Source organism: Myxocyprinus asiaticus, chromosome 23 (assembly GCF_019703515.2).
Source record: "Myxocyprinus asiaticus isolate MX2 ecotype Aquarium Trade chromosome 23, UBuf_Myxa_2, whole genome shotgun sequence".
Lineage (NCBI taxonomy): Eukaryota > Metazoa > Chordata > Actinopteri > Cypriniformes > Catostomidae > Myxocyprinus > Myxocyprinus asiaticus.
The window spans coordinates 29,900,510-30,044,688 of record NC_059366.1 but is presented as its reverse complement, the minus strand read 5'-3'; the positions used below and the strand labels follow the sequence as shown (position 1 = coordinate 30,044,688).

Sequence of the window (144,179 nt, the reverse complement as noted above, 5' to 3'; positions counted from 1 at the left end):
AGTCATACACATCTGGGATGGCATCAGGGTAAGTGAATAATTAGAGAATTTTCCTTTTTGGGTGAACTATTCCTTTAACTCCTAATATAACCCCTTGTCAAAGTGTGTCAAAGTCAAAGTGTACCTCAAACTCTCCCTTGGTGTACTTGGCATCTGGAACACTTACAATCTCCTCCTCTCCACACTCAGGAAAGCCCTGCAGATATCAGGGTCAGGACATAATTTATTAAACCAATATGAGTTTAGTTTAGATACTGTATTTTCCTCCAGCTATCAATGCCATGAGGGCAAATTCTTTAAATCTTGCTTCCTCCTTCCATAAGCAGCCAACAACTAAAAGTGACCTACATTAATGTGCCACAGGGTGAGAGTGGCAATGACCATGGCTACAGTAGTTCGGTCTTTCCCATCAAGGCAGTTGAAGACGAAAGCACAGCTGGGGTCTTTAGCCAGACTGCTCTTCATGGCTTCCAACAACTGGTCAAAAACCTAAGCAACAACATTTCCATTGACATTAATTATGACCCTGTTACAGCTGGTATTAAGATGCGTTTTGGTGATCTGATCACATGTGGTCAGTGTTAAATGCAGGTCTAAATGGGGTCTAAAACGTTTTATGATCGGATCACAAAACCCACAAACGAATGTGGTCAAAAACACATATGACCACATCACATTTGAAGTGTAAGCAGTAATCCGTCCTGCATGCATCCCGGCAGCAGTGAAGCACCTCCCCTCCGCTTTCAATCAACTGCTGTGCTTAAACAAGAGTTTAAACTTTGACGGTTACAAGTGGCTTTAAAAGAAAATAACAGTCTGATCAGAAATTTCTAAAAAAGCGGATATATACACGTGAGAACTTCACAGATCTTTTTCAGTATGTCTGATATCAACATGCAGGGACACTTATGAGAAGCACGAATATCTGCAGCTCAGGTTAATACAGGTAATTCACTAAAATAACAGACAATTCTGCTCAAAATTTTGCTTTTGTGCTTAGATTAAATTTCAGCTACATCTGGGAGAAATAGCATGCCATTTTTTGCGCTTTCTTTGTCTTTTCTGACTTTGTTGTGCTTTAATGTCATGCATTAAGATGCTGACATAGTGATTGATGAAATTCGTCATGAAACAGAGTCCCTCCCCTCCAAATCTGATCACAAGTGGTGACAGGAGATGCATTTAAGTAACCAGGTGTAAAAAGTGATGTGTCTCATCTGACCACGTGTGATTGGATCACCCGAGACGCATATTAATACCAGGTGTAAACAGGGTCTAAAGCTTATAGGGTTGCTTGATATCTGGCCCATGATGATATACACTAGAGTCCTGACTTGCCTCTTCTTTAGGTGCAAAACAGTCAGACAGAGGAATCCGTTGGTAGGTGAGACCTGGATGAATGCTCTTCTGATGGACAAAGAGCTCCTCTATGGTGTGACAATTCCTCAACATCCTCATTTGTTTTTCCTGCTCTGTAATCACCTCCAGCCACTTTTCACACCTCAGAATGTTCTCCTTCAGTGCCAGCTCAAGTTCCTGTGGGGACAGCCATTTATCAATGCTAAAGCTTCTGGTTCAGGTGCTTAGATCATGGCAACAATTCTCCAGGGTGAAACACTTGTTCTTAAATGGTGATTCTCTGCATAAGCAGAGAGTGCGGGTGCTAGATTGACCTGCCTGCAGTCCAGACCTGTCTCCATTTGAGAATATGTGGTGCATTATGAAGTGCAAAACATGATAATAAAGCCCCGGAGGAGGTCCAGGGCCAGGTTTGGAAAACACTGAGGTAATAAAATGGACTAAGACATGTATTTTATGATTAAAAATAGATGCAACCAGTCACATGACGCCATGCGAGGTTCGGACGTGTGAACGGCGAGCTCTGTGCACTTTGCTAGTTTTAATACTTTTTATGCCATAAACCAGTAAGATTCGATACACCCTGTTCCATAACTGTTCTAGGAAGACAATATGTCAAAGAATTCAAAATCATTGGGCACTGGAGACATTAAAAGACACTTACATGCTCAAGCTGAAGCCCCTGAGCAGCAGGCTGAAGGCCTGGGAGTCGATCTGGCCGGAGAAGTGAGGGAAATTCGGCGAGAATTGTTGAACATGTCGGCACTGCTGATGAAGGTCGTTGCTGACTTGGAGGATCTTGCTGAAAAACGTCGATCGATCACTACCATGGAGACGAAATTCAGTGAGGTGGTCACAAGAGTGGGGGATGTCGAGAAACAGATCGATTATCTGGAGTCATCGGAGAGGGAACTAATCCACTAGTGACCAAGGTGGATTTTGAACGCGTCTGGGAGAAATTGGAGGACTTGGAGAACAGCAACCGGCGGAATAACATCCAAAGTGAGCGAGCTCACAGGGTTCCGACTCAGTGATCTGCTGTGGGAGACAGGCCCCAATCGATTCTGGCCAAATTTCTGAGATCATCCGATAAAGATCTCGTGTTACGCGAGGCGAGGTGAATCGGAAGGCTTTTTTGGAAGAACCACAGCATTTTCTTTTTCCCAGACTTTGTGAATTCAACAAGAGAGAAATGTGATCGATTCAAGGAATGCAAGAAATTTATCAATGGAAGGTTGCTTTTGCACTGATGTTCCAAGCCAAATTGAGAATAGATGCTAAGGATGGCCGCAAAACATTTACATGTCCCCAGCAAGCGATGTCCTTCATAAAGTCAATGGACTGAGTAAGTTATTTTGTGGTACTCACGTTGTAGCCGAATGGACTGACTCACTGAACATTCACTTGACTGTTTGAGGAACTGAGCACCTTTTTTGTTTCTTTTTGTGCTGGATCCGCCTAGTGGCTGGAGTTTGTTTTGTGGAGTAACACTCCTTCGGGACAGTCTTGTGGAGGAATCTGCACGATCTTTGTGCTTATGCCTCCCGTTTGTTTTGTGGAGTATTTCTTCCAAGACATTGGAGTGATTAGGTCATTTGTTGCACTCATGTAGCAGCCGAATGGACCGGCTCACTGAACATTCGTTTGACTGTCCGAGGAAACTGAGCACTCCTTTTGTTTTTTTGTTTTTTTTTTAATTTTGTTTTGTTTTTTGTGCTGGTTCCACCTATCGGCTGGAGTTTGTTTTGTGGAATAACACACCTTGCTAGCTTGAGCAATCTGATGGCAAAGTTGTCGTGGGGGCTCTCGTAGGCATACATGGACTGTTTGAGTTTAGAAGGATGGACACCAGTTGGCGCTGTCGTGCGCAGGGTTTGTTTGGTTCTGGGGGAAGTTCAGGGTTTGATTGTTGCACTAATTTTGGAATGTGGTCTTTATAATTTTGTTTTTGACACACAATCTATTTTTTCTCATATGTCAAAATGTCAGATGTTAATATGAGCGTATTGTCTCTCTCCACGTGGAATGTGAATGGGTTGGGGCACCCCATAAAAAGAAGGAAGGTTATTTCTCTTCTTAAGTGTAAGAAATATGATATAGTGTTTCTTCAAGAAATGCACCTTTCTCTACAGGAAGCTGAAATTTTTGGGAAGATATGGGGTGGACATGTTTTCTTTAGCGCTGGATCAAGTAAGAGCAGGGAAGTCATTACACTGATAAGTAAGCATCTACAATTCAAATGTCTCAAAGTGATTAAAGATAAATTAGGAAGAGTTATTATTGTTTTAGCAGAAATTCAGGGGCAAAGTCTTATTATGGCTAATATTTATGCACCTAACATTGATGATCAGGGCTTTTTTATAGATCTGGTAAGGATGTTGCAAGCCGCTGGCAACCCTCATGATATAATATTGGGAGGAGACTTTAATCTTTTGATGGACTCAGTCCTTGATCATAATGAAGCAAAAGTGTGCAAGCCCACTAGAGCCACATTGACGCTTCACAGGATGTGTAAAAATCTTGGTCTTACAGATATTTGGAGACTTTTGAACCCATCTGGTAGGGACTCTAATTTTTTTTCATCAGTCCATAAGATTTATTCTAGAATAGATTTTTTTTATATATATCTAAGTCCCTCATATCATCTGTTATTGATTGCTCAATTGGAAACATTTTAGTCTCAGATCACACCCTGGTGAGTTTAGAGGTGCTGCCACATATGGAGAAAAGGAAATCATATAGTTGCCGCTTTAATGTATCCCTTTTACAAAATCCTGAATTCCAACAAATGTTAAAGGCTGAAATTAATGTTTATATGGAGACCAACTGGTCCTCAGTATCTTCTGTGGGTGTGGCTTTGGAGGCACTTAATGCGGTTCTTAGTGGCCGGACCATACATTATGCCTCATTCACAAAAAAATCCAAAGCACGAAAACTCGTGGAGTTGGAAGGGAATATTAAAGATGCAGAGACAGAGCTGAAGCGCAGAATGTCATCTGATGGCCTCAGAGAATTGACCCGATTAAAATACAGATATAACACTATTTCCCCATGTGTCACTCACTCGACGTTGTGTTGATGTAGTGACACTAGGGGTCACTCTTGGGAGCCCGAGACACCTCTGGTCATTGATAAAAGGCCAATGAAAATTGGTGAGTGGTATTTGCATGCCACTCCCCCGGACATACGGGTATAAAAGGAGCTGGTATGCAACCACTCATTCAGATTTTCTCTTCGGAGCCGAATGGTCATGCTCACTGAGCTGAATTCCCACGACTGTTCATTCACCTCTGCTGAATCTGACGGCGCATTTCAGCGGCTTCTCCCTCCTCTGCACTGGTGCACTGCAGAGAATGCCCCTGGGCGCTTCAGCAGAAATAAAAGAGTATATTTCTCTAAAAGAGCGGCACACACGGAACGTCTTTTTAAAGACGCGTCTTTCTAAAGATGCTTTTCCGATTGTGTGTTATTCCTGGTTACGCTTGTTATCTCTCGCCTTCTGAAGGTCACAATCACTGTCTTTCGTGTCTGGGCATTGCTCACGTGGAGACAGCGTTCGTGGATGGTCATGTTCTCATTGCGAGGACATGTCCATGGCAAAGTTGCAGTCGCGGCTCGCCTTCGTAAGAAAGCAAGCCACCCCATAGGCTCCCCGCTTCGGTCCTTTTACCCACAGGTATGAGGCCAGCGCGGCTAGCACTGGGGGCGATTTGGGGACCCCAATGGGACCGCCTCCGCCGGGTATCCCCCCGCGGACCTCCCATTCCCCAGCACGCTCGTCTGTCCCTATCGGGCTTCCGGATGAGTCCGCTGGCTCGTCTCACGGCGAGTTCGACCTCTTATTCGGAGCCAGCGAAAGTGATGAGCTCTCAAGCGCAGCATCGGAGAGCGGGCTCGTCCAGTCGGAAGCCTCAGCTGGGCTCCTCCCTTCAGGGATGATTGCCCAGTCACAGGCTGACACGGAGATGATGACATGCTTTCCCGGGCAGCTGCGAGCGTTGGCTAGAGTGGAACCCTCTGCTCTTCCCTGAACCCTCGCGGCTCGGTGATTGGTTCCTGGGCTCGCGGCGCCGTTCAAAGCCACGCCCCGCCCCTGTTCCTTTCTTCCCGGAAGTGCATGAAGAGCTGACAAGGTTGCGGGAAGCACTTTTTTCTGCCCGGTCCCGATCTTTTCAGCTTCCCCGCCCTCACTACCCTCAATGGTGGGGCGGCCAAGGGCTATTCGGCAATCCCCCGGTGGATAAAGGCGCTCGTGGGGCACCTATGCCCGCAGAGCGCTGCCACCTGGTGCGGGTGCCCAAAGCCCCCATCCAAGGCCTGTAGGTTTACGTCGTCTCTGGTGACCAAGGCCTACGGTGCCGCTGGACAAGCTGCCTCCGCCCTGCACGCCATGGCTCTCCTGCAAGTCCGCCAATACGCTAAAGGAACTGCACGAGGGTAGTTCTGCCCCGGGATTGATGCAGGAACTGCGCTCGGCGACCGACCTCGCTCTCCGAGCGACGGAGGTCACGGCGTGGTCTCTCGGGCGGACGATGGCCACACTAGTGGGCCAGGAGCGCCACCTTTGGCTCAACCTGGTCGAGATGGGCGAGGCCGACAAGACATGGTTCCTTGCTGCCCCCATTTCCCAGGCGGGCCTATTCGGCGACACCATCGAGGACTTTGCCCAGCAGTTCTCGATGGTGGAGCATTAGACAGATGCTAGCCGGCATATCCTGCCCGGGCACGGCTCAAGATCCCACACCCCGTCTACTCATCGCCAAAGGCATCCCCCTGTGGTGATTGCACCGTCTCCGCCGCAGCCCGCCCCTTCGGCCTGGCCCCGGCGTGGAGCCCACCGCAGGAAGCAAATGCCACTCGTCTCGCGGCCGCCCAGAACCCGTGAAAGGCTTCAAAGCGCCCTTGAGACGGGCGACCCAGGGACAACGAAACCCGCTGCTCTGGAGCTGGTAAGCAGATCTCTCCATCTTTTTGTTACTTTTTGCATTAAATTGCACTGCATGCCCAAGTGGCTGCAGTACTCAAGAGCTCAGCAAGAGCAGTTTCCTTGTTTCCTGGGTCACGTATCCGGTGTGCACGGCCGTCATCACGACCACCGTCCACCACTCTATTTGGCAGGTTTGGTGCTCCAGCGGTGGTCTCCCACCCCTGAGCGCCCAGCTGTGGCACAAATCCGCCCCAATGTGACAGTCTCCATGGGTCACGAGGAGAGTCCTCTTCCTCCCCCGTCCCAGGCTGTTCCGGGGGTGGTCACAAGAAGCCAGGTAAGTGCTTCGATGTCCTTAGACTCAGCACAGCCACAACGTGGTGTGGCACCTCAAGCTCCACCCTGCCGCGAGGCCCCACCTACCGGTACGTCTGATGACGTTGTCCCTTTGGTCCCCCTTGCGCGGAACTTGGACGCATGGCTTGCGCTTTCCAATCCGTCGTGAGGGCTGGTCCGGACCATCTGACTCGGCTATGCTATTCACTTCGCCGGGCATCCACCCAGGTTCAGCGGTGTCCACTTCACCTTGGTGAAGGGCGAAAATGCTGCTACTTTGCGCGGAGATCGCTACCCTCCTACGGAAGGGTGCGATAGAACCTGTCCCTCCAGCCGAGATGAAGAAGGGTTTTTTCAGCCCCTAATTCATCGTACCGAAAAAAGGCGGTGGGTTGCGGCCAATCTTGGACCTGTGAGTACTGAACTAGGCTTTACACAGACTCCCATTCAAGATGCTGACGCAAAAATGCATTCTGGCGAGCGTCTGGCATCAAGACTGGTTCGCGGCAGTAGACCTGAGGGAGTGTGGAGTTATCTGGTGTGGAGTTAATCACACGGCAGCGTTGCCCAACAACACTCATTGTCAGCCGCTGCTTGATTAGCTTGGCACCTGCACACTATCTTCCCTTATAAGCATCACTTTTGTGTGAGTTCAGTATCGGATCATTCTCTTGTTGTGTGCTTTGTTACTCATGTTCTCACGCTGTTCTCTGTATTTTTTTTAGTCTAGATATTTTTGCCTATTTTCCTGTGCTCCAGCCATTACTATCAGCTCCATTCACCAGGATTTCTCACCTCTGTTTCTCTCTGCTCCAGTCGTCACCATCTCACACACTGGAATATACATTACCTCTACTCTCTCCCCGCTGCAGCTGCCACCGTCAGAGTCCTCCACCTTCATCTTCTTCCACCTCATCTCTGGACTGTTCCGTTGTTTGTGCTACTTCATATTTTTTCACCTGAACTCTTCACTCATTAATATTGTTATATTTTTACTCCTGCGTCTGGGTCCTATTTACATCACGACACAACCATGACGCAAGCCCGGATCAGTCTGATTCTTAAAAAGGACAAAGATCCAAGTGAGTGTAAGAGTTACCGTCCAATTTCCCTGATCCAGCTAGACGTTAAAATATTGTCAAACATTTTGGCTAACCGATTAAGTAAGGTTATGACATCTCTTATACATACAGTGCATCCGGTAAGTATTCAAACTTTTTCCACATTTTGTTATGTTACAGCCTTATTCCAAAATGGATTAAATTAATTATTTTCCTCAAAATTCGACAAACAATACCCCACAATGACAATGTGAAAGAAGTTTGTTTGAAATCTTTGCAAATTTATTAAAAATAAAAAACGAAAAAAATCACATGTTCATAAGTATTCACAGCCTTTGCCATGACACTCAAAATTGAGCTCAGGTGCATCCTGTTTCCACTGATCATCCTTGAGATGTTTCTACAACTTGATTGGAGTCCACCTGTGGTCAATTCAGATGATTGGACATAATTTGGAAAGGCACACACCTGTCTATATAAGGTCCCACAGTTAACAGTGCATGTCAGAGCACAAACCAAGCCATGAAGTCCAAGGAATTGTCTGTAGACCTCTGAGACAGGATTGTATCGAGGCACAGATCTGGGGAAGGGTACAGAAAAATTTCTGCAGCATTGAAGGTCCCAATGAGCACATTGGCCTCCATCTTCCGTAAATGGAAGAAGTTTGGAACCACCAGGACTCTTCCTAGAGCTGGCCGCCCGGCCAAACTGAGTGATCGGGGGAGAAGGGCCTTAGTCAGGGAGGTGACCAAGAACTCAATGGTCACTCTGACAGAGCTCCAGCGTTTCTCTGTGGAAAGAGGAGTAACTTCCAGAAGAACAACCATCTCTGCAGCACTCCACCAATCAGGCCTGTATGGTAGAGTGGCCAGACAGTAGCCACTCCTCAGTAAAAGGCACATGACAGCCCTCCTGGAGTTTGCCAAAAGGCACCTGAAGGACTCTCAGACCATGAGAAACAAAGATTGAACTCTTTGGCCTGAATGGCAAGCGTCATGTCTGGAGGAAACCAGGCACCGCTCATCACCTGGCCAATACCATCCCTACAGTGAAGCATGGTGGTGGCAGCATCATGCTGTGGGGATATTTTTCAGTGGCAGGAACTGGGAGACTAGTCAGGATCGAGGGAAAGATGAATGCAGAAATGTACAGAGACATCCTTGATGAAAACCTGCTCCAGAGCGCTCTGGACCTCAGACTGGGGCAAAGGTTCATCTTCCAACAGGACAACAACCCTAAGCACACAGCCAAGATAACAAAGGAGTGGCTACAGGACAACTCTGTGAATGTCCTTGAGTGGCCCAGCCAGAGCCCAGACTTGAACCAGATTGAACATCTCTGGAGAGATCTGAAAATGGCTGTGCACCGACGTTCCCCATCCAACCTGATGGAGCTTGAGAGGTCCTGCAAAGAAGAATGGGAGAAACTGCCCTAAAACTAGATGTGCCAAGCTTGTAGCATCATACTCAAAAAGACTTGAGGCTGTAATTGGTGACAAAGGTGCTTCAACAAAGTATTGAGCAAAGGCTGTGAATACTTATGTACATGTGATTTGTTTCGTTTTTTATTTTTAATAAATTTGCAAAGATTTCAAAACAAACTACTTTCACGTTGTCATTATGGGGTATTGTTTGTAGAATTTTGAGGAAAATAATGAATTTAATCCATTTTGGAATAAGGCTGTAACATAACAAAATGTGGAAAAAGTGAAGCGCTGTGAATACTTTCCGGATGCACTGTATAGATCAGGTGGGGTTTATTTGAGGCCGAAGCTCTTTTGATAACGTTAAGCGTTTCAGCAATATCATGTAGTCAGTGGTAAATGATCAGACTCCGGTCGCTGCCATCTCACTTGACCTCGAAAAGGCATTTGACATGGTAGAATGGGATTATCTTTTTATGATTTTGGAAATGTACAGGTTTGGGAATACTTTTATTGGTCGGATTAAGTTACTTTATAGACACCCGGTAGTGGCGGTACAAATGAGTGGTTTTATTTCAGATTATTTTACTCTGGATAGAGGCACCCGACAGGGTTGTGCTCTTTCTCCATTATTGTTTTGTCTTGCCCTGGAGCCAATAGCAGCTGCGATAAGAAAGGAGGTTGATTTTCAAGGGGTGGTGGCAGGAGGTGTGGCGCATGAGCTTTTGCTTTATGCAGATATCTTATTATTCATCTCCAACCCCACTAGATCTATGACTTGCCTCCACAGAATTATTAATTCCTTTTCTAAGTTCTCAGGATACAGAGTTAATTGGTCTAAATCCGAAGTTTTGGCTCTAACGGTGTACTGCCCGGTAACGGCTTTTCAGCCGGGCGCCTTCCAGTGGCTCAAACAGGGCATTAAATATTTGGGTATTTTATTCCCAGCAAATTTGTGTGATTTAAAGTAGATTTTAACCCTTTAATAAAAAGATTTTAGAGTGATGTGGGCAGGTGGGCTTCATTACATTTATCCATGATTGAGAAAGTTAATGTTATTAAAATGAATTGTATTCCAAAATTCATCTACCTGCTACAGTCTCTCCCTATAGATGTCCCCTTTTCTTATTTCAAGCAATTTGAAGCATAGCGAAGTCCTTCATTTGGAATGGTAAATGTCCCAGATTATATTTCAGTAAATTGCACAGGCCAATTGACAAAGGTGGGTTAGGCCTACCCAAGATTTTGTTTTATTATTATGCGTTTGGCATTTGGCTCATTGGTCACTTCCACCTGAGAGAGACCCTCCCTGGTTTTGTATTGAACAGGAAGTTCTTGCCCCTATTTCACCATTGCAAATCCTTTCTATTAAACTAACCGGAGAAGTTAAGTTACACTTACAAAAGTGTCCAGAGTGTTTAATTCTTACATTTATTTAAATGTTGCCTCGAGCATATGGCTGAACCCAAAATTATGAATTAATAAGTCCCCTTTCTGCTGGTCAGTGTGGATTGTAAGGGAGGTTAATACACTCCGTGACCTATATGAGAGTGGAGTGTTGAGATCTTTTGAAAATTTGTTTCAACATTTTGGGATTCCCAGATCTCAGTTTTTTAGGTATTTACAGTTGTGCCACCTGCTCTGTACTATTTTTGGGAGTAGCATACACCCCCCTAAAATGGCAGATACTCTGGGAATGGTGATTACTGCTTATGGAAAAGGTCACGAGGCATCAGTGTATTACTCCCTGCTAATTCAGAGTCTGGGGGATGGAACTTTAACTTCTATCAAGAGATTATGGGAGAAAGATTTAAACTTGGTATTGGAGGAGGGAGTGTAGACTAGGATTCTAAAAAACATCAAGTCTGCATCTAGAGATGCAAGGGTGCACCTTATGCAATTCAAGATTTTACATCGATTCTTCTGGACCCCCTGCTGGCGATGCAAATCAGAAGATGGAGACACAACCCATGTTTTTTGGTGGTGTGTTAAGATACAAGAATTTTGAAGGTTCCAAGTTTTATGTGAGGCTCGTTATGTATTGGGCACTCGGATTCCGTTTTGCCCCAGACTCTGTGTTTTGGGCGATGGGGCGGTTATCAATGTGGGGAATAAACACATAAAAAATTGGGTTCTGACCAGTGTAATGATCGCCAGACAAATTATTTTAAGGGGATGGAGGTTGGCTGATCAAAAGATTTTTAAGATCATGAGAAACATTTCAGTCAAGTGTTTCAAAACTTTTGACCGGTAGTGTGTGTGTATATATATATATATATATATATATATATATTTTTTTTATTATTATTATTATTATTATTTATTTATTTATTTATTTTTTGCCTGTATATACTCATGTGTGACCACAGGAATGTTTGTTGAGGGTCAGGGCAGGGTTGGGGATTGAGAGGGGGAGGGGTAATAGTGGGGGTTAAATGTTGATTCTATGTATATATGTTCTGCTTTTCTTTATTTAATGTATGAATCAATAAAAACTGTTAATTACAAAAACAAAAACAAAAATAGATGCAACCAGTGTTGTGTAGTAATGGACTATTAAAATCTGGATTACGTAATAAGATTACAAAATCAAGTACTTGTTATTAGATTACATTTTTAATGAAATTACAGTTCATTATTATGAATTACATGATTGCATATGGATTATTTTATCTATAAATCATAAGGAAGTTCCCAGGGGCTCAGGGACTGACAAATAGCAATTGCTGTTTCATTTCATGTTTACTAATGTTAAAAGAAAGAGTGCAAATTGGTAGCTACTACAGATAAAATTTGATTTTGATCAAATTCCAACAAGTATTCCAAAAGAAATCAGGCTAAAAAGTATAATCTAAAAGATTACGTTACTGATTGCAATTTTAGTTGCATAATTTGTTAATCAGTACTTTATACTGAATTCTACATATGTAATACAGATGCTACAGATTATAATAATAAATGACACAGATTGAATCTGGAGTCAATATAAATGGATACTAACTGAGAATAATTTTGTCCTAATATGAAAAATGAAACAGTCAAGATACAAAAAATAATAATTCAACACACCTGGAGATTCTGTGGGTGTTGAACACACACTGGAATGGGCTGTTCCAGGCAGCCTGGTTCTCGTGGGGTGAAGATTTGTCCATTTCCCTCCAACACAAGCTCCTCTTGCAGATTTAGCCAGAGAATTCTGGAGTGCCTTCGCCTCTGGTCTGTCAGGTAGGACAGCACAACAGACAGGGCCTGAAATGGACACCATCAAGCTTTTACAAATTATTATTAGACTGTGCAGACAGCCACAATTTCCGAAAAATTAATTCAATCCGGACAGTATGGAAAATGCTAATAAAACAAAAATGAGTGATTTGTTAATTCTATTCACCCTTTGCTATATTGAAAGCACTACAACAACATATTAAATTATGTTTTACTTTGTGAATTTAATTATTATAATTTTTTTTAAATATACACTCTTTTCAAATCAGATAATTTGCTAATTATCTATCCAAACAAGTTGGGATCAAGTGTTTACCACTTTATAACATCACCACTTCTTCTAATAACACTTATTAAGCATTTGTGCACTGAAGACACAAGTTTGTTAAGCAACTGGAATTTTCCCCCATTCATCCATATTGCAGATCTTGAGCTGCACAATTGTACGGGTCCTTCGTTGTCGTATTTTGTGCTTCATAGTGCACCACACGTTCTCAGTTGGAGAAAGGTCAGGACTGCAGGCAGGCCAGTTTAGCACTCGCAAGCTCTGCTTACGTAGCCATGCTACGTATGTGGTTTGCCGTTGTCCTGCTGGACAGTGCTGGGACATCCCTGGAAAAGACAACATCTAAATGTCAGCATACAGTATGTTGCTCCAAATTTGTACCTATCTTTCTGCATTAATGATGCAAGTTACCCATGCCATGGGCACTGACACAACCCCATCCCATGACAGACACTGGCTTTTGGACCTGATGCTGATAACAGTTTGGATGGTCCTTTTCCTCTTTGGCCTAGAGAACACGACGGCTGTTTTTTCCAAAGACTATTTGAAGTGTGAATTTGTCGGACCACAAAACACGATTCCACTGTTCTATTTTCCATCTAAGATGAGACTGAGTCCAGAGAAGTCGACGGTGCTTCTGGGCAGTGTTGATGTATGGCTTCTGCTTTGCATAGTAAAGCCATAACTTGCATCTGGGGATGCAGCAGCAAATGGTGCTGACTGACAAAGGTTTGCAGAAGTATTCCCGAGCCCATGTCATGATAGCCATTAAAAACGGATGACATTTAAAAAATAAAATTCCGCTTGCTAAACTTAACAAACTTGTGTCTTCAGTACCCAAATGGGATAGTTCACCCAAAAATGAAAATTCTCTCATTATTTACTCTCCCTCATGATATCCCAGGTGTGTTTGACTTTCTTTCTTCACAGAACACATTTGAATTAAAATAGAAAAATATCTTAGCTCAGTAGGTCCTTAAAATGCAAGTGGATGGGGATTTCTCTTTTGAAGCTCAAAAAATCACAGACAGTCAGCATAAACGTCATTGATACAACTCCACCGGTTAAATTATTGTCTTCTAAAGGGATACACTCTCTTTTGGTGTGAAAAAAGATCAATATAATATAAACATCAAATAATATGTTGGTGTAGTGCTTTCAATATAGCACAGGGTGAATAGAATTTACAAATCACTCCTTTTTGTTTTTATTAGCATTTTCCATACTATCCCAACTTTTTCGAAATTGGGGTTGTACAACAGAATGTATTTACCTCAGAGCTTGGCTGGGCCATTCCATAGAGGGCCATTTTGGAAACACGTCTGAAATTGGCAACTTTCATCTCCTTGGCTGTACTGAGCAGGTCTATTACTAAAACCTCGCTGGACACCTTGCAAAAAAAATTACGCAATTATGTGGGTAACGCTTCACAGTAAGGTTCTATTTGTTAACTTTAGTTCATACATTAGTCATGAACTAATAACGATTGATTATTTTTACAGCCTTTATTAATATTGGTGGTTTAATTTATCAAAATACTATTGTTCATTATTGGTTCATGTTAGATAACATTGCATTAACTAATACTTTTAATGTAACAAAAAGGATTAGTATATGTAGAAATTAACACTACCCAACATTAGTAAATGCTGTAAAAGTATTTTTATTGTTAGCTCATGTTAACTATTGTGTTAAGTCATTTTAATAAATACAGCCTTATTGTAAAGTGTTACCATTATGTGCATACCTACCAGTGTCAGAAATTACTTTTTTTTTTTTTTACTAAGGGGCAATATTAATGGGCCTCTTTCATTTTTTACTTTTATGGCAGCATATTGTTTTCTAACCAACCACAAAATAAATTCTCAATCTAAACAATTATGGCTGTAACCTATAAAATCAAATCAACATCAAATAAAAAAGTAGCTGTAAATATTACACAAAGAAAAACACAATAAACGCTCTGCATTATTATTTTAAATAATCATCTGGTCCCTATTTTAGATCAAAAGCTCTCTACTGTCTACTTTCACAGTAGATTTTTAATTCACAGTTATTTTATATAAGCTCCACATTCAATAATACTGATCTTGGACAGCTATAGGTCTCCACAGTGTATATTGAGGTACTAAACCTATACTAAACCCATACCCCATAAGAAAATCTCAGGTTAATGAAAATTCAACCTGTTTTTATTTAAAGCAATAAGCACTGGCATATAGATCCGCTTAAACGTGACAAGGAACATTTATTTGAAACTAAGGAAAAAAGCAATAGTTATGTCAAGTCTCTTACACTTTCCACAATGTAATATAACTTTGTGAATTTATTGTCTGTCTTAATATTTAACCTCTGTGTCTTTGCACTTGAGCCCTCACCAGAACTCTAATCCCATCAGTTATAAGGCTGGTTGGTGCTGAGATTTCAGAGCAATTCATGCTGGCCAGCAGTCTGTAGATCCAAGCATTCATACACAACCACTGACTGAAGCTCTGGGGAAATGCCAATGGATACTAAACATAAAGAGATGGAGAGAGACAGCAGACAATGGTGGCATACACTGGCTGGCACAACACTGCTGTACATGCTAATTTATATGGTAGAATGTAGTAAGTAATACCTGATCGTGAAGATATGCATTGAATACTAATAGGTATAGATAGCGCTCAAGACTCTGCAATGTTCTTTGCAGGAAATAGCATTTTGTGCTGCTTCCCTACAAACAAAAATTTATGAATGACATATTGCTTATCTATGAACTTCATTTAAAAAAGTACTGATGCTTAAAAAATGTCATGGCAATAGTTAAATCATCAACTTTGAGACTCACTTGAATCTTGTAATCTTCACCAATGCCTTCCAACTTAAGTTTGTTTTCATACACGGCATCTTTTATATTATGCATCTCTGAACACATGGCAATAGCGTCATCAACCTAAAGTATGGTGAAAGAATTATTCATTCACTCTGTTTAAGAGGGTAAATCCTAATATGCTATACATCTAAGAGGTCCCTGTTAAAAACAAAAAAACAAAAACAACTTAAACCAGCCCAAGCTGGTTTTCTGGTCTTACTTGGTTTAAGAAGAATTTTGGGCACCAACTGGTCAGGCTTGGAGACCAGCTAGTCGACCAACAACCAGCTAATCACAGCTTGGTCTGACTGGGAGACCAGCTAAACTGACTGAAGACCAGCTAGGCCAAGCTGTGAGACCAACTAGACCATCTTTTTTTTTTCTTCTCCCCTTTTCTCCCCAATTTGGAATGCCCAGTTCCCAGTGTGCTCTAAGACATCATGGTGGCGTAGTGACTCGCCTCAATCCAAGTGGTAGAGGACGAATCTCAGCTGCCTCCGCGTCTGAGGCCGTCAATCCGCGCATCTTATCACGTGGCTTGTTAAGCGTTACCGCGGTGACGTAGCGAGAACCAAGAGCGAGAACCACAAATTATAGCGACCACGAGGAGGTTACCCCATGTGACTCTACCCTCCCTAGCAACTGGGCCAATTTGGTTGTTTAGGAGACCTGGCTGGAGTCACTTAGCACATCCTGGATTCGAGCTCACAACTCCAGGGTTGGAAGTCAGTGTCAATACTCACTGAGCTACCCAGGCCCCCTCCAACTAGACCATCTTAAACCAGCTAAGACCAGCAAGATGTTGTTGTTGTTGTTGTTTTCAGCAGGAGTAATCATGCTATTTTGTGTTGCCTTCATTTGAATAACGAGTTGTGCACTGTTTACAAACACCACTAACACCTCCTAACCTCATTAAGGACTTGTTGACCTTTAGGTAGGCGACTAATTAGCAAGTGAATCACTTGGAAATCCAATTTGTGTTCCCTCCTCTGTGTTTCCTCTTGGCTGTGAAAGATAGAGAGTACTTCAGCTTTAAGTGCAAGTAAAACAGAGAAATTAACACAATAAAGTATATTGTTATGTAGCAGACTGTTTTTAATTAATTTGTAGTGCTCTTATTTCAGAGAGTGAATAGTAATTTAAATTAAACCAACAGTGGAACGTAGGTACCTGGGGCTCTTTGAGGCCCCCTGCAGGTGATGTAAGACCAATGCACCCAGGATCAAGCCAAGATTGGTGCGGCCCACTCCCACCTGGCAGCTGAAGAGCAGTGCAGGCACAGGTCTGGAGCTATCCCGCAGCACTGAGAGGTTTGGAGTCTCCTGTGTAGAGCAGAGAGTTGGGTGAATTCGTCCCGATAAAGATAGTAACCTTAAAAAACCTACATTTGGGTGAGCAGTCAATGGTTTCAACAAGAAAACAGCTTAATAAACATACTAATTAATGTTTTAATACCTAACTAAAAATGTAATAATTTTTCTGTGATGTTTAGGCGTCGGCATAGAAAATATCATTAGCGCTGTATAAAAACAATAGAAGTCAAAGGAAAGTCCCCACTATAATAAAAAACTAAAAAAAAAAAAACTTGTTTTTGTGTGTAATAGCTGAGAGAGAAATTTAAACACACAGCTGATAAATGAGATGTGACTGATCAAGCTGATCTGGAAAGCACACTGTGCAAAGTGCAGGCCAAGTGTATCCTAAACAATAAGAAAAGACATAATCAGTTCCACAAATAATGTGAACATGAGGGGAGTCTTGTTTATTTGTATTTATTTGCTGCATTGTTTGACCTGGCCTACACACTTACAGTTGTGCTCAAAAATTTGCATACCCTGGCAGAAATTATGAAATTTTGGCATTGATTTTGAAAATATGACTGATCATGCAAAGAAACTATCTTTTATTTAAGGATAATTATCATATGAAGCCATTTATTATCACATAGTTGTTTGGCTCCTTTTTAAATCATAATGATAACAGAAATCACCCAAATGGCCCTGATCAAAAGTTTACATACCCTTGAATGTTTGGCCTTGTCACAGACACAAAAGGTGACACACACAGGTTCAAATGGCAATTAAAGGTTAATTTTCCACACTTGTGGCTTTTTAAATTGCAATTAGTGTCTGTGTATAAATAGTCAATGAGTTTGTTAGCTCTCACGTGGATGCACTGAGCAGGCTAGATACTGAGTCATGAGGAGCAGAAAAGAACTGTCAAAAGACCTGCGTAACAAGGTAATGGAACTTTATAAAGATGGAAAAGGATATAAAAAGATATCCAAAGCCTTGAAAATGCCAGTCAGTACTGTTCAATCACTTATTAAGAAGTGGAAAATTCGGGGATCTCTTGATACCAAGCCACAGTCAGGTAGACCAAGAAAGATTTCAGCCACAACTGCCAGAAGAATTGTTCGGGATACAAAGAAAAACCCACAGGTAACCGCAGGAGAAAAACAGGCTGCTCTGGAAAAAGACTGTGTGGTTGTCTCAAGGAGCACAATATGACGAAACTTGAACAAAAATGAGCTGCATGGTCGAGTTGCCAGAAAGAAGCCTTTACTGTGCCAATGCCACAAAAAAGCCTGGTTACAATATGCTGACAACACCTTGACACGCCTCACAGCTTCTGGCACATTGTAATTTGGAGTGACGAGAACAAAATAGAGCTTTATGGTCTCAACCATAAGCGCTATGTTTGGAGAGGGCTCAACAAGGCCTATAGTGAAAAGAATACCATCCCCACTGTGAAGCATGGTGGTGGCTCACTGATGTTTTGGGGGTGTGTGAGCTCTAAAGGCACAGGAAATCTTGTGAAAATTGATGGCAAGATGATTGAAGCATGTTATCAGAAAATACTGGTAGACAATTTGCATTCTTCTGCACGAAAGCTGCGCATGGGACGCTCTTGGACTTTCCAGCACGACAATGACCCTAAGCACAAGGACAAGTTTACCCTCCAGTGGTTACAGCAGAAAAAGGTGAAGGTTCTGGAGTGGCCATCACAGTCTCCTGACCTTAATATCATCGAGACACTCTGGGGAGATCTCAAACGTGCGGTTCATGCAAGACGACCAAAGACTTTGCATGACCTGGAGGCATTTTGCCAAGACGAATGGGCAGCTATACCACCTGCAAGAATTTGGGGCCTCATAGACAACTACTACAAAAGACTGCACACTGTCATTGATGCTAAAGGGGGCAATAAACAGTATTAAGAACTAAGGGTATGCAGACTTTTGAACAGGGGTCATTTCATTTTTTTCTTTGTTGCCATGTTTTGTTTTATGATTGTGCCATTCTGTTATAACCTACAGTTGAATATGAATCCCATAAGAAATAAAAGAAATATGTTTTGCCTGCTCACTCCTGTTTTCTTTCAAAATGGTAAATATTACCAATTCTCCAAGGGTATGCAAACGTTTGAGCATAACTGTATAAGGCCACTCTTAATAGAAAAATAGTGCTGGAAAATTTTAAATCCAATTCAGAATGATCTGTCCATAGCCAGCATTCTCTCACAGAATCCAGGACATTGTGCATCAATCACACCAAAGAAAGAGTGTTTTGTTAAAATGGAAATAAAACCAAGAGGGAGGACGAGATAAAATCAAGATGGAACAGATGAAGAAATAACTTTAAATATGTCCAAAAATATCTTGCCATTTCCTGATCACGACCAGATACCTGAAGACATTTTTCATGGTCTTAAGTAAACATTTATAAATTGTGTCTGTGTTAATAGGGTGTTTTAAGATTGATGTTACTGATGACAATGTAATATAAATACGTTTCAGTGGTGAGCTTTCAGCTGGCAGTTCTTAGAATTAGTTAATCACTGAAAAAAAAGAAAAAAGAAAATAATTCTTACTTGTTGACATACACTAATTTTAAGATTTACGCATTTCAACTGCATAACAAAATTCCATCAAATTGAATTGAGCACTCTTTAATGAAACAAAATATTTTAAGTTTTATTCATTTAATTTTGTTTAGCATTACACAACTCAATTTGATGAAATTTTCTTATGAAATTAAAATGCGTACATTTTACAAATAGTCTAAAATATATATATATATATATATATATATATATTTTTTTTTGAGTGTAAGATATGACATAAGATATCAAGTCTTTAGTTTTCAGAGAAATCAAACAAAATTTAGTAAAGGTTTATGCCTAAAACAAGAAAAACTATTCATCAGTTGGATAAAAAAAATATAATTTTTTTTTTTAATTTATCACACATTATACATTTGCACATATACAGTGAAAAGGGAAAGCAAGTTTATTTTTCTTAGTCTATTGGCAAATAGTTTTTTCTTGTTTCATGCAAGCTTTACAAAATTTTGATTGATTTCTCTGTTAACAACCTAATATATTATATCATTCTGCTTGTCAAGTAAATGTATCTTGTTTCAAGGATGTAAAGATTTTTTTATTGAAAAACAATTCAAAATTAATGAGTAAGAAAAAAATTTTTTGCAAATGTGTTGGTGTTTTAGGGGAAGGAAATTAAATTTTGTGGTCTTATGGCTCAACACAAAGTGCATGTGTCCCTTTAGAACAGTGCCAATGTTAGCAATAAACATATGTAAAATGACTAACACGTTTGCCAGTTTACTCTATGGAGTTAGAAGAAAGGGAGAAAAAAATTGAGATTTTACCCTAAGTATTTTAACAAGGGCATCAAATGTCTCCTCCACTGGTGCCCCTTCCATAGGGAGCGGTAGTCTGTAATATCTATAATCCATCAGAATTCATGATTAAACCATAATCAGTATTAACTTAAACAGAACTAAATGAATCTAGCATAATAAAGTAGCAACAGAATAAATGGTAATGGTAGGAATTTATTTCATTCATATACATCAAAATATGTCAGTAACAGGGTTCATGCAGGTCAACTGGTTGAGATTGGACCTGGCAATACCAAGATCATGGATTCAATTCTGAGAACACATATACTGATAAAACAAATACCTTGAATATGGATAAAAGCATTTGCCAAATGCATCAAAGTAAAATATTAGCAATTACCTGTGCAATGGCTGAGTGAAAAGTGGTCTTTTGTAGACCTCCTCAGTGACATGAATATCCTCTTCTGACAGTATCTGGACACGCTGAGGTTCATCTTTAAAGTGCTCAATGTCATTATAGACATAGAACATATTTTGATTCAGTTTGGCAAAGTCACACAACTGGAGAAAAGAAGTTAAACATAGCAGAGAATTAAAAACTGACATGGAACAGATGCTATGACCTCTGGCTACACTTGGCCTTAAAAAGATGGCAAGCGATCCCCCTGATAAAACTCTAGCCAGGCTAGTTCTGCTAGCATGCAAGAAAGCACAGCGCTCAACCACTGACCTCCTTCCGGATGGAGAGCTCCATTTGCTCTCCACTGTGCCCTTTGTCCAGGACATGCAGGTTCTCATGAAGGTTCTCTCTTCTTCTGGGAGTGTATGGAATGAAGTCTTCATCTGAACGGAAGAAGACCACTGGCTCCTCTCTCACACAGAAGAAAATCACCTCCTGTTCACACATTTTATGGGATAAAAAGCTATCTGTAATCAGTAATGGAAGGCCGATCAGCAGAACACATGGCACTGTCATTGTGGAATGTTCTTGCAATGTGCCTTTACTGCATTTCAGAGGTGCCTTTGAAATAATGGTGATTTACAACTGAATAGCATTCATATTTGACAACAAAAGCACACAATCTTATGTTTTCTGTTTAAACCATAAACCTTGCTAAATTTTGTTAGCTGTACGCTTAAAACAAGAATAAACTATTTGCCAAATGGACATGAAAAATAAATGAATTCAAGATATAAGCTATTCTCTGAAAACAAGGCTTATTATTTAACAGAATTATATTTTTTTGTAAATTTAGCTTGTTCTAAGAATGTTCAGATATTTTAACCGGAAAACAAGACAAAAATACTGAATTCTTTTTATCTATTTTTTCTGAAAACTTCGGATTTTTTTTCTCATGTGGGTCATGCATTCCAACAACAAGCAGCAGGAATCTAATTTATTTTAATCATACTCAAAGGACCAGAAGCCATAACTGACCTCATAGCCTTCAATCTGCAATCTCTGGAGGACCTGTTTGAAACCGCTCAGGCTGGGTTGGCCCATTCCAAAAAGTGGGTAGTTTCCCTTAACTTTGCGGAAGTTGGGGGCCCCGTAGCTTTCTGTAGTATTCAGGACATCAGCTCTATTGTTTACATCCTGTGCCATAAAATACTCCCCCTGGGCAATAAAAAGGCAAGTCATAAAACAAATATCAAATATTTTAATTTCACTGAGAATGACAACAAATTTCCATGCATTGATCTACATTTCCAGTAATACCTGCTTATTAATACATATTTTTTTAATACCTTGAGGCCTTTTAGGCAATAAGTACAAAATGTTTCGTATAAGACAAACATACCAGCACTAAGTAGTGCTCAGGCAACATATCAGATATCCTTCCCAGTGAGTAGTTGGCAGATTGGACCTTGTCGTGAATCTGAAACTCTTCCCTGCAGTTTTTTCTGTATAGAGATGAAACCCATTATGTCTACTGAAATGGCATTTATTGAAAACCCACAACTGATAATACATGTTGGTCTCATTAAGAGGCACTCTTGAAGTCAAGGTAAATTTGTTGATGAAATTTGTTTCTGGGACAAAAAGGCACATGAACACGTTTTTGCTCAGTACATTGCAGTAACGAGTAACACAGAGGCGTGACATTTTGCGCATGCAAGGGCCCTTATGGCCAATTTTAAAAAGCATCAGGTTGCACTTTGTCACTTACGTGATGACAACAGGGGCCACCTTGTTTGTGATGATGGACTTAGCCTTGCTGTTGTGAATGTTCACCGCCTGTAGTGAGCGCCTGTCCTCAGCCATGCTGTTTCTATGGTGATCAGCCTGGTGTGTTGGTGCAAACTGAGCAGACTGGGACGTTGCACTGGCACTTGTACCCATAATCTGCACAGAGCTGAAATCAGACAGCACACTACAGGATTTATACTGTATATACTGTACTAATATAAAGTAAATTGGCAAATTTTACATATGTTTATTGCTAACATTGGCACTGTTCTATAGGGACACATGCACTTTGTGTTGAGCCATGAGACCACAAAGATTTAATTTCCATCCCCAACACATGTAACACCACAAAATCTGATATAAACACAACAATAAACTACGGAAGCTTTCAGAGTGGTAAGTTGAATGCATGTTCCACACACCATTTTCATTTTCTGAGTGAACTATCCCTGTAAAATCAGACAATCAAATTCATATTTAAATTACAAATCGCATAGCATCTCTGTCATTCCATGTTGTTTGATTGTTAAATGAATGGCTTACGGTCTCACAGCTGTGCCTCGTGTGTTCACATCCTTTGGTTTTTGCATCTTAATTTCAGCAAGGGTTCAGGTCTCTCTTTGTGTTAATCCTGTCAAAATAAACTGGTTTCCTGTTGATCGTAGAATCTTTTAAACAGAAAAAGCACTTCGCTTCAGATACTGTGCCACCAAAGTTTAGCTTTTGTCCAATTCTCTTTCTTGCTCAGTCCCACTCTGGCTCTCTTCTCACAGTGACAGGATAGCAGTTCCAACCCTTGAGGGGGCCAAGGAGAAATACAGTACATCTGGCAGCCAGACGGCAGTGTGGGCGGCTCCAGACATTCACAGGGACAGCCCATGCAAAGGTCTCCCAGGCCATGACAGACACGTTACTTAGGGCCAAAAGTGAGAGGAAAGAGACTACAAGATCAAATATTTCTAAAGCCTTTGTAGCTGAAATCCATCTCAAGTGTTTAATGTCACAATCGCAAAGCAAAAACAAATCCAGGATTCCAAAGATAACGCAGTTAAAGAAACAAATCCTGTTTTTTCCTTCTTCATAAGATAACATTTGTGCCAGAGAGATATCACTTGAAATTTATGTGATAGTTCTGTGAATGTCATTAAGACATTCTTGTCTCATGTTTGTGTAACTGGCTGGTCTATTGAAAGTTTGGGATACTGAGTCCCTGGCAGAAAGAGAAATGCTTCCCTTTTCAGGGGCCTTGATTTAAATTCCAGTTGTGTCCAAGCATCACAGTCACAGAGCTAAAAACAACAACAAAAATCTCTAAATATGGATGGGAAAGGCCCTGGGATGCATTTCTACAAAGCTGCACAGATCAGTACACAGATACCAAGCTGCAGTAGTTTTGGATTTAGTGGGTGTGACCAGTGATTGGCATATTCTCATTCATGCTGAGTTTGAAATGACCCCAGTGTTTTGTTCCTGCCTGAAACTTGCAATCAACAGCACATTCGGCATGTTACTCTTTATGGAAAGAATTGAAAGTTAATAATTAAAATCACCATAACACAAACTAACTTTGACATACACTAACTGTTTTTATAATGTTTGAAGGTGACAAACACATAAATGTTTGTCTTTTCATGATACAGCCAAAAGAAAGGCCTCCTGCTATGCAACTCATCCTCCACATATTTGAATGACACATCACAAAGTGAGCTAATGTATAGAGTAGGGATTAAACTTTTGTAACCAAAGGACCCCATCCAGACCCCTAACATAAAAAGCTATATACATTAACATTATATATAGCATATACATTGTATGTTTTTCTTATATATATATATACACACACAGTGCATCTGGAAAGTATTCACAGCGCTCCACTTTTTCCACATTTTGTTATGTTACAGCCTTATTCCAATATGGATTAAATTCATTATTTTCCTCAAAATTCTACAAACAATACCCCATAATGACAACGTGAAAGAAGTTTGTTTGAAATCTTTGCAAATGTATTAAAAATAAAAAAACGAATAAAATCACATATACATAAGTATTCTTTCATGCACTGTATATATACAGTTGTGCTCAAAAGTTTGCATACCCTTGGAGAATTGGTTATGTACCATTTTTAAAGAAAACATGAGTGAGCAGGCAAAACATATCTTTTATTTCTTATGGAATTCATATTCAACTGTAGGTTATAACAGAATGGCACAATCATAAAAAAAAATTAAAAAAAATTAATGACCCCTGTTCACCACTGGAGGGTCAACTTGGCCTTGTGCTTAGGGTCATTGTCGTGCTGGAAAGTCCAAGAGTGTCCCATGCGCAGCTTTCATGCAGAAGAATGCAAATTGTCTGCCAGTATTTTCTGATAACATGCTGTATTCATCTTGCCATCAATTTTCACAAGATTCCCCGTGCCTTTAGAGCTCACACACCTCCAAAACATCAGTGAGCCACCACCATGCTTCACAGTGGGGATGGTATTCTTTTCACTATAGGCCTTGTTGAGCTCTCTCCAAACATAGCACTTATGGTTGTGACTATAAAGCTCTATTTTGGTCTCGTCACTCCAAATTACAGTGTGCCAAAATGTGAGGCATGTCAAGGTGTTGTCGGGCATATTGTAACCAGGCTTTTTTGTGGCATTGGCACAGTAAAGGCTTCTTTCTGGCAACTCGACCATGCAGCTCATTTTTGTTCAAGTATCGTCGTATTGTGCTCCTTGAAACAACCACACCGTCTTTTTCCAGAGCAGCCTGTATTTCTCCTGAGGTTACCTGTGGGTTTTTCTTTGTATCCTGAACAATTCTTCTAGCAGTTGTGGCTGAAATCTTTCTTGGTCTACCTGACCTTGGCTTGGTATCAAGGGATCCCCAAATTTTCCACTTTTTAATAAGTGATTGAACAGTACTGACTGGCATTTTCAAGACTTTGGATATCTTTTTATCACCTTTTCCATCTTTATAAAGTTCCATTACCTTGTTACGCAGGTCTTTTGACAGTTCTTTTCTGCTCCCCATGGCTCAGTATCTAGCCTGCACAGTGCATCCAGGTGAGAGCTAACAAACTCATTGACTATTTATACACAGACACTAATTGCAATTTAAAAAGTCACAGGTGTGGGAAATTAACCTTTAATTGCCATTTAAACCTGTTTGTGTCACCTTGTGTGTCTGTAACAAGGCCAAACATTCAAGGGTATGTAAACGTTTGATCAGGGCCATTTGGGTGAGTTCTGTTATCATTATGATTTAAAAAGGAGCCAAACAGCTATGTGATAATAAATGGCTTCATATGATCACTATCCTAAAATAAAAGACAGTTTATATATATATATATATATTTAAATTTACTTTACTTACTTAGCTGCTTATGTTTAAAACAAATGTTCTGCCACAGGTAAATCAATTATCATGTAGTAAAAATGAGTAGCCTGTATTCGTCCCCCAACATTTTACAGTACGTCAACTGATACAGACATCTGGGAGAAACAAACTTAGCTGTGCCAACCAATGGGCTACAGTTGAAGAAAAAAAATATATAATATTATTTGCTTAGCAGAGCAAATATTTCTAGCCTGAAGTCAAGGCAATATGATAGGGAAAGTAAATATTATTCATCAGATTTCTCACCTGGCTACCTGGCTCTCTCAGACACCTCTCAGGACTTTAATTAAATGTGGAGGCAGACCGAGTCCATGACTCGAAGTCAAACTCATCCTAAATCCTATCAATTAATGACCCTGTTCTCCAAAGACTGTCAAGTGTGAATCCATCTGAGCAAACTGACTAAACGAGCATCTTACAGCAGTTCAAGCAAGGATGGGTTGCACAGAGAGGAGGAGAAAATGTACAGTCACATCCCTCAGCTGCCTCTTTAACAGGCGATAAATGTTGCTATATGTCGGGGGTGGACTCTTGTTAACCTCTGAAATCTTCTCACCAGACGGCTGCTCCATCTCCCAGCAACAGATCACCTACCCAAGAACGCACATTCACATTTGTGAGAATATGGCAAGCCGATTTAGTTTTAATGCTCCCAGCATTACGTTGCATTTGTACTGGTAATATTTTAATTAGATAGCTCTACAATATATTTTCTACTAGTAAGAGCTCTATAATTGTTTTTGTTTTGTTTTTTACTAGTAAGAATTCCAAAAACAGAGCTCTCTATTTGCATTTTTACTAGTAAGAATGCAATTGCAGAGCTCTGCAGTTGCATTTTTACCAATAAAACTCCAATTAAACAGATCTACAACTGATTTTTTTACTACTAAGAATTATAATTACAGAGCTCTTTAATTACATTTTTACTAGCAAGAATGCAATTTTTACTAGTAAGAATTCAATTGTAGAGCTCTCTAATTTAAATTCTTACTAGTAAAAATTCAAATGTTGAGCTCTGTAATTAAAAATGAATGGGAGTCAATAGAAACATATGACAAGTAAATATTCATTTGTAGAGCTCTGTAATTGGAATTCTTACTAGTAAAAATGCAGTTGTAGAGCTCTGTAATTTGAATTCTAACTAGTAAAAATTCAATTATAGTGAGTAGCACTGGGAATATTAAAAGATAATTTGGCCTTCCATAGTGAGCATAGAACAGAGCTCAGAGCTCTAGTCTAGTGGGTGCATAGAAGTGAGGATACATCAAAGCCTTCCTTTAAGAGGGTACAATAGCATCAATAATTATGTTAAGTGCCTTCTAATGATAAAACGCAGTATTCTCAGATAGGATTGTCACATTCAAAGCCATGCTATGTTAATATATTCTTTTTGTGGTTTTGAATGATAATATACAGTATATTTAAAAATACTTAGTCACTTATCAATCCATTTAAAGGTGCTATATGAGCGTTGTCTGCTCCGCCCCAGACTCGAAGCTCATGAGGGTTGCTAGAACCCGAGTCTGGGGCGGGGCTGACAACTCTCCAATATTTTGAATTTGGACTGCAGTATCCATTTCAAACTCTTGTTGTCAATCTTACAAATAGCACCTTTAAGGTACACTGTGTTTTTTGTTGTTGTTTGTTTGTTTGTTTGTTTTTTGCTGATTGTTAATCTTTTAAACAGAAAGAATAGTGAGACTACTACCACTACAGTTACAATTACAATTTTTGGTAATTAGAATACAGTTACATTCAAAAAGTATTTTGATTACTTAAGAGATTACTTTGTATTTTATTGTTATTTGTTTAATTTAATATTTAGTCCTTTCAGATGGAAAACATTTATACATATAAATGATGCGATCCAAAGTGCATTTGAACAGCGGTGAAACACTTTCTTATGATGTGCTACATTCATACGAGCAGACAGAGAAGTACGTTTGAAGTAAGTTTGGATCAGAAGAAATAGAAATAAACCTTGTGTAAATTGTCATCTTTACGCTAAGCTAAAATGCTATTTCTAGTCATTTTACATGCACATGTTACCAGGCACGATCATATTTTTTTATCAAGAAAATTCACATAGGATCATAATTTATTTTTTTCTAGTAAGACCTTTGATATTAGGGCAAAAATCGTATTCTTGATAATAATTTTTGTATTTTCTTGTAAAAATATCTAAAAATCCTTAAAACAAGATCAATTTGATTAATCTTTTTTAGAAACGACACTGCATAAGATATTTAGGTTTTTCAGAGAATGTATTTTTAACGTGTATTTTGTCTTACTGTACTGGCAGAGTTTTTATAGTCAAAACAAGTGAAAAAATCTACCAGTGCTGAAGAAGTAATCCAAAGTATTTAGAATTCGTTACTGACCTTGAGTAATCTAATGAAATACGTTACAAATTACATTTTACAGCATGTATTCTGTTTCATTTCAAAAGTAACCCTCCAAACCCTGAATGTATCTATGTGTTAATGCAATACTTTGGTTGTAATCATACAAAAGATTCCAGACTTAGCTGTCTGTGGGTTTAAAGGAATTAATGAAACTTTCGTTTTTACAGATTGGGCAATGTTTGAAATCACAGAGGATGATTTTTTTTTATCATTGCATTTTTGTCAATTAACATTTAGAATTGGATAAAATGTAAAGCTTTGATGTGCTTGATAAGTATGATTATGGTAACTTAAGAATTTTACTCTTAAAAAGCCATACTAAACTTGTGTATATTGTAGCACAAATAACAGTATCTAGCTGTTAATTTCAACAACAGTTACTAGTATGTTATTTAACAGCAATAAGCTGCTAAATTACAGCTGTGTACTGTAACTGTAAAAACAGTATCTAGCTGTTATTTTCAAAAACAGTAGCATACTGTAATTGTACAGTATGATGCTGGCAACCACAGCTGCCAGTAGTTTACAGTTTTTTTTTGTTTTTGTTTTTTTTTTTTACAGTATGTGTGTGTGTATATATATACACTACCGGTCAAACGTTTTGTAAAACTTACTCATTCTTTATTACAGTTTTTTTTTTTTTTTTTTTTTTTTCACATTTTAGAATAATAGTAAAGTCATCAAAACTATGGAATAACATAAATGGAACTATGGGAATTATGTTGTGATAATGGACAAAATCCAAAATAAATCAAAACTGTGTTATATTTTAGCATCTTCAAAGTAGTCACTCTTTGCCTAGAATTTGCAGACATGTACTCTTGACATTTTCTCAACTTCTTGAGATATCACCCTGGGATGATTTTTAAACAGTACTGAAGGAGTTCCCATCTATGTTGGGCACTTATTGGCTGCTTTTCTTTATTATTTGGTCCAAGTCATCAATTTCAAAAACTTATTTTTATTTTTATTACATTTTAGTTTTATAATGAAATAAATTAATATGGTGGCACAATTATACTTTTGTCTACAAAACTAATTTCAAACATTTAAGCATATGCCTTCAGATCAAAAGATTTTTAAGATCATGAGAAACATTTCAGTCAAGTGTTTCAAAAGTTTTGACCGGTAGTGTGTGTGTTTGTGTGTGTGTGTGTGTGTGTATATATATATATATATATATATATATATATATATATATATATATATATATATATATATATATATTATTATTATTTATTTTTTTTAAAGTAAGATTAGCTTTGCCTGTTCAAATATAAAATGCATTGGGAAAAGTTTTCAAGATTTTATCTTTATTTTGATTATGTTCTTTCATGTCACTCCAACTGTGTTGAATGTCTTGGCACTGAAAACAACAGCCTCTGCTTGAACTGCTGTAGAGTGGACACATTGTGTTGCCACGAGTTTCCAAGCAACCAAGCTCTCCTCCATTCAAATACTGTAGTTTTATCTATAAGGGCTAAGGGCCTCTAGCAAGTTCTTTTCAAAAAGAAACGGTGGGAACTCTCCTATGTTACTAAAAGTTCTGAATGAACAAATGTATAATTTTTATAAACTTGATAATTGTGATAGTCAATCATTGTGATTTTTACCCATAAAACATTGACTTTGCTTGACTCAAATTGATGTATAATGAGGATCAGAGTTTTTTTATATATATTTTTTTATATATAGTTCCAGAATTGACTATTTTGCTAAAATAATTTAGGAAATTTGATGCATTGCACTTTTACAGTACCCCATTAAGTGGCAATATCTAGAATTTTAAATCCAATAGAGTATACAATACATAATATTTACTGTTAGCATATTAAAATGCATACGCATTTGGCAAAGATGATAAACAGCAAGAGAGAGCTGATAAAGTAACTTTTATTGATCTTGCTGTAACAGTGTCCACTGGCATTGGGATTTCATTGAAATTAAACTCAACAGGGTTTAAAGAAAGAAAATACAGTTTCAAATTTCTGCCACATTAGATAAAATATTTCCATCCAAAATCCCCTCTAAAAGAGCAAAATTTATTTCTGACACTTTCTGAAAAAAATAAAGAAATAATCAAAAGCAGCAGCGTTCATTTAAAAAAATCTAAATCATATTTCAGAGTTGAAACAAGTTGGGATTTGACAACTCAAAATATATTATAGAAGGACAGTATCAGAAGTTCCCTTTACTTTGTCATTATTAATTAAATGTGACTTTTAAATAAGTCTGAAAATGCTTTAAACCAGACATGACAATGTGTATCATGTTCTTAAGGATTCAATTTCAATTCATGACCAGTATTGAATGTTTGATAGAAAGTTTAACCTTAGCCAAATCTAAACCACATTTTTATTCTTTTTTTTTTTTTTTGTCAACCCACCCATTATTTGTATTACAAACATTACACTGCCGTATGCCCAAAATCTTTCCATCTCTGTAAGAAAGTAAATTATAATAAACGTGTTTTCAAAAATATAAATGCTTTTTAGTAAAACATAGCAATATCTTGATCTTATCCTCAAATTAAACAGGAAGAAAAATTAAACTGAAATGAAATAATCCTGTTTAAATATATGAAAGGGAACTGTATTTGACAGCTGCTCAGCTTAGTAAAGTAAGGCATGGATATGGAGACTAAGCACACGAGATCACCAAGAGAGAAAAAGAAGAAAAAAAAAAATCTTTCTGTGCTTAAAAGAATATCTGAGGCACAAAAAGTGACAAAGTCATGAGAATAAGTTTTCTCCTCTTTTAAGTCACTTTGTTTGGATAATCTCTTTGCTTAATTTTCATTGAATATTAATGAAACCGTCTCACCCTTCACGAGATTTGGCATCCCAAAAAATAAGATAATGACTCTGACATGTGAACTAAAGATTTAGAAGCAGATCAAAACAATATGCATAGAAAAGCATTGGAAAGATTCATTTCAAGTTTTCAAGACATTTGATCAGAATTAAAATATGAATGTGTGGTCACTACAAAACTATCCATATTTGAAAAGGATCTTTAAACTTTCACATTATGTGGCTGTGAGATAGACAATGGTAAAATGACCAAACTACACTTCAGTGCTTTCCTACCTTTGATTTGATTATCAAGGTTTGCAAGAATTGTAGTAACTGCAAAGTGACTGTAGATGTCACAGCTGATTTAAATGTTAAATATTATCCATGCTACTTCTCCGCTGAAGGGAGCAAGTGCTTCCTGAGACCAGCTCTCTTTGTCATCATGTTTCATAAGGTATATTAAACCCTTTATTTAGTCTAACAGCACTAGGTACTGTCTACTTTTGACCAGAGGATGTGTTTAACAGTGACTACAGAGCTGATGTTGATGCTTCAAGTATCACAAGAACTAACTTACAATGCAAAGGTGGGAAAAAACCATTCTGTTAGTAGGATGGATCTGGAATTTTAAAACATTCTCTCTGACCTAAAGTAACAGTCTGGTCATTCAAAATTCAGATTAGATGTTATTAGTTAACTTAAAATTAGCCATTACATTTTCAGGTGAAAGGAAATTAGAAGAACATGGACTTAAATGCTAATTTCGTGGTAGTTCAAAATAAACTTGACAATCGGAGTACATTTGTTTGGCATCGTAATTCAGTATAAATTCAAATGTTTGATTAAGGTCTGTGAATTTTCAAAAAATGTTCACAATTCTATAAAACTATTCTTCTGAGCTGAACAAATACCTGAAAATCTTGAAACCTTAAATGTAAAAAATATACAGCTGTTTAACGGATACAAATGGAATGGAATTCTCTTCATCTTTGAACCAAAATTATAATAGTCCTGTCCCTTATTAGCAAGAAATTGGGGGAAAACAATCCAGTATTTCAGTTTTTGGATGGGAACAGACAAATATTACATTTGGGAGGATGTGTACAAACAATAACTGGATTTCCTCATGAACAAAATAGACTGCATTAAAGGCCTTTCAAAGGAATAAACTGGAACAGTGTACTCTGAAATCAAATCTGAACTACCAGAAGTGAATCTCTTATGGCTGATCTGTTAATGAAGTCGATTACTTTGAACTGGTAATATCTGGGCACTTACAATACATCATTTTTCCCTTGCTCTGTGACTGAAGCAAGTATAGCTGATGGTAGTCCTGAAAACTAAAATAGAGCAGACTCAAAAGTTAGCTTTCAGGGCACCAGCAGTCCCACTGGGCAAACTTTACTCATTCATCCCCATGATTATGCAGCACCCAGCAGCTAGAGAGAGCTAAAGGAGAGGGCTCACAACATTGGTTTCTACAAGCCAAGCCACTGGCACACAGGTACCAGGTAATTAATCGTTCTTCACACTGGTTCCTCTTCTTTAGATGTCCATCTCGAACTGAGCATCTTCACCTGTGACATAAAAGTCTCTAGTGAGGGGAAAAAATATTTCATATGCAACATTCATGACCACTAGGGCTGCAGCTAACGATTATTTTGATAATCGATTAATCTAACGATTATTGGAACGATTATTCGACTATTCGGGCGATTATTGCAACAATTAATCATTAGCTTTTAACTGATTATTCAGCTTGTGCCCCGACTTAAAAGGTTGTATTAAATGTGCTTATTAACAATAAAGAGGACAAATTCACTGCAAAAAATCCTATTGTTATCAAGTGTTTTTGTCTTGTTTTCCATTTAATATTGTCTAAAAATCCTTAAAACAAGATACATTTACTTGAGAAGCAACATATAAGATATTTAGACTTGCTTTAAGAGAATGTATCTTAAATATAAGTGTATTTTTTCACTTGGTTGTACTTCTGCGAGTGCATTAAAGACAAAATATACTTAAAGATCTATTCTGTAAAAGCAAGTATAAATATCTTATATGCTGCCTCTCAGGAGAATGCATCTTTTTTAAAGGATTTTTAGATATTTTAAAATATTTGTATTTTTAATATTATATTCAACATTCTCAGATAATTTTTTCTTCTGAAGAATAGCTGCTAAAGAAAATGTACATTGTTTTAAAGGAGTTTTAGATATTTATATTGGAAAACAAGCCAAAATAAAATCAAAAACGTATTTTGTTGTAGTGTATAATGGGGCGAAGACTACCCTCTCTCACCTTTCTGTTCACTTCAATCCATCTTTAACTCACAAAAAACAAACTCTCTCTTATTAATAAAGCTGCGTATTGCCAATTTTCTTCATGATAAGAAATGCACAGTGACATTTATTATGATTCAACAAGTTGTGAGCCATCACTTTAAAGTGCAAGTGCGCGCTCGAGGGACGAGCATCCCTGCGACAGGGTGTGCCTCAGCCGGGTGCAGTTTCAATCTCTCCCCCTTAGATCAGGACATTCACGAAACTCATAGAAGAGGCGCTGACTGCACAGAGAAATGCCCGATTCGGAGTTTGTAGTTATTTACATGACCTGCTTCCATATTATCTGAACTTTATTAAAGCTATAACACATTAAATATAACTGCATTAATGATGTAACGCCGGGGTGTTTCCTTTAAATACGCTCGACATGCAAGTTTTGCTTCGGTGGAGCAGCAGCTCCGGCTACACTTATTCCATAACGTGATTGCTTCTGTATTTACTTATTTGTATTTTTGCATTATAATTTCCTCATACTTTATGATCTACATCACCTGAAGTTGTTAAAGTTTAGAGTGCATATGGACTGTGAGCTGTTTTCTTCCTCTCCTCATTCAGGCGTGAACTGCAGTGCTGTTCTCACGTGTCATCTTAGAGTTTAATGTAATCTCAGGTTACGTTAAATGAGATCAAACGACTATTCAACAATGAACATTTTTGTCAAAAATTTTTTATTGTCGCATTGTAGATAACGTCGTCTAATCGTTTCAGCCCTAATGACCACTACGAAACTAAGAGAGGAAGGGCTCCATTTTCGTGACCGCACTAGGTGCAGCACAACGTGCAATGACCATGCGCTACGTCTTATCCAATTTTCGTAAGAGCGCTAATTCCAAGGTCATTGCGCAAGGTCAAGAGTCAAGACGTTTCAGACCCACGTTTGCTTTCAGCGCAAAGTCTAAATTCAGTTCCTGCATTTGCAGTTTGGAGATTCCACCAGCAGGTGGTAATAAAGTTCATGTCCAAACTCTGAAAATATATTGGAACATGAAATTATTTCACTGGCAATCACAGTTGTAGCCATTTTATGATACAACATTTTATGAGATTTGTGTTCAACTATCTATAGGTCATGCTTTATTTTTCCAATTATTATTATTATTATTATTATTATTATTATTATGTTTATATTTACAATTGTATTTATGATCTAATTTCTATTAATATTTATTTTTACCTGTTGTCTTAAGAGTGATTTTTAAGTCACTGCAAAAGAGGCCGGTGAATGCTGTTGGAGAGTGTAAAATGTAAAAAATAGATTTTACAGGAGGTGGTTATATAGAATTTGTTTTACCACTTCATTATTTTTATAATATTTTCGTTTCATTTTATGTGTAATTTGAATTTGGAAATATATATATATACACTACCGGTCAAAAGTTTTGAAACACTTACTCATTCTTTATTATAATTTTTACATTTTAGAATAATAGTAAAGTCATCAAAACTACGGAATAGCATAAATGGAACTATGGGAATTATGTTGTGACTAAACAAAATCCAAAATAAATCAAAACTGTGTTATATTTTAGCATCTTCAAAGTAATCACCCTTTGCCTAGAATTTGCAGACAAGTACTCTTGACATTTTCTCAACCAACTTCTTGAGATATCACCCTGGGATGCTTTTTAAACAGTATTGAAGGAGTTCCCGTCTATGTTGGGCACTTATTGGCTGCTTTTCTTTATTATTTGGTCCAAGTCATCAATTTCAAAAACTTATTTTTATTTTTATTAAATTTTAGTTTTATAATGAAATAAATTAATATGGTGGCACAATTATATTTTTGTCTACAAAACTAATTTCAAACATTTAAACATACGCATTCAGATCAAAATATTTTTAAGATCATGTGAAACATTTCAGTCGTGTTTCAAAACTATTGACCGGTAGTGTATATGTGTGTATATATATATTATATATATATACACTGTACATATATTTATGTGTGTGTTTCAATAAATTAAATTCATTTTTAAAGCAAAACTGAATGCTACACGTCTGTGCAAAAATCCATAGCCTAACCTGAAAGGCCGATACAATCACTGTTAATACTAGTCATGATTCTGTGTCACTTGATCACTTTATTGGATTAATAATATTTACATTCTCTATAATTTAACAGAGCCTATATCCAAATCCTGACAAGAACCACATTTTCCATGTGTATAAATGTACAAAGGAGAGTTAATGCACAAAAGTAGTCCATATTCTATTCTTCTAATTCATTGCATATGGTCCATTTACACTAACAAATTCTTATGAATGTGCTGTCATTATATCACAGCACATTTTATTTATATGGTGCTTGACAGGGAATTGACTATATAATAGGACGCAGACAGTGCAATAACCAGAGAAGAACCTCAGAATTAAATTGCACTTGACCCAGCCCATTAGTGCTTTGCGCACGCAATTTCACCAAACCCACTTGCACCTAGACTTAGCACATGCTTACACAAAAAAAATATTTTTTTTTTAAATTCATGGCCATGCCCATTGACTTTGCACGTATAAATTATTGCATAAAATAAAAAAGGGCCAAAAGTCATAATGCTAACTGTATAATTCTAGTAATTACTAGTCTAAACCTCCAATCAGACCTATTAGTTTTAAACCTCCATTCAGACCTATTAGTTTTAATCTTTGTGTACAAAAGATGACAGATCGCAAAGCAGGGAGGTTCCAGTGGAAACAGTTCCAGTTAGGTCAGTTTTAAAGACTAACCTTGCCCTGGCTTGGCATCACGGTTTTTGATGTTGTTAGCTTCATTCCTCTTGTTTTCATTCAGGATGTTTCTGCTTGTCACTCCTGGGATAACCGGCAGGTGCGCTGGAGGAGTCTGGGCAATGGGCGAGTTACGCCGGTCTAACAGAAACTTGCGATCATAGATTATTCGGGTACCTGCATTGTCACAACAAACAATAAACTAGTCAGTCTGCCAGCCAGGTCTGCTTATTGTTACAATACAGTTTATTACATGATTATGCATATGGCATAAACAGTATTATAGACATTCCTAATGCAATTCAAAAGCAATCTGGCTCTTACATATGATCATTCCTTCAACATCCAATAAACTACTGCTTTCAGCAGTACAAACATTAGTTCTTTTGATCCAGTGTAAACAAAAAGCATAACCATGGCAAAGAAGATTTTTTTTTTTCCACCTAGCAATTGAATTCACACTTGGTGGGGGTGTATACAGCTACAGCTCTGGAAAAAATTAAGAGACCACTGCAAGATTATCAGTTTTTCTGGATTTACTATTTATAGGTATGTGTCTGAGTAAAAAGAAGAAGATGGATGGCCACAAGCCATCAAACAAAGCCGAGCTTCTTGAATTTGTGCCATAAGTGGCATAAAGTCACTCAACAGCAATGTGAATGACTGGTAGAGAGCATGCCAAGATGCATGAAAGCTGTGATTGAAAATCTGAGTTATTCCACCAAATAATGATTTCTGAACTCTTCCTAAGTTAAAACATTAGTATTGTGTTGTTTAAAAATGAATATGAACTTGTTCTCTTTGCATTATTTGAGGTCTGAAAACACTGCATGTTTTTTTGTTATTTTGACCAGTTGTCATTTTCTGCAAATAAATGCTCTAAATGACAATATTTTTATTTGGAATTTGGGATAAATGGTTATAGAATAAAACAAAAATGCTCATTTTACTCAAACACATACCTATAAATGGTAAATCCAGAGAAACTGATCATTTTGCAGTGGTGTCTTAATTTTTTCGAGAGCTGTATGTGCTTGCGTCTGTATGCGTTTAATGTAATGCATTCCTTTGTTCTGTCCTATTCTGTCCATCAGTCAGAGTGGACCAATCATGTTGACGCACAGGCGGCGCACATCCTCCCTGTTGTTGTTGTTGTTATGAACTCTATGGCTGTGTCTCAAAGCCAAGTGAGCTGCCTTCCTAGGCAACATTTTATGGGCATCATCGATTTAAACGTTCCAACTTTATTGAGCATCATTAGAATAAATTAAACGAAACGTTCAAATGAGCCTAAGGCACTTAAAATACTGTCTAGGTAGGCAGCACAGTAGGTTTTTTGAGACTCAGCCTATGTCGTTAGGGCTTCCAGCCCACAACAGGCCACCCTCTACCATTAGACTGTCTCCATGAAAACTACAAGCCGAAATCAGCTGGGACATGGAGCACAGGTCTCAGGCGTGAATTACCTCCCGGGGTGGTGGAGAATAAAGTGCCTCCAGGAGTGGTGCAGTAGTCGTGAGGTAGCTGCGTTGAGTCGTTGATCAGCACCGTCCTGGTCGGGATGGCCCTGCTCTCACTAAGCTGACGACTGGACGACATTGCACTTGCTTCGGGGGTGCTAACCAGAGACGAGCGATGGAAGGTAAAACCTCGGGCCCTTTTCCCCTCGTTTCTTATCGCTTTCTTTAGGCTTTCTTGGCGTTCTGCTCGTCCTCCCAACCGACAGCACCAACCCCTCCCTCCGCCAGGCACAGGAAGCGAAGAGCGCTGCGAGGATATGACATCAATTGGAGAATGACGTGAAACACACGCCCACCCTTGCGTCATAGTTTGGGATGTTTTCGATGAAAGAAATGTACACGAAATTAAGCAGTATTTTGAATTAAATCAAGAAAGCGTGGAAAACACTTGTTTTGCGCTTAAAGGTTTTTAGTTGACACTTTTTTCATTTATTACTTGCATATTTGTTATTGTTTCTAATTTATTATTATTATTTTTTTTTACCTCCATGCCTTATATTTGAACTGTTAATTGTTATGTTGTTCTACCTAACTTTAATTTAATTTGTTCAATGCTGAATTAAAAAAGTATGTTATCTTAAATGTTATCTTTAGTATTATTTAACTCTTTAAAGTGTATAATTATCAACTATGTATATAATTTTCTTTTTTTCCCCTATAGATTTTTTATTGTTTTGTACCTCAGTTCGTTTCAGATCTACATCCTGTAATTTTATTTAATTATGAACCATGTGGATATGGTTATTGTTACTGTTTGAATTGTTCCTTTATCAGTACTTTAATAAAGGTGTGAAAAACAGAGAAAGAAATGTGTCACTTTCGGCACACAGTTGTTTTTTTTTTTTTTTTTTTTTTTTTTTTAAATGTGACCTAAGAAGACTGCACAAATTGAAAGCATACAAATAGAGTAACCTAAAATTCTGAAATGATCTTTGGTTCTTTGATGAAAATATTTTTAATGATACATTCTTATAGTTATTATTCTTATGTGATATGCCAATATGCAATAACTGTTTTATTACAGTGTTTTTTGAATACAGCTTCCGCACTGAAGTACGATATTAAAAGATTATCTTTATAGTCCATTCACTTAAAATCTCTCGTCTATGCGCATGCGTGATCTCCACCATCACGTCGCTGCTGAACTTTTACACAGCCTACCGGGAATCAGTACACAGTAGAGAGCACAACATGAGTTTTACCGTTGAAGAAAGAGGAAACCCTAACACCTTGAGCTACAGGGTGTTTTTCAGTAAGTATAAATTCTAATCTTAATGGTTTGTCGAAGAGTAGTTTGTACGGCCAGGGCTGTTCATTGATTTGAGATGCAAGGGGTTGGGCCGCAAGTCCCACGTGTCGCTTTTCTTCTCGTCATTATTACATTAGCTAAAGCTTTACCAAAGCCAAATAATTCGTAAATTCGAAATATTTAGTGATTAAGTGAATTTGATAATTCGGCCCAAAATCTTCAGATATATGGCTATTAATCGTTGACTTTTATTTAATTCTGTTCTAGCTTAAAAGGAAATAAACCTGTCATGCCGGGGACGTTGCAATCTGAAGGTGGCAAGTTAGCTACACAGAGAGCTTTACTATTTATTACTATTAGCCTACCAGTGCAACATCTGTCAAACGATATTATTTTGTATTGATGGTATTACCCAAAGCCCAATTAAATATATGTGTAAATGAAGGAGGGGTTAATTCAAACAGCATTGACGGGGTCACTCGTGGCATCATTCAATACGGATAGCGTTACTTTCACAATATCATTTTCTGGTCTTACTATATTTCTTATGTTGTTATTGAGTCTCATTATCTAAAATAACCTCTTTTCAGGTACATGGAATGTACATTTTAAAATATTTTTCCTCTAAATTGGGCGTGTTTCTTTTTTTTTTTTTGCCACCTGAAAATAGACATTTAAGTTTAGTACTAGCATGACGTAACCTGTTCCCTTCTGATAAATAACATGATTGTCAAAATGTGCACATTGAAGAAATTAGAGGGAGATCCCTAACATCTTTTTCTCATTGATAAATGGGACTCCAAAGACAGGTGCACAACTTTGTAGGTGTTCAGTTGTACCACTTTGAAACACACGGCTGTACATTATTTATTTGGCTGAGAAATGTTGATTTTTTTTATTTTTTTATTTTTTTTTGTTTTTTTTATAGAGAATTCAGATGGAAAGTACATTTCACCCTTCCATGACATACCTATGTGTGCAGATGAAGCTCAGGTACAGTATCTCGATTCACAATATTTGTATTTCCATTATTAAGATCATCATGCATGATATGCCATGACAGTGTAGATATTACCTCCCTTGTGGGACCCCTTTGGCAGTAAATGTCATTTCACAATTCGGCACAGTGTCTATCAGTTCTTTATTGGGTTTACTTAATGGGTGAAGGGACTTCTGAGAGTGGAATGATCTTTACCCTTTCAACATAGTGTCATCTGAAATCATTTAATACTTTGAACTGCTCTGCTATGATACCTGTGTATAACGTTCACAAAAATGAATCTTTTTAGTGAAGCAACACATTTTGCTTTTTTTGCTTTTTTTGCTCTGCAGAACATTTTCCACATGGTTGTTGAGGTACCAAGATGGACAAATGCAAAAATGGAGGTATGTGCAATCAGGATTCAACAGATTGCATGAAATCTCATTTGTTCTGTAGTGTTATTGAGACATACTGTACACTACTTGCAGTGTAATAGAATAGAATGGAGGACTACTATGTAAACCTACTACATAAATACAAGACCTTTAACCTACATTTAAGGTGGACTGTTTATTGACATTCATGTAAAAATGACTAATCAGACAGTTGGTGTCTGCAGGAATATTATGTATATAATATACTGTATATAATTTATTTTATAACATTGGATGTGTATAATGTAATTAAGTATGGTTTACTTTTCAGATTGCTACAAAAGACCCTCTGAACCCAATTAAGCAAGATGTAAAGAAGGGAAATTTGCGCTATGTGGCTAATGTTTTCCCACACAAAGGCTACATTTGGAATTATGGGGCAATTCCTCAAGTAAGCTAAATAAATCAGCATGTTTAACACACATACACGCAGATCTCCAAATGTATTTGAATTTATATTTGTACAGTGAACGTAAGATCTAAAACAGACTGAGGATTTTAGTACAGACTGACAGCTTCAGTCTCTGGAAGCAGAGCTATAAGTGTATTGTAGTGGTTGGCTGATATATATTGCTGAGGCGATAAATTGGCTGATTGGTATTTTCAAATTATTGACATCGGCCGATAAATTTCCCTTTTTGGTCGATTAGTTTTGCTCATGCGTTTCATTCTCCCTATCTCTCCTCAACACTTCCCTGTAACTTTTAACTACAGTGCTGTGAAAAAGTATCTGATTTCTTCTATTTTTGTGTATTTTTCATACTAAATTGTTTCAAAAATTCAAACAAAATCTAACATAAAGGCAATCTGCGTAAACACAAAATACAGTTTTTAAATGATAATGTTATTTATTGAAGCAAAAAAGTTATCCAATACCAAATGGGCCTGTGTGAAAAAGTATTTGCCTTTAGTTACTAAATCCCCAAATCTATGAAACTGCATTCATAATTCATTATGCCACGGTTGAAAGAAATTCCAGAAATGATGAGGAAAAAGGTGATTGATTTACATCAGTCTGGGAAGGCTATTTCAAAGACTCTGGGACTCCAAAGAACCACAGTGAGCCATTATCTCTGGAGAAGATAATGGAGAAAACTTGGCACAGTAGTGAACCTTTTCAGAAGTGGCCAACCTTCCAAAATTCCTCCAAGAGCACAGCAACAACTCATCCAGGAAGTCACAAAAAAGCCAAGGACAACATCCAAGGAACTGCAGGCCTCTCTCGCATCAATAAAGGTCACTGTTCGTGACTCCACTATCAGAAAGACACTGGCCAAAAATGCCACCCATGGAAGAGTGGTGAGGTGAAAACCGCTGCTAACCCAGAAGAACATTAAGGCTCGCCTGAATTTTTCCAAAACACACCTTGAGGATCCTCAAACCTTTTGGGAGAATGTTCTGTGGACTGATGAGTCGAAAGTGGAACTGTTTGGAAGACAGGTACCCGTTTCATCCGGCATAAACCAAACACAGAATTCCACAAAAAGAACATCATACCTACGGTCAAGCATGATCCTAACAATTTAGACCTAAAACAATTTAGAATGAAAAATACACAAAATAGAAGAAATCAGGAATTTTCTTTTTTTAAATGAAAAATAAATTTGATACATTTCAATCGGGGTTTAGAGCACAACACAGCACAGAGTCTGCACTCTTAAAAGTATTTAATGACCTGCTGCTGACTGTTGATTCAGGTAGTCATGCAGTTTTAGTTCTCCTTGACCTCAGTGCTGCATTTGACACTATAGATCACGACAACCTTCTGAGGCGCTTAAGACAGTGGGCAGGGATTCAGGGGACTGCTCTTAAATGGTTCTCCTCTTATCTTAAAGATAGGACATTTTCTGTTGAACTAGAGGACTTCTCATCCTCCCCGGCTCCCATTACCTGTGGGGTTCCCCAAGGCTCAATCTTGGGCCCAGTCTTCTTTTCTCTATACATGCTTCCTTTGGCCCAAATCTGTCAAAAGCATAATATTTCCTATCACTGTTATGCTGACAATACCCAGCTTTATCTTCTTTTAAAGCCTGGGGACAATTCTGCATTAGATTCCCTTATCTGCTGTATAAATGATATCAAAAAGTGGATGGCAATGAATTTTTGTTAACCTAAATGAATCAAAAACTGAAGTGATGGTGTTTGGTCCACCTGGCTCTACCAAACACATGATTAATGATTTAGGCTCCTTTGCTTTTAAATTACACGACCAAGTTAAGAATCTTGGAGTAATTTTTGACCCTGATTTAAAGCTTGATAAACACATCAGTTCTGTGGTCAGAGGTGGTTTCTTTCAATTAAGGAACATTGTGAAATTGAAACCCTGTTTATCTTTTAAGGACATGGAAGTAGTTATACATGCTTTTATTTCTTCAAGATTAGATTACTGCAATTCATTGCTCTGTGGCATTTCTCATACTTCACTATCACGTCAGCAGTTAGTCCAGAATGCTGCTGCCAGATTGCTGACTGGGACAAAAAAAAAACACAGCAACATATCTCCGGTGTTAGCATCTCTTCACTGGCTTCCAGTCAAATTTAGGATTCAGTTCAAGATTTTATTATTTGCTTTTAAGGGATTACGTGGCATGGCTCCTCCCTATATTACGGATCTCCTTCAGCATCACATGCCTTCTAGACTACTAAGGTCTTAGCTGAATTTACTTTTAACGATCCCCAAGTCCCGTCTTAAGTCAAAGGGAGATCAGGCCTTTTCAGTGGTGGCTCCATGGCTTTGGAATAGCCTTCCACTACATATCAGGTCCTGTACATCAGTCGATGTTTATAAATCTTATTTGAAGACTAACATTTTTTCACTTGCTTTTAACTGTGCTTAATGTGGGTTGCTTATTTTATTATGTGTTATTGTATTCTCTACATTCTGTATGTATATGATGTGTTTATGCTATAATGTGAAGCACTTTGGTCAACATGTGTTGTTTTTAAATGTGCTATAGAAATAAAATTAATTAATTAATTGACTGATTGATTGTGGAGGGGGGCAAATACTTTTTCACTGCACTGTATCTTGTCTAATGATAGCAATACAACTTCTGTCATACACCATCTGCAAATATACAGATATTTCGTAAAAAAAAAAAAAAAAAAAAAATGAATTTCTTTCAAAGATTTAATTCACTAACATTAATTTTATTCACAAAACGTGCAAATCCAGTGATTTCCAGTGTGCTCAAATAATAATTCAGTATTATGTTATAATAATAAACTTGACTGGGTCCCACATTAAGTTTTATAACAACATTCAACTGGCTTCCAAAAAGTGAGTGAAGTGACACCCTGTTCATTAAAAAAAAAAAAAAAACAATTTAGGAAAAATCTAAGTTGGTAAATAATGGTTAAATTTCATAAATATCATGTTCATTTAGTGGAAAACAGTGCTTCATTGTTTTTAACTAGATTTTTTTCCTCATGCATTAAACATGTATATTGAAAAATATTATTTTGTAGCCATATCGCTCAGCTCTATATGACTAAACAAACCAGGAGAAGCTGCAATCTACCATCTAACTAAATCATAAATATAAACATAAATGTTCTATTTTTATAAAGGTGACATTTTTAGTGAAATTGAGTAAAAATAATGATAAAGAAAAGTTATGTTTAGCAATTTTCTGTACATGTCATTTACTGTCATATTAAATTGTGTGAAATGTTTATCGACATTACAATGGCCTATTGGCCACCCTGCTCTCAAGATATCGGCATCTGAATCTTTAGTTGATCTTTAGTGTTTTGTACATGAATTGTAGACTTCGATGTGTTGTAAACAACTTCTAAAAGAAAACCCTGAAAATACTTGCACACTTTCAGTCTTCTTGTTCTACTGAATAAACAGCTGCATTAAGCCCGTGACTTCATGTTTTATTTAATGACTTCATGTGTATATACAATTATGCAGATTTTCTTTTATTTCATGTGAAGTAAATTTATCCTGCAGAGTAAGAAAAGGAAGATAATATGCAGTAGTTCAGTTCCTTGAGTGTCCTTGGTGGAGACCGTTAGCACCTCAACTAAGAATATGATGTGAATTGCATATGCCATTGTGCCATTTTTCTTTTCTGACAGACTTGGGAAGACCCTGGGCACAAAGACAATGACACGGGGTGTTGTGGTGACAATGACCCAATTGATGTCTGTGAAATTGGTAGCAAGGTATTGATACTTTTTTCTTCTTCTATTTCTGTGAAATAGAGCCTTATTTGTTATTAGTAAGTTGAAACTTGCAGTTATATTTTGATTTGGATAAACCCTATAATGCTTGATCTTTTTAGGTGTGTACTCGTGGAGATGTTATCAAAGTGAAAGTCCTGGGTGTTTTAGCAATGATTGATGAAGGTGAAACTGATTGGAAAGTCATCGCAATCAATGTTGATGACCCCGAGGCAAAGGACTTGAACAGTAAGTATTTAAGGAAACTCATCACTTTCCAGTTGACCCAGAAGAGTGACAAATGTGTGATTGTTTTCATTTCTCTGATGTGAAATATAGATATTAGCGACGTAAGGCGACTTAAGCCAGGCTACCTTGAGGCAACAGTGGATTGGTTTAGGAGGTACAAGGTACCTGATGGGAAACCTGAAAACCAGTTTGCATTCAATGGAGAGTTCAAAGACAAGGTATGTAAGTTCAATAGATTCATCTAATAAATGAAAGTTCTCTTCTTTTGAACACATTTGTAATACTCCATCAAATTTTAAATTACTGTAAATGTGCTGCCACCTTTATTCCAGGATTTTGCCATTGAGACAATCAAAGTCACCCATGGCTTCTGGAAAGCACTTATCTCACAACAAACCGATGCTGGAGAACTAAACTGGTAAGGGAGTGTCTTCAGCAGTCTTAGTGATATACAGTACATGCACATTAAAGAATGCAGCACACCACCATTTGTGAGTTTTACAAAGGGATTTGATATGACTGTTTTCCCTTTCATTCACACCTATAGAGACAACAAATCTAGGGAACATTTAGTTTGCCTGAGAGAACCAGTTATGGATTCAGAATTATTGAAATTATCATCTTGCAACATAAACATTTGTGTACTATTTGTGTATTTTGGACTCAAGATGGCGCCAAGTATGGCTGCTGCATTGCGAGCTCCGACACAACATTGCAGTTTTTTGTTTGTTTCGTTTACAGTTCTTATGTTTTTTGTTTTGGATATTGTCTGCCTTGTTGTATACGATAGACAAACACTTTTAGACATTGGTTCTGCAATTGCACACCGAAAACCAGACTTCCAATTCCTCAATGCCGACCCGCTGTTTACAAACACGCCAGCAGAGCCCTTTGTCTGGGCTGCCTGGCCGTGGAAACGCAGAAGGAAAAGGGGAAATAGAGCCGGTGTTCTCATCAGAGTAAGACGTCGCACAAATCGACCCCCGCTACCCAGTATTCTACTGGCAAATGTTCAGTCTCTGGACAACAAGCTCTGCGAGCTGAGAGCGTGGATCTCTTTCCAACGAGAGACGAGGGACTGCTGCATTATCTGCCTTACAGAAACTTGGATGTCTGCGGAGAATCCAGATTCAGCCATCGAACCCGCGGGGTTCTCCGTGCACCGAGCGTACAGAGCGAAAGACCTCTCAGGTAAAAGCAGAGGTGGTGGTTTATGTTTTATGATCAACAAATCCTGGTGTGATCAGAGGAACGTACATTCTATCAAGTCTTTCTGCTCTCCTGATCTGGAATTTCTCATGCTTCTGTGTCGACCATTCTGGCTACCAAGGAAATTCACAGCGGTCATTATCACTGCTGTATACATCCCGCCACAAGCCGACACAGACCAGGCACTCAAGGAACTGTATGGGAGTATAAGTGAGCAGGAAACCGTGCACCCTGTGGCTGCGTTCATTGTGGGACTTTAACAAAGCCAGTTTCAAATCAATCGCACCAAAATACCACCAAAATATCAGTTTCAACACACGAGGGGACCGGGTTTTGGACCATTGCTACTCTCCCTTCCAGGATGGCTACAAATCCCTCCCCCGTCCCACCATTTGGCAAGTCTACTCTTCCGTTCTCCTTCTGCCCGCTTACAGGCAGAAACTGAAACAGGAAGCACTCACCCTCAGAATGATCCAGTGCTGGTCAGACCAATCAGGTTCTACGCTACAAGACTGTTTTGATCACGTGGACTGGGAGATGTTCCGGTCCGCCTCTGATGATGACATCGAGGTTTACGCTGATAGCGTAACGTGTTTCATCAGAAAGTGCGTAGAGGATGTTGTTCTGACCAAAACAATACGGATCTACCCTAACCAGAAACCATGGGTTAATAGCGATGTTCGCGCGGCTCTTAATGCGCGGACCTCCGCTTTTAATTCCGGGAACGCGGAGGAGCATAAACAAGCCAGTTATGCCCTCCGCAAAACTATCAGAGCAGCAAAACACCAGTACAGGGACAAAATTGAAGGACAGTTCAACACACATCAACTCTAGAAGCATGTGGCAGGGAATTAATATCATCACGGACTACAAAGGGAATAAAAACTCTGCCGTGAACACCGCTGCCTCTCTCCCTGATGAGCTTAATACTTTTTATGCTCGTTTCGAGGGAAATAACACCGCCCTCGTAGAGAGAGCTCTTGCGGCAGAAGCTACAGAGGTTAGTTCACTCTCCGTCTCTGTAGCCCAATCCTTCTGATGGGTGAATATCCGTAAAGCCATTGGTCCAGACAGCATTCCGGGCCACATCATCAGAGTGTGCGCGAACCAACTGGCTGGTGTTTTTACGGACATTTTCAACCTTTCCCTCTCCTTGTCTGTAGTCCCCACGTGCTTCAAAACGTCCACCATTGTGCCCTGTACCAAAACAATCCAAAATCACTTGCTTAAATGACTGGCGTCCTGTTGCTCTGACCCCCATCATCAGCAAATGCTTTGAGAGGCTAATCAGAGATTACATCTGCTCTGTGCTGCCTCCCTCACTGGACCCATTGCAGTTTGCATACCGCAACAACTGCTCCACTGATGATGCCATTGCATCTACACTACACACTGCTCTCTCCCACCTGGAAAAAAGGAACACTTATGTGAGAATGCTGTTTGTAGACTACAGCTCAGCATTCAACACCATAGTGCCCTCCAAGCTTGATGAGAAACTCCGGGCTCTGGGCTTAAACAGCTCGCTGTGCAGCTGGATCCTGGACTTCCTGTCAAGCATACGCCAGGTGGTTAGAATGGGCAGCAACATCTCCTCATCACTGACCCTCAACACCGGAGCCCCGCAGGGCTGTGTTCTCAGCCCACTCCTGTATTCCGTCTACACACATGACTGTTTGGCAACACACAGCTCCAATGCCATCATTAAGTTTGCTGATGATACGACGGTGGTAGGTCTGATCACTGACAATGATGAAACAGCCTACAGAGAGGAGGTGCACGCTCTGACACGCTGGTGTTAGGAGCACAACCTCTCCTTCAATGTCAGCAAGACCAAGGAGCTTGTGATGGACTTCAAGAGAAAAGACAGAGAACACAGCCCCATCACCATCAATGGAGCACCGGTGGAGAGAGTCAGCAGCTTCAAGTTCCTCGGTCTCCACATCACTGAGGAACTCACATGGTCCATCCACACTTAGGCCGTTGTGAAGAAGGCTCATCAGCGCCTCTTCTTCCTGAGACGGTTGAGGAAGTTTGGAATGAACCACCACATCCTCACACGGTTCTACACCAGCACTGTAGAGAGCATCCTGACTGGCTGCATCACTGCCTGGTACGGCAATAGCACCGCCCACAAACGCAAAGCCCTGCAAAGGGTGGTGCGAACTGCCAGACACATCATCGGAGGTGAGCTTCCCTCCCTCCAGGACATATATACCAGGCGGTGTGTGAAAAAAGCTCAGAGGATCATCAGAGACTCCAGCCACCCGAGCCATGGGCTGCTCTCACTGCTACCATCAGGCAGGCGGTATCGCAGCATCAGGACCCGCACCAGCCGACTTCATGACAGCTTCTTCCCCCAAGCAATCAGACTTTTGAACTCTTGATCTCTCACGATCAACATACATCAGCACTGCACTTTATTAATCTTATTATCTCACACTGGACTGTCATAAATTATATTCTCTCTTAACAACACACTGGCAACTGACTATCAACCAACAGCCTGAATGTCAATACAGTACAATACAACCTACTGTATATTTTATATATACTTTATATACTATTTTTATTGTAAGTGTATTCTATATAATGTGTATGTGTGTTCTATATTGTGTGTATTGTATACTGTACATTGTATATTATTATTGTGTTGTGTAATTATGTGTATATTAGATATGTAAATTGTGTTTGTGTAAATCTGATGTTTATTGTAAATTGGTATATGTCTTATCACTGTCATGACTGCTATGTTGCTTGGAACTGCAGCCAAGACTTTAACCCACTGTTGCACTTGTGTATATGGTTGTGTGACAAAAGTGATTTGATTTGATATTATTCCTCTTTTGTAAGTCGCTTTGGATAAAAGCATCTGCCAAATGTAAATTTGGACTAATTTTGTTAAAATGTAATTTTTTTTTTTAAGTCAAACAAGTTATTGGCCACTATTCAAATGACACAATTTCTCCTTTGATGGAAGCAGCTTTTTGTTTTCTTCTTCACTAGTCAAAGAGTCATTTAGCTTTTTTCTCTTTCACTGTGCAGCAAGAATACATGTGTCTCGGAGGGTGATAGTCCATTCTGCTGTTCAGCAGATGAAGCCAAAGGACTTGTTGATGGTGTAAGAACTTTCTTTTTGCTTTGTATTGCCTGTATTTTATTCCCTGTTTTATAACTTGTATAAGGCACCACTATAAAATGTGTTTATAGAGTACCACATGTATTAAGGCTTCACTAGTGTGGCAACAAACACATTTTGACATCCTTGCAGAGTGGTCCTTATATTTGGTTATTGCTCCACATGATATCACAAAATATCTGTTCTATCTTTACCTTTTCAGTCATGCCCGTGTGGAGATGCCAGTCCAATTTCTAGCTCAGGTTTGGTTTTGATATTTTTTGGACTTTAAACATCATATCTCTTATCTGATGTTTTTATAAAAACCTTAACAGTATTTTAGTTGAGAGATTTGTTGTCCTTTCACTTTACAAATGAATATTTTAATATTTTTACTTTGACTTTATCTTTTACAGTTGACAAATGGTTTTATTACGCGAAGAACTGAACAACACAACATTGTGGATGGACCAGTCTGATCACAAGTTTAGAATATGCATGTCAATATCTGTGTAGAATAATGGATGTTTTAGAAAAACATGGGTAAATGACACTTTTTCTGGGGATGAATCTCACAAAACCATTATGAGGAGCCAACCATTGTCTTACTAAGTTAAGTTTTGTATTTGATTAAGGTTAGATATTCTGTGTAACAGATACTAATGTTAGCAAACAGTCTTGTCAAACTCAGGTACTGTAGGATTATGAACAATTGCTTTAATAAAGCTTTTCTGATATGATACTGCTATTATCAAATACTTCTATGTTAAAGGTTGACGAAAATAAAAATTGTCATTATTTACATACCCTCTTTTTGTCATTTATTTTACTCTCATGACTTCTGTGGAACACTAAGGGAGATATTTTAAAGGATGTTTCTGTTCATTGGTTTCAATATAATAGCAGTTGAAAGTTCTTCACTTTGAAGCTTAAAAAAGAACCCAAATGTGTCAAAGTAGTCCTTGCAACTTGTGCGTCATATGCCAAGCCTTCTGAAGGCAATCAATCACTTTGTATTATGAGCAGATGGAAATGTAAGTCCTTATTCACAATCAAATCATTGATGAAAATCTTTAAACACAAATCACATATGGTGACATGTCACATAACATCAAAACTCATTGATTCTCAGTCACTAGCTGGGTTTCCATCTACGTATTTTTATGCACATTTTGGGATTTTGCATAAAAACTGTTGGATAGAAACATCAAGATGCAAATAAAATCTCCAAAATGTGCATTTAAAAAAAAAAAAAAAAAAACAATCCGCTTGCTTGATGTGGATGCAATTTTTATTTAATATGAAGAAATGCACATAAACTATGATGGAAACATAGTTTTAGGAAACCCACTTTTCAAAAAAGTCATGTGACTAAATAATTTGTTGAGTTTGCAGATCAAATAAGTCGAATACAAACTTAAACTGCGTAGAAGAGCAAGTTTACTGACTCTTTTGAAAAATATCTTAGATAGGCATGGAAAAGTCATAAGGATGGAGGAATGCACGCACAGTGCTCCCAGAACTGTGTGATGCGCTGTCACTCCCAGACATGAGACAAGTTCTTTACAGTGTTTGCCTGCATGTTCTAAACTGCAAGTATTTTATTAATAAAAAGTCACAGTGGCTTCAATTTTTCCGTAAGTGACGATTTAGTTCTTCTGAACACATGGGATGGAAATGAAGCTTTATTCGCTCGTTGTTGTTTTGTTTTTGTTTTTTTGTTTTTTTTGCATAAATTCGCAACTTGGATTGAAACATAGCTACTTTCAACTGGTATTGTATTGAAATCAGCTAACAGAACATCCTTTAAAATATCTGTTTGTGTTTCACAGAAGAAAGAAAGTCAGATTGGTTTAGAACAACATAAGGGTGAGTAAATGATAAAATAATTTTCAATTTTGGGTGAGCTATTCCTTTAATAGCTTTGTATATTTAATAGCTTTGTTTGCCTCTGTGTGCATAGGAGTCTACTAATAAAAAATGAGAGTATAATACATTTCTTTATAAAATTCCTGTATAAAACAATAATAATAATGTTTTATATGCAGTACTTAAATGGTTAGTTCACCCAAATATGAAAATTTTGAAGCTCCAAAATCCACATAAGTGCAAAATAAAAGTACTCCAGATGACTCCAGTGGTTAAATCCATATCTTCTGAAGCAATATGACAGGTGTAGGTGAGAAACAGATCAATATTTATGTACTTTTTCAGTTTTTTAGTGGTTCACATTCTTTGTGCATATTGCGCCCTACAGGGCAGGGAGGAGAATTTGACAAAATAAATGACTTAAATAGTGATCTGTGTCTCACCAACACAGTATCATATCGTGTCTGACTCTGAACACATGGGTATAACCACCGGAGTCGTATGGATTACTTTTATGCTCTCTTTATGTGGATTTTGGAGCTTAAAAATGTTGGCACCCATTCACTTGCATTGTATGATGGACCTTTAGACCTGAGAAAAATTATAATTTGTGTTCTGCAGAAGAAAGAAACTCATACACATCTGGGATGCCAGGACGGTGAGTAAATCATAAGAGGATTTTCATATTTGGGTGAACTATCCCTTTAAGTCAGTACATTAGTGGCAAACAACGGTGAGCTGGTTTATCATGTATAGTGCCGCGAAAGAAAAGAAAAAAACATTCTCCAAGTTTCTACAGTCTTCTAGAGCTGCTGCACCAAAAACACCTGCTGTGTACAGTCAGGTTCACTGTTTACCGAATCGCACAGTTGCAATTTCGCTGCTTTTGTACGATATTAATGCTGTCAGACCGCTTTAGTTGTTGACTGTGGGCCACTCACAGTGATCATTTAGCAACCAACTCATCACATACACCAAATAACGATCTGAGACCACCCTGTAAAGCTACGCAGTTCCGGTTAAACGTCAATTTTGGGCTTGTGTTTAGGACCAGAGCACACTGACCGGACTGACTGATCTACTACAGAAGCGGATCATTCGAGGTATTGACATGTACCTTTCCTTATAATGACGTGTTGTGTTTTGTGTTACTTTGTTTCAAATGACGCAATATTCTCGCTTCTGTCAAAACAGACATTCTATGACTGGATACGATGCATAATAGAAACAACTTCTAACACCAAAAATATCCAGGTCTAAAAATCTTATTTATTACATGGCGCCGTTTGCACAGACTCAATTTGCTTCGTACAACATTTAGACTGCGTATTCGCTAGTTGTTTGCCATTTTTAAAGCGCGCCTCTAGAGTATTGACGCTTTCTGGAAAATGCGCGCTAAGAATGTATACTGTGATAGTTATATTATTCACACATTTATTGAATAATGAAATTGAATTGCATTTATATTAATTATAAAATAAGCCCATATGGGATGTTATTAATGTTTTGAAGAACCCAAGCCATGTGCATTCAAGTGTATTCTTGAAATTTAGTGGGAGTCACAGTCATTTGAGTGACAGCTATGTCTGTGCGCTTTTACCATGGCGTCAAGTGACAATGACTCACAAATAGAAATAGTTACTTGCTCATGTTGTGTGCAGGATATTTGTTGATAGCTGCTGTATGAGGGATTCAAGACCTTCCCCTCCTCTAGCAATAATCTAGAAGGCATGCACATCATATAAACAACTGTGCAGGTCGTTTGGTAATGTAGTACTGTTTTTCACCTGCTTACAGTAGATTTAGGTAAAGAGCTTATTTTGTAGTTAGCAGAGCCCCTTGAGAAGTCTCGGATCTTGCTGTACTACCATAGAACAATTATCTCATTCTTTTGCTATTTCATTTCAGGGAACAATTTACAGTAATGTCTTTTATAATTGATTGGTTGTACAGAGGATTCAGCAGTGTGTTACAATTATTAGGTAAGGTAAGATAAGTTGATATGCTGATGATTTTTAGCACAAACTTTGTCTTTTAGAGTTGAATCAACACCTGACAAGCACAACTTTATGTAACTAAATTATTATTATTATTATTTTTACTTTCCATTTAGGATTATATAAAAAGAGTGGGAAGTTAGTTTTTCTTGGATTAGACAATGCTGGAAAAACAACGTTATTACACATGCTTAAAGATGATCGACTTGGGCAGCACGTTCCAACACTTCACCCTAGTAAGTAAAGATATCTTTCACTACCGCATAGTTTACCCATTTAATATGTGATAGTTAAATTTAGTAAGAAAATTTAAAAACCGGATAGCTTACTCTTACAAAATGACTTTTACACTTGTCAGAGCCACCAATATATACAAAGTAACTTGCCCTGTTTGTGATCCGTCCTCTAGCATCCGAAGAACTGAGTATTGCTGGTATGACTTTCACAACATTTGACCTGGGAGGTCACGCTCAAGGTACACTTAAATGGAGATAGATAGTGTTTCTGATAGAAGTTGATTTATCAAAGCAATCATTTAGAAATCACATCCTTTGACACAATGTAACAAGTTGATTTTATCTACTATTCATTCTCAGCGAGAAGAGTTTGGAAGAATTATCTTCCAGCAATAAATGGAGTAGTCTACATTGTTGATTGTGCTGACCATGAACGCCTAATAGAAGCCAAAATTGAACTGGATGTAGGTCTACTTTTTTTAATTTATTTTTTTAAATCAAGGGTTTTGTACATGATAATACTTTTACATTTGAATGTTATGTGTGTAACTCAAAATGAATGTCACATCACTTTGAATTTCCATCACTTTCAGATTCCCACCAATCAAATCACATATTTTGAACAATAAGGGCACCTTATTTCACATCTAATCTGTTTGTTAAATGATAGGCCCTCTTAACTGATGAAACAATCTCCAATGTGCCAATTCTTATTTTGGGGAATAAAATCGACCGTCCAGAAGCAATTAGTGAGGATGCATTAAGAGGAATGTTTGGTCTTTGTGGACACACCACTGGAAAGGTAGGTCATTGAGAAAATACATATACTTCATTGTGATGTATTTGATTGTTGTATAAACCTGAACTACTAAGCGTCGCTAAGTGCTGAACTCACAGCTCTACTTTTGTACAATTTGGTCACTATGCAACTATGGCTAAATTCATCCTAGCCTTCCCTGATAATATATATATATATATATTTTTTTTTTTTTTTATAAATTTTTTTTTTACTTGCTTAGAAATTTACTCCTTAAAGTTTATGAAAAATATTTTAATAAATAGTTTTTATTTTGGGGAAATACAATGTGTAATTTTGTTTCTATGTATCTACACAGGGGAATGTATCGCTAAAAGAACTCAACCTGAGGCCAGTGGAAGTCTTTATGTGCAGTGTGTTGAAGAGACAAGGATATGGGGAAGGCTTTCGATGGCTTTCTCAGTATATTGATTAACATAATTAATGCTACTGGACAATTTATGAATCCAAAACTCATGTGCCCTTATTTATTGATTATGTACCTTGTAAAAAAACTATAGTAACCAGGGGTGTTATATATTTTGTTATCTGTTTATTTAAATCAAGCACTTTTATTCAGGTGAATATCACTTGTGCTGTGATACATTTTGATGATGTCAAAATCATCAGATGAAACAAAATCAGTGTTTTGTCTTTACGTTACATTATCTCTGTGCCTTAATGCTGGTTGCTGGTGGTCTTTTACAATACACTTTTCAGTGGTATTTTCCTAGTTCCGTATTTTCCACCTGCTGATAGGAAAAAACATGAAGTGATAAGGTGTGGATTGCCACTGTATGCATGGTTATCAAAATTACCAAAGATTTTAAATGAAATATTTATTTGTATCTAATATTTAAAATTACAAATGTTTGATATTTACATGTAGTATTTTGATACTTTTAAAATCGTTCTGATGTAGCACTCTTCAACTCCAGCAATGTGTCTACAATGGTCTGTTTCAGCACTAGTCTACCTGATTAATCTGTGCAATAAGTACTTTTTGACTGTCTGCTGTGATTTATTTGCAGTTATGGCATGCGAGTACAAAGGATAAAGGCTTCCTTTACTTAATAGAAATGATGCCTGTGCAATACAATGTGTCATATTACTAAGTCACTTTTACTTCTACCTGTAAATAGGCTTATGAGAAAGAATTGGGGGTTTGAATGCTGTTAATCAGTTGGAATTGCCAATTATGTACATGCCACTTGTAGCACAACATTTATGCAATGTTTTTTGAAGTAGGCAATAAAATTAAATATTTTGAAATATTGCTCTTGTATGCTGTGCATTTATTTTTAATTCTCCTTTTCTCAAAGGAGATTATACAGGCTTGTATAAAAACCATAGAAAGTAATAGATGAAAAATACACATTTTAAACAAGAAAACGTGTGTGACAACATGAAGTCGAACCAAATAGGTCACTTGGCAAAACTGAATATTTACCTTTGTTACCTAAGACTACGACAGTCTGCCTTCAAAAAGCGTTTGGTCCAATACCTGAACTTTGTACTAAATCCAACAGCAACAACAACTATGGATGAGCCAATAAATCGACACACCATCCATCACGTGATCATGTCTACACCAATGAAATCATACCAGGGAGTGCTGCAGGTGGCGAGCCCATGCTACAATTTCAGATCATCAGTTTGTTGGCTCATGTAAACCTGATATAATTTATATAATCTGGATTAAATTGATTGGGCCAGTCATTATACTTAATTTAATGAAACATATTTCATTTTGGTTCAATGGCTTGTTATTTTATAACTTATCTGCCAGCACTGAGGTTGATATTTGTGACATTGTATAATGAGGGAATATAGTTGGTCTTAAATCTCATTGAGAGATTTGTATCAGCTGTAAACTTATTTATTTTGTCAATTTAAAACTGTTTTATTAATCTAACGATCGAAAATCAAAACTGTGGAGAAGCCGTGTTGTGTTGTCACTGTATCTGAGACGTCCCTTAACTTCAGTTCTGGATCTCGGAATGAAGTAATAAATTGTAGTGGAGTTTTTCTAATTACCAGTGGTGGTGGTGGTGGTGGTGGTGGGGGGGGGGGGGGGGGGGTTCTGCTTCTGCCCCCTAGAACCACCTCTGCCCTTCAGCAAGTCCTACCCCATTCGGCCCTGTTTCACGGCAGGCCCACTGGGAAAAGTCCTGGTTCTCCCTATGGCCAGTCCGCCCTGTTTTCATTCATAAGGATTACACTTTAGAAATATTGGCTGCACAGATTCATACATTCTTTGTAATTTTGTATATGCTTATTTAAAATATTGCTTTATCCTTGTGCCTCTTGGATAATCAGTCATACGAATATTTGTTATATTATTCGGATGAATCCGTTATTCGTTTTGAAGTCATTATCAGTGCCTTTCCGAATAAGGTATTCGGCTTCGGGCACATCCCTAACACCCATTTGGTGGTCTCTGTCCAGATATCTTTATGAACACAATCAGTAAAGGTATTGTGGGTAATCTGGCATCATTTTGGAAATCAAATGAATGGTTTGGCGTAACACTAGTGTGTTCTGTTCACTTAATTCTGATAAATGTGCAACAGGCTGTTGCTTCTCAGGAGTCACTGATAGAAGTGTCATCATAGCTAATCACTGACTCTCTTCAAGCCCCATTATCTTCGAGATCTGAACGTTACCCCAGGGTGGCACTGATTGAGACTGGCCAGCTGTGGGGCTCTGGTGCCTTGCTAAACCAGCATTTGGTTCTGACCTGCAGGCATATGGTGAATGAAAAATCTGCACTTACAGTGAGAATCAACTTTGGAGGAAGGTACTTTTTTGTATGCTTTGAATTCATGCAAATTCATTGTTGTTCATTTTGTTTGTAGATGCATGCACTTTTTGTAAGTATCTTTGTTCAAAAAAGGGTTTTGAAATTGGTGTGTTTGTAATCAGAATAACGGCTGGTTGTGTCTGGTCATGCTATCTGTAGTAATATATTCACTTTCCACCTCTCAGATTTCATGCAGTAACTGGTAAGATTCTGTATTCATCAGCACCGTCGTCTCCCTATGATATTGCTGTAGTGGAGCTTCAGGAGTCCCTGCAAGCCTGTATGCAATGCCACCAACATTATTTTTGGCCCCAACTTGTATCTGTCTATGTGTGTGATACATTTACTGTACAAGCAAATATCAGAAGATTTTGAATAGATAATGTATATATTATATAAATATTTAGCAGCCACCTTTTATATACTGCTTCACATACTGCAAATATATAATTACATTGGCACAAATAATAAATAGCATTAGTTTTGTTGTACCAGTGTTATAATAATGTAAATAAATGATTATTGGGGATTGTAGTTTGAAGTTTCTCTCTGTGCAGCACCTGACATTTTGAAAATGTTGTATCTTTGTTTATGTGAGGATGTAGTTGTTGTGGGTTTTGGAGCTTTAGGCAGGAGCCGTGGCCCTTCCTTGACCTCAGGGATCTGATCCAGAGTTTCCACCCATCAGTCACAGCCCGTGATGTTGCAAACTACATGTGCAGTGCAGTCTGGAGCCAGATGTGGCGCCGTTGTTCGTTCTGGCACAGGGGAATTGTTAGGTAACATCAAACACACTTGTTTTTTTTTTTTTTGTTGTTTTTTTTAAATCTGAGAATGAACAAAACGTGCTTATTTTGCATGTGCAGACCCAACCATTATTATAACTATACAGAAATTACTTGTCAATTAAATGCTTGTTTTTCTTTGTCATCAACATGTACTTAAAGGTAACGTGTATAATTTCTGTGCCAAAAGCATCACCAAATGGAATTGCAGTCTGTTTTTTGGAGTGTCTTGAGTGGGCCAGGTAAAATATCATTGGCTGTACCAATGGCGTGTCTTTGTGGCAGAACTACCTGTTTTACTACCAGTTGCAGACGTGGGGAGTGTTTAAAACTATTTTTTGCAATTCTGTTTGGTGCTGCTAGTGGTACAGAAATTACACTCTGCGTCTTTACCTGACAACTACATACAATTATTCTATTACGCTATTCCTTCTCAGACCAGAAGGGGGCACCATGTGACCAATGAAGCATATTCCAAAGGTTCTGAATCAGAGCCAGCCCTTAAGCAAGAGCAATGACAATGTCTGACTAAATCAAGTGCTCATTGGCTGATTTAATCTCATATATTTTATTTTAACTCATATCCTATTATTTTAGGTATTGTGTCCAGCAACACTAGAGTCATCACAGTAAAAGTGACATATCCACACCTCAACTTCAGCATCCCAAAAAGTGACAGTTCTGGAACCTCTGCTGAGACATTTTGCTCAAACTGGAGATGCTGCTGTGTTTAAAGTCTTAGACAATGCAGAGGATAGTGTCAGGAACATATGGAGAGCCAGATTTGATAGCCCATATCAGAGCCCATTATATAATTCTGCAAATTGCAAATGTACAGGATACTTGAATACAGGGGCGTAGTTCCCAGGTGGGATGGGGGAGGTAACCCCCCCCCCCAATAATCAAAACAAGCAAGTACAACCCCCCCAATCTTTATACCATGATCAGTGGTATGTGTAGATGCTTCATGCCTCAGTGATGCATTTTCCATTTGGCACATTTCAATTATAATGAAAACCTTTTTAAATCCCTTGATTTCAACAATTTTCAGCGGGATACTGAGCAGAGTATATGCTGAAATGGTTGGTTTCCACTTATGTCTCCAGTGTCACATAAAAATGAACATGTAGCTCAGTCTTCGGAGTAATTAGAAGAACAAAGGAACAGTGCTTTGGGCCCAGTGCCTTTAATCATATTCAGGCAAGAAAGCTGACACACTCAGACAAAGAAACATGCAACTAAATACAAATATACTGCAACTTAGCACAAATATAATGTTTTCTAATCAGTAAAATCCAAGTATTTACAACAATAATGGCATGTACAGTACAATACAATCATACACTAGTTCAAGTGGTATAATATAACTGTTAGCAGACTTCTGTACCCTGCTAAGACATCAGAACATTCACAATTGGCTTTTAATGAGTAGGCTTTCCACTCAATCAGACCAGATATGTCCTTATAATCCAGATGTAATTTAAATATTCCCAAAGACTAATTTTTAGAGGATGTATATTCTGCTCTAGAAGCAGCAGTACATTAATGAATATGTTTACTTCAGAGATGTTACCATTTAAAATGCACTGTCCCTTCCCTATATTGAGCTCAGAGACCACATCTGAGTGAATTAGCATACCAGATAAGAGTCTATAATTCATACACATTTTTATGTACTAAGCAAGTGAAACTCTTAAAACCCCTAATGGACTAAAGAAAAGCATTCTGTAATACTGGCTAACTATTTTGATTCCATTTCATTTTTAAACCTAAAAAATGTTTTCATTAAATGCACAAGGAGGAGAACAGAATTGATGTGCTTTAAGTACAGTATTTTTATATGTTTAAATCATACAGGGTTGGGAAGGTTACTTTTGAAATGTATTCCACTACAGATTACAGAATACATGCTGTAAAAGGTCATTTGTAATGTATTTCGTTCACTTACTCAAGGTCAGTAATGTATTCTAAATACTCTGGATTACTTCTTCAGCACTGGTAGATTTTTTTCACTTGTTTTGACTATAAAAACTCTGCCAGTACAGTAAGACAAAATACACATGTTAAAAATACATTCTCTGATAAACCTAAATATCTTATGCAATGTTGTTTCTAAAACAAGATTAATCAAATTGATCTTGTTTTAAGGATTTTTAGATATTTTTACAGGAAAACAATACAAAAAATATTATCAAGAATACAATTTTTGCCCTAATATAAAAGGTCTTACTAGAAAAAAGAAATTATGATCCAACGTGAATTTTCTTGATAAAAAAATATGATCGTGCCTGGTAACATGGCTAGAAATAGCATTTTAGCTTAGTTTAAAGCTGACAATTTACACAAGTTTTATTTCTATTTCTTCTGCGCCAAACTTACTTCAATCTTACTTCTCTGTCTGCTCGTATGAATGTAACACATCATAAGAAAGTGTTTCACCGCTGTTCAAATGCACTTTGGATCGCATCATTTATATGTATACATTTTTCCATCTGAAAGGACTAAATATTAAATGAAACAAATGACAATAAAATTCAAAGTAATCTCTTCAGTAATGAAAATACTTTCTGAATGTAACTGTATTCTAAATACCAATTATTTAAATTGTAACTGTAGTGGAATACAGTTACTTATATTTTGTATTTTAAATACGTATTCCCGTTACTTGTATTTCGTTACTCCCCAACCCTGAATCATAGAATATAAATTTAGACCTAGATTATAAATCCTTGTAGCACCAGATTTACTGCACACCTAGTAACATTAAAGCCAACTCATCTTTCACCACAGTTGATGGCAGGGGTGTAGTACAGCAAGCAAAATCTACGCCCTTGGTTGATGGGAAGATCTGATTATGACACAACTGCAAAGACATATTGGTCCCTATGGGTATAAATATGAGAAGGAATATGTCAGATTGCATTTACAAAAGCTTGTTCTTGACTCTCCTGTTCATCGATATCCTGCCTCATTATAATAGCCGTATTGCCTCTGAGGTACTGTATTTCAGTCTGACCTAGTGGCGTATAAGCTAATTCTGTTATGATAGAAATATGAAACCAGAGCACACATATCTCAGGAGTTATTATCGTCCTTTTCAAAGAAAACAATGATGGACATTGGGAACAAGGAGACAAAGCAACTGCATTGAGACATAGTTTATATGAAAATATAATGCTTTGCCATCTCTGGTTTCAATTGCATTATTACACAAAGAAGAGAAAAAAAATTGTGCCTTTAGGAAAATGATCATCTTGTAGAAGTGCATTGTCTATTTCGGGCAAGTAGCCTAAAATCTATTTGAGAAATACAACATTTAAGTTCTTCAAATACATTGACAAAGGCTACCTCGTCTTAAGACATTTCTGACTATATATACTTAAAGGTTGCTTCAATGCAAACTAATGTTACAGAGAATGATTGTAACAGTAACAGTTCTTAGCTCTACAGTTTTCTGGAATTTACGACTGTATAGTGATCTATTGTTGCTGTGTTCATATGTGCTAAATCATTTGAAGGACATCAAAACAATTTACATAAACTCTAAGAGCAAAGACATTATGTAGTAGCAGCAGTTTTAAAAATGCCCAAAGAAAGCAGTTGCCAAAACCATTGAAGGTATCGATGGTTGACAGAATTTCTAACAAAGCAGTAAGCAACCTAAAATAGGTTAGACCCAAAACCTATCTTTATATACATACTTTTAAAAGTCAGATCCGTAACCTGAAAGATTTTGACTTACAGGTATCATTTAAAAATGTATAGTGATGACAGTATGCATTTATTAGACTTGCATAAGAACGTTTCACATCACACCTATGAAGCGCCTAATTCTGAGCTTGTGAGAACTGCAGTCGCTAGAGACTGATTCAGGAGAAAACTCTTGCACTTACAACAAAAATATGATGTTTCACAAGTATCGATAAGCCCAATAATTTAAAAATTCTTTCCCAATACCATAATCTCACTACAGCTAACACTAACCCCCCCCCCCCCCCCCCCCAAGTCAATGCTGTTTGGAGCTCAATATAAAGATGACTAACCCTCCAGTGTCCACCATTTATGTCAGAAGATAGAGCTGCCTCTGTAGTGATGGGCCACAGAAAGCTACGTTGAACAAAGCGAAAATGTTGTTTCATTCTACCAAATGTATCCACCGTCATCTACCTCCCCCACCTCCCCTTCTTCCTCCTCAGCCTCCTCGCCGTTCTCCTCCGCCTCCTTCTCCTCCTCATCTTCCCATCCAAGCCCACTGCCAAAATCACCCGAATACATGACCACCTCATCTGAAAAAAAAAGAAAGAAAAGAAACATTGTTTAAAAAAAGTCATACATCATATTATGATAGACTGCTGGACTTATAGAATGCAAACCGAGCAATTTATGCACGACAAAGGCTAAACCTCCTTGGCAGTAGAACAAAAACAAACAGGAGGTATTACTTTGACATTGAGCTTTTTAATCGCTATTTTATGTCCAGTCAGAGGATTTGTTCTTATTACCTGCAGGTCCGACGCAGCCAGTAGTAATTAATCTTACAGACCTTTATTTCAGTGAGACAACTGTTCTTTTGGAATGGAAATGAACCTGGCCTAATGAATGTAGCACTTGGTCTTCTGTCAGATGGGTGACTGATGATTTTGTGGATCTAAGCCCTAAGCCCTGTAGCTACAGAAGGAGCATTGTCCTCTCTGTGTGCATATGTGTGTGTGTGTTGAGTGTGTGTTGTGCTCGTGCTTACCACAGTCGGGGTTGCCATGGATCCTGGAGCCCATTAACTCTCCTCCATGCTGGTCCACACACCAGCACTCCCCTTTACTCTTGTCACACTGCAGCTTCCTGAAAAAGCCGTCCTCATCACAGCTGGGAATGTATGTATCTAAATTGACAGAAGAGAGTGAGACATACACAGATTTACATTCACCTCAAATTGAGTATAAGCACTGCATCACGGGTGACATTGTAAATCATGTGATGGACCCAAGAGATATTTCTCATTGTAATGCACGTAACGTAACTTGGCCAGGGGTCAGGAGTGGGTTTCTGTCATCAGTGTTTCAACACATGATGCAAGGTATCAAAACTACTATATAGAGAGTAATAAGCAAACTGGTAACACTTTACGATAAAAGAACATTGAACATTGTTTATAGCGTTTATTAATCTTTTTATGCTGTTTCATAATGCATTAATCATATTAACGTAGGCAACATTTAATGTTAATATGCATAATATATGTTAAAATATAAAGAACATTAACCAAGATTAATACATGCTGTAAAATTATTGTTGATTGTTAGTTCATGTTAACATGTGCAACCTTATTGTAAAGTGTACCAGCAAACTATATGTCTGATACATGGTCAAATAATCATTATTATCTATTCCCCAATAAAATGAAGGATTTAAACATAAGCTTTCAACATGAAGATCAAACTCATTGGTTATATTGCATAAATTGCTGTTTGTTGTGAGACATCACAAAGCTTTTGCATTTTGGCTGACTCTGATAGGCTGTAGGATGTCCTTGGAGAGTCCTTAGAGTGGTACAGCCAAACATGCAGCGTTGCCCACTGCCGGGAGCTGCGCTCTAATCCCCACACCTGATTAGGGGCTAATCCCAGCCTCCTGCTTGTCATCTGTTAAATGAAACTCCTCTAGAGTCACTCCTGCCAGAGCGCCCTCTACATTTCCAAGTTTTACACTTTACCTCCCTTTCAGGCAGTGGTGTAGTAGTGGCTGAAGAGATACTGTGAAAGACATGCACCCATTCTCTAAAATTCATATATTTACATTTATATACAGTACATATTTAAATTGTGTAAGAAATATATTTTTCCATTTAAAAAAATTAAATAAAATTGGCTGTTGTAATTATAGCCCCACATGAACTTACAAAATGCATATCAGGGTAAGTTTCTTGCTGGCATGGTGTACAGTACACTACTAAGAACAATGGTATCAGGGGCATAGCAGTCATTTTAAAAGTGTGTGTGTGGGGGCTCAGCAGTAGTCAGAAGGTGGCTCGCACAGACCCAACACTTACAGTGCAGTATTAATATATTGCAGTATATATTAATATATTAGTATGATTTAAGTATTATATTAATATATACATATTATTTACTTTTAATATTTGTAGTATTTGAAAAATTCAAGTATTGCAAAATAATTGCAAATGTTTGCTAAATTAGCTGCAAAAATAAAGGGCATCTTGTAGAGCACTTGCTTCTGTATCACACATGACAGTAAAAGACTGAGCACAAGCTGGTCCTGAATAAATTATTTAATCAATTACAATAATTACAATTGTGCATGTGCACAATTTAATTTTTTACTCCATGCTTGTGCATTGTGGGATTTAAATGTATCCAAGTGGCTCGAGTGTTTCGATTACGTTCACCAAAATTCCTCCAGATCCATTTAATGATTCGTTCAGTGACCATTTCTGGTGATGCCTGAAGGTGGTGACAAATGAGTGTCTTGTGTGAAATGGGTTAGTCACCAAATCAACAATCAAAATACATTTTTAATCCTTTAAAATGTGTATGTCTACAGATCTACAAAGAGACTTTAGTAAAAGTTTTAAGCATAATAAGAACAAAGCAAATCTATCCTTTCCCTACAGTTTGTGAGCTGCTGAGCATGACTTTTATCAAAAGACAACAAGAATAGTCTAATAGAATTTAAATAATGACCATACGTTTTCATGTATAAAAAAAGGTGTGTCTACATATCTATTCACTTCAGTAAAATGTTCTAAGAATACAGCAGATCTATCTACTTTCCTACAGTTTGTCGACTGCACACCAACATAGAGGTAAAAAACAGCAGTTGATATTAAAAATAGTTTTACATATTTAACACAGATCTAGTAATCTGCTTAAATTGGCAAAAACAACCGATCAAACCATTACCTCACAAACATAATGTAAAAACCGTAACTTAATGAAGACTTAGGTGCAGAATAAACTCCACTTACAATGTGTGCTTAAAACGATTGTTCTTTTTTTTTTTTTTCCTGCAGCATTCACGTAATGCTGCCAATCAAGAACGATATGCCGGTAATTAACTCTCATTTGTGTGTTCCTCATCTTTAGATTATTAATTTAGATCAACATCAATGCCGATAAAAAACATGGATAAATTAGCATTGTTGAAAGCAACTTTGTAGAAATAAACGGAGCCGTGTTGATTAGACTATCTGACTAATGGCCTATTATGTAAGGGTTGTTTCGGCTCATGAAACTCAACTGTGATTGGCTGGATGGTTGCTCAATCAGCCAAAAATAACAAAACGCAAAGAAAACATAATCCACCATTTGGACTTAGTATGGGTTTAGCTTGAAAAAGTGCAGAGTCCCCAATGTCCCCCACAGCTGCAACGCCCTTGAATGGTATGGTAACTTGATGTTAAATATGTATGTATGTATATTATATGTATTTAAATTAATAGGTGTCATTAATGTTCCTTTCATTAGGCTACTATAAATTTTTTTTTTTTACTTTATAATTGCTCTGATTAATAAACTAATACATACAAAATACGCAATAAACTGTTAAGCATTGTATAGTTAATATAAGTGTAGTAATGTTAAAGTTAACAGGTTATCTTGTATTACCATATAGCCTACATACAAATTAATGGTTATTTGTTTTATTTGTGTACTATAATGTGCTTTTCTGTGTATAGTGAAATTGTTTTCCTACTTAGAAATATAAATTGAAATGATTTGATATTAAAAGGCACCACCAACTGCAGTAAAAGGCAAAAAAGAAAAGAAAAAAAAGACATTTGATTGGCTATAATTATGGGACACAGTTGTCCAACAATTTGCAAAGAGCATAAAAAATTTGCACGGGTGCAATTAACATGCATTATTTTCACAAAATTTAATTGCATAAGTTACATTTACATGTATATATATATACATACATACATACATACAGGTATATACAGTATATATACTGTATATTTACATTTAGCAGGGAAATTAATTTACAGGGATGCTTGTGCATCAGCATTAGACGCTGGAAATGTCCCACTCCTTACTGAAACGGAAAATATGATTGGTTAGGAAATATCCAATCTGAAATGAACGTTCTGATTGGTGGATCAGCTTAGTTGCTCTGTCTGTCTTGCCAGTGCTATCAGTTGCACAGCTCTGTGCGCATTTAGAGAGAAGTTTTGTACACACACATACACACTAAAAAAAAAAAAAGAAGAAAAAAAAAAAAACGGTGCAACGACATCGCGTTAGTTGTTAAAAAAGTTCCTGGTCAAAAGCCTAATCGTTGTTCTGGCAGCCATACGTATCATCACTCATTTTAGGTGGGCATACGCAAAATTCTAAGAAAGATAGGTGGGCATATGGCGTATGCCTGCGTATGCCCGAGACTACACTACTGCTTTCAGGGTTATTACTGTAAACTAAAACTGAGATGAAAACTGTTGCTGTATAAATATTTGTCATAATCTTCAATAGTTAAAACAAAGTAATCGGAAAACTAAAATGACATGAAACTAAAATAGTTCATATGTCAGCAAGATTATTAATGCTGAAAATAAAGTTGCAGTAGCCATATGATTTTACTATGAGACGTGCTGAGTTCAAGTACATTTTGTGAACATTAAACATTTTACTTTCATTAACGTTTCTTCATCCTTTCTTCTTCCAGTTGTATAAAATGCCCTCATATATTCACTTTCTCGTGATCTATTGTCTTACTATTGTTCTATTGCCTTTGTTCCTCTCCTTCACACCTTAACTTGTTCTTCCCAAGATAGAACAGAGACTCAGCGGAGCATTCATTCTTACCTGGTTTCTTCTTGGCTCCCTCCTTCACTTGGATTCTCTCTAGCTCTGCCAGGCAGGGAGGCTCTGAGGAAGAAAAATAATCAGTGCCTTTAGGGAAGAGCCAGCACTAATCTCCTCCAGACAAATGCTTCACACAAGCTCCCCCACCAACTCTCAGATAATGCAGTATTACACTAGAGCTGCTCTCCATGTAGCCGCACTCAAATCACACTATCACACCCAAACACACCTGCATTTACAAGTGGCACAATATATCATTATAATGCCAATATACAGTAATTCTCGAAAGAAAGAGTAAATTAAATTTTAAGCAATACAACTAGCTTTGGGTAGATTTAGAATATTTGAATAAATGAACATTCATTATTGAATATTTACACACTGTGAGTTCCACCTTAATGACCTGTGGTGAAGTTTACAACATTTTCTACACTATATTAAAGGGCTTCTTCTGTCATCGTCTATTAACAATTATGTAATTTCAAATCTGTATGGCTTTCTTTCTCCCATCAAACACAAAAGAAGCAATTTAGAAGAATGTCTAAGCTGCTTTTTTCCATACAATGTAAGTGAATGGTGACCAACTTACATTTCTGTCTGTTTCTCAAAAAAGCTATCACATGGCCTATCACATTAGAATATAGTGCACGAGTTGGAAGAAATACTTTTATGGTTAATTTTTTTTAAGATGTTCTTTCCATACAAGACAATTCAATGGTGACAACGGCTGTCAAGAAAGATTTTCAGTGAATAATGACTTATATTTCGGTCTGTTCTTACACAAAGCTATCATATGGCTACAGAAGATTTTAAATGTAACGCACAAGTCGTATAAACTACTTTCATGGTGCTTTTTTGTCCTTTTTTGGAGCTTGACAGCCACAGTCCCCATTCACTTTCATTGCATAGAAAAGTGCAGCTTGGGCATTTAGTCAAATATTTCCTTTTGTGTTCTATGGAAGTAAGATAGTCATACGGATTTGGAACAACAAGAGTGTGTTAACAATTCCTTTACAAAATCAAAGTTATAACAGCAAAAAGCCTGTGTAGTACAAGAATTTGAGCCAATGCTTCAAAACAATCATGTTTTACAGCTACAGTACATGAGAGGGCTGGGCTGGGCTGGTCCAGTCTAAAAAAAAAACTCTCTGACTGGTCGTGTGTTGTCAGTTCCAGAGAGTTTGAGCCTGAGCAGGCTGTCAACAACCAACAGTGATGTTGTTTTTCCCTCTGCAGTGGCCATTTCCTATTCACCAGGGGAAATACAAGGGGAAGACAAAGTTTGACAGGCCAAAAGCAACTGTGCCCTCCTCATGAGAGAGGAGAGTGGCCAGCCACATTTCGAGTTGAATCACATTAAACAATTGTGTGTGTGTGTGTGTGTAGCTGAGATACAGCTCTGTGCCTCCCCAGTGGGATGCAGAGTGAAGCATATGTCTGTTTGTGTGAAGAAGCCTGCCATGCTCCATGGCTTAAGTAAACACACATACATTACACACAGGGCACAACTGAAAGGAATTCCTCAGACAAAGACAAAAGAACGCACATACACACTCACACACTGATGAGTCTCATTAATATGTATAACATGTTGCTGATAAACACATGCACATGCAAACAGATCCACGCTCTATACCGCTGACACAAACACACATACACACGCATACATACTGTCAGTCACCCTAGCAACACACACTGAATACCAATTCCTCCACACATACAGTTTATACAGCAGAGTTGTGCATCTCTTCAAATAAGTACTTCAAATCACTCTCCCAGCACGCCACAAACAACTAAAGGTCAACTCAGACCATCCATCACTCTCTCATCTCTCATTTTATAGCCAAAGGGGGTGTGATTGGGTTTTTGAAGGAAATAAAAGATTTGGATTACAGTAATCCAAACATCCCACATATGGTTCAGTTACCCCCTCGTCAATGTTTGATTATATTTAGAAAACCAATTAAACTTAATCCAGAGAAAGCTGAATGGGTTAGTGGCGTACGTCTCAAAAACTCTGCACATAGATGGATGTATTTTCCTAAAGCCCTACCTCCGTTGACTAGTGTCTTAATCTTTGATGTTAGTCCTGTGAGTACTGCACACACTGCAGTATCTTTGCCTAGTCTTTGTGATAAAAAAAAATATACAACCCCTCTAACCTAATTCACACATCATTTCAGATTTTAAAGACCCCATGAAATCCTTTGAACTTTAGTGCCCTTTAGTCCATGTCTTTTTCAGCTTTGAGTCCATGTCTTGTACCTTACAGTTGTCAAAACTAACTTTAGATATACACATTTAAAATTTACAGTCTTTCTTTTCCGAGAAAAATGGGTAAAAAATATTGATGACTCATCTTGCAAAATAAATATTTGTCAAATCAAATGCCTTCTGGAATGAGGATTTCATCCCCTAATACCACCTGCTTCTACCTAGCAATAGCAAGTAGCAAATCATCTAACTCTATTCTCTCCTCTCCACAAACAGCTGGTGTGTGGTGGGTGTTCTGTCTCACTATGGCTGCCGTCGCATCATCCAGGTGGATGCTGCACACTGGTGGTGGTTGAGGAGATTCCCCCTATACTATGTAAAGCGCTTTGAGTGCCTAGAAAAGCGCAATATAAATGTAAGGAATTAATTAAATCATGATTCATGGCTGTGACGTAAATCTAATTTTAAAAAGGTATTCAAGCCCTTAAACATGCAGACTGATCCCACTGTGAATTCGGGGACAGGAGGTCAAAAGTTTTGCTACTGAAATCGGTCTATGCTTACCAAAATTTTAACCACTGCCCCTAGTGGCAGAAGCTGGAAGTGCCCATTGACCAGTTTCTGGGTGAAATGTTCACATGGTGGTGGAAAAACGAGTTGTATGTTTAGTTTTAAATTATGTAATACAGTCAACAGGATACATATTTTAGGGTTACCTACCCCCTAACCCAAACCCTAAAACTAAACCAAACAGTCAGAGGAGTAAAAATGAAATTTTAGAGTGAAAATGCAACCCCCAAATTGTGCTCACAATTGTTTGCTAGAATGCAATTACTTCCCGATTTCTATGCAACCAGAACCCGTGTCTCAGATATTACTCACGCAACACACAGTAGCACCACATGGAAAGTTGAACATTTGAGTTGATGCAAAAATGTCTGATGGGGGATGGCACTGGTCAGTATTTTGGCAGAATGGGGTTGCTTTCAGGGTACATGAACAATCAGCAGCATGCCGATTTCCCGTGTTATCATGTGATGATATGTCCTGCCCCAAACCTCCTGTTTCAATAGGAAATATGTCAATACAGGAAAGAAAACTGCACTCGTTAAACCATTTTACTGGGTCTTTAAATTCTCAACTCTCTGTTGCAGTGTTCAACACACTCAACACTGACTAGAGCTGGCACCGATGTTTGCCATGTGTCCCCCTTCTGTCATGCTGATATAACCAAGCAGATCAAACTGTGGACTGTGGCACTGACCAGCAGGGTGCAGAGCACAAATGTGCAATGCCTTGGCAACAATTTCATGACTTTAAATTTTCCAAAAGAAAGTTCAAAATCTTCTAATGTTAAAAGTGACAGTTAGGTTCAACTTTAATGCTCATCTTAAGCCTGTTTATTGCTGAAAAGACCAAAATAGCTGGTCGCCAGCTTATTTTGTGTTTTGGATGCAATCCCAGCAAAGGATGCCGTGTTGTGCTAGTGTCCCCATCAGGTTTTTTAACTAGCTTAATCAGCTTCCCCAAAAAATAAGTTTTGCTGGTGAGCAGCTTGGCTACAGACAAGCACCAAACCAGCACTAACCAGCATAAATTTTACCTGGTATGAAAATTAATTCTGGTCTAAACTAAAATCTTTTCAGCAGGGTTGTGCAATTTATTTACAATAAACAATTCACAACATGCTAATCATTCCAAAGATGAATGAAAATTCGAAAGAATATTTCATTATTATTTTAGTAGAAAAAGCTATTGAGATCTGGTTAAGTTGTGTATAGATAATGACAACTCACTTTCTCTCCAAAAGCAGAGGCACCACTCGGCAGTGGAAACTTTTCCATCGTGGTAAGAGTCACAAGAGTTGAAGAAGGGCCGTATGCACACTTCATACTTGTCCAGATTAATGGCAGCCAGCTCAGCCTGGTCCAGATACAGGTCATTGTTTGTGTCCAGCTTAGAGAACATCCAGCCAATAGAGTCCTTACAGGATGCAACAAGAGTCTGGTCCAGAACTGTGCAGAAACAATCACACAGGTACGTTTCAAAGTACTTGTTTACAAAGAAATACTAACTGTTGTAAGTCATAACACTCCCTCACTTTCCAAATTGGCAAATGAGAGCCACCAGCATCTTTATCAGTACAGCTGATTGCCTCTAATCAGAAATGGCAGTTGTAAAAATTCAATCAACTTCCTTTAAAAAACAAACTGGTATAAAATAGGGTTTATAAGATTCTAAATCACACTAATGGAAGCCATGGGCAGACACATTTTTCTTTTTTTCTTTTTTCTCGAGTAGTTATGTTTAAAAATCAGTATTTAACAACGTACTGATCCTACAAACAAATAAATGATACAAGGCATAAATATTAATTATGACTGTTAACCAGATCTGTGAACAGCAGATCAATGATATGAACAGGTCAAATGGCCTAAACACTGGGATCTTTTTACACATAAAACAGGAGTAAATAATAGAATAAAAAGAAGAGAAGTATAGATTTAAGCACAGCTAGTTTAAGAACTGATGAGGCATGTGGTGAATCTGGCCATATTTGTGCCATAGAATGTGCATTTTAAATTGAAGTTGGAGCAAATGAAGTGGTAAAGCATGGCATTTCACAATTTTCACAAAACTGCTTTTCATGGGAAAAATGCTGCTTCATAAGGAAGGAAACAATTCAAACATAAGAGTCTACTGGTCCATACAAAATTTTATGCAACCGTTTTATTTGTGGCTACTTTTATCAGTATTTCTGTCTTGTTTCCCAACATCCTTAAAAAATATATACATTAATTTTACAAGCAAAATGATCTACATTATTAAGTCTTGCTTTTAGAGAAATCTAACAAAACTGAGTGAGGTTTATGCTGAAAGAGGGGAAAAAAAGAAAAAAAAAATTGGGGTAAGAAAATAAACTTAATTAAAAGGGAAAGCAAGGTTTTTTTCTTACCCCACTGGCAAATACCTCAGCAGATAAAATACTAATTATAAAAATTATGTTTTGCAGTGTAGTCAACAAATTGTATTACACAATGAATCAGAGTACAGAATGTTCCTACAAGGAAGTTAGAGTCAGAGTCATATCAGGTATATTGCTGATCAGTAGTCTGTGTGTATAGGATGCTGCTTTAACTCAGTTCCGAGATATTACTGTATATAAAAGCATTGGCTAAATTAACTAAATGGAGCCTCACTTGATGCAGAACTGGCTGCAGAATTCCCTGTGCTGTTCTGCTTGCCGTTGCCTTGGAGCAGTTGGAACCAGTCCCGAAGGCGATCTCCCAGATCTGCCAGGTCCTGCCCTGTGCAACTCTCTATAGAGAGAGAAGGACAGAGACAAAGAAAAAAGAAGAAGAGGAGGGAGTGTTGGCAAATGTTTGTATAACAGAGTGAAGGACCAATTGTGTCCTGATTTATTTCTTCACATTTGACAAGCCTACGGACACTGCAGACATAAATCAAACATAATCAAAGTCAGTAGAACTTCAGAAAGAAAACACGAGAGACAGAGTGGAGCACTGAGTCTGTTAATAAATCAATAAAGTCTTTGTTAAAGAAAGAGCAGAAGCAAGATCAGAACAGAACTGTTTCTTATTATCAAAATATGATCATGTCAACCTAAAAGCTTGCTTTATACCAAACTTTTCAGGCCATGTACCCATAGGTGAATTACGGACTGGGCCAATGGAGCCAGTGCCCAGGGGTCCTTGACTACCAGGGGCCCTGGACTGCAAGGTCTCACAGCCCATTAACTTCAAAAAAAAAAAAAAAAAATAAAAAAACCATGGCCCTGTGACTATGAGAGCCCACAGCCCTCTTATAGGACCCTTTTGCCTTCCTGTTTCTAATACAATTTTTAATGTTATAATGCCGCCTGATGAAAGTTTCCATGCTCTTCTGGAAATAGAAGACCTTGTAAAATAATTTCCAAAATAGCTACCTTCATATTTTGATGCGCTCATCTTTTTTAAGTGAAATATTTGCTGATTTTGGTAAAGTAAAATTAACAATAACATTTATCTTGTTACTGATATTTTAAAATTAGTATTTATTGAATTCAAGCAACGTGCTTAACATTTAATCATTTTATAGAAAAATAGGATTAAACAGGTTTAAAAAATTATTTCATATGTTATGCTTTATATGGTTAAGCTTTATTCTTTGTATAAAAGGGCTGTCGAACAAAAATGTTTATTATACTATTCATTGCTATAACTGCATGTTTGCCCTACATTACAAAAATAATTTGGCTTAGGTGGTTGGGGAAAAGAAAATATTGATATTTTATTTTTGTGGTTCAAAAGCATTGATTAGCATAGATACATAAAGTTTGTTGAGACACACTAAATGCTTGAATTTATATATATATATTTTTTTACAGGTTTACCAGAAAGAAAGATAGAAAGAAAGAAAGAAAAAAGAAAGAAGAGAGCATCTTAAAGCAGATTAAAGGACGGGTGTGTAAGTTTTGACTGCTGAAGTTTGAAATTACAAACATTCCTAAACAGACTCGTAGCTCAGTTTCAATATTCTGTCAATATAAAGTAGTCTAGAGGATTTTTGTACACTTTGAAAAGGCTTAAATGATGCCTTAGCAGGGCTTTTCGATGTAAGAATAATAATGGTAGCCAAGCTGTAGGGTCGTTCCAAACAGAATTTCCCAAAAAATTACCAAATGACCACTATTTTTGAGCCCCACATCTTTCAGCTTTCAAAGCTCTCACAATGGAGGGTAAAGTCTTTGAAGGAAATAGGGTGTAGGGATGATCACTTCTGAATAGAACGCACTTCATCACTCAGATTATTTAGAAAAGATATAGCAGCACGAGCCAGAACTGCCTGAACTCTTTGCCGAATTTCACCAAACCCTTGCATATGTAGTGTAGAAGCCTACTGTGTTTGTTAAATTCAACAATATTTAAAGTGTTTGATGAAGTTAAAATATTTAGTGATAGAATAACAGTGAAAAAGAGAGGCAGTGGAACATGCTTTTATATCAGTGAAAGTTGGTGTACAGATGTAACAACATTAAAGAGGATGTGCTGTCCTAATTTGGAAGCACTCTTTATTAACTGTAAGCCTTTCTACTCACCGTAGAGTTTTCCTCATTTATTCTGGTGAGTGTGTATATCGCACCAAACGCGTGTTTGAACATAGCGCTGCAACAGCTGGTTGAGCAAATCACAGACATGGAACAACAATACCCGGACTCAGTTATTATTATTCTTGGGGATTTTAACAAAGCAAATTTCACACGTGAACTGCCCAAATACAAACAGCACATCACATGCCCCACCAGAGACAAGAACATACTGGATCATTGTTACACAACAATAAAGGATGCATATCACTCTGTCCCTAGAGCAGCTTTGGGACTCTCTGATCACTGTCTGGTTCATCTTCTTCCAACCTACAGGCAGAAATTAAAATCAACCAGGCCAGTAGTAAGGACTGTAAAGAGATGGACCAATGAAGCAGAGCGGGAACTACAAGCCTGCTTCGATTGCACGGATTGGAATGTTTTTGAGGCTGCAGCCACAGACCTGGACAAGCTCACAGATACTGTTACATTATATATCAGTTTCTGTGAGGATATGTGCATTCCTACTAGGACTTATTTAAAGTTCAACAATGACAAACCGTGGTTCACAGCAGAGCTCAGGCAGCTTCGTCAGGCCAAAGAGAATGCTTACAGGGGTGGGGATAAAGTCTTGTTCAATCAGGCCAGGAACACACTGAACAGGGAAATCAGAGTGGCTAAAAGAAGATACTCTGAGAAGCTGAAAAACAAGTTTTCAGCTAACGACCCTGCATCAGTGTGGAGTGGCATGAAACAACTCACAAATTACAGGACTCCTACCCCCAACCCTGTAGGGAACCAACAACTGGCTGACGACCTGAATGTGTTCTACTGCAGATTTGAAAGGCCCAATCTCACACCCCACACCCACCCTGACCTTCACTTCACACAAACACCAACACCTCCTGCAACCCACCTCCTGCTACTCAACCTGCATTTAAGATCTGTGAAGATGATGTGAGCCGCATCTTTCGGAAACAAAAGACGAGGAAGGCTTCAGGCCCAGATGGCGTCTCACCAGCATGTCTTCGATCCTGTGCTAACCAGCTGGCCCCATCTTCACACAGATCTTCAATAGATCACTGGAGCAGTGTGAAGTCCCATGCTGCTTCAAACGCTCAATCATTATTCCTGTCCCAAAGAAACCAAAAATCACAGGATTTAATGACTACAGACCTTCGCCCTGACGTCTGTGGTCATGAAATCATTTGAGAGACTGGTGTTGGCCCACCTGAAGAACATCACTGGACCCTTTCTAGATCCCCTTCAATTTGCTTATCGAACAAACAGGTCTGTGGATGATGCAGTCAACATAGGATTGCATCATATCCTGCAACATCTGTACAGACCAGGAACATATGCAAGGATCCTTTTTGTGGACTTCAGTTTGGCTTTCAACACCATCATCCCAGCTATACTCCAGCATAAATTACACCAACTCTCTGTTCCCATGTCTATATGTCAGTGGATTACCAGCTTTCTGACGGATAGGCAGCAGCTTGTAAGACAGGGGAAACTCACTTCTAGCACCTGTGCAATCAGCACTGGTGCCCCCCAGGGATGTGTGCTCTCCCCGCTACTCTTCTCCCTCTACACCAATGACTGCATCGCCAAGGACCCCTCTGTCAAGCTCCTGAAGTTTGCAGACAACACCACTGTCATCGGCCTCATCTGAGATGACGATGAGTCTGCATACAGAAGGGAGGTTGAACAGCTGGCTGTCTGGTGCAGTCAAAACAACCTTGAGCTGAACACGCTCAAAACTGTGGAGATCATTGTGAACTTCAGGAGAAACACCCCAACACTGACCCCCTCACCATTCTAAACAGCACTGTGGCAGCAGTGGAGTCATTCAGGTTCCTGGGCACTACCATCTCACAGGACCTGAAGTGGGAGACCCACATTGACTTCATTGTGAAAAAGGCCCAGCAGAGGTTGTACTTCCTTCGCCAGCTGAGGAAATTCAACCTGCCACAGGCGCTGCTGATACAGTTTTACTCAGCAGTCATTGAGTCTGTCCTCTGCACTTCAATAACTCTCTGGTTTGGTTCAGCCACAAAATCAGATATCAGAAGACTACAAAGGACAGTTCGGACTGCTGAGATGATTATTGGTTGCCCCCTGCCCACCTTTCAAGAACTATACACTTCCAGAGTGAGGAAAAAGGCTAGAAAAATCACTCTGGACCCCACTCACCCTGCCCACTACCTTTTTGAACTGTTGCCTTCTGGCCGACGCTTCAGAGCTCTGAGCACCAGAACCTTCAGGCACAGGAACAGTTTTTTCCCTCAGGCTATCCATCTCATGAACAGTTAAATTGCCCCATTGAGCAATAACTATGTGCAATACACAGTTTAGTCTTTCTTATATTTATCCAACACATCCAACCTCTTCTGCCATTTCATTCCTCTGAAAAAAAAAAAAAAAAAAAAAAAAACATTTGTACTGTACATAACAAATTTGTGTTTGCACTGTACATAACAGATTGTATTAGATTTGCACTACCCATGTGTATGTGTGTATGTATGTATGTGTGTGTCTGTACGTATGTGTATAATAATTTTTTTTATTTTTATTTTTATTTTTTATTATTATCTATGTCTTGCTGCTGTTTTTGTATTGTTTTTGTATTGTTGTGCACTGGAAGCTTCTGTCACCAAGACAAATTCCTTGTATGTGTAAGCATACTTGGCAATAAAGCTGATTCTGATTCTGATTCTTCTGAAACATTTTGGCACCAATTCACTTGCATTGTACTGACCTACAGAGGTGGAATATTCTTCTAAAAATCATAATTTGTGTTCTGCAGAAGAAAAGAAGTCATACATATCTGGGATGGAATGAGGGTAAGTAAATGATGAGAGAATTTTTATTTTTGGGTAAACTATTCCTTTAAAGTTATAGCTCAGCCATAATTAAATATCCTGTAATCATTTCCCTACCCTCATGTGGTTCCAAACCTGTGTGACCTTCTGTATTCCATGGAACACAAAAGATGTTCGACAGAATGTTAGAGACTGATAGTCTCAGTCACCATTCACTTTCAAAATACAGAGGAAAAAAAACACATTCACTGAAAGTAAGTAGTGGCTCAGGCTAACATTCCATCTAAAATTTCCTTATTGTGTTGCATGGAAGAAAGAAAGTCAAACATTGTCATATATTCACCAACATGATGGTGAAAGATGACAGAATTTACATTAATAATAATAATAATAATAATAATTCTGTAATACATGTTCAGTGTGTATTATGTAATGGAATATAGGGGAGTTAACATCCATTATGTCATTTGTGAGTACTACTTGAGTACTCTTTTAATTGGATACATTCTGCATAAGATTGGATGCTCAGAGAAATTCGTTAACATCGTCTGTTCATTTCATATTGGCATGCTTGGTCAGGTGCTGGATGATGGCGAGCTGTCTGACCCATTTGACATCTCCAATGGCACCAAACAGGGCTGTGTGCTCGCCCCACTGTTATTCAGCATCTTCTTTTCCATGATGCTGTCTGTGGCTTTTAAGGACTGCGACATGGGCATTCCAATCCAGTTCTGTACAGATGGCGGTGTCTTCAATCTACGCAGGCTTCAGGCTCGCACAAAGACACATTCCGCAATTCTGCGTGACCTCTTGTATGCAGATGACTGTGCACTGATGGCGCACACCCTTACCGAAGCTCAGTCACTATTCGATAGTTTCAGAACTGCAGCTTCCTGGTTTGGGCTCACTGTCAGTCTAAAGAAGACAGAAATCATGCTTCAAGCGGTGAACAAGTTAAACTCCAACCCACCGGTAATTACTGCAGGTGACACAGTGCTGACAGCTGTTGACAAGTTCTGCTACCTCGGTAGCATTCTTGCAGCTGATGCGACAGCGGTCTCCGACATCAGTGCCCGCATCGCAAAAGCTAGTGTTGCCTTCGGTCGACTGTCCAAGAGAATATGGGACGAACACGGCATACGGCTGGACACAAAGGTGGCAGTATATAAGGTAGTCATCCTCACAGTTCTGTTGTATGGATCTGAGTCCTGGACCATTTATCGCCGGCAGATAACCAAACTTGATCAGTTCCATATGCGCTGTCTCCGTCGTATTGCAGATGTCAAATGGCAGGATAAAGTCACAAATACTGAGGTACTCCAGACCTGTGGCATCACTGGTATTGAGGCCTTCCTGCTCGCTGCTCGGTTTCACTGGTCTGGACATGTTGTACGCATGGCAGGTTCATGCCTGCCGAAGCAGGTTTTCTATGGACAGCTCCAGAGCAGCATGCGCTCTCATGGAGGGCAACTCAAATGTTACAAGGACGGCTTCAAAGCCAATTTGAAACTATGCAACATGGACCCAAATGACCTTGAAGAGATGGTCGCAGACAGGACATCATGGCGAGCACAGTGCCATACTGCCATACACTCCTTTGAGTCCAGCCAGATCACCATTGCGGTAGACAAACGAAGCCGCTGAAAGCTCAATACCTTAAAAATAACAACATCTAGCCAGTTTATGTTCGACATCAGTGGCCGGCCATGTGCTTCGAGGATCGGCCTCTATTCACATCGTAGGACGCACCAACAACAACTGTGATGAGATCTGTCATGTCGACAGCTCAGACCATGATTCTTTTAATTGGATACTTTCTTACTCTTACTCAAGTAATTATTTATGTTAGTACTTTTACTTCTACATGAGTAATTTTTTTTTTTTAAGTAATTGTACTTTTACTTGAGTACAGTTTTTGGCTACTCTACCCACCTCTGCCAGTTACCACTATAGTCAAAACGATGTTCCCTCTGAATAATTATCAAATGCTTTGAGTGCAAGCTTTATGACTGTGGGCAACATTCTGCACACATAATGCCATATTTTGACCATCATCAATAGTCCTATATTTAAAGGGATAGCTCACCCCAAAATTATGTCATCATTTACTCAACCTAATATTGTTCCAAACATGTTTGGCTTTCTTTCTGCACTGGAACACAAAAGAAGATATTGACAGATGACAGAAACTAACATTCTGATGTCTCAGTCACCATTCACTTTCATCTTTTTCCATACAAAGAAAATGAATGGTGACTGAGACTGTCAGTAACTAACATGACTTCCACAGAACAAAGAAATTCATACTGTTTTGGAATGACATGTAAATGAGTAAATGACAACATATTTTCCATTTCCATAAACAAAAAAAAACAAAAACAAAAAAATCATGCTTCAAGACCCTCATCAGGACCCTTATATCAGAGCAGCATCTAATGCACACCACAACTGAACATTTAGAAAATATAACAATGCATTTTTACATTGTAAGTTAATATCATTTTAACAATTCTGTTTTTCTTTACAAGAGCATATTGCAGCATTTGGCAGTGTGTGGCAATGTGTGGCTGGTAGATACCATGTTTGCTGTCCACATCTGTAGCAGAAGCAGTGGTGGCGGTACAGGGGCAGAGACCAGCACATCTTACTTTCAACTCCTTTCCTGAGAGACAAGCCTGCTGCTCCAGTTTGCACTGATTGACGGGTGTAGCACACACACATGCACACACACACAGGACACAAAGAAAAACAAATAATAAGAAGCCATAAGACTTGTCCAGTGTTGTCACATGCCCTATTCAGTGGAATAAATTGTAGCCTAGATAGAAAACAATTATTTCTAAACATGACTGAAAATTGCTCATTCAGATAAGACATCTTTATTTAAAAGTAGCTGAAGTCAACCTCCATTTCTTCCAGTGCAAGGTCAGAAACAGAGATAATAGAGATTATGCATAATTCAACAGAATGGGCCTTTCATCTGCAAGCACCCTGAATCCCTTCAGACATTTCTTCTTTGATGTTTGAAAATGTCTAGGATGGAGAACAGGATATAATAGAGATTATTACCCATATTGCTCAAGCAGACTGATCCATGAGTCACACAGAAAATCATACAAGATGAAACTATGCAGTCATTCCTATCTTTTAAAGGAAGAATTGAAAACCTGAATGTCATGATGCATTCATTGTTCAAAGCTATGCAACAAGTTGCAAGATGAAAGGATTATTATTTATCTTTTCTTTCAGTTTTATGTTTGCTGACAGGGCTTTAAGTAAGTATATAAGGAAGGACTTATTTGACAGTTGTCACAGAGGGGTTGTACTACACTGTAAAAAGAGAAAATGTGTAGTTGCTGTTTTAGGAGCTATTCCTACCTGATCTGACCCTCAAAAATGATTTTTATTGGTGTAATCTAATGTGGTCAGGTTGACAGTCATGGCAGCTAATTTAAGCATATTTGAGGTTAACTGACTTAAACACATTTTGATGTGTGACACAAGGGTCTTCAAACTTTTTCAGGCCAAAGACCCCTTGGTGGAAAATGGAGCAGGGACCCCTTGTAACATGTGTTGCTTTTTAAGTTTGGCCTATAATAACTTGAATATAACATCATGTTACACTGTAAAATGTGGTCACCTGCACTTGTTACCTTAAGGAGCTATTTCTATCTGATTTAACCCTTAAAATGAGTTTTGTTGGTGTAGTGTAATGTATTAAGGATGATTCAGTGATGTTAAATAATAATTTTGACTTGAATCCAACCATTAAATATAGATGTCACCACTTGAAGCACATTTTTTAGGTTAACATTTTTACATACTTTGCTATGATGCTTATATTGCAAGTCATTAAAATAATAATTATTGATGTAGAGTCAATAATTGACATTAGTCAACATTATTGTACAAGTACATTTTAATGTGGGAGGGACAATGAACCATACAGTACACTGTATCTAAACTTTAGTTTCTTTAGCTTTGGTTGAGGTTAACTTAATATTTTTATTTTTTCCCCCACAAAATTAGTTTGAGTTTAAACAATAATTGGCAGACCTTCTGCAGTACTGCTGCGGACCTCTGGTGTAGAAGGTCCATCTTACCAAATATAACGATTGAAAAAATCTGCACAATGTGCACAAAACTGCATCAAATTCAACTGTATAAAAATGAGTTGAACTGCAGAGAAATTGATCATATCTGCTGGGTAAAAGAGTTACGGTGAAAGGAAACTGAATGCAGTGTGCAGTACCTGAGAGGCGTAGTTATGTCCATCAGAGCCACAAACTGGACCAGAGGAGGACACTGGACAGGGTTTACAGCTGTTCTCCTGCTGCTGCCTAATGACCTGCTGCTTCAAACTAAAACACATCAAAACTGTCAATCTTAACGATGAGTATAAAATAAAGTATAAGCTGTGGCATAGTTGGGTATATGCCACTCAAACGCACAGGGAGCACCATCCTTGGCCAGTTTTTAATTGAAGGTTATATGTTCTCTGTAGTGAGTTGTATGGTACAAGGAGAACCAACCCCTAAGGGATGGCCTCAGGAACATGTTCAGCTTTTAAAAAGAACAAACCCTGAGAGACTAAATCTGTGTACCTTACAATTTGCTACCAGACAACACATGGCTGCTTTAATAAATTGCTCTTATTTGTATTAGTGTGTGTGTGTGTGTGTGTGGGTGGGTGGGTTTGTGTGGTTTACAAGGAAATGTTTTTAGGTTACAAACTGGTAATTACAAGGGTATTATGCTATAAATGTGGTTTATGTGGACATTTCTAGTGTCCCCATAATTCAAATCGCTTAAAAAAAACATACTAAACGATGTTTTTTTGAAAATGTAAAAATGCAGAACGTTTTTTGTGAGGGTTAGGTTTAGGGGTAGGGTTAGGGTCAGGGGATAGAATCTATAGTTCGTACAGTATAAAGGATAGCCGCACCAATGTGTGTGTGTGTGTGTGTGTGTCCATTTTTTTCCCTAAATTACACACACAGAAACCATAGGTCTTATTAAGAATATGCATCTAACTGAACCCTGGCAAAGTTAGCTATGCATATTAAGGTAAAGGGAAGAAAAGCCTGACTGTGCTACTAAGCTAGATTGGACAGTTGCATTCTGCACAGTGTCTTTGTATGGCACTAAACATCTTAAAAAACAAGCACTATTCTGTCATGTAATATTGATGTGTGTATGAATGCAGAATGGGGGAAGAAAGAGGAGAGAGAGAGAAAAAGAGACTTGTCTTGTAACTGGAGGGCTCACCTATGCTCCAGCTTCTTGCGGTTGACACACACAGCACGCTGGTAGCCCTGGGCAACACACACCTTGTGTTTGTTGCACTTCACCTTCTGGCAGGGATCTTTAGTGGTGTCCACGTCTGTAGGATGAGAGAAGTGCCTTAACAACTGTGTATTATCTGTGCATGGATTTTATCCCTGGTTTTATTTTATCATGGTTTTATCTCTTTTCTATCTCACCTCCTTGAAATATGCATAAATCACAGTCAATTTATAATATATCATGCAGAAGTATGTATCTACAGCAGGGGTACCCTACTGTTTTTGTAAGCTGAATCCCTATGATCTAAATGATCTAAATCAGGGTGAATACAGGTAAAATTACACTTTCTAATAATTTGTCATTGATGTTATTTTTAAATATGATGGCAAACGGCTCTTCAAATAATACCATTGCAAATACGTAGCTAAAAACCTCCACTTCACCGTACAGGGGAATATTAAGCTATATTAATTAGAAAAATATATTAATTAATATATTACTGATAAAAACACTTTACCAGTTGTCCCACATTACCTGTATTCACCCTATTCACTTGATGTACTCAAAGAGATTTTAAGTAATATTATAACCTTTCAATAAATGTTTTGAATGATACGTTTAATTAGTCATTTTAGAGGAAGTTATATTTTACACAATTTATTATTTTTTTAAATCTCATTTATTTTATTTTATTTTGCACAGATCCATTATGAATCACTAGGGGTTCACAAACACCCTTGGGGAAAAACTGATCTACAACAAAGGAAACATAAATGCATATAATAACTAGCATCCTTTGATTCATGATATAGAGAAAGAGTAAAAAATGTGCATGATACAAATTCAACAGCAACTGCCCATTGATAGGCTACAGCTCTCCATGTAACAGACAGTTTCACACCTTTGACAAAGGCAAGTAAATCATCTTTTTAAAGCTCCATTTGTAATTTATAGTAATTACACCTTCAACTCATATCCTCACATGTTGTTTTCCTACTTTTTCATTACAACCAAGGCTGAAGTTAGGCTAGTTAGGCTAAGGCTAAGTTATAAAACATTATAATCCCCATTGAATGAGAGACATTATTTTAAGACTGACAGATTTTTGTGATCTATTTTCAATAGCACAGGGTTGATCAGTAAGCCTCACTTTAACACAACAGCCTCAAGCAGATTAAAGAGAACAAGAATGATGATGTTGCTATAGCAACAGTCCAGTTCCTCAGCGAGGACTGATTAGATGCTCATTTAAGTGTTCTGGAAAAAGAAACAAAGAAATCTCTCTCTCTCTCTCTCTCTCTCTCTCTCTCTCTCTCTCTCTCTCTCTCTCTCTCTCTCTCTCTCCCTCTCTCTCACTCTCTCTCTCTCTCCCTCTCTCTCACTCTCTCTCTCTCTCTCTCTCTTTGTCCACAGTTATCGCTCTCTTGATCTTTACTGCTCACTAAAATATTTTATTTGAAAAGTGGCCCTGTGAGCATGTCTCTGTAAAACACAATATGAAGGCCTCCATGTCCAAGCGATGCCAAATCCGGCTTAGAGAGATGAGGAATCTCGTCCAGTGGCCACACATCATCTCTTTCATCCTTTGTTTACACACAGGGCAGCATTTAATGTGATCATTACAATCGCAGAGTGAAAGTAAGGAGCTTCTGACTCAATATCAAGCCCAGCCAGAGCCTGAGCTAATGCAGCTAATTTATATCAGCAGCCAGAGCCACTTAACACTGAAACATGCCATATCAGATTCAGATCAGGTCAACACGAAAAGGTTCTCGGAGATTAGGATGTGATAACACGCGAACACAGGAAATAGAAAACAAAATCATGCCGATAAGACACATGCAATGATTAAATAAAGACGTCTCCATTCTTTTCTTTAATGAACCGGTGCTTTGTATCCTTGTGGAAATTGACTTGAATGACCTGTTCATATGCATTCTAGAAAATCTGAGATAGAAAGAGACATGGATGTATGGATGGATGAATAGATAGATAGATAGACAGATAGATAGATAGTAATATACTGTATAGATGTTTTAGTGCAATAGTAATATACTGTATTTCTGTCCTAAATCTTCACTTACATGTGTAATTTTAAGTCTGTCTGATTAAACAACTATACTTTATTGGTGAAACTTAGTTTGATCTTTTCATAATCTACATATGTGCAAGTGATTATGAAGACTGAAGGATAAAGGAATGTATTATATAATTGCTATTTTGAAAAAAAGAAAGAAAGAAAAAAAAAACGACTTTCTACATCCTGTAGATGTGTCCTGAGGTTGTGCGAGAACCACTGCACTGATAACTTGTAAAATGCAAATTCGCTCCTCATTAAAATGTAAGTACCAGTTGTACCTCTCCAGCAGCCACTGTAAATAAGGCTCTTTGGGATTTTCCGCTGCATTGGTTGGCCTATCTGTTAGCTGTTTGCCACAAGAACAGTGGAAAATGGAGAGCAGATGCTCTTGTAATGTCAGACTATAGATAAAATCTTTAATAAAAGACTAATTAGCCACTAATATAAAGAAAATAATTAAAACACATTTCAGTCAACTCATTTCTCATTTCATGAAAATGTATTTTACACTGCAGTTAACCTGATTTCGGAAGAGTGTTTTTGTACTCCTAAAATTTTTGGCCAGAACAACCTCTTTGAAATGTTTCAAATGGATTTATTTTTACAATAATTGTATATCTGCTGTAAGATGAATCCCTGTTTTGGGGTGCGGGACTTCAGAAATTGCAGTACTAATTAAAAATCAAGGAATTGTGACACTACTATAAAACAAGTGATGTATCTCTTGGATTGTAGTCTGCACTGGTTGCTTTTATGTGTAAAGGGCTTGTAGGGCTGGGACAAATGTAAAGCTGTCTTTTTACCAGTGCCTCATTAATTCAGTCATAAAAAAGACACAGTGCAGTCAATGCAGAAAGAGTAATAGGTACTATTTATAAGTAGTAATAAATCTTTAAGTATAATGAGTATTTGTGTGCATACTTATATGTAAGACCTCCTTGTGTGATTAATTCATTTGGTTGGGGATTTACTTCCTCCATTTTATTTCGGCCGGTGGAGCCACTCTGTTCAAAGTAGAATACTAAAGTGTTTGAATTAATAGCACAATTATGAATTTTAAAGTAACAGTTCACTCAAAAATTAAAATTCTTTCATAATTTACTCACCCTCATGTCGTAACACTGCTAAAAAACAAAACAAAAAAATGACAAAGTCTTACTATTAAAGGTGCTGACCTGTCAATCATTTTGCACCTTCTCATTGTATTGTAGTTGCAGCGAATTATTGAGGCATAATGCATTTTAATGCCATGTTGTTCACAGCAGTTGTCAGTTGAGGGTGCTATTTTTGCTGCAGTTGTTTTTATCAACCATCTCTGCTCTCAATAAAGCTCATTTTGGTATTTTTTGAGTGCAGGGATTTGGAAAGAGGGGGCGTGGCTTATTCAACAGCTCAGTCTCGGGGAAGTAGAACGGCTGAAATCACTTACAGCACACTTAGTATCTTTACTATTCTCAGTTTTCTTATTATTCTTACTTAGTATTTTTGTCTTAGTTTCCAGTTTAAACATCATTAAAACAAGAAAAATTGACTTGAGTAGAAAAATAACAGAACATATCAGGGGCCCTATTTTATGAGCACTAGCGCTAAGTGCAGTGCTATGCTTTAAGTCATACGCACAAAATCAGTGGCCATGGCCAGTTGCGCTGGCCTGAAAATTGCACTTAAAATTAGCTCAGTAACGAAAATTGGACAAGATAATGCCCTCAGTGGTTGTGTGTAGCACTGCACTTAGCGCGACCACAAAAATAGAGCCCTAAGTCTTGTTTTCGGAGAAATGTAACAAAATGTAGTGGGGTTTATGTTTAAAAAAAGAAGAAGAAAAAAAACTATTTGCCAATGGGGGAAAAAAACAAAACTTTGTTCTCTTTGAATGTTTTCTTACCCCACTGGCAAATAGTTTTTTCTTATTATAATAAATGTTAATTTAGCTTTTCAAGTAAATTTATCTGTTTTAAGAATGTTAAAATATTTTTACTAGAAAAAGTATTCTTTGCAGTGAACCTGTATGACTTCCTTTCTTATGTGGAAAGAAAAGAAGAAATGTTTCATTTTTTGGTAAACGATCACTTTAAGGTATCATTTGGTGTGTAAGTGTGCAATCTCTTACTAACAACTTTGACAAATGGGTCTGATGATAAATCCATAAATTTTCACAGATACTAACATTAATTAATGAATTTCCAACAAAAGATTGAGGTGGGAGTCATGACGGCTGCTCAGATGTCTTTAATGCACACTCAAAAATGGACCATCAAGTTCATGGACCTCTGTTCTTGGACATGTAAAGCTTAAGTGGATTTGCACTTTGAATGAAAAAAGCCAATGTCAGTCAATGCTAAATCAAGTCTCGGAGGCTCTTACTGGGCCTTTAGTGGATCTATCAATTACCCATTAATTACATCCTGAGATATTTGCTAATGGACTGCTCTATTCTGAAGACATTATTTGAACTGAAAATCAAGACACAATGATCAGATGTGTCCGGGCCTGGTCTCTGCTTGAGCACACTGAGGAAATGACCTCATCTCTTGTGAAAGCAATTAGTATTTGGCAGCCAAGGATAAAAGAAGGGCTCTCTGCTGTGACAAACATACTTAGACTGTTCCATAGCCCTATGACATCATCAAACAATAAACTTAATGTTTACCCCAAAGTAACATGCAGCTCCAACTCATGAGATCTGCATACTTAAAAGAGATGTGTGTAATAATTTTGATGGTAAAATACTATTCAAGCTTAATATACATAGACAACTATAATTAAGCCATTTGTAGATTGATTTCCTTCAAAAGTGTAAACACTGACTCCGTGGCACCATGAAAACATTTCTCTGTTTGTTTGAGCATCCCAACCAGCTCAACACAGCAAAATTGCCTCAACCAATGGCAATAATTATGTGCAATACACAGCTTAGTCTACTTATATTCATCCAACATATCCTACCTCTTCTATCATACATTCCCTTGCATCTGTATATAACAGATTTGTATTTGTACACACACACACACACACACACACACACACACACACACACACACACACACACACATATATATATATATATATATTATTGTGCATTTCTATATATACTTATATTTTCTATTCACTTTTTATATGTATTCAATTTTTTTTCTTGTCTTGTCACGTTTGTGCACTGGAAACTTCTGTCACCAAGACAAATTCCTTGTGTAAGCATACTTGGCAATAAAGCTCATTCTGATTCTGATTTGTTTGGGGCGGGACTATTTGTTTATCCAACCAATTGCAATGTTTGGGAACCCCGTTTTTGCAATTCCTAGTGGCAGAGAAATTACACAGATTGCCTTTAAATAGAATGGCTAAAAGAAAACTCTAATAAATGTAATACTTTTATACCATTGGTAATAATATTAAAGATTACTTACTTTCATTTGAGCCTTGATTTTCATCCCATGATCTGATGTAATCATCCTGACAGAGAAAAGACATTGTCATTCAAATGTGCTGCATTATGCACAAAAAGAACTTTAAACATTTTGTCACGAAGTCCACAATACTATGTATTCAATGTGCATGGGTCATTAACTAAAAATGAAGATGTAAATATTTTAATAGTGAAAAATTGGGCTGAAACGATTAGTCGACGTTATCGACAACGTCGACAATAAAAAATTGTCGACAAAAATTGTCATTGTCAAAAAGTCGTTTGATGTCAATTAAGAGGAGCACTGCAGCTCGCACCTGACTGAGGAGAATAAGAAAACAGCTCACAGTCCAGATGCACTGTAAACTTTCCAAACAGCTTCGGGTGATTTAGAATGCAAAGTATGAGGGAATTATACAAAAATACCAAATAAGTAAATACAGAAGCAGTCTCGTTGTGGAATAAGCGGAGCCGGAGCTGCCGCTCCACTTAAACAAAACTTGCGTGTCGAGCGTCTTTAAAGGAAACACTCCAGCGTTACATCTTTAATGCAGTTATATTTAATGCATTATAGCTTTATTAAAGTTCAAATAATAAGGAAGCAGGTCATGTAAATAACTACAAACTCGGAAACTGGCATTTCTCTGTGCGGTCAGCACCTTTTCTATGAGTAGCGTGAATGTCCCGATCTAAGGGGGAGAGACTGAAACTGCACTGCACACGGCTCATGCACACTCTGGTGCAGGGATGCTCGTCCCTCGATCGCGTGCGCTTATTGCAGCTAGATTATAACGTGGTGGCTCGTGACTTATTGAATCATAATATATGTGTCACTGCATTTTTTTTATCATGAAGATAACTGGCAATACGCAGCTTTATTAATAAGAGAGAGTTCCTTTTTTTGTGAGTTAAAGATGGATTGAATTGAACAGAAAGATGAGAGAGGGTAGTCTTTGCCCCACTACATACTGCAACAAAATAGGTTTTTGATTTGTTTTTGTTTTGGCTTGTTTTCCAATATAAATATCTAAAACTCCTTAAACTCTACGTACATTAACTTTAGCAGCTATACTGCAGAAGAAAAAATTGTTATCTGAGAATGTTGAATATAACATTAAAAATACAAATATTTTTACATATCTAAAAATCCTTAAAAAAAAAAAAGATGCATTCACCTGAGAAGCAGCATACAAGATGTTTAGACTTGCTTTTAGAGAATAGAACTTTAAGTATATTTTGTCATTATTGCACTCGCAGAAGTGATAAAAACACTTATAATTAAGAAACATTCTCTTAAAGCAGTCTAAATATCTTATATGTTGCTTCTCAAGTAAATGTATCTTGTTTTAAATATTTTTAGACTATTTTAAATGGAAGACATGACAAAAACACTTGATAACAATAGGATTTTTTGCAGTTAATTTTTTACTGAATTAAAATTAATAAAAAGTATTTTTTCCTTTAATTCAGTGAATGTCATTTAGATGTGTTTTTAAAAGATGATTTTGTCCTCTTTATTGTTAGCAAGCACGTTTAATACAGCCTTTTAAGTTGGGGAAAAAGCTGAATAGTCGGTTAAGGGCTAATGATTAATCGTTGCAATAATCGCCCGAATAGTCGAATAATTGTTCTAATAATAGTTAGATTAGTCGATTATCAAAATAATCGTTAGTAGCAGCCCTAGTGAAAAATGGCAGAAAGCACTAATAGAATAAAGGAGGGAGGGAACTTATAGAAGACAGAGGTAGTGAGAGGAACAAGACAAATAAAAATGTCAAGTCATGGATTAAATGTAAAATGAGACGCCTAAGCAGCTTAGATTGTATTAAAAGAGAGTTAACTTTTATAAAGAACCTTAGATTGCTTTGAATACATATTTTGAAAGAGACATCAAACACAAGCAAAGTCATGAGACAGCACTACTGACCTCCACTTCCTGGTGAAATGTGAGAAGGATGAATCAAACAGAAAAGAGAAAGAGAATGTTAGAGGAGAGCAATGCATCTCTGAGGAATAACTATGAAGAAAAAAGACTGCTTAAAACATCTATTTGCCTCCTGGGTAGAACGTCCGTAATTTTCCCATTAGTTCATATAAAACAGGCAGTTGCTTTAAGATAATTATACTCTTGGTGCTCATAAAACTTGAAATATTTCAGGTTCCATATTAATAATAATGACCGTTCACAAGCTTACTAATTTTATCAGCAGACATTTATCTTGTAGAGGTCCCTTTGCAGTTGAAAGTGTAAACAGGAGGTGAAACTGCATACTGATTTGGCTTTGTCAATTAAAACTCTGCAGCAAATGATTAAGTCCCAAGTCAAGTGGCATTACATATACTATATGACTGCGTGTATATCAAAAATCAATAAAGTTTTCAGGGAACAAGTTACATAATTATTTGGCTTAAAGCAGTCCCGGTTCTACGGGGGTGCTTGAGGGTGCTAAGCACAGAATTTTGCTGTCATTTTCAGCGACAGATCATACATTTTTTTTTAAAACAAAACCCTGAAGCAATAAATGTTTTGTACATTAAAAAAATAAACTTTTCTTTACGTTGTTTAAGTAGCATTTAAACATAATTTAATATATTAAAAAATGTGTAATTATGATACATCTCCACTTTATACAGAGCACCCCCACTATTTTCAGAAGCACCTTCAGTGATTTTGATCTGGAACCGGGCCTGGCTTAAAGGGGTCATGACATGCCTTTTTTATTATTTTAATATGTTCCTTGAGTTTGGGGCCGGTTGAAGCACCCAACATCACAATGGACTGTATTACATTTGCGTACTCAGAACATTTCAGCATGGATTGTATGTATTTGGCTCATATCAGGGTGGATTGCTTGTGAACCAGTCACAATATGATTCAAGCTTTGCAAAGGAACTGAAAGACGCGGCAGTTAAACGCTACCAGACCCGTGAGTAAACCGTTTCATTCATGAATGTTTCAAATGTCATGACTGTTTGATATTTGCTGTGCTTCAGTGAACATTTTGATACATTCAGATGAAATGTGTTGGCTGTACTTTATGTGTTAACCCTGAAATTTAGTTTTCTAAATTATAATGTAAAGTTTGTTCATTTTCTTTTGATTGAGTTTCAAATATGGCTGTATTTGCGGGACTGCACGAAGTTAGACAATCATAACAGTGGGCGTTTACATTGAAGTCTTAAAGGGTCAGATATTGTAGCTTTAAACTGAGCTTTCAGACAGAGGGCCAGAGACAGGAAGGAAAAGATCATGTTATTAAATTATGACTGTTATGGTGCAAAAAAAACTTTACTGACATTATAAGTGGACCTCAGTGAAGATAATGAAATTATAAAAAAAAGAATATGTCATGACCCCTTTAAGACTTGACAGTAAACGTCGACTGTTATGATTGGTTCTCTGCTCTTGACTGACCTGCTCTCTCTCCTTACCATCTCACTGCTCACCGCTACTGGGTGGGGCTACAGAAGTAATAAGGCAAAATAGCCATTGATATGATGTTATGGAGGCGGTCAGATGCAAATGTCTACCACAGTGTGACATCACAATGTATGTGGAGGAAGTAGACAACAATTTTGTCAGTTTGAAGCAGTGTGTATTATAACGTTATTGGATTGGCCCCATTCAATTCCATTTTAAGTGCCTTACTGAGACCACAATTTTTGAACATTCCTTTAATAGCTTCACTTTTAAAATGCATACTTCTTTTGTAGGTCTTGATGAAATATGCATTGCTAAATGTTTACAAAACAACCTCCTGTATCTCATGACGTGGTGTACAAGCATAAATAAAACCTGCTTTAACAGTTGGTTTTGACATGTTTCATGGGGCAAATCTCTCGATAGTTAGCATTAAATCAATCCATTTGCATTTTAATTGAGTGGCCTAACATTTAAGACCTCTCCTGGTTCAATTAAAAAGAAACATTCCACCTGGCTGAGAAAATGCATGCCGCTAATGTGACATAATCTTGTCAGAACAAATAAAGTCATTCTATGAAAGACCACTGGCTAAAAACTTCACTGCTTAACTGCAATAATCTATGAAGGTGGACAACCTTGTTATTGATTGCCTGATAACTGAATTATTTAAGTCTGTTTTTGCTGTCTTGGCAAAAGAGGTATTGTTTGTTGTACTGACATATATATCTATATCAGTAAAGTTCTTTAAGGGCAGAGTGGTGAAACCATTTCAAGTTTATGCAAATTGGAGCAGCCATCCATGCAAACACAACCCTAAAGTCTTTAGACATGCATTTTTTTGCTGCTTGCATGAGAGATGTACACCCAGTGAGCGTGAAGAATGTGGAAAATGTTGTGTCACATCAATGAGTTCCCCCTCTATGAAAAGATGCTAGCATGAGTCAGGGCATAGAAATACTGCCGCCACTAAGAGAAATATTGCCACAACTTGTCACCATCATCATCAAATTGTATCACCACAATCACAACATATTACCATCATCAATGTCTGATTCTAAACACTGACATAGAAAAGATGGCAAAAAAAAAAAAAAAAGGAAAAGATATACATTGAGGCCTGTCTGAAATGAGAAAAAAATTAGAATGCAATTTGCAGTCATATAACATCCATTTTGCCACATCATGCTATTAGGCGGCAAGGACGTTTTCATGACAAAATTCTGGAAACATAAACTCAAAAGGTACAACTTTTATTCCCATAGAAACCGACTAATCAACAAACAGAATTTCAAATATACTGTATATATCTATATTTACTCACCCTCAGGCCATCTAAGATATATCTAGTTTCTTTCTTCATCAAAACAGAATTTAAGACTTTTAGGATTTCATTTCAGGCCTCCTCCTCTAAACAATGCAAGTGAATGTACTCCATTTTTCTGACAGTCCAAAATGCATATTTAGAGTGCATCAAAATAATCCACATGACTCCAGTCATCAAATAAAGATCTTCTGAATGCAAACGATTGATTATTTTGAGAAACAAAACAATACTTATATACTCCTTAACTACAAATGTTCGCTTCCGTACATCTCTGTGACACACGCTCATGAGAGGGATGATATGCATGATATGCCTAAATATGCATTTTGGACCGTGAAAAAATGGAGTATATTCACAGGCCTGAATTGAAATCCTAAAAGTTTTAAATTCTGTTTTGATGAAGAAAGAAACTCAGATACATCTTGGATGGCCTGAGGGTGAGTAAATTATCAGCAAATTTTCATTTTTGGGTGAACTATTCCTTTAAAGTATGTTTGACATGCCTGACAAAGCAACATTGGCCAATAGCATGATTTGGGGAGGGACTAACTGTCTGTCCCATCAATGGACTATGGGGGTAATTATTTTTGCTATTTACTTTTGGTGCTGCTACAAGTATAACCTATATATATATATATATATATATATATATATATATATATATATATATATATATATATATTCTGTTCCTATTTGTAAGAAACAGTTGTTAGTTTATATATATATACAGTTGTGCTCAAAAGTTTGCATACCCTGGCAGAAATTGTGAAATTTTGGCATTGATTTTGAAAATATGACTGATCAAAAGTTTACATACCCTTTAATGTTTGGCCTTGTTACAGACACACAAGGTGACACACACGGGTTTAAATGGCAATTAAAGGTTAATTTCCCACACCTGTGGCTTTTTAAATTGCAAGTAGTGTCTGTGTATAAATAGTCAATGAATTTGTTAGCTCTCACGTGGATGCACTGAGCAGGCTAGATACTGAGCCACGGGGAGCAGAATAGAACTGTCAAAAGACCTGTGTATCAAGGTAATGGAACTTTATAAAGATGGAAAAGGATATAAAAAGATATCCAAAGCCTTGAAAATGCCAGTCAGTACTGTTCAATCACTTATTAAGAAATGGAAAATTCAGGGATCTCTTGATACCAAGCCAAGATCAGGTAGACCAAGAAAGATTTCAGTCACAACTGCTAGAAGAATTGTTCGGGATACAAAGAAAAACCTACATGTAACCTCAGGAGAAATACAGACTGCTCTGGAAAAAGATGGTGTGGTTGTTTCAAGGAGCACAATACGACAATACTTGAACAAAAATGAGCTGCATGGTTGAGTTGCCAGAAAGAAGCCTTTACTGTGCCAATGCCACAAAAAAGCCCGGTTACAATATGCCCGACAACACCTTGACACGCCTCACAGCTTCTGGAACACTGTAATTTGGAGTGACAAGACCAAAATAGAGCTTTATGGTCACAACCATAAGCGCTATGTTTGGAGAGGGGTCAACAAGGCCTATAGTGAAAAGAATACCATCCCCACTGTGAAGCATGGTGGTGCCTCACTGATGTTTTGGGGGTGTGTGAGCTCTAAAGACACAGGGAATCTTGTGAAAATTGATGGCAAGATGAATGCAGCATGTTATCAGAAAATAATGGCAGACAATTTGCATTCTTCTGCACGAAAGCTGTGCATGGGACGCTCTTGGACTTTCCAGCAGGACAATGACCCTAAGCACAAGGCCAAGTTGACCCTCCAGTGGTTACAGCAGAAAAAGGTGAAGGTTCTGGAGTGGCCATCATGGTCTCCTGACCTTAATATCATCGAGCCACTCTGGGGAGATCTCAAACGTGTGGTTCATGCAAAACGACCAAAGACTTTGCATGACCTGGAAGCATTTTGCCAAGACGAATGGGCAGCTATACCACCTGCAAGAATTTGGGGCCTCATAGACAACTATTGCAAAAGACTGCACACTGTCATTGATGCTAAAGGTGGCAATACACGTATTAAGAACTAAGGGTATGCAGACTTTTGAACAGGGGTCATTTCACTTTTTTCTTTGTTGCCATGTTTTGTTTTATGATTGTGCCATTCTGTTATAACCTACAGTTGAATATGAATCCCATAAGAAATAAAAGAAATGTGTTTTGCCTGCTCACTCATGTTTTCTTTAAAAATGATACATATATTACCAATTCTCCAAGGGTATGCAAACTTTTGAGCACAACTGTATATGTTGTTAGAAATATAGATTTGCTCTCAGTTTCAGGCCTACTTTTTCATTTTGGGCCTCCATTGTCACTAATCTTTACTGACACATAGCACTTGTTTTTCTGTTCCTTCTGCTCTCCTTATCTGAAGCTCAAGGATTTCTTAAGCTCGTCTTTTATTACAAACTGGTATAAACTGGTATTCTGATAGCGGAGAATTTAGACTGGCACACAGTTAGAGTTGTCTGTTATTGACGCATGATGATTTTCCTTGATGCACTTTTCTGGTATAAATATGTTTGATTGTCAATAAACCTTTGAAGATGCTTTGATATCAATTTTGTGTCAGAGTCTCTTCCCCTGCAAGCATATTCCTGAGCGAGAGGACAACGGAGAGTGCTGGGGGCGAAAAGGTCGAACTACATAGATTATAGGAGAAATAATCTTACATATATATATATATATATATATATATATATATATATATATATATATATATATATACTAACAATTGTTTCTTACAAATAGGAACAGTCTGAAATCTGACCACATGTGGATGTAGAAAGCTGACTTTTATTTTTTGACTTATATTTGTTATTTTTTTGTTTTGTTTGTTTGTTTGTTTGTTTTTTTTCTTTGAGAGCATAAACACATTTTAAAGTCAGCAACACTTCAGATGGCCATTTAAGACGAGTCTAGGATGCACTTATCTATAGATGGGCACTTCTGTATCCATAGTCAGCTCATCTTTGGCCAGCACTGAGTGAAGGCCACCAGGTGTATCCCTCCAAGGACCCCCGTCTCATCAAAAACACCACAGAGTCTTGCCAGAGTGTATCATACCCTCCTGTGCTGACTGACAGCCCCTTTATCCCTCATATCTCTGCAATGTAATCGAGCAACTCAAACATGCTCTCTATAAATTCAGCTGTGATTTGTAGGCCCTGATAGCACCTGCATATGTTTATATGAGGTATAAGCATTTGATTGGCACATGAGAAAAAAAGTGATGTGTGTGCGTGCGTGCGTGCGTGCGTGCGTATGTTCAAGCAGCAGTTGGTGGGTGAACCAGATCTGTCTTTTTCACTAATATTTGACAGTTACACCACAATGCAGAGAGACAGACAGACAATGCAGGAATGTACCACTGTGCTTGTATGTTGCATTTGCTACGAAAGCATCTGTGACTGTGACATACAGCAGACATCAGCCAAGATAACTAAGAAATGCAGGTTTATTGATAGTGGCAGTTTTAAGACTGTCAAAAGACTGCCAATATTCATTTAAATTTACTAAATTTAACTTACCAACTATGGTAATTAGAAATAAAAATGTTGTAACATATTGTCCTTTGTCTTGGTGACTAATTTCACTTTAAGACTATAGCCTCCCTCCTTGTTGTCTCTTTCATTTCATGTCATGCCTGCAACTAATTCAGACTTGGCCTTATAACTCATGACTAGAAAATGAATTGTTTTAGGCTCATAATTAGGGAGTGGGCAGTATGACCAAAAGCTTACATCACAGTATGAGTAATTTCACATCATGAAAATGGTATCACAATATAGTTATGTTTACAGGATGACACATGATAACATGGAAATCGACATGTTGCTGCCAAAAGTTCATGCACCATAAAATCAACCCCATTCAGCCAAATTATTGACAAGCACAATCCCCCAACAGTTGTTTTTGCATCAGTTCAAGCATGAACACATTTCCCTCTAGGCAGGGGTTCTCAACTGTGGCGTTCAAAGGATGCCAGGGGGCGCTGAGAGCAAATTAGTAGAGAGCGGGGGCATTAGGTTACAAATGGGGGGCGTTTATCACTCATAATAATCAAATCGTCAAGTTCCTCTTTGTATTAAAACATTTATCTAGACTTGGAGTATATCAGTTGGTTCTCTTATATGGGTTGTCTAGCAACGCATCTGAAGTATCTGGTTTAGCAGCGTCAAATACGCAGGCAGAGGCACAACCTCCTCTAATGCACCTGTATGGTTCTGTTGCTGGATGTGGTTCAATGGACAGAGCAGCGCGAGGCAAAGAAGGTGCGTTTTTATTCGCAGACCGGTCTTGAGCTCTTCAATGCGCAGCTTTGCGAGAATCAGTGAGAAGCAAGGCACGAGAAGCGGAAACCATTTGAATTCGGCACAGAATTCTACATCCCCACCCTTGAATTTACTATAGTAACACTAACTGTTCTTTAGGGAGAAATAGACTGATAATAAATATTATCCTATCACTACTTCAGCTCTATTAAATTTGTTATAGGCTACATTAGGAGAGTGAGGGAATATGATTAATTTTTGTTACAACTTATAAATATTTATATTTTGTATTTATTGTTTTTACATGTGTTTAGAGTAGGTCTACTGTTTATAATTTCAAAAATTCCACAGTTTGTTTTATAGAAATCATGTTACATCTAACCATGGTAGTGAAGAAGATCTATGCTTCCATGTGCTTGCTTGCTATGGTCTTGTTTACAAATACCACTGTTAAAACTATAAAAAGAAATAATTAATGAATAAATAACATTTTTCAAAAGGGCAAAATACATCAAAAGGTTGCAAACCACTGCTCTAGGACTACTGATCATGCATTGTGTCAGCAACCTCTGAGACATGAGTTCTAGTCCCATGGGAACCAGCAAGTAATTGTATTTCATGTTGTAAACAATGGTTTGCTTGAATTGAACGTTGTTTTTCTCTCTCTCTCTCTCTCTCTCTCTCTATATATATATTAGGGTTGGGGTTTGGGGGTAGGTTTAATATAATATGCATTCCAGTTGATTGTATTACACATTTTAGAACTAAATATGAAACTTGTTTTTGGCCACTTTGTGGATATTTCACCTGGACCTCACACTAGCACATTTTCTCAATGATACTTCTTTCTTTGGCAGACCAATTTTGGCAGCAAAACGTTCTAATTCACAGTGCGATCAGGGAAATTAAACCAAACATCTTTTATATATTTACATAACCATGTATAAATTACTATTTTTGAGAATCCAGTGAATTTAATACAAATGTCACTTTGAATACAAATGAAAGATAATTTATCAGAATTTATTATTTTCTTTTTTCACAATAAATTAAATTTAGACAATTTGAAGGTGTAAAATAGCACATACGTGACCGCATTGCACAACTATTAAATTCTATATTAATGCAGCAAGTTGTGACATTGCTTGTGTAACAGTGGCCAGCTGATAGATAGATAGCTGTGCAATGTGTATAAACGTCACTCTCCTGACATCAAGACTTGCACTAGTGACTGATGCTAGAGGCTTTAGCCTCATTGTTTGCGCACCCACCTCCCATGCTGAAGACGCTGGTTTGAGTCCCATATGGAGCGGGTAGAACAGGAGCGTCACAATGGTGCCGTGACCCACATGGGAGTGAGGTTTAAGGGGGTGAGTGTAACGGGAGCCAGCTGATAGATAGCTGTGCAATGTGTATAAACCTCACCCTCTTAAACTCAAGAGTTGCACTAGCAACTGAAGCTAGGGGCTTTAGCCTCCTTGTTAGCGCACGCACCTCCCATGCCAGAAACGCCAGTTTGAGTCCCGTACAGAGTGGGTAGAGCAGAAGCGTCACACTTGGCAACCGGAAACAACCTAGAGTTTTACCATGTCTACATCAAATACAATCATTGCATCAAAACTAAAACAACAAAGCTGTCTACACTGGAAGAGTTTATCTGTGACAGAACACAGACAAGACTATAGTCTTCTGCTTTGTGTTGGCGCCACGTATCTACCTTTGTATAAGCAGTATATTTTATCTCTACTTCTACCATTGGACGGACAATATAGTATATATACCATTATTCCGCCAACCCCTACTCATAATCTACTCATAATTTTTGCTTATTGGAGGCCCACAGGAAAGCAGCCTTCCATAATTGATTTAAGCTGGATGGATCCTGGTGGTGATGCCCTCAAAATGGCCACACACCCACGCATTTATCACACCACAGCGTTGCCGGCAATCACAGCTTATAAACGCCCCAGGCATGATGCTGCAGGCCCACACATCCATTGCCCCTTTGACACTGAATCTAATCAGTCATGTTCCACAATCAAAATTATAATTTTTTTTTTAATTAAGAGATAAACAGACACTGTATTATCGGAACCTTCCAAACTATGTTTTCGCTGTCACACCGCAGCTGTAGCTGACAGGCATGCACAAGCCTCCCACTTGATTTATGCATGGGGCCTTTCTGACCGGGCTTTTCAGATTAACTGCACACAGGCACATCAAAAAGCTCTGCTAACAGCCCACTCCCTTGACTGTGAACATATCCTGCCTTCCCTCATGTGGAGGAATAGCTCAGAGGCATGCCATTCTGTGGGGGTTTTTGTAGAGCTGAGAGTGGAGATGTAGGCAGCTTCTCCAGGGCATAACTCCAGACCCAGACAGCCTCAAAGGCTGCGGAGAGAGAACAGAGTTGTGCTTCTTACTGAAGATGTCCTCAGAATGCTTGTCACTGACTTTGAGTGAAAACATAAAGCTGAAGGTGAAAGCCAAGTGTCAACTTTAGAAGTCATCTTTTCTCAGATATAAAAGAGGCTCTCACATGCACTTTGTTGCATGAGATGTACAAATTTGAGATTGCTCAGGCCTGACAAATTGTAAACAAATTGAAGAAATGATCTATTTTGCACAGATGCCCAGCAAATACACAGCTCTACTGGACAATACACTGATGGACAACGAGACCACACTGTAGTCTGTTTAACCTTCGATATGTTTTATTATACTTATGAATATATTAGTTTCATTACATTACACTATAATTTTAATATTTTTTATAACCCAACCCTTCCTCTCAACATAACTACTTATAAACATTATAAAACATTTAACAGGCAGGTAAATGTAATCACAATTATTTGAGTTACATTACACTTAGATATATATCTTTGAACACCTAACCCCACCCCTACACCTAAACCTAACCATTCTCAACGATATATAAGACATAATGTATAGTCACAATAATTTATACCAAAAACTGAAAAAAGCACTGTTAAAGTATTCATAATGACTCATATTATATTTAGTGTCTCCTGATAGCTTAAAACCACATGATAGCTCATTGTGAGGAACAGAGTGAAACAAAAAGTTTTAATGGTTATAAATCTGTGAATACCATCACATCTCATTTAAAATATACATCCGAGCTTTAGAATGTCACAACTGGTCACAAGACACACAAGAGCCAGTGGAATTTGACATCACTTATGTCAGAGCTGTTGTAACGCTTCTTGAGGCGGGAATATTTTAATGTTTAAATGAGCACGGGTCGGGGTCTGACTGTTACGGCAGATGGGAGTGCAGATCATTCAATAAAGACTTATATTTAAATCTGTTCCTCACACAAAGCCATCAAACAGCCTCGGAAGACCCAGAATACAGTGTACTAATTACTTTTATGATCCTTTTATGGTGCTTTTCTCATTATTTAAGCTCCAAAATTCAACAATTAAGCAATTAATAAATCATTAAAACATTTTCAATTCATTTCAATTTAAAATGCAGGCTTGGGCAAAGTATTGAAATCCTTCCAAAATAGGTTAAATGCGGCATCAGAATGAAATGTAAAAAATGGATCAAGGACAATGTATTGGCAGTGCAGTATGGAAAAAGTCACTACAATGACCAATCTTTATGAGAGTGTGTTGGATAAATTAAATCAAGTTTCCGCATGTTTTCATACAGCTTATAGGCAATGTGTGTTATAATAGAGACCAAGCAGTCACAAGGAAAAACACACCATAGAGAAGGAATAGCATTCCAAAAAGGTGTTTATTCCATTAGAGGTGCAAAATGTGCAAACAAATAGTGTTTTAAATCAATCATAAAAAAATAAATAAAAAAAAATAGACTAAAAAAGGTCAGAGTTTCGTTGCACTCAAGCAGTGCTAGCATAATCTTGTCCATGTGCTCAAACACTCATCGTATATCTTTTTTCCCCCCTAGTGGCAGCTGGCTTAAATACAACATTTTCCAGCCATTTCCAATTAGAACATACCATTATTTTAAAAGTGAACCCTCACCTCCCCATTCTTATACAGAAAGTCACCTTAAATAAATAAGAATGAGAGATAAAATCATCAATAAATAGGATGGATAAAAATATTTGCACATAAATTTGCAATAAAACCACAATAAATATTGCAAAATGATGAACAAAACAATAAGTCCATGGAACACATTACAATCCCGTGATGGAGACCAATTCACAGGCTCCCTATTACAGTATGTAATTTTTATAGTAAAATTTGAAATAATAATAATAAAAAAACATTGCTCTGTTTGTTTGAGCATTCTGACAAGCTTGACATGACAACATTGGCTCAGTCAAAAGCCTGAATTTGGGGTAAACCAATGGCAGATAGGGAGAGTATTTGGAAAATCTGTTTAAATATAGTCACTATTTTTCCATTTCCATTTGATGATGCAAGTGGCGCAGAAATTACTTAGCTTACATTTAACAATAATTGTGCACAAAGCACTTTCAACCTAAAGAACTAAAATCCTGATTGTTCTCAATGGCTGTTGCAGGGGTAAATTAGCTCAAACATGCCCTCTTCTACTCACTAAACTTCTTCAGTCAGTAATCTTCAATCTTCCTTCCTCTTTGGTGTCAATAACTCTCCCACCCACACAATAGGACCAGCTGACAGCTCTGAAAGTGAGAGTAAGAGAGCAATACAGCAGAAGCAAGTGCTGCCTTTAAATGAGCAAATCTGACACCAGAGGCAGTCAATAAGGCATTCTCTGCATTAGGAGGGAAGAAGTGAATGACTCAACATTTAAGGGGGGAATGGAGGGGCTGGGGGGCTTGACAGTTTATGTTAACTCCATACCTTTACGGAGCTCTTAAGGCTTAATCCTAGTTCTCCTTGCCTCATTACCGCTAGAGGCAAAAGGCGCTTTATTGGGGTCTGGAACAAGACTTTGTCACTTAAGTTGGGCATTTCAAACAAGCATGTCTTATTTCAAGTAGATCTGGAAAGAATAAATTCTGCTGGCTTCATCAAGAACGAGAAATCTTAGGGGGGAGAAAATAGCGCTATCATGCAAGTACTTTGTAATTGGATTCTCAGAACAAGAGCCTTTTCATTCTCCTGTTTTGGTAGGTCAGCTTGATCTTCAGAGAACACTGTGTTTGGTACCAAGACTCCCAGGGAATGGCAAGAAAAGTGAAGTGAAATGGCAGAAATGTAAGGTAGAATTCATTCCAAGCAGATATTGGCGGAAAAGGCAATGTTAAAAGAGATGTAAGACCCATTTCATGACAAGAGTTGGACCAAAGCCTCCAAAAATATTAGCCTGGGTCCTGCCACACTCTCCACCTGCACTCTCCAGATAAAAAGGTCCAATTCAGCAGGAGAGAGCCGGACCCCAGGAGCAGAATGATGAAAAGCCAGTTTCTCCCCACTCAATTAAAGCCCACCTATATTCCTGGTCTATAGCCAATGCACGCTGCTGCATTGCCCTCACTTGCCTTTGTCAACAGCCATCCGACTGCACTCAATTTCCTCTGCCGTGCAGGCCTGCGACCTCCTCCACCAGACAAACTGGCCTCTCAATTCAGAGTGAGAGTGGCAAACAGATGTGCATAAACATGCATAGGTTTTCCCACAATTTTGAAAAAGCATAATGTTTTGCATTGTTCTCTGAATGCTGATCTATCACAACTGAGATCTTAATGGAGTATTTGGGTGTATCATCTTATTCTGCATTATCCGTAATTATGGACCATATGCTGTGCTGCTCTGGCAGTTGCAAGGGCATTCCCACCTCCACAAAAGCATGTGTCTGGAATCCTGATGAAACAAAGCTATGACGGGCAGCACTGAGGTTCTCCGTAGTAGGTATGCACATCAGGCAGACTTGTCAGAAAAGATCACTCACTTCTTTTGACAGCCAAATATTGTGCAGTTTGTGTGTCATCGACACTGCATCTGTGATGCATTTAGATACTCCAATGCGCTGCCATACATATCAGGTTATTTTAAAGCTCCTTCAATCAGTAATGAACACAAACTTGGTTAACCCTCAGAGAGAGTATGTACAGTATACAGTACACTTTGTCTTTGAGGGTTAAAAATATATTTCCCCCACTAATTTTCGGGTTGTTCCAAACTTGAATGAAAAGGAGAAGTTTGGAAGAATGTCAGCCTCAGTCACCATTCACTTAATGCATCTTTTTATCTATATAGTGAAAGAGAAATGTGACTGGATGTTTGGAAAAACATCAGGGTGAGTATATGATGACACCTTTTTATTATTATTTCTGTGCAAACTATTATTTTAAAGCTAGTGTGACAAAACAGAATTACACAAATAATTACTGTTTTCAAAAAGGTTTTCATGAACACTTCCTCCATCTTCTATTTGTCAACAAATAGAAAGTCCCACCCAAAACTCACCATTAGTTGGGCCAGTGTTGCTGTATCAGGCTGGTTGGGATGCCCACACAAACAGAGCAATATTTTTGTTCCACAGACCCAGAATGTTTACACTTTTCAGGGAAACCAACCTACAAATGGCTTACTCATAGTTATCTCTGCATATTAAGCTGGAATAGGAGAAAATATTTTAACACTGAAAAAATTACAGCTTTACTGCGCCAAATGAAACCCCTGATGAAAAAAAAAAAGACTAATAGATTCCATATTTAAGCAACTGTGAAAATTTCATAAAGTAAGAAATTGACATATCAAAACTAATTACAGTGAACATCCTTCCTACACCCACCCTAAATGAAGAAATGTACATTTTAAATGAAATGGTAATGAATGGTTAAATGGAAGACCATTTTCAGCATAGGCTTGAAACATTTTTGCTTCATTAAAAATGTAGTGGCGAAATAACAGGTGCAAGCCGACACAACGTTGCACAGCGGAAGGAAGGCTCTGGTTTTTAATTAGCTTCTTCTACATTGTGATGGGGGAGAGAGAGAGAGAGAGAGAGAGAGAGAGAGAGAGAGAGAGAGAGAGAGAGAGAGAGAGAGAGAGAGAGAGAGTTTGCCAGCCACCAGAGGATTGGCCACCACTGTTAGTTGTTTACTTTCAGCAGAATAGAGAACAGATTCGCTCTTGGTTTCTGAGAAGCTCACTTTAACAGCCAGACAGGGTGTGGGGTGCAATCAGACTAAGTCTAACAGATAATTGAATGTGAATATATCACACCATAACATGTCTATTAGGAGAAAATGTTACTAGTTCATCTAACAATGTGTGCAATGCATTGGTTCACCATTTTCTTACCTTGAATACACAATTATCATTGTATCTCATTATAAACAGAATATTATGTTTATTAAAAATATTAAGAATAATTATTAAGAATAATATATTTTTTTTTTTAAATCTGATGTACAGATTAGTTTAAATCTAATGTTGCAAAGGCAATCGCGACTGTAATTGTGTCCAGTGGGGATTTGTCGTTTTAAACGATCCAATCTATTACATTCTGCTGTATATTTGGTCTTAAATACTGACCATGAAATAAGATTTAATTTTCCACTTGTATGGAAATAGATAAGCAAGCATGACAAAAGTGGATCAAACCCACACTGAGAGTTTTGAGTGTCTGATATTCTTGGCTAAGCCTGATTCTGGTCTATATAATCAGTCAGGGTTGATCAGTATGCAATTACATCTTATCTAATACAATCACTGTGATTAAAAACAAATGACTATAACTCGAAATCTAACTAACTGACAAAAAGTATGGTACTTTAGAAGTCACAAGAACATAATCAATTATTTAAAAATATAGTTCACCCATAAAAGGAAAATTTGTCATCATTTACTCACCCTTAAATTATTACAAACCTGTACTTTATACTGTGGAGCACAAAATTAGATGTTAGGCAGAATGTTAGGGACCGACAGGCTCAGTGCCTATTTGTTTTAATTGTATAAATGAAAAAAAAAAAAAAAAAAAATCTCCTCTGTGTTCTACAGAAGAAAAAAAGTATTATTGGGTTGGAACTACATAAGGGGGAGTAAATGATAAGTGAATTTACATTTTTGGGTGAATTAACACTTTAAGTTGATGTCAGCCAAGGGCCTAACATAAAAAAATAAAGGAAAACATGATTTTTACGATTGAGTGGTTGAAACATTTCCATAAATAATAAAACCACATCAAAGCATTTATGTAACTGAGTGGAACAACTTTCTAAATGGACCTTGCTCAATATGCTAAAATGAGACTCTGACATAATCACTAAGATTCCCATGTGGGATAAAATTATAATGCACTGTATGAAGCCATGGCATGACCTGACAATTTTCAATAGACAGAACCAATGTTTTCACTTTAAAGAAATCACAAATACTTTTTAAATTGATTTCATAATCTATAGGAGGGGTAAATAGACTGATTGAGTGCCTTTGTGCCCACTTTCAATTTGTAAATATGAGAAAATAAGGTAATTAACCTATTTGCATACCACAATGGGCCCCATGAATTGCAAGAAGACTGTATGTGGGTTGCAAGTTCATATTAAATCTTTGTATCATGTAGGTTGTTGTGCTATTTCAACTAATCACAACCAAAAACAAAACACAACAAATTACCATAATAGGAAGGAGCTGATACACTTTTTAATCAAAAATTAGGCATTTAATTTAAATGTTTGGGTTTAGATTTAAATTGAGGCATCAGGAGCTTTCAGAACGCATGCCTATAGAGGCAACATCAGTCCCATTACCATGAACTCATATAATGTATTCCGAAAAAAATTACACTTCCAGAAGTGAATCAACAATTCAACCAAATTTAACAAAGAGTAATTATTTATGTGAATTAATATGCCTCTGTCTGCTCATGAACCTTTCATGTTCTGCTGCTTTCACTGTTCGCTTTAGTTATATCATTATTCAGCTCTGAGGACCTCAAAGGACTTCGAAAGCCAACATCAATTTGAATTATTTGCCTTTGTCACAACACTCTAAAGATAAAATAAGCTGTGTTCCGAAAGAGATTAATTTTCAGAGTCTTCTGTGGTTCTGTCTCTGATCAAAGATAACAGGTGACTATTAAAATGGTACCAAACAGTGTCAGAGGCTCTGTTGCTTTTTCCGGTGCTAAAACTTGCAATCAGGAATAATAAATACATTTATCAGCACCAAAAAACAACTGTATTTACTTTGTCATCTGAACCCATTTTTCTAAATGCATTTTAAAATAATTTCTAGTGAATATAGCAAGAGAGAAAGGGCTGAGACAGTCTGTGTGAGTGCATTTAAATCAATATCCACTTACAATGTCAATTATGGTAATCCATGAAGTGTGTGGTTGGGCATATATCATGCTAAGGAGTAACTCCTTTGGCAGTAAATTTAATGAAAAATACAGAGCCTGGCTCACTCCAGAATTGTAAATGAATTAATTTCAGATTACTGCCTGTTGTTCTTTACCACTTTGATGAGGCAGGAGGGTAAACTGTTAATCAAAACTTCATCGAAAACTGACACTGCAAGCTTTTTGTTGCTAGGGTTAGGGTTTGGGTTAGGGTTTGGTTATCATCAAAACAGTCGCTTAAGATGTGTTTTGCTGAGAAACCAGTGTGCTTTTGGGGCATCTTTTTTTATAAAGATGTCCTGCTTCTGTACCCAGAACACACTCAAACAAATGAACTATCGTCAGTTTTACTCAATCCCAAAAGGTTAGAAGTTGTTTTTTCGTTTGTTTTTTTACATACTGCTTTGTCCATTGAGCAATTGCTGTGCTAACCATAACACAGTGACCATGTTGCACTCAGTAGTGTTTCCCACCTGCATGTGTTTAGCATGCTGAAATTTACTGTTAGCAAGAATATCACTGTAAGTTATTTGAGTTATTTTGACATGTTACATTTTGTTGGGTTTACTTGATTTAGTTAGGTTCCCTCTACTTGAAGTATTTAAGTTGAAATTAAATGGTATTTTTAATTTAAGAAAGCTCATTTCAAACATGTGGAACCACTGTCCACGATTGAATCAAGTTAAGCCAAAGAGTTTTTTGAGTGCACAATTCAAGTTAAAAATCCCTAAATACTATTTTAAATTATTGATTAAAGATGTAATTCACCACAAAAATTTATATTATCCTCGTGTTATTCCAAACACATATGACTTTTTTTCATGGAAAGCAAAAGGAGATTTTAAGCAACCAAGTCACCATACACTTTCATAACATCTTTTTCCATCCAATGCAAGTGAATAGTGACAGGCTGTCATTCCTGCCTAACATCTCCTTTTGCATTACACTGAAGAGAGAAAGTCATACAGGTTTGAAACCAGTTTGATAACCCTTAAATAATAATAGACTTTCCAATTATCTGTGCAGTGACATGGCAAACAAAACAACAGCTGCAAGCACGTCATGGCCCTGTGCTAGAAAGATTTCACCTCAAATACAGTTAAAAAGAACAACTTGCATTTTAATTAGATGGTTGAGCCATAGAGACATAGTAAAATAACATAGTTATTTTTTCAAAGCTGTTTTGGTTTCCTTGAAATGAAGGAGGGATGTTATTCCAGCAAAACACCCGTATGTGTTGGTCAAGCATTGCTCCTCTGCTATTCATATGTGTGATGCTGTGATCAATAGTCATTGATTGGAGAATACAGATACTGCTGCAGGGCCTGGTTTGAATGTAAGCCACTGATGTAAAAATGCTGTGTCCATCCATTTATAATCCTGGTCTATTTCACACTTAATCTGTTCATGCCCACATTTTGATAAATTCCTGGTTCCCTTAGATGTGTTTTTCTACGTAATCATTTAAGGAGTAATACACTTAATCCTGTTCTAAGTGTAAACATAGCTGCCAGCACAAACACTGATGGAGATAAATGACAGTTTCTATTTGGCAGTTTAATGTTTCATTTTGAACAGCACAGCTCAAACAAACAGAAAGCAACCAAGGGCCATTTTGGGTTTGAAGAGTAGATTACCTGCTAACCACAAATTAACATGATGTCTATGTACTATTGTCAATGAACACATACCTACTTTTATTAGTGTTACAAATTCATTATATATATAAATTTTATCACAAAAGGTCTTTTTCCTTAAAAGAATTACTATTTGACAAAGGAACAAATAACATACAACAACCCTATGCGCATAAATCAAGTCATAAATCTCCCTCTGAATACATGTGAAGTTCTAATAAATTATTAAAGTTGCCTATTATAATATCACATCAACCAGCTGGCCAATGAGAAACATTCTAATGCTATCTGCTTTATTCTGTAATCAAACCAATGTCATCAATTAAACAAATAAGAACAGCTGGTAAATTGTTTTGAACCAAGTCTGTGAAGGGTTTGAATAAGGATCTAAATCTATAGATTAATCAATTTTTTTGTTTTGTTTTTTTTTTTTTTTTTTTTTTACCTGCATACACTCAACAGTGCATTCTATTCTAAGAGCTATTTACCATTTTAAATGCACCTGTGTTTTCGTTGTAAATGCTGAAGATGTCTAAGCGATGTCCACCGGACAGTAAGCTATTTATAAGACCTTAACAAGTCATGCAATGTCTTCATTCATCGTCTTAAAGACAACTCACATCTCTGAAGCGGTTCCAGTGCTTGATTTTGCGACTGTACTGGGAAATGGTAGACAGCCACTGTTCATCTTCCATGAAATTCCCCGTTGTCTCGGCGTCTTTCCCGTTCTTAACGTCCACCTGCATGGAAAACCGAACCAGGATCATCAACGGAAGGAGAAGACATCCAAAATCGTTCATCCACACCATTATTCCGCTTGTGTGATGTCTCGATTCCTCTGCTGTAAAAGGCGAGAGACGGATGCTGAGACTACAGTGAAATGTGACCTATTACGGGATGCGTCTTCCCTCAACTAGAGAGAGAGAGAGAGAGAGAGAGAGAGAGAGAGAGAGAGAGAGAGAGAGAGAGAGAGAGAGAGAGAGAGAGAGCTGCTACTATCAAGCATGTCAGTGAACGCGTGGTCAGACTTTAATTAAATTCTGTAAATTGTCATCATCAACAATGAGATCAGAAAATGACCAGGAAGGAAAATCAGAGAAAAATCTCTCAGAACAAGACAAAATTGTAATGAGTGTTTCCTGATGACAGCTTGAATAAATAATAGGCCTAGAGGTAGCCTAAATATGTGGGACGGTCATTTTTTGCCGGGATCTATTAAATTATTCAAAAATACATGAATATGCTATTCACACAAAACAATTATAGCTTACTTGAAAACACCTTTAACTATGATGAATGTGTTTTTAATTTCTGAGTTCAAATGCAGTTTGATTTGATTTTATTAATTTTCTTCGTTTTTTCTGGGGCTTAAATTCCGAAGACAGTAAAAATAAATTAATAAATAAATAAAATATTGGAGTAAAGCAGTTATACATCTGACCCTTTCTACCTATAGGCTAATGGTTTGCTAAACCTTCATTTGCAGAGAGCTTTCTAGGAGATAAAGTTTCTTTAGGTGTACTGTGTGTACCACCACTAATATTGTAAACAAAATAATTTTTCCCTCTGGTGGAATGGAAGATGAAGTAATGTGATCTGTTTTCCCTGATGCAACCCATTTACATTAATGAGGAGCTTAGTTGTTTGGATTGACAACCATTTATAAGTGTGTATTGTGATATTTAATACAGTTTGATGAGATGCACATTTATGGACTTACTGATTACTGTATAATGACAGGGAAACGTAAAGTGGTTAGATGGAAACATGCACCCTGATATTGACACCAGAATGATGTGACAGGACAGTAGACAGAACATAAATGACACGGTTTCTGTGAGAATATGGCAATGTATGGTGTAACTCAAGGCCGAAAGTCCCCCAGCGGGTTTCAAGTGGTCTTCATTTCTGGCCATGGTTGTCACTCACTGTAATTTCACATACAGTACATCAGCTTCACGCTGCAGTTACATGTTGCATTAGACAATAATATATCAAACTAAGTGTGAAGTCTGTGTAAAGTTCACACAGGTGTCTTAGCAGATAGCCCATTGTGTAGGAATATTCAGGGTTCAATACAAGTTCAATACAAGATCAATCAACAGCATTTGTGGCATAATATTGAATACCACCAAAAATAATTTTGACTTGCCCCTCCTTTTCTTTAAAAAAAAAAGCAAAATGTTACAGTGAGGCATTTACAATGGAAGTGAATGGGGGCAATTTTGAACATTAAAATACTCACTTTTTCAAAGGTATGGCCAGAAGACATAAATCATGTTAACATGCATATTAAGTGTGATCAAATCACTTACTATCCTTTTCTGTGTAAAGTTATAGCCAATTTTACAACTTCATTGCCATGACGATGTAATGTCAACAAACCCTAAAATGACTGTAAAAATAACAATTTAAACAACTTTAATTCTGTTAAATCTCATGTATTATTTGAACTGTAATGTAAGTGCTTTTGTAAAATTTTAAACGTCACATTTCTGCCTTTAAACCCTCCAAAAATTGACCCCATTCACTTCCATTGTAAGTCCAACTGTAACCTCCATTTTTGCTTTTTTATTTTTATTTTTTAAGGAAAAGGAGGGACGAGTCAAAATGATTTTTTGTGGTAATTAACATTATGCCACAAATGTTGTTGATTGAGCTTAACGTTTACTGAGTCTGCAGTATTCCTTTAACTGTGAACATGTTCCACAAAGTTTGACCAGAAAGTGTCCAAATACTTTCTCCAAGCACTTTAATTTTTGCTGTATAATTTTAAAACCTAACAAACGTTTTGCCACATGGACAGTATGTGGGCAATAATATTACCATGGCTATAGGAAAGCTGTCATATATCTCAAGGTTATATTTTACAGTGCACCATATGGGTCTTACAGGATGTGACCTTCCAAAAGGCTTTTAAAATAATATTAGACAGGTAAAGAAGATTATTATTGACAACTGGAACATATTCTAGTGAAACTACAGAGCATGCAAAGTCAATGAAAATGCAATACCGGCTTCATAACTAAAATGGCATGATCTGCTAATCCATTTCAACTGGATAAAATGTATTTATTAAATTCCTCTCTGGATTATTTGCTCTACATTTAAAGCTTCAATCCTCAATTCAGTGTTCCAAGGTGTTTTTTTTTGTTTTTTTTTTTTGTTTGTTTTTTTCTGTGCTTCCTCCTCACCAATACAAATCTGCACTCAAAATGTCAGCAGCAGCAATCTCTTTCTCTGAAGCATACAGCATAATCTTTAAAGTGGCTCAATTAATCTTCAGTGAAGGCGTTAAACATGGCTTGACCCGTTATTGCCATCCTCCATATACAGCAATACTGGCAGGGAAGATCTGTGCACAATTTTGCTGACAGAAGGATTTTAGCAATATTTTAGGGTTAGGTTCCCCAAAATGGGGCAATTCTTAAATGGCATGACATTTTAATAAATCACACATCAGTGCAATGCTGCAGCTGAAGGAAACCGGCCTCCTCAGACATTTTGCTGGGCCCAATAAGTGGCTCAGATCTCTATGGTACTCTTAAAGTTAACTTTACACCTAAACTTGCTGTGTTGAAAGAACACCACATTTCAGCAAGACTTATCCAACATCAGAGTTTCCCCTGCCCCTCTGGGAGCTGGGACCCTTTTCGTCCTTCCTTGCAATAAATCAAATCTTAAACGGAATAGTGTTTTGGGCTACATGTGATATCAAAGCTATAATAAATACACATTCATAATTTCTGTGCTCCAGTATTTTGCAGTTAACTGGCATCATCATGCCATATGCACAAGAGATAATAATGGTTTCAAAACTTTAAACATCAGTGGACACAGACAAAACAGAAGCTTGTCTTCTTTCCTAAAAGCATGGTGTTTCTATGGTTACTGGCTACTCAAAGCAATCCAGGGACTGTTCAATTGCTCCTCTCCTCTCTGTGCTTCCCATTAATTCAGCTCAGTCCATGATTTCATGAAACTGACTACCAACATCGAGTCCACCTACATCAGTCAGGGCACCTTTAATTCTAATAAAAATGCAGCTGATCTTCAAAGGAAAAGCTTCTATGAGAAAAGCTATGGACAAAACCCTTGCCTGTTGAATATAGCTACAATGAAATTCAGATGTGAAAAGAGTTATGGCAGGCTATGGGCCTTTAATAAAACAGGAGAGTGGAAGCTATATGGAAGCTACAATCTCATATTTAAGGGCAAGTTTGTTATGTATGCTTATGTAATGTTATTCCAATGCAATAAACCCTGAACAAATATGTTTTGGCGCAGAAGTGGAAGGTTCCATTAACAGCTTAGTTTTTCATGAGCAAGGCTCACCACTGCCTCCTGGTGTGCAATTTCGGTATTACAATAACGTTTTATGTCGAATGCAAATTTCTGTTTTCTTCTGATTTGGTTAGGCCTAAATTTCCAAGTGGCCTTTGGTCCTAAAGACTGAAGTGAGCCAAATATTGCTGCTTACATTTCTGAAATACAGTTTTTGAATCCGTGTTCTCATATTGCCATCAACACATTCCCGGGGAAAATAAAAATAATTTCAGCACAATTATCTCTTTTAAATCCCACTTTCAGGCATCTCAATCTGTATACCTCACTGTTTACCTCATCCATCATAGACTATTTTCAAAGCATCATTACTACATTTCTTGTGGTTTCATCCACTAATGGAAAAATACTAAAGGCCACGTACACACTGCAGCTAAATTCGGTAGTCACTTCACCTTTTAGTGCTTAATCCTGTTCCGTACACACATGGAACGATAATTTAGGGGATTCACTCCTGCATTAAAATGTGGTTGTCACTCCTGAAACTTTGTAGTGTGTACGTGGCCAAATTGGGCCACACAAATAATGCTTCCATAATTTGTTAACCTAATCTTAAAAGGCTCCAATTCTATTTGAATTTCTGAGTTGACTTTGCATAGAATGTGAGTTATTAAAATGTACAAATTAACATTTTACATTTCAGCCTGTAGGCCTTTCTAAAGGAGATCCCAGTACCATCAGTTGCAAATAAATGTATGTTTCACCCACAATGCTAAAAATAATCCCTTTTACAGCATTATTCCTGCAACCAAATTTTGTTCTTAGGCTCACACAGACAGTGGGTTATAACAGACCATAACAGTTAAAACATGCTGATAGTGAGAAATGAAGCATAATTATGTTTAAACTCTAAACATTTTTAAAAATACAATTTATTCTTATTTCTCACTGGTAACTATGTTGTGTACATTACAGGTTTTTTAAAAAAAAAAAAAAAAAAAGGAAAGAAGGAATGTGAAACATTACAAAAATCTCAATGAGTTTAGTTGCTAATTGGTCTCAGCACTAACTCAGGCTAAGCACTGATGTTTTTTACCTTTCTATATTACATATATGCAGAGAGTTACAGTATACAGCAAGACTGGAGCTGGCAAGGCACTTGAATATGCTTTAGAAACCTCAATCTACACTTCACAAGACTCATTAAGTTAATATTAATATCCTATTCCATCTTGACAAATACATTAAACGAAAACCTAGCTTGATACCATTTAATAAATACAAATATTAATTTCTCATTTGCATAAATCTCAAACATTCTTTTAAAAAAAATTCAACAGGCAAAACCACATGGAATAATTCACTAAATGCTACATGACACCAGCGTAATCATTTAATTTCCTTTGGTCAGATAAACAGATCAAAACGCTACTAAAATCTTGGAACTGTCTCAGAAAACCCAAACGTGGGTGTTAAAAAATGCTTTGAGAAGGAAGAGGTAAGTAACAAGAATAAGCAGTAAGCTAGCAGCATTGATCATCATTTGACAGATGTTTACTTTCCTCTCTACCACCAAAGCATCCAATTTTTTATTCACTTAATATATTTTAATTTTGACCATTTCTCAGGTTACATTTTAAGAGTTGCAACTGGCAATTTTGAAGGAAAGATGAGAGTGAACCCCTGTGGCACCAGGATGGTCTATCTTTGCTTCTCTTGAGCTGTTGCAGTATAAAGCCCCATTTTAGCAGAGAGAGCAGAACATTTCTGAACATGATCATTTTTGAATGACATCAAAACAGGACACTATCTGAAAGCGAACAAAATAACAAAGCACAATCAATGAAAATAGTAAATGTACTTGGGTAAGAATGCACATGCACTGTTCCTACTATATTTTGACAAATGCAATTTAAGCACTAATGCAACAAATTGAAAATCAGATAAGGAAAGTGACCCCTGATGTACTGTATGTACTTACTTTTCTGCTACTCAGAGTCCATGTAGTAGAACCTGTACATCTGAAAGCTTTGAGCAACTGGGTGTTGCCATTTCCTGTGCCCTTTGGTACAATTCTGAATCGCCAAAATAACGTGCCCGATACAACAACACTTCCTCTGCAAATAAGTTGAAATATTGTTGAATAAGAAATGTTGAAATAAGAGATGTGTATTGGAGACCAGAAACCACAGACAATTGTACTTTCTTGGGTGTCTTTTTTCAAAGCACATAATACCTAGACATGTATTATGAAAACGAAAGTGTGAGAACAGAGGAGATATGTTGTTGCTTTTCACCACAAACCAATTACATGCCACTTACTTTGTTGTTTCTCCTTCCAGCAGTTGTTTCTCAGATTTGATATGTAGTCATCCTCCACACTTTGTTCAACATTCTTGAGATTCTTTCCTGTATATTCCACTGAGAAGTGGTTGCCCACATAGTAAGGCACCTTCAGGGTGGCTGTGTGTCGCCTGATTGTGTGGCCTGTGGATCTGCAACGGGTGGAATGTTCAATAACGTCAGAGATATTTATCACCCGCAAGTCAACCATCAATTATCAAGAGTCCTTTCTAAAACAAGATAAATATGTTTCAGCATTCACTTTGAGGAATTTTCCCTAAGATTGAGGTCTGAAAAACAAAGACCAACAGTATTTTGTTACATTCTAGAGCAGGAGTGCCCAACCTTTTTTAATCTAAGATCAAATTTTTCTTTAACTACTTCATGTCAGTTTAGAACTCTGATACTGAAAAACACACCATGGAAAAAACTGTACAATAGTGATCTCGTAATGACAACTAATTTGCCCGTCTCCTCCAAGTGTGAGCAAAATAGCTTGTGCTGCAAGCTTCTTGCCTGAATAAAGCACACCACCTTCATTGCAACGTCCATTACATCTTTCATATTTAAAAATGTTCTGCATAGTGCTTGCTGGAGGAGTATGCAGTGATAGTGAATAAAATCTGGAAAAGTTTAGCTTTGTTTGCACAGTGCAATAAATCCATTAGTGGACTTAATAGCGCAATTTTTCACATTCACGAACAAGAAGTCGTGAAATGAACTACTCAAGGATTGCATCCCTCAAATCTAGCCTATGACAAATCTGTATACTTGAGAGGTCTTGTTTAATTTGAGGGTCAGGGTGAAAATCTAATTAAATTACTAAATCCCCAAAACATTTTTTTGAGAAAGTTACATTGTCTAACATTATAAGTGAATTAAATAAAATTATTAAAATGTCTAGGTAGGAAATGGCCCTTTAAATATTTTTGCCAAACCATCTTGTGATCGAGGACAACACGATCGACTGGTTGATCGTGGTCTACTGGTTGGGCACTACTTTTCTAGAGTAATGTGACATGTGAAAATCTTCATTATAAGTTTTTGTTTGTTTGTATGTTTCTTTAATTTTTTACGCCATGCCAGCTACTATGGCTATATTCATGGCGGGAACCAGGTTTAGTTATTTAAAAATAGTTAAATAAGGTGTTTAAGATTCATTTTTCCTAAAAACCTTAAAACTACATTTGGATTCACTTGATTAAAAACTGAATAATACAGGTTCCTCAGATGTGTAGAGGTATGACAGTCCAGTAAAATGTTTAATGGATAGTGGGTTCTGACAAGATGAGCACTTTGGTGAATTTTCTCCTGATAGTAAAAATTGGTGTGTGAGTCTTGTATGTCCTATCTGGTATCGTGTGTAAATGACTTGATCCCAGTGATTATTAAAAGGGAACACATATCTTGTTCCAACAACAAGATTTATTTCTCGTAATTTGTTGTTTAAACACTGATCCCACTCCGACTGCCATTTGTTTTTGATATATACATTCAGAGTTGGTTTCAGATCTGTGGAAGGTATAGGGCATTTTACTGGTTCAGTAGATAGTGCTTCTCTGGCAGCTCTGTCTGCTTGTTCATTACCGGAGATTCCTGAGTGTCCAGGTACCCAGCAGAAAATAATATTAAAACTCTTTGCTTCAAGAGATGACAGTTTGATTAAAATCTTCACGATTGTTGGGTGATCAGTTTTAGTAGCTTCCAATGCTTCAAGACATGATTTTGAATCAGTTATTATAAAAAAAAAAAAAAATGTGTGGAGCAGTCTCAATAAACTTCAGTGCCAGTAGTAGAGCGTTTGCCTCTGCAGTGAAAACTGAACTTTGGTCAGGGATGCGGATACCCTGACACAGTTGGTTTGTTGCAAAAGCTGCTGCCACTTTATTTCCAGATTTAGATCCATTGGTGTATATTGGGATATGTTGTGGGTGTACTGCTCTTATGTCCAGAAATTGTTGATGGAAATCATTCGGATGCATTTTGGATTTTAGGTTCCTTGTTAAATCCAGGTGGATTTTAGGCTTTTTGAGATTCATTATAAGTATTCAACACACACCAGCATAAAACAATAATATTACATAATTTAAGTAAACTTAAATTTATGTTTTGGTGAATGTTTGGTCTTACGGTCTGTGGCTGAGGCTGTAGGTGGGGTTCGAGACCATCATCTGGCTAAGAGCTGAGACAATGATGAGAATAAGTATGGGCATCAGCTGTACAAACAACGCAAGGCCACCCTAATCAAATAATAAAAATCATTAATTTAAATAAAACAATACACCATGACAATCAAAGAGTTGTATTCCATCAGCTCAAAGGAATCTTGTACACTTTCATGACAGTGGCTAAATTAATGCAAGGTGTTTCATAAGTTCTTTTCAAACAAACAAATGACACTCAGGCTACATTCACACCACAGCTGAATGTGACCCAAATCTGAACTTCTGTTCAAATCTGATTTTTAAAAAAAAAAATGTATGTTGTTCACATGACATTTAAAATGTAGCCCATATCAGTCCATATGAGCATGCATTCAACAAACTTAAATTGCAATTAAAAATTTATTTTATGTAATTAGCTGTGGATAGGTTACTTTATGCCTTTATATCTAATAACATGTCAGGAAGTGATGGAGAAAGACCATCTTGATGGTATATTTAAATAAGGTAATTTGCCTTAGAATGGTTTAATTATCATCTAAGCTCAAGAGTGTTATATAAAGAGGGAAACACCATAAATTCGAAGGAGAGCAGGAAAAATTACATAACATGAAAGTTAAGAGTTATTATCTATAATTAGTTCAGATTTACATTGACTTGCTTGCATTCGTATTTTGATACAGTTTGTGAAATATAGATACTGTTTTTTTTTTTTGCGCGAGCAGATAATTTACAGTACATAAGACTCTCAGTGCCCTGTTATTGGACACTTTCATTTATGGATTAAATTACTCTTGGTTTACTGTGCATAGTGAATATCTGCAATGGCATTGGTAACTGAAAACTACCATGTTTGAAGGATGCAGCATCCAGGCCACTAGGTGTCAGTGTAAGCCATTCTTTGACATACTTCAAAAAATTACTGAGTGCACCTTTAAGGCTCCAAAAAGCACAGACAATCATAGTAAATGTAATCCATATGACTCCAGTGGTTAAATTAATGTCTTAAGCCATACGATCACTCTGGGTGAGAAACAGATCAATATTTAAGTCCTTTTCACTATAATTGTTTCCTTCCAGTCGCTCTCCAGTGCACATCCATGAGGGGAATCGGTTCAAGCTGCCTCTCGCGTGATGCAAGCGTGTTGGCATGTTCAAATGAAAGCAAAACCAATGAAGCCTGTGAACAGCGTTCTCTTACAGAATCGAGCAGCACTTCCAGTTGTATGGTGTCAGTTCACGCGTGAACATGTAAATGCAATTAAGTCACGCGAGAGGCTGCGTGAACTGGATCCCCTCATGGACGCACATTGGAGAGTGACTGGAAGGAAAAAATTATAATGAAAAGGACTTAAATATTGATCTGTTTCTCACCCAAAGCAATTATATCGCTTTAGAAGACATTAATTTAAACACTGGAGTCGTATGGAGTACTTTTACTATGACTGACTGTGCTTTTTGGAGCTTTGAAGTGCTGATCACCATCCACTTGCATTGTATGGACCTACAGAGCTGAGATATTCTTTTAAAAATCTTAATTTGTGTTCTGCTTAAGAAAGAAAGTCAAACATATCTGAAATGGCATGAGGGTGAATAAATAATGAGAGAATTTTCATTTTTGGTGAACTAACCCTTTAAAAGCTTTACACAATAACGCAAATAACAAGTGTTGAGTTAAGATGGATGTAAAAATCACATTAAACCTGACCTGGCTTTTCAAACTGAAGGTACATTGGAAAATAAAATCTATTTCCACATATGAAAGTGGCCCAGATAGGATGTCAGGTTCAATGCGCTTATTAATGTTAACATGGTCATCAAATTAACAGATCTGGGTCACGTGTGTGAAAAAAATCAGATTTGGGCCACATTCAGCTGTGGTGTAAATGTAGCCTCAGAGTGTGCCAAATCCTCCTACATCTGTGCCACAGACATAAATAAAAAATATGCACAAAACTTTTCAAACTTTTGTTGCTGAGTGAATTTTTACTTCTCTCTGCTGTTCTTGTCGTTCATTTCGGTGGTGATGGTTGAACCTCATCCTGCCATTGCTGTACACATGCACATTACCTACAAGAAGCAAAAACAGCAATGAAACAATATTTCAGTGCTTTTGAACGTACTACAACACAATCCCTGACACATTGCATGTCTCAAAACAAGTTTCACAATAATACAGTATGTAAAGAAATACTTAGTGTTAATACTCACTGGCTGGAAATCCACCTCCAAAGAACATATTGAAGAGGTCCTCGGGGGAAATGTCTGCCTCAAAATTTCTGTGATAGGTCCTATGCCGAGATGGGTGGGCTTTTTCTTCACCATAAACATCATACCGCTTCCTTTTTTCAAGGTTACTAAGAACTGCGTAAGCATTACCTATAGCTGTTAAAGACCAGGAAATAGATCAAACCACTTCTGAGAAGAAAACATGCAAACTTTCTTCCATACCGATTGCTGAAGTGCTGAATGCATGCATTAAGGTCATGTTTTCTACCTTTAAATGCTTCAGTGGCACCAGGCGCATGGTTTTTATCTGGATGGAACTTCAGAGCCAACTTTCTGTAGGCTTTTTTTAGATCATCCTCCGAGGCTATTTTAGTGACACCAAGAATCTCATAATAGTCCTTACACCTCTTTATTCTGCATCAAGAGAAAGACAAATCATACTGTAATAGGCAGATGGTACTTGAGTGGTAAATCTATGGTGAACACTGCTACTTTTAAGGTCACAGCATGGTCTTTTAGGCAAGCAGTCTGTAATAAATAATAGACCTTTTGACAGCATCCAGCTGTTCTGCTGTGTATGTTTTGGATGATTCTGTGGCACCATGTCCAGAGGAGTGGTCTTTGGTGTTGTGCCCTCTGTTTCGTAAACCAGCAGCATCATATTCGCCATTGTGTTCTTCACTTGTGGAAGGTCCTCCATTCTCAGAAATAGACTCTAATAAATCTAAGACAAAACCACTTTTATTTCATTCAAGAGGAACAGCATCAGTGCCCTTATGACATGAGTACGACATTCTTTCGGTATATATAATCTAATGCATTTCTATATATATATATATATATATACACAGTTGTGCTCAAAAGTTTGCATACCCTGGCAGAAATTGTGAAATTTTGGCATTGATTTTGAAAATATGACTGATCATGCAAAGAAACTGTCTTTTATTTAAGGATAGTGATCATATGAAGCCATTTATTATCACATAGTTGTTTGGCTCCTTTTTAAATCATAATGATAACAGAAATCACCCAAATGGCCCTGATCAAAAGTTTACATACCCTTGAATGTTTGGCCTTGTTACAGACACACAAGGTGACACACACAGGTTTAAATGGCAATTAAAGGTTAATTTCCCACACCTGTGGCTTTTTAAATTGCAATTAGTGTCTGTGTATAAATAGTCAATGAGTTTGTTAGCTCTCACGTGGATGCACTAAGCAGGCTAGATACTGAGCCATGGGGAGCAGAAAATAACTGTCAAAAGACCTGCGTAACAAGGTAATGGAACTTTATAAAGATGGAAAAGGTTATAAAATGATATCCAAAGCCTTGAAAATGCCAGTCAGTACTGTTCAATCACTTTCGATCTCTTGATACCAAGCCAAGGTCAGGTAGACCAAGAAAGATTTCAGCCACAACTGCCAGAAGAATTGTTCGGGATACAAGGAAAAACCCACAGGTAACCTCAGGAGAAATACAGGCTGCTCTGGAAAAAGATGGTGTGGTTTTTTTTTTTTTTTGGTTTTTTTTTAAACAGTTAGTTCCAAGGGCCTTAAAGGAATAGTTCACCCAAAAATGAAAATGTTCTAATAATTTACTCACCCTCATGCCATTCCAAATGCGTGACTTTCTTTCAGTGAAAACAGACCAAATTTTTTTCACTGTAAATCTTCAATCAAAGAAATGGAATCACTGCACTCTACCAGTTCAGTGGGCCTCATTCATGAGAATTTCGTAAATATACGAAAAAATTGGGGAGGAATTTACATGCAAAATGTAGCTTCCCGAAAACTTTCCACCGTATTCACGAATGCTTCGTATTCCCCAGATTTGTTAGTAAAACATGTGTTAGTGACCTCACATTCATTCACTATTATCATAATCCATGCTCATGAAAACACCATATAAGGAGGGCTTCAGACTCGCTAGTACATGAGAATAGAAAGCTTTTAACATCTATGCGAACAGTGTTTTTTTATTTATTTATTTATTTTTATGGAGTGCATTCACATCGTATAATATTGATTTAGTAACCACTTGCATGTTCGTTCTAAAAAGTAAGAGAGGAACTTAGTCAATGTATGCTTTTGCTGTCATCAAAGGTTCTTTTGTGAATTTAAGTCCAAGACTTAAGGTCAATAAAAATGGTCTGACATGAAGCTTTAGTGTAAAAAAATGTCAGTTTGGATGTCCACCACCATCATTGGTGAAACTTCCTGAGTAAATCCAAGAATGTGGTGATACTTCCCTTGCAACAGGAAAAATCTTTAAATAAATTGATAGAATGCCTGAAGATGGGTTTTGACCAAAATGCTGTTAAGATATTACAGATTTGCAAGCTATACGACATTGTGCGGGCTTTTTCTTTTTTGTTTCCCCGTTGTATTGTGTACGCAACTGCCCGCAATGTGCTTATTCGTGGGTTTAATGGCATTACCAGTGACCATACGTTATCTACTGAACTTGATTTACTGATGCCTATACTAAATTATGAAATCTGAATTATAGCGCTCATACATTTTTTTTTTTTTTTTTTAAAACAGTCCAACCAGTCACGCTAGATGCCATCATTTATTATTTTGAGAAAATCAACCACAAACTGCGCCTTCCCATGAACCTTTCACAACACGCCAAGCTCTTCTGCTGGAAAAACGATAAGCAGAGTTGGGAGAAACATATATACTTGGGGAGGAAAAATGCAAGCAGAAATGAATTTCTAAATATATATATTTAAAGGTTAATTTCACTAATTTAATTATTAGTATTTTTATCATTACTTGTTTAATTTCACTTCTACAAAATGCGGTTATGGCAGTTTGTCTGAAAGAACACAACACGTTCGGATGTCTTACGCACGATTTACACACGATCAGCAGGTGTATATTTTGTTTGTACCGAATAACATTTTGAAAATGCTAAAAATGTCATGAATCCAAAAATTTACGTCAGACCGGCTTTCCAAACAATTTACACAAAAATTTGTTCTGCTCGTGTTTCATAAATGAGGCCCAGTGTTCCTAGATCCATCAACAGTCTCAAAACAGAATCTCACAGGAACAGGAGAACACAGATGTTTCAGCCTTATGGCCTTCCTCTGTGTCATTTTACTGTAAATCTTGCCAATACAATCTTGAGGCATAATCATGATTTTAAAGCTTGATTCCACTTCCTAGTGCTTAATGCATGGACAGAGCGCTATATTGCGCTAGGACGTGTTATCGAGACGAACCACGGTCATCGGCCTCAACCGCGATGGTTACAAGTCTGTATACAGATGGGAGGTTGAACGGCTGTCTGGTGCGGTCACAGTAACTTTGAGCTGAACACGCTCAGAACAGTGGAGATGATAGAGGACTTCTGTCCTGTGTACATCTATAACTGTCTGGTTTGGTTCAGCCACCAAATCAGACAGAAGGAAACTACAACGGACAGTCAGGACTGCTGAGAGGATTACTGGTGTCCCTCCTGCCCACCCTCCAAGACCTGTATGTCTCCAGAGTGAGGAAACGTGCAGGTTGAATCACTCTTGACCCCACACACCATGCCCACTCCCTTGAACTGTTGCCCTCTGGCCGGCGCTACAGAGCACTCAGCGCTAGGACAACCAGGCACAACAACAGTTTTTACTCTCAGGCCATTTACCACATGAACAATTAAACTGCCTTCAGGACTCCCATAGTGCAATATTGTATAAATATGTCATGTACATATGTAAATTCACTCATATTTAATTCAATAACTGTACATACACCATTCTGTCTTGTTTTTTATTTATTTATTGTATGTCTATTTATACTGTTTTATATTCTGTCTCACAGTAATGTTCTGTGTGCACATGCTTGTTTCTCCTATCACAAAAAAAAAAAAAAAAAAAATAAATAAATATTTGTGTATGTGAGCACACTTGCCAATAAAGCTCATTCTGATTCTACAGAGCTGAGACATTCTTCAAAAAATCTTCGTTTGTGTTTAGCAGAAGAAAGAAAGTCATACACATAAGGACGAGTAAATAATGAGATGATTTTCATTTTGGGATGAACTATTCCTTTAGCTGTCATTTGACTACAGACTTCTGGTTTTCCAGCGGCCATTTAACAAAAACCTTTCGATCACGGTGAAACATTTGTTTCCATTTGACGCACCTTTCGCCATGTCAGTGGAAAACAGTCTCTGTGCCTTTTCGAGAAACCGTCTAGCTTTGTCGGGCTGACTGTCCCTCAGCGCTGCGATTGCAATTTTGATGCAGCGATCCGCCTCGTCCTTGTTTGATTCCATTGCGACGGCGGAACTAATGAGTGATGATCCCTTTCCTGACCCTGTAGACGCAGCTTGATGACGTTTACAATAACGTAAAGATTGTTTTAGAAAGTATAGAACGTCCACTCCACTCTAGAAACGGAAAAAGTTGAGTTGAGTACACACACAAAGTTAAATGATCTGGACCCAAACCAATTCTGATATTAAGAAACACTGTAGTGATTTGTATTTAAAAGAAAACAAAAGTACTATAAGATCCTGTAATAATTTTACTTGGTACGATGAATAGGTAACTTGTACCGTTTCTCTTTACGTTTTGGTTCTAATCTGATACCTTTTCTTGCTTTTTTTTTTATTTTTTTTTTATTTATTTTTTTTTTTCTTATTTACTTATTTTAATGTTATCTCTCATGTAAGGTATATATCTTATCACAAAATAGATTTTTACTTCCGGAAACTGTTGCGGCGTTAAAGCAGAGTTGACATGCTAGTGAATACAGTTGAAAGGATTATCTAGCTGGAAGCCTGGAACCAAAATACCATAACATTACTTGTTATGGGCACATGCAAGTAAGGTAGAGTGAACAACAATGTTTGTTTTACCTGGGCTGTTGACAGTGCACACGTGTTATGTTGTGAGGCAAAATACACTCAGAACACTAGCGTGCTAATTTTACAACAAAATTGACCTTATTCACAGTAGCGCCATCTTTAATTTTTAACGGGAATGAAAACGAGGCTGTGAGGGACAGACATACAGTCTCTTCAATGGCATGCACAGTATAAAGCTGTATTAAGCTCCTAGATCCCATCAAAATTTTCCACGACTCATGTTGTCTGGAGTTTTATTTTATTTTTTTATTATTTTGTATTTTTTTGTCTACTGAATGTTCTTGGAAATATATTTTCAATGTTTTGTCCGCGGAACGATCCAAAAACACTTTTAACTGCAGTACAGCCCATTGAAGAGACTGTAAGTCTACCCATCACATCCTCATTGTCATTCCCATTAAAAATAAAAGATGGCGCTGCTGTGAATAAGGTCAATACTAATGCACTGTACGTTTGTTGCCTCGCGTGCTTGAAAGCTGATTGAGTATAGAAATCGCCACCACTGTGGTATGCCTATGAAACAATGTGCTTAAATTTAATTTGCCCATTGATGAAACAAGTCGTTACTCTACCAAAAGCGTGCTTTAGTTATTAATTAATCAGCCACTGTCAGGACTGGCAACAGTAAGCCTGTAAAGAGAAGTAGGGAAAGAAAACCCAAATTACATGCTGATTGGCATACTCTCTCCTGGGAAGAGAGACTGGCTGACACTGTAACACCACTAAGGAGACTGAGTTATGAGGAGCAGCTCCAGTGGAAACAAGACCAGCAACACAAGATCTTACCTGAGATGACAAACTGGCTCAGGATTCATCCCACTTAAGATTCCCTCTCCTGCCTTTAGTACCCTCGCTGGTGCGTGATGCATACCACAACAAATCAACCTTCTCTGTCAACAAAGGGGTTGATGGGACTCCAAAGACAGTTGGATTTTACATCGGCACTGGAAAATTGGGTAACATTGACTGTGTTCATGGTGACCACCTCCTGAACATGCCTGCCTCTAAAACACAAAATGGTTGCAAGACACTATGAAGATTTTATTCATCTCTCACGACTGAGTCCATGCATTTTGTTTCATGATGGTGGTCACTGGAGAGAAATTGCTATTAGAACAACTTCCACTGGGCAAACAATGGCTATAGTTTACATCCATCCTCAAACCCTTATGCCTGAGGAGATTGGAATTCATAAAGCTGCCCAGGTTGAATATTTTATACAAGGTCATGGGGCAGTTTGTAAATTGGATTATCTTTACTTCCAGGAGAGCACAATGACCTGTGTCAGTCAAGAACAGTCCCCCTATCAGGTTCTGTATGGACAACCTCACATCTTTGAGGAGGTCCTTGGCTTTAAGTTAAGTATTTCCACTGATTCTTTTTTTCCAGGTGAACAGGGGAGCAGCTGAAGCTCTTTATAAGACTGTGGCAGAGCTGAATCGGGCTTGCGTGGGGGGCAGCTTGCTGGATGTCTGCTGTGGAACAGGAGCAATTGGCATTTCATTATCCCCACAGATGGAGAGAGTTATTGGCATAGAGCTTATTGAGCAAGCGGTTGAGGACGCCAAGCATAATGCAGCACTAAACAGAGTTAATAACTGTAAATTTCTCTCAGGCAAAGCAGAAGTTGTTTTACCAAGTTTGATGCCCACTTTGAGTTTTGATGGAGGGCTGACAGCCATTGTGAATCCATCCAGGGCTGGCCTACATTATCGAGTTGTCAAATCCTTGAGGAACCATCCAGCCATTAGAAGGCTCATGTACATATCGTGTAAACCTGACAGTGAGACAATGAGGAACTTCAGAGACTTCTGCTGTAGATCCGATTATCAGAGGAAGCTCACTGGAGAAGCTTTCGCACCAACAGTGGCTGTCCTTGTGGACCTCTTTCCACACACTCCACACTGTGAACTTGTGCTTCTTTTTGAGTGATAGAAAAAAACAACAGAACGAATGTGATTGATTTGACACAAAACATCAAAAGAATATCTATTTATGTCACTAATTGTAATGCAGAATTTTCTTTATGTTTACCTTTCATTTAAATTTCAAAAATAAATTAATTGAGTGTCAACAGAATGATTAGGTGTAAGATTTGTAGAGTAAACCCATACTCATTTGCTTGCAGTGGTGTTCATTTTATTTCCACCAGAGGCTGCAATTGTGTCATTTACTTCATCTTGTGTAGCGCTGCTGTATTTGCACAATAGGTTTTTATTTTGCCCAAATCTCTCAGGAGTTGTGAACTGTTTTGTGAGAGAGTTAACCATGCACTGTTCTAGGATTCAATATGAGACAGGATGAGGTAATGATTTGGATGAAGACTGCTCACAATGAATTGCATACTGGACTAGAAATAAAATCAGGTGCACAGATTTATAAAACATTACAGGAATAGTGCACACAAAAAATGAAAATTCTCTCATCGTGTACTCATCCTCATGCCATCCCAGATGTGTATGACATTCTCGTTTCTGCTGAATACACACAAAGAAGAAAAAAAAAGATTTTTTGAAAAATATCTCCACTCTGTTGGTCGTTAATGTTAATGCAATTGAAAGGTGGCCAGAACTCTGAAGCTCCAAAAAGCAAACAAAGGCAGCATAAAAGTAATCCATATGACTCCAGTGGTTAAATCCATATATTCAGAAGCGATATTATAGTTGTGGGTGAGAAACAGATCAATATTTGAGTCCTTTTTTTACTATAAATTATCCTGCCTGCCCTGTATGTGGCAATATGCATGAAGAATTGAATCACTAAAAATAAAAGAAGAATGTGAAAGTGGAGATTTGTTATAAAAATGACAAATATTAATCTGCTTCTTACCCACACCTCATTTTGCTTCTGAAGATATGGATTTAACCACTGGAGTAAAATGGATTACTTTTGTGCTGCCTTTGTGTGCTTTTTTGGAGCTTCAATGTTCTGTCCACCATTCACTTGCAATGAATGGCCCAACAGAGCTGACATATTTTTGTTTTTATAATCTTTGTTTGTGTTCAGCTGAAGAAAGAAATTGATTCACGTCTGGGATGGCATAAGGGTGAGTAAATGATGAGAGAGTTTTCTTTTTGGGTGAACTATTCCTGTAAGTAGAATTTGGACAAGAGGCACAAGCTGGAGCTGTTTTGCAGCAGACCCCAAGTCTTAGTGGAAGAGTTAAAATATCTGGTTAGGGTGCAAAACACAAGCCCATTAAATAACCGCAATGATTTCACAACTGTACATTTTGAAATTGGAGATGAACTCTATGTATTCTTCTGCTTGTTCCTGTATATTCACCAATAGACCTATGCTGTCTCATTATAATGCTGAGCCAGGTAGCAAAGTTAGATCCTGTTCATGGGGAATATTGTAAGATTTGCATATGGATCACATTTGAATATGAAACTGGTTTGTATTTAAATGTATTATAAGGCTTCTAAAACACATTCTCAGGACTCATAAACTGCATTGACTACCTTACAAATATAGCCTATTCATGTAGATATGCAAGAATTATAAAATGGGATTCTGCTTCAACATTTCCGATACAGATTAACACAAATGTATCAGGCTACTCCTTAACAAATAGATTTATTTTCTGATTAATATAATGTTTATGCCTCTGAAAATGTAATAGGCTATTTGGATGGTCATCTTTCTATTGCCAGAATAGCATAGCACACCGCACACACTATTATTTGTAAAAAATAATTTAGGAAAGAGCGTTGTGATAAAAGGGCAATGGCCTGCATATTTTATTATTATTATTAATTCATGAGCATTAAAAGGCACAAGCTTTGTAGCATTGTGACCTGATCTGTGTTACTGGCTTAATTCGCAGCGAGAGTGAACAGCTGATAAATTGGCAATCAAATAGCAAGATGGCGTCCACAGCATGAGCATCAGATAACCAAGCAACCAATGAAACTGGTAGAGCTAGATGATATCGTTTCAGCCTCGCCCAATTGCATCATTTTAAACGACAAAAAGAAAAAAGAAAATCAGGAGCTTGGGTGAGCAAAAAATAAATAACACGACGGGAAAACGTATTTTTCTTATCCCTGTTTCTCCCTGCACGCATCAATCGTATTGCAAAGCAAAAGGTAAGCGCGCGACAAAAGCGCGGATGCGTTTTTATTTCAGCGCGTGTCAGGGAACTGCGGGCTTTACAGAGAAAGAAGTCACCCATTTTTGTGCAGAATTGAAAATGTATTTGTTATGTATTGTTATTCATTCCATGCATGGTTTGATAAAAGAGGGCTTTGTCTTTTTACCCCGTTATCATTAAAAGGTTTTCTTTCACAGCTGGCTATCGACACTCTTGAAAATATCTACTCTTTCTCTTAACAGACGACGATAAAGAGCATGGAAGCAATGGCTGAAACAACAATAACAGAAGATGTTTATGATGATGCTTACGAGACGAAAGATGACTCAAAATCTCCAGTACAAATAGTATGGAGAAACGTTATATTAATGTCTCTGTTGCACCTAGGAGCGCTTTATGGACTAACACTTATTCCATCCGCTTCTGTCTCAACCCTCGTATGGAGTGAGTAATGTTACTGCTTATTCTGTGAACTGTTTGGGGTCTGTTTTAATGACTGTTTAATAAGCTTTTCTATTTACATGCGTCTGTCGTGCCAAAAGGAGTTCTACTATTCATGATATGAAGTTGTGATTACTATTCATAGATATTATAAAGTGTGCGCGTTATTTAATGTGAACATATATAGAATCAGAATCAGAATGAGCTTTATTGCCAAGTATGCTTACATATACAAGGAATTTGTCTTGGTGGCTGGAGCTTCCAGTGTACAACGATACAAAAACAGCAGCAAGACATAGATGATAATACAAAAATAAAAAAATAAAAACGAATTATACACATACGTACAGACACACACACACATACACATGGGTAGTGCGTATTATAGGGCCTTTTTTATAAATTTATGTCCTGATCTATATGGTTATTCAAAAATAAATTAAACATGCAACACAAACACACACTTGAATTAACCTCTTCTATTTTATCAATTACTGAGTTCAAAGTCATTTTGATATAAAGTAAAAAATGTCATGTTGTAACTGTCCGGAGACAGAAAAAAAAACTCAAAGCCCCATTAAAAGCTGAAATTCTCGAAAAAAAAGAAATGTTGGCATGAGTAGTGCTGAATAATCTTTTATTATTTCTTGGGGAAAAAAAGCAGCAGCTGCGAAACTATTTGGTTTTAATATATATATTCAAGGTTAATTTATGTACTTATCACAAACAAACTAACCTACAATGACTTTGATTTAGTGGACAATTTTGTATTTTTATATATATATATATATATATATATATATATATATTATTGATCGTTCCACCACATTACATTTTTTTTTTTAAAGTCATTACATTTAAAATGTATGAAACCAAATTTGACTTGATCACATTTCTGCAAACTTGACACGTGTGTTTTTAACTAGATTTTATAAAGATTTCTTATTACCTCAGAACCTTAATGGTAATGCCCCTTAATGGGTGTTTAAAAGTTTTTGGCTGTAAATGTGTCTATGAGAGAGAGAGAGAGAGAGTCCTGAGAATAACTTGAAATCCTACCAATAAATAAAACTGTGCTCCACTGTTTTGTACATATTTTGCATTGCAGGGCAGCATAATATTGCACCCTGTAGAACAATGAACAATTACTGTTCAGATAGACTCGCCATTGTAAACTGAGCGAGGTCATAACAGTGCGCCCTTCACTTGTCTGTGGCCTAGTATCCCACATCCCTTGCAGCCTTGTCTGACAACACACAGCGAGACATTCTGTCCTCTCACAAGAACACTGCAGAACACAAACTTTGTTTTTATTCTGTTCTGTTTATTCCTTTAATGTGACAGCGGGAGTGTGTTTCATAATAAGTGCTCTAGGAGTGACTGCTGGTGCCCATCGCCTTTGGAGCCACAGGTCCTACAAGGCCTCAGTGCCATTAAGAATCTTCCTAGCAGTTGCCAACTCTATGGCTTTTCAGGTAAATGATGAAATGAAGTGGATGAAACAAATGCACTGCACTGAAAAAATTAAAGGACACTCGGGGCACCTTTTGGGGTCCCTAAGATGTCACACTGGCAGAGCCCTTAGGAGAACCTCTAGGCTCCCTTTAAGAGTCTCAAATATAATATTTATGTACTCAAGGAACTTTAATATATATTTCAAGTGCCTTAAAAACTTTTCAAGCTGGGGTTACTGATCGAATTGTTGACATCCTCCTGCAAGATCTTAGAGTAAGTGAAAGGGTGCCTGATGGATTTCCAGAGGGTTCCTCCAGTGTAGCATATGAGAAATCCCAAGTAGTGGGTTTAGTTAGAATCTTCCAAAGTGAATAATGCAGTAAACTTTAATGCAGCTCAGATAACATTGTGGTTAAAGATCTGGGACAATCCAGTAGCTGTCACCATTGTGCCCTTAAGCAAAGCAATTAACCCCAGGTTGCTCCACAGGCATTGTCCTTGTAATAAATGTAGAAAGTCACTTTTGATAAAAGTCTCTGCCAGATGACTACTTGCAAGAATAGATAGGTTCATTATTTGTTTTGCAGCATGTCATTCACCTCGTATTCACTTTTTCTGTTGTCATGACACTACACTTCATACATTGAAACAACAATAAAACCAAATTCTTAATGTATTACAACATATCTATCCATATAGAACGACATCTATGAATGGGCCAGAGACCATCGTGTCCACCACAAGTATTCGGAGACTAACGCAGACCCACACAATGCCCGAAGAGGATTCTTCTTCGCTCACATTGGCTGGCTACTTGTCCGTAAACACCCAGATGTTATTGAAAAAGGAAGCAAGCTGGAGCTGAGTGATCTAAAAGCAGATGGGGTTGTAATGTTTCAGAGGAGGTCAGTAAGAAAGTGCCGTCTTTCAGATTCAGTTTTATAAATCTTACCTACATGCAATACTGGATTAAAGAGTACAATAATTTGCATTGGCAGCTTATTGCACTGAAAACATTACACAATAGGTGTCTCATTTCGAAGGCTGTTGATTGGTAGGATGCATCCTTTGTAGATAGCGGTATACCGAGCAACCTCAACTTAGAATAAGCTTTGTTTAAACGAGATGGTGTTCGTAAGACAAACAGAACATACCATGGTTGCTATGACAGCACACATCACTCTCCACTTGCACAAGCACTCTGAGTGAGAAGGGAATCTCATAGGTAAACTGTAGGAGAGTTATGATGTACAGAGAAAAGAAAATGGAAATTATGGCTGTACATTTATATTTACTTTATAATACTTTATTTTAAATGACATATTATTATAATTGTACATATATATTTTCCACCTGTCTACTGATGTACTTCATCATAAGAATTAACATTACTTACATCTGAACATAATATTTTTGGGTAAATCTGCTTTTTTTCAGAGAAATTATGTTTAAGTTGACGCAACGAATTGTGGGTTGTGAGTGCCAACAAAGGATACACCTCTTGCATCCTCCGAATTCCTGTGAAAGTCACATTTGTAGGCTGCATTCGGAGTGTCCTCCTTGCTTTTCAAAACTCTGTAAATTATTGCATGCGGCCGACAAATGCGATCTCTGGTGCACACAGCCTTCGAAACGAGACATGGCTAATATATATGCTTTTTAGAGGTCCTCTCATTTAAAATAACATATCGTTTTGTAATCTGATGCCGCTTTATATTGGCCATTTAAAGGTCTAGTGTTTTATGTTTTTGAATGGACCATAAACTGATGCAATAGTTCTGAAGAATGTGATCAGTATCTATTGTTGGAAGACAGAACATACATTGATCAACCTGGTCTCATAGTTAAAATTTATATAGGGTCACGTTTTTGCAAAACTTGTTGTAGGTGTCTCCAGGTACAATCCCCTGCAGTGAAATGAACACTATAGGCACTACAACAACTGTTTTATCTACTTTCACTCAAATCATGTCTTTAATGGCTGATAATGACTTTATTAATACTTTATTTTTCATTCTATTACTCAGAACCTGCTATTTCATGATATCAACACACTTATACTCTAATGCATCTTTTCAAGAATGATACATATTAATACTTGTATTACAGACCTTTATATATGCACTTATACCAAAATGAATAGCTTGAACAGTAGCTCATCTGAGAGCATTGGACTTCAAGTCAGAGGACTACAGTTTAAGTCTAGCCCTGAACTTAAGCTGATTCGTGACACAACAGAGTCATAGAAGTGGCATGAAATGGGGTGGTTGCTTCAGAAAATGTGATTTCATTTTGCTTCTGCATTTTAAAACTGGTTAGGTTTAGGTGTTGATTTGGTAATGATGTCTTTTTTAAATGTCTCATTTATATTTTAAAACACTAATGGCACCATTTTACCCGCTTTTGGCGCCCCCAGCTGGACATTTCACTGGAAAACTGCAGCCAAACATGTTATACAGCATGTCAATTTTTAACTGCAAAAATGTTGTCATATTCACATAAATTTCATGAGATCAGGCTGCATCGATCCATGTTTAATCACTTCTTATGACCAAAAAGATGTGGGTTGTGTGGAGATATATAAGCGTTTACAGTAAGGAACTTATAATGAAAGTGAAAGCGGTCAGTCTTAAATGCTAAAATACACACTGTTTCAAAATTATAACTACAAGATGTAACCATTACATGTGATAACATGGTTTTAGTATGAGAAAATCATTTACTAAGCTTCAAGTGTAGTTATAAAGTGTAAAGTTATATCCAATACCGGGATAACAGGGTTTCATTGTCATGGCAAAGAAGTGGTAATGGTAAAACTTTATACAAAGTTAGTAAGTGATTTTATCACACAAATTGTTAACTTCTATAATATTTATATATTGTGGCTATAGTTTTAAAACAGTGTGTTTTTTTTTTTTAATGAATATGGACTGGCCCCATTCACTTCCATTCATAAGTGTCTTGTAACCGCATTTTTATTTATTTATTTTTTATAAATGATGGACGAGTCAATTTTTGTGGAAATCAACAGTCACAAATGCTGTTAACTGAGCTTAACTTGTATTGAACCCAGTACATTCCATTAAAGTTTCTGTCACAGAGCTGTGATCTGGCCTGTTGAGAACTGCCCTCTCAAAAAGGTCCCAAATTTGGCCATAGTCAGTGTGAAATAATCAATATCTGGGCACCATGCCATCATGAAGTTTCAAAAAAAGTTCTGAACCTTTTGATAGGGAACATGTTTCATAGAATCAGATAGTAGGAGAATATCTGGTTAGTCAGCATTTCAAACTGTGTTCTGTCAGTTTTGATTTTACAGCTGATGTCAAAGGAAAAGTTCACCCAGAAATTAAAGTTTTGTCATCATTCACTCATCCTCATGTTTCTCCAAACCCTTCTTTTTTTTTTCTTCTTCCATGGAACACAAAATAAGATGTTAGGCAGAATTGTAGCCTCAGTCACCATTCACTTTAATTGTATGGGGAAAAATGCAGTGAAAGGCAATGTTGACTGAGGCTAACATTCTGCCTAACATCTTATTTTGTGCTGCACAGAAAAACAAATGGCGAACAAGTGCACAAGATAGCCATCTTACCACTGCTATGCACTATTGGAATGTTTGTTTTAAATATGTTTCATTTCTCTGTCTCTAGGCATTACAAGTTGTCGGTGGTCGTGATGTGCTTTCTCATCCCCATGTTTGTACCTTGGTTCTTTTGGGAAGAGACTCTTTGGGCAGGTTACTTTATCCCTGGTCTGTTTAGATACACAGTGGCCCTTAATGCAACCTGGCTGGTCAACAGTGCAGCCCACATGTGGGGAATGAGGCCCTATGACCACAACATCAATCCCAGAGAGAACAAGTGTGTTGCACTCTGTGCCATTGGTAGGAACCATTCTATTCTACTTTCAAGAGCTGAACATTTCTTAAGTTAATTTAAAAATCATAAAATCACTTTAAAATCCTATTGTTTGCACAGTTATAGCCAATAGATGTATTTGAGATCTATAAACACAGGTGGACACAGAGCCCGCATTGTTGTCATAACCAAGATTAATGTATTGCAACATTGTATACATTTAGTAACACAGCTTGTACATTGTAAAAATGTAATTAGTTTGCCTCTTGTCAAATACAAAGATATCACAGTTTAACACATCATTGTTTATTCAGTGTGCCATCACAAACAGTTTGCATGTGATCATGATTGAATAATATATGCATAATTTCATTTCAGGTGAAGGATTCCACAACTATCATCACACATTCCCCCATGATTATGCTGCAAGTGAGTTTGGCAGTCGGCTGAATGCAACCAAAGCATTTATAGATCTCATGTGCTTCTTTGGCCTGGCCAAGGATTGCAGGAAGGTATCTCACGAGACCATTATGGCCCGTGTTAAACGCACCGGTGATGGCAGCCACAAAAGTGGTTGATTAGTTCAGTACACATAAGAAACAAGAAGTTATAAGCCAAAATATACAAACACATTCACAACATTTCTTATTGTGCAATGAAAATTGATATACAGTATATCCTTTCTCATATGAAATAAGAAACTTTAGAGTGCATTGGACTAATATTTCTTCTAAAGAACTCTTTCCTTTTCATGATGTGTATTGGACTGTGGGGGATTATTTTGGGTGATGGTAAAGAGCATAGATTGGAAGGATAATTATGTCTTGGTCTGCCTCAAGTGGCAGGAGAGTGTTCTTTACTAGTTAAACAGCCATGTGTCTCATTACAGCCCTCTATCATGAATAGGTTGACCCATGTTTTTTTTTCTGCTGCCTAAAGAGTTACATGATTTATGAATATCTTTCCAGCATACAATGCAAGCTGCAAAATTTGGATGGCATGCTATTAATTTCCTGGAAGTTGTTAACATTGAGATGATAAAAGCTGATTTCAGTCTGAAACTTTAAGTACAATGACCACTGAAAGAGTTTGTTTTACAGCTAGCCTATACGTAGTCATACAAGTCAGGAAAGCTGCTGTGTTGCAGTGACACTGAAAATGGTCTTTGAAATCTATCTCGATTTAATTAAAAGTTGGACTTCATATAACTGCTATGATTTCTATTTATTAGAGTATGTAACTGTTCTTCAGTGTGGAAAGCATACATGAAAATGTTGTGGACTGTTTATCTTCTGGCATTGTTGTTAGAAACAATGGTAAAACCCTAAAATTATGCTGTCAATGCAAATGTCAAGGGAGACTTAATGGGCACATTTTCAAGGAATGTTGTTTCACACATGTACCAGAAATAAAATAAAATTTCTAAAACTGGGACAGTTTTGCGAGTTGTGTCAATATTTTTTAATTGAATATACTTTCAGATGTACACACATTTTAGTCTCTTTTTAGAAAGTCTAGCTATTTTCATTTATTTTGTTTATTTTTTGCTTTGACCACAGTTCATACATGGGCATGCAATATGTAAAGAAAAATGAATACACAGATTACTCAATGTGATTCATTTGATCTTTTTAAATGAAACTCATTTCATTGATGAACTCGTGCACGAGAGAATGTCGATGCACGTGCGCCATCGATTAAAGTGAACCGATGTATCTGAAGTAAGACTACTTTATTATTATATCACTTTTGTTAATTAGGTTAATTACTGAAAAAACTTTCATATTTCAGTGATTTATAGCATCAAATGAAGAACGGATCACACGCTAAAACTGCATAGCCTTCACTCTAAATCATCTTTTTTAATCTTTTTTTTTAGAGCAGATTATTTATTTTTTTTAGCTAGTTTTGAAAGACTGTTACAATAATAATAATAATAATAATACAAAGGTTTAAAATTAAATGTATTGTTGTTTGTGAGTATTTAACATGTTAGGACATTTCTATTAGATTCCTTTAGTGATTCACTAATGTAAAATTACAGGATTACCTCACATTGTAGGCCATAGAGAGGGGTTTAGAAATGGAGGGAAAAAAATGTGTTCTCTTTATAGTGGCAAGTTCGTTTTACTTGAGTCTCGTGGAAGCATTTCAGATCTTAATCCAAAAACATCCCCGTGGAATCTCACAAATATTTTTTTCTAATCCTAATTTGCACTCAAGAAGAAACGTGGATGTCAAAGAAGCAGACTCGAAGGTCATGAAGTGTCAGCTAAGGACTCAACTGAAAGAAAAGGTAAAATAACAATCTAAATAGAGTTATAAATTCCTCCTGGGAAAAAAAAAGAGAGAAAAGAAAAGCAAACGCGCAATTTTATCAATTAGGTTTATTATCCTTTTAATCAACGTTAATCCCAAATGTTTATTTTAATCTCTCAATCCGGTCCCTCGCTTCCATGGATTCGTAGGTCAGTGATTGCTGGGTTCTGAAGTTTTGAAACCTAGTAACTTTTTAATTGAAATACTGGACTGTCTTCAAAAGTTCAATAAAATTTTAACCTGAGCGATGCACATACAATTTCGTTTTGTTACCTTTTTTAATTTTTTATTTTAATTGTATTTCAATTCTCTGCCTTTTTTTTTTTTTTTTTTTTGTCCCGCATGTTTAAACAGATTTATGAGGATCCTGCCTAAATAAATGTATGAATCTAACTTGCTTTCAAAAAGTCTAGAACGTAAAGTCTATAACACTTCCTAATCACTACAATTTAACACTACAAATAACATTTGTCGTTTGATCCACCAGATAATGCCAATAATCCCTGCGCGTTATCAGCCTCTACTGTATCAAACCCTTTCATGCAGCTCTTGAAATTGAGTTTTAAGGCACAGCCTTAGAGATGCCATCCTGATTTCATATTAATTCACTCCAACTGTTAGCACGCAGGGAGCTCTTCCCAGCTATTTGTGCTGGAGGAGCCCAGGGTGCCCTTTTGATCATTTCAATCTCTCTCTGGTACAATAGTTCTGATTGGCTGAACGAGTAAGAAAAGGGAAAATCTTTAATTAAGCAGATAATCTCTTGCTGGGATGAGAGGAGCTCCATTTCAGAACCCCCTTGGCTCACACATGAGACCCTCAGCCTATAAATTCTGGATGTAGGTTATATAGAGCTCTTGCAGACTCCTCTGCTTTCTAAGGTGAAGAAAAGTCTGCCGGTCCTCTATCAGGATGTTCATCCATTTGGAAGTTTATTATTACATTTTCATCCTGATGGCGCACATGAAGTCTTGCTGCAGTTGGTAAGTCTAGCGTTTTATTGTCGTTTAAACAGACGATTATGGTGCTAACATCGCGGTGATCCATCAGTAGCTTCTCTCGAATTGGTTAAGCCTATACATTTTGTTTTGCCTATTTATCTTTTGCATTACGTGTTTTTCTCTGGAATAAGATAAAGGTGAAAAAGATGCTTTGACCCTTGTTTCACTGGGTAGCATGCATGCGGAAAAGCCATGTAATAATTTTTAAAAGCATTTTGTAATTTGGTTTATTTATTTGTTTATTTAAAAAGTTAATAAACTTACAAAAAGTTAGTTATTCAAAAGGAGCTCTTTCATTATGAGACTGTAACATTACATGTAGTTTTCATTTGAGTATCTGCTTTTAAGATCAGCAGTTGTAATTACAAAAGGACAATTGGTCTAACATTTCTCTCAGATGTTAAAGATGTTAATGGTGTTTTCAATGTAATAAGATTACAATGTTTAACATGTACTTTCAAGAGGAACATATACAAGTTCTGTCTCTCTATGTAATGGATAAGAGCTAACACTCTTATGCTGACTTAATAGGTTGCACTATCTTCCAGGTCAGTGAATAATTTCCTGATGACTGGCCCGAAGGTAAGCCAACATCTTTTTATCTCCTTTGCTGATCCTTATCAAGGGAGAGAAACTTCAAAAAGTGGACAACATTTTTGAATTAAAGTAGTTAATGTTTAATATAAACCCTGTGGTCTTATTGCAATCAAGTAGCAAATTAAAACACAGCAGGTGCTGTATTTCTTAAACATGTCATCTGTGGATTAGGTATTGCTTGCTTCTTGGGGTGGACTGGACCATATAGCTTTCACATACTTGAGCTCATTCACAATGTGAAGTTATGAGGACTTTTTACTGAGTAGCCAGGGTCCTTTGGTGGGTGGTCAGCATTTGCAACCTAGCCACCTGTGAGAACACTTGTGGTGCTGTCTCGCCGAAACCATTTGAGACATATTAGATTGTATGTACAGTTTCAGCACGCAACATAGACCTCTGTTGTTTATGTTTTGTGTGGGTTTCTGACCAGAGTCTGAGCTCTTACTTCTTTGGAACCATAGGGAAACCTTTAACCGTACTTTCTTACATATCTAAGATTAACTCTAAAATAATTATTGTGGAACAATAATTACTGCCTTTTGTAACCGCTTCACTTAGAGTGCATATTTCATCCAAAATTATCCGGCCTGGTTTGCGTTGTTTCAGGCCTACTTGATCTACTCCAGCAGTGTGGCCGCAGGAGCTCAGAGTGGGATTGAAGAGTGCAAGTATCAGTTTGCGTGGGACCGCTGGAACTGTCCAGAGAGGGCTCTTCAGCTCTCCACCCACAGTGGACTCAGAAGTGGTGAGAACTATGGACCTCAGCTGACATATTTTAGATATAGCAGTAAAATCTCTTTCTGTGAAATAGCTTTGCTTAGATTTCAGATCTCATGTTCATTGTAATGTTATCATGTGCGTGTACTTACTCAAAGCTCAGCTGTAACATTTACAGACACAGCAGCTAAAACAAACACAATGATCCTGTTTAAACTACAGAGAAGCCTCTCCCAATGTTGATGTGGCTGAAAACACTGCATTCTTGAGTCAATTAAACCTGGTCTGTTAATAGGCAAATAGAAAAACCACCAAGGGGATATTGTGCACCAGAGCGAGTGAGTGAAATGGACGCCCTCTCAAGTCAAAGGGTGTGGGTCAAAGGTTTGCCTCAGACTCTTTTCATTATGCATTCCTCAAGTGCCAAAGAGGGGACCTGTCGCAGTCCTGTGCCGACTCCAAACTGACAATCTAAGAGAGCAGACCAATAATGCTGCTCTATCTTTGATGCAAAGTGTCAAAAGCCATCGCTATGGAGATGGATGGTAATATCTCTTGAAAAACATTTTAGTTAAAAGTTGAAATAATATAAAGGCTAATATAAAAAATAAAATGATCAAATTAGGTATTTTACAGATTTACGTAAATCACCTAATGAGCAAAAAATATTATACATAACAAAATGAGTAAATGAACTAGTAAATGAACTCTCTAAATTACTCTATCCTAGTAAATTACACTCCCATACTACATTCATACTACATCATTTATTCACCCTCATGTTGTTCCCCTTATAACTTTCTTTCTGATGTGGAACACAAAAGAAGATGTTAGGCAGTATGGTAGTCGCAGTCACCATTCACATTCACTGCATTTTTTTTTTCATTCAGTGTAAATGAATAGTGTCTATAGGCACATCTCCATCAACAACTCTGATGACAAAATTCTGTTTTGGGTGAACTATCCCGCAGAGATGTCATGCTCTGCCATTTGTACCAGTCTGCATAGAACATTAGAATTTGGCTAGATCATTAAAAAAATATTATAACCAGAGCAAAATTTTTGTTGCTTCTTTTCACAGCAAACAGAGAGACAGCATTTTTCCATGCTATTAGTTCTGCTGGAGTCATGTACACCCTCACCAGGAATTGCAGCCTCGGTGACTTTGACAACTGCGGGTGTGATGACACCAGGAACGGCCAACGAGGTGATAAACTGAAATTCAACACTGGATGATTTTTGTTGTTGTTATTATTATTATTATTATTATTATAGTTGGTGGAAAGTCATTTAACATTATAAGCATGACTAGAAAAGTATGTGCGACATACAAGTAGAAATTTATTCTTGATTGAATTTAGACTGGCAAAAAGTAATCATATGATAGGATAGAATAAGATTTGAGGTGTTACAAAAACATTAAACATAAATCACAGCATAGAGAAAACTATGCATACAATGCAACACTGTACTGTATTTGTATATAATATACTTTACTGTATATCATGCTGTTTTGTCTCAGGTGGCCAAGGATGGCTATGGGGAGGCTGCAGTGATAACGTGGGATTCGGAGAGGCAATCTCCAAGCAGTTTGTGGATGCGCTGGAAACCGGACAGGATGCACGAGCTGCCATGAACCTGCACAACAATGAAGTAGGACGCAAGGTACATGAAGTCATGTTTGCGCTTTGGACAAAGTCTCCAAATCTCTTAGCCTTTAGCCTTCAAGAGGACTGTGGACTGAGTTGGGATAGCTGGGGTCTTTGCACTTGCACCATGAGATGGGGCCTAAAATTCAAGCTTGGCCACCAACAGATTGTAGGGTGCCTTTTGAATCATTTTTCAGTGCTTCTAATGATAACTTACCACCCAAGAGTTTCATTCACAGCCTTATAAGCAAGGTGCCACTCGTTCTCCCAAAAGAGTGTGCGTTGTACCAGAAGGGCCTATTTACAGCTTGTGAATGTCCTTTATGACAAGGCCTTAACTTGAGATTCTTAGGATCAGTGGTGCAAACTTAATTAGACGACCTAGGGGTCCACACATTGCAAAGGTTCTGTATTCTGTTGCTTCCCAAATAAGTGTTTAGTTTTATTCTTGCAATAAGGAACTTACATTTATGTTGGGCTTTGTTGTACTTGAGAGAGCCACAGGGATCACAGCCATGTGGCTCAAGTGCTCTTTGTTTATCCTGTCTATGCCCCGTCTGCAGGTTTTGTTAATTCATTGGCACCTGGAGCATCATTGTAACTGAAAAAAATGTGAAAGAATTCTTTTTCACTTCCTCTTCAATGGACTTCCACTGGGTCTGCCCATGACAGAAAACATGTTGATAATGGCTATGCAAAATAAATACACCCCTTTCCTGTGCCGAACAATCTGTCTCAATGTGAAACCCTGATTCTGCATCTTATGCGGAGCAAATGCCTCCCTGAGAAAAGAGGCGTTCCTTCTTTAAAGGACAGCTGTTTGTTTCAGCTGAAGTCAGGAATTATTGTATGGGCACCTAAAAGGAGAAAAACCCAGACTTGAACCTTGAACCGGTTCCTCTTAACTCAGAGTTTCCTTCTGCTTTTTTCAAGTGGAGGTTTTCGGATGTATAGCCTGTCTAGTAAAGAGTGCATTGTATGTTTAAACTGATGAGTTCAGTCCTTATTAGAATGTTTTTAAAGATGAATATTTGCCTCTAGAATACATGAATGAATGACAAATGGAAGCCCTTCATTCTGAATGAACCGTTGAATGAAATGTGTTCTCCACAGAAGCACATCGGCAATTCTTTAACGTGAGAAACTCTCTTCACTCAGGCAGTAAAAGGAACCATGCAGAGGACGTGCAAGTGCCATGGAGTGTCTGGCAGCTGTACCACACAGACCTGCTGGCTGCAGTTGCCAGAGTTTCGAGAGGTGGGCAACTACCTAAAGGAAAAATATCACAGGGCTCTGAAGGTGGACCTGCTGCGTGGCGCAGGTAACAGTGCGGCCAGCCGTGGAGCGATTGCCGAGACCTTCAGCTCTATCTCACGTAAAGAGCTGGTGCACTTGGAGGATTCCCCTGACTACTGTTCGGAGAACCGCACTCTGGGTTTGCCAGGCACAGAGGGTCGTGAGTGCTTGAGGAAGGGCAAGAATCTAAGCAAATGGGAGAAGCGTAGCTGCAAGCGGCTGTGCGGAGAGTGCGGTCTGGCTGTAGAGGAGCGCAGGGCTGAGACCGTGTCCAGCTGCAACTGCAAGTTCCACTGGTGCTGTGCTGTCAAATGTGAACAGTGCCGTAAAACTGTCACCAAGTACTACTGTGTGAAGAGGACCAAACGGGTCAAGAATGATAGTGCCAGCCACAGGAAAAGCTATCGGATAAAGAAGAAGCACTAGAGATGTCCTGAACTGTTTGCAGTGGTGGCCTAGCAGATAGTTATGCTGGCAGATGCATTTGTCCCAGAAAACACCCTTAGCTTGTAATTGAAAGAACTTGTGATCTCTAAAGTTTCAACTGAACATTACTGGAGCAAATTAGAAAAAAATAAGAATGCTTTAATGGAAGCCAGGATCTCTAGAGCTGATGATATAAACACCTCTCTTGTAAGATTCCTTTAATGCATTTCAAAATCCCTCTTATACATCTTTCTACATTTTATACATTATAAACACACTATTATATAGCACAATAGACTGTAAATAACCCATTTCCCAGATAATTTATTGGAATGATCAAACACAAGGGGTTTTGAATTCATCATCGGCCACATTTGGAATCATTTCTTGCTTAATGTTTTCTCGTTTGTTTCTTTCTGTTTTAGCATTCCTACAGTAGTTTTCTCCTGAGAATGTATATGAACTGTAAATAAGAGGAAGCACTTTGTATATTTTTAATTTATTGCACAGATACTCTAGTGCTGTTTTTCTTTTTCCTATTATAGTTTCTTTCTATGCTGCCTTTTTTTAAATTACTTTCATAATTAAAGATATGTAATCTGTATCGTCTTATTAAAGTTTTCCTTAATTTACATAAAATGAATGCATCTGAATTAATCTGAGCCACTTGCTGTTTATGTAGTAAAACATCCTCTCTAAATTTCCGTGCTAATTTATTTTCTCCTAAATAAATGTGTTTCACAATAACAACAAAATCAAAACACAACAAGTAGGAATTTAAGATCCCTGCACGGTGATTGAAAATATATTAGTCTTTTTGCTTAATCATTAAATTATGTTATTAGCACATTTTAAACTCGTCAAGAATGAAAGACCAATACTGAATTTCACTGAATTAACTAAACTCAAATTATTATTATTGGTTAGATCTACTTATTTCTTTGTCTTCAGCATATATAACTTTTTCTTTTTGTATTCTTCAGCTTAATGTCACATAACCCTTGGGGCAGAGTGACAATGAGAGAGAGCATTTAATTATAGTCTTCCTTCCTTCACGCCTCTCTCAATTTCTTCTTCAGAAATGCCTCCTTTTCTGTCTTTGTAATCCTCAAAGCACTCCCAATGTTTTTGCGCTTGGATGTTTCTTTACTGTTTAAGACTAGTTTAATTAACTTTGTTGAGACAGAGAGAAAAAATGAACCAAGTCGCCCCACAAATCATTTAGCGTCTAATTTTAAATGCTAATCTCCTTTTTCATGCCGCCATCTCTGGAGAAAAAAAAAATGTTGGGAAAACTTCATGTAGCCTGTGTTGGGCTTCCTGTGGATGTTTTATTCCAGGCCCACCTATTTGGCTCTTTTCAGGCCTCTAGGGCCTTCCTTTACTCGATTTAACAATGAATGGCGAGCTAATCAGCTCCCTCGGAAATGCACTGCTGCTGAAGATGCTAATCCCCCTCTCCTCCTCCTTCAATGGGCTGTCGCCTTCAAAAGGACTTTGGGAAAAGGCTTTGCATGGATTCACACTGTTTGCTGAATAGAAGTTAGTTCAAGTATTGTACCCAGACAAGTAGGGTTTATAAACAAATACTTGCCAGCAACCGTCCCATCTGTGAAAGTGCCAACCCTACAGTAGGGCCTACAACACAGTGACAAAATTGTGGCCCTTTAAAAGTTGACTAAAAAAAAGAATTAAAAGTTTGTTTATTGGGGATAGTTTGTACTGACGTAGTCCTCTTTGCTTAGGTTTCAATGAAGCACCTCATTGACATCATCTTTATGAAATCAAGATCAAAATAAAAACTCCCCTTGACACCTTGCTAACCATGTGGAGTTGAATTCTGTCAAATTAGATAGTAAAGGCTAGTCATGCTCTGCCTTGGCCATCACAGATAGTATTTAAATGAGACTACTAATTTCTATATTAAATTAACATTGTATATTATTATTTTAAAATGTTATTTTTATTTTGTCAAATCAAATAAGACAAAGTCAACATATAATCTAATAAAAAAGGACCAAATGCGACTGTTGAATATCCTTATAAATACACGGCAAGTATTATGTAGTTAAACAAATATCTACGTCATTTCAAACTCTTTCCCCATATCTGCCCCCTTCTAAAACATGACTGAAATAGCATACATATCATGCACTCAACTGTTTATGTTGCTGAGCCATGATATCAAATATAAATACTGCCAACACATCTTGTGCTTTGTCAAGTGGTAATAAATCTGCAGTGTTGAATCTTTCATGGGTTAAAAACTCATGCCCCAGTTGATTCAGCCTTAAACCCTCTGCTAAACTTCCGATTTTCATATGTTCAATTGAAATCAGGGTCACGACTGGAAGGTTGGCCTTGCCATGAGTGATTTGCTGGGGTCATGATTTTGAGGTGGCTGACACAGGAAGAGAACAAGATTAGACTTTGTCATGTCTGGCATTTCCCCATCTCAGATTGCTTCTCTAATACCTGTGAATTCATAGCAGAGATAAGCTCAAAGACTGTTTCACTTTGAAATGTGTAATAAAATACATATTATTTTATGCGTTAATAAAAATATCTATTATATAAATAGAGATGATGTTAGAGATGATTTAGAAAATACAAAAACATAAGCGTAAAAGATGTTCATCTTATTATATAATATTGCACACATTTGCATTTTGGGGGGGTTACTCAGTTCTCTCAGCTGACTGAAATGATGATACAATCCACAGAGATTGGGAAAATTACATTTAATGGCTCTGAGAAACCTTGACTAATAGGATTTTTGACTTAAGGCATCTGGGGGAAGAACATCAAGAGGTGGCTAAGGTCAGCATGGGTGTGAGTGTAGCCGTGGGAGGGAAAGCACTATTTGTCTTCTCTCTTTGACATTCCCTAGTTTGTACAACAATTGGTTCACATGACTTTCTGATCAGAAGATACAGGCCCAATCACTCCACTAATTCCCAGTCAAGTACTTCTGTTAAGATGTATAAACTATCATTCATAATGTGCAGTCACTCGATAACTGTCCATAAAATGTCAGCTTTTCAGACAAGGCAAGCACAGATAAGCAAGTGTTTTTCTACTAAATATATGTTATAGACATTGCAGAGGAACCAGACTATTGAAACTAACAGCTGCGCCATGAGAAACATTTGGCACAATAGATCCATCTGCTGGTGAACTTTTTTATGCAACGGAAATGAACAATTGTTTAGTTTTTGATATCTTGCGCCCCACAATGTCCACTCATTTATTTGAAATATTTGATCGTTTAATGATTAATTGTAGCGACTGGAATTCAATTAACTTTGTTTAATATATACAGTATACTTATCTGATAAATATCTTGAGGAACTTCTTAAAGTAATATTCCGGGTTCAAAGCTTAATTGACATGTTAATGTTGA

At 37.6% G+C, this 144,179-nt stretch overlaps 9 protein-coding genes and 1 pseudogene across 21 annotated transcripts in view; 6 read left to right on the top strand and 4 right to left on the bottom strand.

Annotated features, from left to right (window-relative positions):
• Positions 1-23,617, bottom strand: part of pald1b (phosphatase domain containing paladin 1b) — a 34,787-nt gene extending 11,170 nt beyond the window's left edge. Inside the window, exons 1-17 of one of the 5 annotated variants that reach the window (XR_007892775.1) lie at positions 22,846-23,617; positions 22,283-22,486; positions 21,914-22,016; positions 21,550-21,729; positions 20,842-21,006; positions 20,512-20,672; positions 20,139-20,214; positions 16,639-16,790; positions 16,377-16,473; positions 15,445-15,549; positions 15,235-15,330; positions 14,993-15,127; positions 13,888-14,004; positions 12,176-12,355; positions 1,339-1,536; positions 349-489; positions 125-196 (exon numbers count right to left, since the gene is read on the bottom strand). Coding sequence is in view for 4 of the 5 variants with exons in the window: in XM_051652218.1 (XP_051508178.1) it covers positions 125-196; positions 349-489; positions 1,339-1,536; positions 12,176-12,355; positions 13,888-14,004; positions 14,993-15,127; positions 15,235-15,330; positions 15,445-15,549; positions 16,377-16,473; positions 16,639-16,790; positions 20,139-20,214; positions 20,512-20,672; positions 20,842-21,006; positions 21,550-21,729; positions 21,914-22,016; positions 22,283-22,486; positions 22,846-22,892 (2,229 nt within the window). In the remaining variant the exon portion in view is untranslated. The remainder of the gene's footprint in view (positions 1-124; positions 197-348; positions 490-1,338; positions 1,537-12,175; positions 12,356-13,887; positions 14,005-14,992; positions 15,128-15,234; positions 15,331-15,444; positions 15,550-16,376; positions 16,474-16,638; positions 16,791-20,138; positions 20,215-20,511; positions 20,673-20,841; positions 21,007-21,549; positions 21,730-21,913; positions 22,017-22,282; positions 22,487-22,845) is intronic. The other 4 variants (XM_051652218.1, XM_051652219.1, XM_051652220.1 and 1 more) reach the window with 4 other exon arrangements.
• Positions 23,618-29,966: 6,349 nt separating this feature from the next.
• LOC127414298 (eukaryotic translation initiation factor 4E-binding protein 2-like) lies at positions 29,967-37,731 on the bottom strand. The gene is made up of 3 exons (XM_051652244.1): positions 37,424-37,731; positions 35,958-36,134; positions 29,967-32,465 (listed from the first exon to the last, which is right to left on the bottom strand). The coding sequence occupies exons 1-3, from the start codon at positions 37,554-37,556 to the stop codon at positions 32,434-32,436; spliced, it is 342 nt and encodes a 113-aa protein (XP_051508204.1). The 5' UTR covers positions 37,557-37,731; the 3' UTR covers positions 29,967-32,433.
• An 841-nt stretch (positions 37,732-38,572) lies between these two features.
• LOC127414294 (inorganic pyrophosphatase-like) lies at positions 38,573-49,689 on the top strand. Its single transcript, XM_051652236.1, has 11 exons — positions 38,573-38,729; positions 39,655-39,719; positions 40,059-40,112; positions 40,414-40,533; positions 44,229-44,315; positions 44,435-44,561; positions 44,652-44,779; positions 44,894-44,979; positions 48,813-48,888; positions 49,109-49,148; positions 49,302-49,689. Exons 1-11 carry the CDS (start codon positions 38,669-38,671, stop codon positions 49,331-49,333), a joined length of 876 nt encoding a protein of 291 aa, XP_051508196.1. The 5' UTR covers positions 38,573-38,668; the 3' UTR covers positions 49,334-49,689.
• Positions 49,548-61,349, top strand: LOC127413785 (peroxisomal leader peptide-processing protease-like; annotated as a pseudogene).
• On the top strand, positions 51,200-55,059 carry LOC127414296 (GTP-binding protein SAR1b-like). 6 transcript variants are annotated; one of them, XM_051652239.1, is made up of 7 exons: positions 51,205-51,412; positions 52,663-52,736; positions 52,868-52,987; positions 53,161-53,226; positions 53,348-53,451; positions 53,658-53,789; positions 54,103-55,059. In XM_051652239.1, exons 1-7 carry the CDS (start codon positions 51,402-51,404, stop codon positions 54,217-54,219), a joined length of 624 nt encoding a protein of 207 aa, XP_051508199.1. In that variant the 5' UTR covers positions 51,205-51,401; the 3' UTR covers positions 54,220-55,059. The 6 variants fall into 6 exon arrangements, with proteins under 6 accessions (XP_051508203.1, XP_051508198.1, XP_051508199.1 ...); XM_051652240.1 differs by lacking the exon at positions 51,205-51,412 and adding an exon at positions 51,474-51,857; XM_051652241.1 differs by lacking the exon at positions 51,205-51,412 and adding an exon at positions 51,474-51,857 and having other exon boundaries at positions 52,416-52,736.
• A 9-nt stretch (positions 61,350-61,358) lies between the features above and the next one.
• Positions 61,359-107,932, bottom strand: LOC127414291 (testican-2-like). The gene is made up of 10 exons (XM_051652229.1): positions 107,652-107,932; positions 87,089-87,134; positions 81,584-81,698; positions 80,568-80,676; positions 78,894-79,008; positions 71,605-71,724; positions 70,201-70,419; positions 66,191-66,253; positions 62,113-62,250; positions 61,359-61,657 (listed from the first exon to the last, which is right to left on the bottom strand). The coding sequence occupies exons 1-10, from the start codon at positions 107,838-107,840 to the stop codon at positions 61,512-61,514; spliced, it is 1,260 nt and encodes a 419-aa protein (XP_051508189.1). The 5' UTR covers positions 107,841-107,932; the 3' UTR covers positions 61,359-61,511.
• Positions 107,933-112,695: 4,763 nt separating this feature from the next.
• On the bottom strand, positions 112,696-122,360 carry LOC127414292 (dnaJ homolog subfamily B member 12-like). The gene is made up of 9 exons (XM_051652230.1): positions 122,193-122,360; positions 118,596-118,773; positions 118,318-118,463; positions 118,032-118,205; positions 117,811-117,890; positions 115,789-115,898; positions 113,638-113,810; positions 113,297-113,432; positions 112,696-113,125 (listed from the first exon to the last, which is right to left on the bottom strand). Exons 1-8 carry the CDS (start codon positions 122,323-122,325, stop codon positions 113,308-113,310), a joined length of 1,119 nt encoding a protein of 372 aa, XP_051508190.1. The 5' UTR covers positions 122,326-122,360; the 3' UTR covers positions 112,696-113,125; positions 113,297-113,307.
• Positions 122,361-122,819: 459 nt separating this feature from the next.
• LOC127414089 (tRNA (uracil-5-)-methyltransferase homolog B-like) lies at positions 122,820-124,990 on the top strand. 3 transcript variants are annotated; one of them, XM_051651829.1, is made up of 2 exons: positions 122,820-122,877; positions 124,309-124,990. In XM_051651829.1, exons 1-2 carry the CDS (start codon positions 122,872-122,874, stop codon positions 124,849-124,851), a joined length of 549 nt encoding a protein of 182 aa, XP_051507789.1. In that variant the 5' UTR covers positions 122,820-122,871; the 3' UTR covers positions 124,852-124,990. The 3 variants fall into 3 exon arrangements, with proteins under 3 accessions (XP_051507789.1, XP_051507787.1, XP_051507786.1); XM_051651827.1 differs by lacking the exon at positions 122,820-122,877 and adding an exon at positions 123,055-124,124; XM_051651826.1 differs by lacking the exon at positions 122,820-122,877 and adding an exon at positions 123,055-124,229.
• A 1,798-nt stretch (positions 124,991-126,788) lies between these two features.
• Positions 126,789-134,207, top strand: scdb (stearoyl-CoA desaturase b). Of its 2 annotated transcripts, none has more exons than XM_051652143.1 (6): positions 126,789-126,920; positions 127,258-127,459; positions 128,801-128,931; positions 129,611-129,816; positions 132,565-132,797; positions 133,150-134,207. In XM_051652143.1, the coding sequence occupies exons 2-6, from the start codon at positions 127,273-127,275 to the stop codon at positions 133,347-133,349; spliced, it is 957 nt and encodes a 318-aa protein (XP_051508103.1). In that variant the 5' UTR covers positions 126,789-126,920; positions 127,258-127,272; the 3' UTR covers positions 133,350-134,207. The 2 variants fall into 2 exon arrangements, with proteins under 2 accessions (XP_051508103.1, XP_051508102.1); XM_051652142.1 differs by having other exon boundaries at positions 126,800-127,010.
• A 1,795-nt stretch (positions 134,208-136,002) lies between these two features.
• LOC127414097 (protein Wnt-8b) lies at positions 136,003-141,323 on the top strand. The gene is made up of 6 exons (XM_051651841.1): positions 136,003-136,073; positions 136,640-136,673; positions 137,295-137,433; positions 138,487-138,612; positions 138,928-139,070; positions 140,213-141,323. Exons 1-6 carry the CDS (start codon positions 136,003-136,005, stop codon positions 140,774-140,776), a joined length of 1,077 nt encoding a protein of 358 aa, XP_051507801.1. The 3' UTR covers positions 140,777-141,323.
• The last annotated feature ends 2,856 nt before the right edge of the window (positions 141,324-144,179 follow it).

Bases quoted from the DNA above. Each gene is read 5' to 3' on its own strand.
- scdb (XM_051652143.1), top strand. From the start codon at position 127,273: ATGGAAGCAATGGCTGAAACAACAATAACAGAAGATGTTTATGATGAT. The intron at 128,932-129,610 runs GTAAATGATGAA...CTATCCATATAG, and splicing joins CCAACTCTATGGCTTTTCAG to AACGACATCTATGAATGGGC. The intron at 129,817-132,564 runs GTCAGTAAGAAA...CTCTGTCTCTAG, and splicing joins GTTGTAATGTTTCAGAGGAG to GCATTACAAGTTGTCGGTGG.
- LOC127414292 (XM_051652230.1), bottom strand. From the start codon at position 122,325: ATGGAATCAAACAAGGACGAGGCGGATCGCTGCATCAAAATTGCAATC. The intron at 118,774-122,192 runs GTGCGTCAAATG...GTTTTGTCTTAG, and splicing joins TTCCACTGACATGGCGAAAG to ATTTATTAGAGTCTATTTCT. The intron at 117,891-118,031 runs GTGAGTATTAAC...TGCTTCTTGTAG, and splicing joins TGGAGGTGGATTTCCAGCCA to GTAATGTGCATGTGTACAGC.
- LOC127414097 (XM_051651841.1), top strand. From the start codon at position 136,003: ATGTTCATCCATTTGGAAGTTTATTATTACATTTTCATCCTGATGGCG. The intron at 136,074-136,639 runs GTAAGTCTAGCG...ACTATCTTCCAG, and splicing joins ATGAAGTCTTGCTGCAGTTG to GTCAGTGAATAATTTCCTGA. The intron at 136,674-137,294 runs GTAAGCCAACAT...GCGTTGTTTCAG, and splicing joins TCCTGATGACTGGCCCGAAG to GCCTACTTGATCTACTCCAG.
- LOC127414294 (XM_051652236.1), top strand. From the start codon at position 38,669: ATGAGTTTTACCGTTGAAGAAAGAGGAAACCCTAACACCTTGAGCTAC. The intron at 40,534-44,228 runs GTAAGCTAAATA...CTTTTCTGACAG, and splicing joins ATTATGGGGCAATTCCTCAA to ACTTGGGAAGACCCTGGGCA. The intron at 44,316-44,434 runs GTATTGATACTT...TGATCTTTTTAG, and splicing joins TCTGTGAAATTGGTAGCAAG to GTGTGTACTCGTGGAGATGT.
- LOC127414089 (XM_051651826.1), top strand. From the start codon at position 123,936: ATGGTTGCAAGACACTATGAAGATTTTATTCATCTCTCACGACTGAGT. The intron at 124,230-124,308 runs GTTCTGTATGGA...CTTTTTTTCCAG, and splicing joins AAGAACAGTCCCCCTATCAG to GTGAACAGGGGAGCAGCTGA.
- LOC127414296 (XM_051652238.1), top strand. From the start codon at position 51,256: ATGGATTACTTTTATGCTCTCTTTATGTGGATTTTGGAGCTTAAAAAT. The intron at 52,988-53,160 runs GTAAGTAAAGAT...TCCGTCCTCTAG, and splicing joins CGTTCCAACACTTCACCCTA to CATCCGAAGAACTGAGTATT. The intron at 53,452-53,657 runs GTAGGTCTACTT...GTTAAATGATAG, and splicing joins AAGCCAAAATTGAACTGGAT to GCCCTCTTAACTGATGAAAC.
- LOC127414298 (XM_051652244.1), bottom strand. From the start codon at position 37,556: ATGTCGTCCAGTCGTCAGCTTAGTGAGAGCAGGGCCATCCCGACCAGG. The intron at 36,135-37,423 runs GTAATTCACGCC...GTGACAATGCAG, and splicing joins ATTCTCCACCACCCCGGGAG to GTACCCGAATAATCTATGAT. The intron at 32,466-35,957 runs GTTAGTCTTTAA...TTTATGTCACAG, and splicing joins TGATGCCAAGCCAGGGCAAG to GTGAAGATGCTCAGTTCGAG.
- LOC127414291 (XM_051652229.1), bottom strand. From the start codon at position 107,840: ATGGTGTGGATGAACGATTTTGGATGTCTTCTCCTTCCGTTGATGATC. The intron at 87,135-107,651 runs GTGAGTTGTCTT...TTTCTCTGTCAG, and splicing joins ACTGGAACCGCTTCAGAGAT to GATGATTACATCAGATCATG. The intron at 66,254-70,200 runs GTGAGTTGTCAT...TTTCTTCCTCAG, and splicing joins CCTCTGCTTTTGGAGAGAAA to AGCCTCCCTGCCTGGCAGAG.